Raw genomic sequence first — 120,790 nt, 5'->3', positions numbered from 1 at the left:
CACTCTCCCACGACCTGCACCCAGGCATTGCAACAGTAGACCATAAATTAGACTGATTGGAGAACGCAGTGCAAACAATAGGGGTGCTCATTAAATAAGCAATCTAAGCTTAATTAATTTACAGGACAGGAAGGTGCCATGTAAGGAAAAAAAAAAGACATACAATTTAGAGGGAGGCAAAAGGTATTCGGGAGGATTAATGCTTAGATGCTTAGTGGGATGGCTGTCAGGCACACCGGTACCTGGGCATCCTCTAAGCTCACATCTGACCCATCAGCTGTCAGAGGTGGAAGCAAGGCAAAGGCTCAGGCCACTTTTGCTCTCCCCAAAAACAGATGAAAACCACATATACATTAACATACATTGCTGCTTAGCTTTCATATGTATCACTTTTAAGGCTAGGTAATATACACATAAAGGACCATATGCAGCAGATCCAGATAATTTCACAATATTGCACTAATATTATACATGACCTCAGATTCTGACTCAGGTCTGCCGTACAGGTTTCACTTTGTCATGGATTTACATTTAGCAGTTTAACACTTCGGCCTTTTCTAAAAAAACTTTTCTATTCCTATGCAGCAAGCTTTGAACTCTTTGCTGTGTTCAGCAAAAACAGCTTTTATCTGTTGCCATCTTCAAGTATCTGATAATTTCAGCTTTAATGTGAGCTGAAATGTTTACAGTGCTCCAGAGTTAATAGGAGCCATGTCCAATCTGAACGATTTAAGCCCACATATGAGGGCAGCTGATGCCAAAAAATAATGGCTTGGAAGGTTTTTTTCCCTCCTTTAGATTAAAGCAAGGAGTAAATTCTGAACCTAATCACAATTCCTGAGTAACCTTATGTGTGTGCACTTACCCTGGTCAGATGGAGCCAACCTGACATAAAAGCTATTCTAGATTCACTTTATCTGCAGGAAGCTTGAAAGAGTGAAGCCCACAGGTAGCTACTTTCTTTCTTTCTCCCCAAAGTGCCCAGGTTGGCTTGCGCAGTGGCCATCAGCTGGCCAGTGCCCCCCTTTCCCCGTTTTCCCACGGGACTCTCTGCAGCTGCCCCCTTACCTCTCCCTGCTGTTTAATTGGGATAATGGTGAGGAAGATACGCAAAAGCAACCCCCTAGCATAGACATTTTTATTTATGGAAATACGGAAAAAATAACAAGAACGCAACCAACATCATCACCATCATCATCATCATCACCACCACCACCACCACCAGCAGCAGCAGCGGCGGCGCTGCGGCGGCACCTGCTGGTCGCGGCGGGCGCAGCAGCGCCGCTCGGGACTGCTCGGGGCCGCTCGGCGGGGCCGCGCCCAGCCGCCCCTGCAGCGCCTCCCGCTTTGGTCACGGCCAGGTATTTTCTCCCCTTTGTGAGTGCGACTGAGTCTTGAAAACAACACGAGTAACGAGAAGGGTTAAAAGGAGCATGATGGCCTTAAAGGCACCGTGCAAACCCTTCCTGTCAGACGGGAACACCTTGGCCGCGAAAGGATTGAGGTGACTAAAGCAAAACATCTGACATGCTGATATAAGCCCTTCCTGATGGGTACGCTGCAGATGGCCATCCTCGTCTAACAGCAAGAGAGAAAGCCCAGGCTCTCCTCAGCCCTTGGAGTGCAGCTACCCGGTGCTTTTGTTTGCTTGCTTGCTTGCTTTCTTAATCAAGGAAAAGCTGCCCTCTGTTGCAGTGACAGACGGTTAGTTAAACTATTTTGCTTTTAAAACCCCTAGTGGACAAGAAATAATCAAATTAATGTCAGCCCTTCTGTGCATGCAAAGTCTGTATAGTTTTATGGGAAGCGGAGTGTTCTCTATGAAGCACAGATATTACCTCAGTGATGCATTTAGAACTCCTTGTGCTGTAAGGTAACTAACACCACAAAATACTAAAAGCTTGGTGATATTTTTAAAGATCTGTCAAATCATTCTTTCCAGCAAGTCATATATTCATCCGAAGTCACAAGAAATACAGTGCTATAAACCTTGATATACATCGACCAGCTTTTAGCAGAAAATAACGCACCATTTTTAAGTTCGATGTGATTGAATTTTAGTTGATTTGGCTTAATTACAGAAATAGCATTGCGATAACAGTACATTTCCAAACAAGCTTGGAGGGACAATTTCTTGGCTTATGTTAATCTAAGACCATGCTGCTGCCAAAAGGGGTGCTCCTGTTGCCTCTCTTTTGCCTTGCGTCAGTAATCCTGCAGCTGCTGACCTGGCTGAGAGCTATTCGACAGGCTGGTCTGACCCAGTCCACAGCGTGGGCACTTGATCGTTAGTGCCAACACAGGGAAATACCAGGGCAGGGGTAAGACTGGACTGTCCCTTCTGCAGGCTTCAGCCGCCTGGGAAACTACCCCATGGGTCTTAGAGTATCTGAAGATAGTAAATGACAGAAGGTGATCAACCACAAGGGAGAATAAAAGAATTATACTTCTTTCTTCTTGCATACCATAAATAAAATATTCAGATAAACAGACCTGAGAGTGCTTACTGTTTCAAAAACACAGCACTTCTGAGAGGACTGGGCCTTTCCATCGGGTTCATTTTTCACTTGAGCCCTTAGGTCTGTATTCCACAAATGGCTTGTAAATGAGCCCCAAGTTTACTCTTTCTCGGGGCTTCACAAAAGGCAGCCAACTCTTCTTTGCAAACAATTGCAGCAGGCCTGCACAGCAGCCTTTTATCTTATCAGCTCCTGCCAGCGACTGTGCCGCATGGCAGATGCAGGCTATTGCCTTTCAGTGCAAGCTATTGATTTTTTTGGTTTCACACTGATAGAAAATTATGCACTGGGTCAGTTAGTCAATATTTTTGCAGTAAAAAAATACTAATTATAAGAACTGCTCATGTATGTATCAAAAAGCTTGTAATAAGCCAAGGACTTCTGCGTAATCATGGCTTCCATACGGCAGAGCTGTCATTTCTATACGCTCACTAAAACAAAAAGCTTCAACACTTCCTTTAGGCAGGTTTATGGAGTGATATGTTAATCTACTCCCATTAACAAGACAGCAAATTCCCAGTTGATCACCCAATTCAAATTAAGCACCTATAATCTCACTGTGACACTCACAATGGTGTTAATGCGTATATAGAGATAGATGGGATTAAGTAAGTGTGCTCAGGAGTGCTCCGCTTCCAACATTAATGTCATTTAGGCACTCTGAATTTTAATATGGGTCATTAACACCAAACTCCCATAATCACTGCTTTAAAGACAGAGCCTTTTAACTGTGTCAGTCGCCTTCTGTGCACTACACAGACAGTGTAGACAGTGTTACAGGCTTTCCAGTTCGTGGCACGATGGGGGAGTCCCATCAGACTCCACCATGGACGTGTACTTTATTGGCGGTGGAGGTGGCTTGAAAGATGGAGGTCTGTTCATACTGGAATAAAAGAGACAAAATATGGTATAACACACAAACCATATAAAACATTGATGTAAAAATGGAAGAGGTAGATGGACACAAAGTAAGAAGCATGGTATAGCAGAATCCTACATTTGTTCTTACATATTGCAGCTTTATTCATGCTTTTTGTTTATTCATTTCATTCATAAATTCACTCTATGCATGCTTTAAAAATGATTTTAGAATTGCTCATGCTGCTTTATGAAGCTATATTTAAAGACTCATAACTTTTTTTTGTCAATTTATAGGTCCCTGCCCTAAAAACTGTGAAAAAATCAAATGTAACTACAACTATTTTGCTTACCTTTGATGCATAGGATTTGCTGTTATGTTTCAAAAGGATTCTTTAGGACCACAAATGGTTCATGATCTCCATGAATTTTCAAACATTTTTAGCAATGTTAGTTTATTAATAGAAATTAAAAATAACTGACTCTTAGATACTGCTGTCATCAGCAGATCTCTGAGTGCTTTTCAAGGGAATTAAATGTTGATAATCATTACAAACTCAACACTTCTTTGACTGAGATTAAGTTTCAGGAAACCTACTTTCACATATATTATCTACCACTCAGATAGTCTGTATTACCCTGAAAGTACAATTTCATTAAAATGTGTCCTCAAGTAACCATGCAAAATGAGCGAGCAAAAGCAGTAGGCAGGGAGGCTATTAAAAATTGGGGATCTGGGGAAAAAATGTTACTTGTACTGTTCTCTTATGCTTGTATAACACATATTAGAGCAGCACTGCTGCTATTTTTTGGAGTTTATTTTATAGATATCCCACAGAATGGGTGAAAAGACTGAAAACACTCTACATTTCCTACCTCTGTATGAAACAATGGCACGAACTATCCATGTACTTAAAGGCCATGTGCACTACAGATAGCCTCAATCAAAAAGGCTTAAATCCAAACATCTGTAACAGCAGCTGTGCTGCCCTCTCTACCATGCCTCTCACCCCTTTTTCCAATACTTACATTTCTTTTTGATATTGACACCATTTCCTGATCCCTAAAACTATTAGGAAACTGCAGAACAGAAGCAGGACTGCTACCGCCGTCGGCCAGGGGAAGGGATGGGCTTTCACGTTCCTCCCAGAGCCTGGAAGGGACACACGAAACACAGCTCAGCTGAATGCTGCCAGCAAAGAGAGAAGTTCATGCTTGCTGTCGGAGGCACGCTGCTCCCCGCCCAGAGGCATTACTGCTCACAAAGCATCCCCAAATCAGTACGGAGTTGCCAGATTTGGAAGCGGAGGATCATGCACTTAAGCATTACTGTTCTAATTTATGGACTTAAACCACTTTTGTTCTAGTTCGGTTTGTGGGCTGGTTTCAACCCCCCATCAGTTCACGCAATGAGATTATTTAGGCACATCCTGACAAGCATTTCACCAGAAAACCACTGGTTTAGTCTATTCCCCAGCGGCTTTCACTGAGAAGAGGAAGCATGTGGCCCCGCGGCCAGCTGCCTGCTCTGGTGTTTGGGCATGGCTCTCTGTCTCACCAGGTTATCCATCGTACTGCTGACACCAGACCCTGTCCAAACTTCTGGCTGAGGGCAGAGCCACATTTGGGGAAGTGCTGCAAAGTCTGGGCAACCCTCTGAGGCTTGCCAAGCCCCCCCGAGCACTTATCCAGGGGCCGTCAGGGGTCCCGACTATGGGGAGGAAGGAGAGGAAGAGCGCACTCATCTTCCAGCTGGCAAAGAGCGGGGGACCGCAGTACTAAAAAGCACCTGGGACAACCTGCAGGGCAGGGATGCGAGCCACCATGATGCCAGCCCTTGTCCCCTTTTTGAATTACCCTGGCCAAATTGACACAACTCTCCCCATTTCATGCTTCTCTGCATTTCCTCTTTACTGAAATGATATATATGTAAAGGAGATTTTTCCTAGAATAACATCTCACCTGTACTATTGACCAGATTGTCGGTAGTATAGAACTCTTTCCATCTGGTAACTAAAATTGCATGGTCTGTAACGCTGAAGGACAGATTACCTAAAAAAATATGGGCACAGAATATTTTTAATAACTTGTTTGTCTTTGAAAGTGTTTAGCAGACACTGTTATTCACACAGCTGAGCGCTGAAAATCAAATTCCAGCATCAAGATGTCAAAATTAACTTAGCAGGTCACTTACCTATTTTTGTCCTACAACCTACTAGTAGACAAAAAATATACTTTTACCAAATTAAAGAATATTAGAAGGCATATTAAGATGTTCCAGCAAAACAGCATCAAGTTGCACAGCACTCTGGGAGAAAGACAAACTTTTTGCCTCTTTGGTAGGGTAATAAAAACACTAAATGTATCAAGTGGCTTAGCAGCATCACGAGTCTGCTCCCGATGTAACTGAGTGAAACCCTGGCCTACTATGTCAAGTACTGAAGTGTCTGGACCACAAAAATCATCTTTCATCTGTCTGTAGACAGCTATTTTCCCTCTTCGAATACAGCTAAGCTACCTATGTTTAAGATCAATATTGCCTAAGGATACACTCTTATTTTTTTTAAGCTGTCTCAATATTCATGTCTTCCAAAACAATAGCTAAAGTATGTGACTAGACAACGGCACAGCATTTTCCGAACTGCCACAACACTTACGGTGCGCTAGGCTTGTATTCTCCAAGGAGCGGGTTGCGTTCTCGAGGCTTTGCAGGGATACAGTGGTGGAATCGTTCCAATCTGTATAAAGAGAAATAATTTCCCTAACTGACTTTACAAGCCTGCACGTGGCTGCTTCATTAGGTTTAACTGTGGCTATTTTATATCCTTTACTTTTCTCTGTTGCAAACAACAAATGAAATAGCAACGATACTTGAAAGTCTCTAGTATAATGGCTGATTTATAAATCCAAGAAAAATTCTGCTTTTTAAATGGTATAAATGAGTAAACAGACAAAGCTAGGAAAATCTCTAGCTTTCTCATGAGATGCTGGTTCCAATAGAAATTGAACAGTCAAGCATATAAATATATGTGTGCGTGCGCGTGTGTGTGTTTATATATATACACACACAAAAATCAATCCAATTTTATGGCACTCTAAAAATTCACTGAGAATTTGGGATATTAATTCAATTTAGTTCTTCTTTTCTCCATGTTTATTAGGTATTTAATTCTATGGGGATAAGCATGGTGGATCTGGTATTTAGAAAAAAGAGAAAAGAACCCACATGCAGTTAGAAATCTTGTAACACTCTGCTGTGTACAGCATGTCAATGAATGCTACTTATTATTATTTATATAATGGCTCATGTTACAGCCTCAGAGGATTTAACTGATAACGGTAATCCCTGTGGCATTAGCCTCAGGCTTCTGGGAGGACACACTGAAATGCATCGGTATGCCTCGGCAGGCACGCCAATGCCTGTGTGCTCTGAAATCATACTTCAATTACAGCTGCCTCATGGAGGACCCTTCAAGGCCATGCCTCAGCTGGTTGTCAAGCAGACGCGGCTGCAGGGAAGGCGGCGAGCGGTGCAAGGCACAGCACCGCCTGCAAATAACGGCGTGATTCAGTGCGCTTCTAACAAAATAGCAACAAGGAAGCTATGCAAGAGCAGAATTGTAAAGTATTAGAAATTGTTTCAGCGGCTGTAGAAACGGCTGTAACATTTGCACTTCGGCCAGAAGATGCTGCCATACAAATGCACTAGCATACTGACTGGCCCTGCTGTTAAAAAAGAAAGTCATTTCTGGCATACTGCTAGTGAACAGAGATTTTAAAGGGGAAAAATTGTGGAACAATGACCCTCCCCTGCTTTTTTTTGCATTCATTGCTTTTTACTGTGTCCTGTTAGCCAGCCTTTATTGCCCCACATTATCTCACGATTTCATTGCTACTTTGTGATTTTAGTTAGCTTCTCCAGTAATTTAGTTCATCTACAAGCTACCCTCAATACCCGCTACATTTGCCTAGCAACTCTCTTAATTTTAACATTATTAAATTAAATATGTCTAATAAAAACATGATACTCAGATGGTTGCAGTTCCTCTTTTGCTGCTGCAAATCCTTGATGGCTTAGAAGACTCAAGTCTTTCACCTAACTCAGTGCAATCCCACAGGGGAGTTGCTTCTACAAAGTATTATAAAGCCAGTACAGATTACATAACCCAGTATCTGTCCTCTGCTTGGGCACAACTTTTTCATGTTTAGTAGTACCTTTTGCATGGCAATGTGATGACTGTCAAGCAGCAGCTGAAAATAAGCACCAGAGAGCTAATGTACCTGGCAAAGGCAACTTAGTGATAAGATTGTACTACACTTGCATTTTGCAGTGTCTTTAATTAGCTTCCTAACTCCCATGTTACACTCCTAGGAAGCAAAGGAGAAAGCATCATCTACTTACATGCTGTCGTCAAACTCCTATTGAAGGCTGTGGTGCTGGTATGGTTTTTTGTCTCTGGGGTAAAAATCATCTCTCCTATTGAAAAATACACAAGTTTGCAAAAGTTGCTTTAGAAGACACCATTGTTTGTTCTTCAGTTTTTCCTCTGTCTTCCCTGTTTCCGGACCAAAAATGTCAAATAGTTGTAACCTAGTACATGAAATTTTATTTTCCCTCAGACAAGCAGACAGAGCTCTGTATCAAGTTTTAAAAGTCTGTCACGAGCTAGAAACTCAAGATGAGTTTAGTGAAAGGACGGATAAACTTTGAGAAAACATATGGGGTATTTAAGCATGGATTTTGGAAGACGCCTAGGCAGATTGCTTTAGCTGAAATTCAGTAGTTCTGAGTTCTCTGGCCTGTTTTGGCATGAAACCAATAGAAAATGATGAATGAATGTATGTAAACCAGAATTTAGGCAGGATTTCACCAGTTCCAATGAGATGAATCTGTGTTCTGCTCTAGCAAAGAGAAGTTTTGAGAAAGTTAGTGTACAGGAGTCATGCCTGTGATGTTCAGTACCAATTACCAAGTCATTTAACATTTTCCCTTTGATCTTTTTTTGAAGTGCTAAGTATTCTATAGCTCAACTAGTTATTCAACTGATATTCAAACACAGACAGATGGTGGTTAGCAAATAGACTTCCATTTTCCCAAGAGGACTATTTCACATTTACTAAAAGGAGTCCATCTTTCCTAACACTTGTCTCATTTTTGGAAAAGTACCATTAAGTCACCCGAACGAACCTGAGAAGGTGAAATGCAGCTGTTACACAGCACGGAAAGGACTTGTGTGGAAGCTAGACATGGACCAGGCTGCATTTTTATGAGCCTGCGTTTAGTCTTCCCTCCTCGTCCCTTCAACTTCTGGGCGCTCTTCCCTTATACCAATTCCCAACTATCTCTTGGATTTTCATGAGAAACTTGCAAAATAACAGATGCTGAACCAAACCCTGTTCACACTGTGGCAGACTTAGGCTCGGCTTCCAGATGTGGCTGCTTCCCAAGGGCTCTGATCAAGAAGAATTTGGTATGGCAACTAGAAGCAAGGCAGAGGGATGAGTAACACCAACCCAGTGCACTTGGGCATTCCCCAGCTGCATAAGGGCCCTGCCCTACACCACGCGACTGCTGCACAGTTGAGGGAGTTAGTTACGGTGTGGTTGTTTCCCAAAGCCACCCACTGGAGGGAAAAATGGCTCATCTCTGGCAAATACCGTGACTTTGACCTCCTGTCTCCTCAGTCAGTGGTACTACATAATCCAGTCAGGAGAATCCTTGCTGTTGACAGGGTATATTTACAGCCTTAGTTGTAAAATTAGTTGTTTGCAACTAATGAAGTGAGACAGAAGGCTTTTCCTCCACTTAGACAGGCTCTTTGCTCGCCCCCACATGAGCCAGCTGGTAGAAGTATCTCTGCTTTGGGGTACGGGGAGGGCTGCATGAGAAGCAGCAAGCTGTAATTTCAGTGCCATTGTAACCCTCATTCATGCCCTAGCGTATCTTCCTCTAAACTCTTCCTTCCTCAGGACATTACGTTAAGCTGTCGAGTTCCCATACAGTGCTCTGCCGGGTCACAACGGAGCCTTTTGTTCATCTTCTTTCATTGTATTACTGCACACACTGACAATTGCCGTACTCTTTCATGTCTGCGTAGATATTGCTATAGTGCTTCTGTAGGTTACTGTAAGTGAAGTTTGCATGATTGAATTACATAGTTTAAGGAAGACACTCAACATCCTGCAGACTTAAAGTTTGTTGCAATCAATTTTATGTTTGGGAGAACAAGGCTGCCGCAGACACAAGGGTCAAATCCACCCTTGCCAGATGCAGCCTCAGCTGTGGATCATTTCCGAGCCATAGCTTTCATGCTGCTCTGAAGAGGAAGATGGCACTGAAGAATGACTTGCTCCATTGCCTCTTCTTTGTGCTGGCAGGGCTGCCTTTCTACACATGCCACTTTCTCGCCAAAACAGGAGCATTTGTCATGCCTGCTTGTACTGGGGCCACGTGACAGTGAGCACAGCCCTTGTTGCCGGTCAGGACAGCAGGAACGCTTGTCTAACTAATGCGCAAAAACACTCAGTCCTACAGGGATGAACAACTGGGCTTCAAAATGAACAGAGCCTTAAAATAAAAAATGTTTGCTGGCAGGCTTTGCTGCAGGAAAATCCTCTCCGCTGGGACAGTGGCTGGTACCAATCCTGTATCCTGAGAGTGGGACCCAACCACCAAAAGGTGATGGGTTCAGTGCTTCATCTGCCCCTGATTCACGTGTGCGCTGCTGCATTGTCAGGCGCACGAGAGCCTTTCAGTGCACATGCCTCTCCCCAGGGAAGGAAAACCAAAACACTTGCAAGTGAGTCACCCGGCGCTGTGCGGACTTCAGCGTGCCCAGGCCCCCGCTGGGCCTGCCAAGGCAGTGAAGAGGAGAAATCACTAAACTGAGTCATGCGCTGTATATATTTTGTTTTTCAGTGCTTTGTGTTTGTACTCACGTGTTCCGATATTTGTGTTGAGCCCTTTGGAGCTATAATCTCATCCTACTTTTATGTGGTAGTTAATTAGAGATACTAGAGAAAATAGCTATTTTAAAAATATATACTCCATGTCTATCCATTTGCTGAAATTAATGAAATTAATAGTGAATCGAGTTATTAAATCAATATAGCATTTTTTATATATATTTAAATAGTGGCCTTCCTGGTGTATAACACACTAGAAAAAGGGCTTCAGTGAGTATTAAAGTATGTGCTTAAAAAAAAGCAAGATGTTTATTGTGTTTATGTACCTTTCTTTTACGATCTTGAAACAATAGAGAAAAGATTTGAGGCTGAATTCATTACCTTCTGTTGTGGTAGCAGGAGCCAAGCTTGCTTGACTTGTGAAATCCAGTGAGGCCAAAGATACAGACTGATGCTCTAAAGAAAAACAGATTACATGGTGTTATAAGGTATCGCATTTAGTTGATAGGATGTTTTTAAAATGATATTAACAAATCATAAAACAACCCAAATGTCTGGAGATCAAAATTTTTGCACTAGGTGTTGGGCAAACACAAACTCTGCAGCAGAAATCCCACTACTGAAGTTTAAGGTTAAAGGTTCAAAACATATACCACAAATTCAACGATTATTCAGAGAGAGTTGTTAATGTAGACACTTTCACAAGGGTTAGCTGCGTGCTTTATTTATTTAGTTTTGTAATACATAGCGTTTAACTGCCATGGCATGCGTTATGCACTTAATAGTGGTGCTGCCCTATCAAACCAGGGCCTTTCCAGAAATGGTCCTGATGACACACGATAACTGCATAAGCCTGGGGAAACTCATACTCCTGTGGGTTTTCCCCACAGCCATTCCCAAAGCAGACATAAAGGACAGTAATTGATGAAGATATAGTTTTACACAGATATCTGTAAGCTGCTTGGGTAAAGCAGTGGCATTTATCTTATATTATTAATGAATGGGAATTATATGCTACTATCAGATTAAGGAAAAGTGGTGATTTCAACTTCTCTTCTATCACAAGCACCACTCTATCATTACAGAAGAAATTTATTTGTAGTTGTATAGAGTTTTTATTCCATTTTGTAAAAAGATATAGAATAATATTCAACATTCAGCACGCCGTATTACATGCTGTCCTCCTGTGACAGAATTTTATCAAGATTTGTGTTAAATCTCTTCCTGGGTAACTTCATAGCTCACAAATTCCCGTGAAATGACATTACAGGTACCATCAGTATCAGAGCACGCTGACCTTTCACTGGCAGTCCTCTGCCTCTGTGTATATGACATTTAAGCACAGATCAAAAAGAGATCATACATCTATTAACTGAGTAATAAAGAGGGACTTTTTTTCACCTGAGGTAGTCATGATGGTTGATGGAAGTGCTGAATTTCCAAGGTCTGTAACAAATCAAAGCAAACACCCTTACTCAGGATGGGAGAGTTACTTATTCTGGTTTAGAAAAGTGGGTCCTTGAAGGATCCAAGAATCAGAGAGAGCACATTGCACTTATTTTCTAAATAATGTTTCAGTGTGCAAAATAACCCAGTGATACAGCAAAGAAGAATGTGCGAAATGTGGCTCCAAAGAGCTTCAGCTGAGATGTGGAAGACCAGTTTGTCTATTTGCAATAAGCTAAAAAAAAGATAAGCTTGCAGGAACAGAGCAAGAATTTAGCAAATTTACACAAATTAAGAAACATTCCATCAGTCCTTTAATTAGGCAAGAGTTTTCGGGATTTTGACTGTGTACTAAAGCAGAATGTAGAACCACTAGTAGAGATGTTAGATGTTATTTTTAATTATCAGCTGAGTGTTGAAAGAGCTATATTCAAATGCCAGCTCAAGCATCAGAAATAACATTAAGTGCTCCTCAAAGCTGGAGTTTAATTATACTTGGACTTAACTATGATAGATTACCTTACAAATATATCTGTTCATTGTATTTTCCCTGAATTTGTAGCTGCAGAAAAGGATCCATAACCATCAGTCCAGAAACAAGTTTGCAAAATCTTTTCTCCAACAGCTTTAAGAGTATTTTAGGAATTTATAGATGCACTCCTAACATGACCCAAGTTATTTTGCTTTCTAATTTGTCCTACCTTGTGAAGCCATGGTGGAGAAAGCTTGGGTTGAGACTTCATTAGATTCATTGTCTGTGAAGAAAAAAAAAAAAGATGAAAGCAATTCTTATAAGTAGTTAGGCTTTTGTTATAAAGGCTGAAAATTTAGCTTGGGTTTTGTGTCACACTGCGCATTAGTGTGGCACCTTCACAGAACATAGCTGAGAAGTAATTTAGTTTTTTTTCCTTTCTCTCACCTCTAAATACATTAACATTTTTATACAGAGTGGATTTATCTTTGTGCTAGTAGCCTGCAGGCAAGAATGTAGACTTCTTTAATGGACAGCTCTCTGATTTGCATGCATTTCTGCAAAACTGCAAACTGGGTGAAATGAGTCATTTAGGAGAAAAATGATCATTCATCTCCCCACCCTCCAAAGCTACATTTCAAGGAGACAAAGCTTTGATTCCTGATGCAGTCTCTCTTTGTGGAAAAAACATATCCACCAAGTACATCCGCAGCCAAAAGAGAACACACCTGAGCTAAGTAGCTACTCAGGTGCATGATGTACCCATGGAGGCTGCAAAGGGGCCAGCACTTCAGGAACGGGTGTATTATCTGTGCGCCAAGGAGCACGCCTAGCAGAAAAAAATGCGTAAGTATGCGTTTGAGTCTGAAGCCCAGGTATGCACAAGACGTGCTAAGGGAAATCGGACCTCCCTTCTTGACAACCACCCTCCCACCCTCAAGCATGCCATTAACCACTGCGTCTCTAGCTTTCACCAGCTACCTGAGACAGTATTTCTCCACATTGCCCTAATCAAGCAGCTAACTCAGAGTACAGAGAATAGGGAAGGTTCTCCACTGCCGAAAGCATTTTTACGATCTTACAGACCTTTTGTGGCTCTCCTTGAGGATGTGCAACACAGCCCTAACTCCGCGAGTTTGAGTTTCCAGAGAGCTACATTGCACACATGCAGATTTTCTCCCAGGAGTGCTCAGTGAGAAATGCATGGTTATAATAGCTTACTGGTGCCTTGTATAAGCTAGTATATTTTTGGATACAGGAATTGTAGCAGGATATGGTTTAACGAACAGCAAGCATTTTCTTAAGTACGCGCAGGAACTTTCTTTGCTTTTCAACTGGTTAAGATTATTCAGGTTGTTATTCTTTTTTGACAGGTTTTTTTAGCTCATTTAGAGTCTTTATTCAAGCTGTGTGATGAATTTGTATAATAAAACTTCCACATGCTTGGCATTTCCTCAGTTTGAATAACATTTCTCATTTTGAATAACAGAACGCATGTGTTGAGTGTTCTTAATGTTTTACGTTTCAGATGCGACCTATCTACAAAAACCTACCAAAAGAAAAAAATATTTCTTCTGATGGAATATTCCACGTTTCATTCCTGAGGAAGGAAAACAGACATGCACACGAGAATATCTTATGTATCTGGGGTGTTCCATGTAACATCAGCGTTGACTGTAGCTGATAGAAACCTTCACTATCTTGTGAATCTTCTTGTTCAACAGACATTTCTGGAAATAAAAAAGAAAAGCTGTGAGGCCCTTTTGTTACACTCCAAACTATAAATCAGAGCTGTGCAAAATGCTGGCACTAAAAAGCAAGCTCATATGGCTGAAAGTTTCTTTGCTGAGACCCTATACAAAGATTTGGCAAGAGCAGCATGCTTATGCCAAGCTGTCGTTCCCACGAATGGCAACAGCAGGTGGTGATCCCAGCTGTTCGCCAGCTGTTCTCCCTTAGAATGCCTGATATTCACCTTCACCTGGGGGGTGGGGGGGGCACCTCTAGGCTCCCCTTAGCAGGAATGGTATAGCCACAATTGCCTTTCTTGTGAACCATTTCTACAGTTGCTTCATTAATGGGTTTTATTACCTTCAGACTGGTCCGTCAGGATCTGTCTGTCCACGTACCACACCAGGCTGGGCTTGGGAAACGCCTTCCTCACCACACAGCTAACGTTAGGCTATGGGGTAATAAAAGCCAGTCATTAGTATCTAATATTTCTGATCTGGTTGCAGTTACTGAGGTCCGAAATCTGTTATACGCATAGTTGCTCCTATGGGTTCAAACACTCACCACCCCACACAGCAAAGTGTTTGCTTCCTCTTCATTGTGTTTTTTCCCCCCATCGTTTTTATGGTTCAAAAGATTGTTGAAGGAGAATCAAGGGACGCCCTCGTGCCATGGGCCAGGCTGGGGGTGATGGGACTCAAAAACTACCCAGCGTTGTGCTGTGGTCAGAGACGCATGGGGTGACCCCCCTACCCCCAGCCCAGCGCCTCCGGGCAAACCCCCACGCAGAGAATCAGGGGCACTGGTGATGGGCAGCAGGGGAAAGAATAAGACACCTCCAGACTGTTTTGTAAATCCTTCCTTCATTAAGCAGATAAGGAGACAAATTCCCTGAAAAAGACTGCCTAGCACAATGATGTTTTGAATACACAAAATTAGATACCTTCACAGAGCGCATGATATGTCAGAGATTTCCAGAAGTCACAAGAAATTGTATGTGTTAGATGGAATAGCCCTGGTTATATGCCAGTTGCTCCAAAGAGCAATTTATGCTTATGTTTATGCTTAATTTACTTTCTTGTCATGCAAGAGGTGGAAGGACTGGAAGGACATCAAAAATCAAGGTTGGATTCAGGGATGGGCACTAGGAGGGTGGGAGGTCTTGTCCTGATGTTGCCTGGATGTTCCCAATTAGTATTTACTTAGCAGCTTTTATAGCACTGAAACGGCTGTGTCCATTTAATGTAGAGATTTGTATTACTGCACACTCAGCACAAAGCCCTCTTCCATCCACTTTTGAAGAAAGTGGTACACACATTCAGCTGAAAGTAAGCTTGATGTATTGCAGCCAGCAGAAGTCAATCATTCAGCGTGAAGACTGAAACTACCCAGCTGGAGCCCTTTTCTTGCCATGGTAAATAACCATCAAACTCATTATGTAATTGCTTTCTCCTCTTTTCCCTTCGTTATTCACTTATTTTTCAGCCATATTTTGTTCATAGTATTTTTACAAATGCTGCCTATAAAGAAATACAAATCTGATCTGCAGAGTAGATTTAAGCCCTACAAGAAAGGGTAGAAAAGAGAAGGAAAGGAGGCAGTGTTTGTTTGGAGGTGAAGAATGGGCAAAGGCTTGTGGAAAAGTTTCTATTGATCAGCCCCTCGGTAGCAGCACTGCTTGCTCTTGCTCAGCTGGACAAAAGCCTGCAACATCCAACACCAACTCTTTAAGTTTTGACATTACTAAGCAGATGGTACCAAAGAGGCCCCAAAACACATGCTTAAGTGCTCGGCTCCGAATATGGCCCTCTGACTTAGATCCGATCCCTCCATCAGCAGCTGACCACTCCAGCCGTGAGAGCTCTGCTCAGAGCATACGATAAGCATGGCAAGAGTATCACCTTTCCATAGATGCGCTAGGTAACTTGGGAGCAACCGGAAGCTGTTTTCCTTTCCAGCCCTGAGTCAAAGTAGCACCACATCAGCTTGAATTAGATGGCAACAACTCAGAGGGATTACTACGTAAGATGAATGTCCCAGAAGGATCTCTTGATCAACTCTCATTACAGTGATGCTGATCCTCTTCTCAGCCTTATGGAGGAAATGCTGTCTGTTGAATGTTATAATAGAAAATGCGGTTGGCAGTGATCCTCTAAGTGCAGCTCCCTGCCCAAAATCAGGGCCAGTGGTACTCCTGACATTCCTTGCCTCCCCCGGTGATGGTGGCACCGTGATCTGCTCGACCTACCCCAGCGTTTCCCAGGCCTTACCATGAGAAAGGCTTTCCCAGTGCCTAACCTAAATCTTCCTTGCACAGTCTAAGTCTGCCACTTCTTCTGGTGTCTGTACATGTGCATTAAACACATTATTCTCTTCCCTTGTGCTGCAGCCTTTCGTATATTTGAAGAACTATAGCCTAAAGATGAAAAGTCAGAGAGGCACACAGGAGCTTAGCCTGAAATTCTTTTCCCGGTGGATATCTACTAGACTCCCAGTCTTTCATAATCAGCAAGGAGGTTTATGTGGTCCAACAGGCTCTCCAAGAACCCCTCTAAACTTGCCTATTTATTTACACTGTCTGGACTCCAAAAGGAATGAAACCGGCATTTCCTTGGGAACTTTCTGTAATTGAAACATAACCGTTAAAATGCTGTAAGTAAGTTTTTTTTACTTAAAACTGAAAGGAAAACCTAGGTTTCATGAAAAGTTCAGAGTAGTTTCCATGTACTGGCATGGAGACAACTGTTGTTAAAGATGAATGGTAGCCTTTTTGATCAAACCAGTGGTGTCTTCTGACTGGCTGGCTATAAGACATCCATAATTGAAGCACAGGGAGAAGACGACTAGTAAATGGCTTGTATTTGCTTTCTTGCCTATTTCTCAGAAGCTGACTTGTTCCGGTGTCCCTGGGTATGTTCATTTCCTTCCCTATGCACTATTATTCCCTTGAGTAAATGCCGTGATTTCCATAGCTGCATTTTTATTTTAAAAAGTCACATTTACATTCTGTAAATAGCTGATCACTAACCTCAACATAAAAGAACTCAGATGCTCCAAAAGCTCCAAAATTTCTGATGCTTCCTTTGTGAGACCATCCCGCTGTTCTCTTAAGCTCCTCCCTGACATACTACTATATATCCCCAGTTTTCCTTTTCTTGGTCCGCTAACAACACCTCTCACTTGGCTACCTACCACTTCAGAGCACTCCTGACAGTTTCCTGCTCGAAACTTGGTGGAGGGGTCACATCTCTACCCTTACAGGAAAAGATGTGAGAAAGTCACATCAACCCCTGCTGCTTTCTTTGGAAAGGGAATTTATGCAGTGTGTAGATATCTATACTCAGTTAGTTGGTAGCTGGTACACAGGGAGCGAGACAGAGCATCGCAGAGCCCTGCAATCCACCCCAGCTCCTCCACCTCTCCACCCTACCCTGGAGCCTTGTCTAGTGCTGCTGCAAAATCAGATTTTTATCCACGCCACAGAGGAGCTCTCAGCTAGCCCTTGTCTTTGCTCACTGAAGCAGCTTCCTGCAGCAGGGTAGGACCAGCTCGGGATAAGGGGTATGAATCACTGACACCAAATCATTGACTCACTTCTTGCCATGTGAGCTTGGGCAGTGTGAAGGGCCCTCCTAGGTCTGGTTCACTTAGGCCATCTGCTTCAGTCAGGCTCAGAGCACCACTGAACAGCGTGGTTACAGTCATGGAAGTTGTTCTTTATTCTAACATTACTCACCTTTTGCAAGGTGCCAACTGAGCCCTCTTGTAGGGTGACAGAGATTTCAGGGTAGGCTGGAAAATAAACAAAAAATATGTTAATGAAATGGATACCAAAGGTCTTCTAATGAAAGTTAATAGCCTTATTTCATAAAACAAGTATAAATTGAATCCTACATCCGCCCAGCTACCCGGCAAGACAAAAGCTTGCAGAGCTCCAATTTGAGGTCAAGGAAGTGGTTTACAAGCATATATCAGCAGCTACTACCACAGCATCTGTGATGTACCTCATCATCTTTCTAAAAACTTCTTGGGCCACTTTGCTGGATATGCTAGCTAAAACCAGACTACAGTCACAGCCCTGGTAACAGAGCAACTCTTTCAGGGCCTACCGAAAAAAACTATTGTCCGGCTGTTTGCAGATCAAAGTCATCAGTGAAAACTTTAACCACTCCCTGCCCCTGCCATCCCCCAAAATATTCATTGACTTTGGGTACCAGCTTCCCACACACTGTCATCTGGGCAGATGTGGGACAACGTCATGCCACAAGCGGTTCCTGCCCTGCCAGGAAACCCAGAACTTACCTTTGCATCAAAGCAGCAGATTTCTGATGACCACATCCACAAGAAATGGAAAAAGTGTTTGTTTTCTTTCATTTTCACAGCATTACGGTTCTAGCCACAGCTGACTATATCAACAAAAGCTAGTAGGCACCATAAGCATTTCTAAATTATTAAACCATAACCATTGCAATCACTGGTTGTGCAGTAATATTAAGTGACTCATTACATAAGAACTGTTAAAACTGCGGTGACATATAGTGACTCTCAGAGTCCTCAGATAAATCATTCTTCTGGCCTGTTCTGAGCCTCAAAATTGGACTGGAAACAAGCACAGACCCTGGATCACTGAGGAGGTCTGTGAGTCTTTCTCTTCCCAACCCACACCTCACTCTACTTTCCACCATTGCATTCTTCTTCTTTTCTTTTTCTTCTTTTTTTTTTAAAGCCTGCTAACCAATATAGGGCCACCTCCATTCATTACTTCCCCACTGAGATAATCTCTTGATATTTCTCTGTCATTTTATACAGTGAATCCATCCAGGACTTTCTTTCCCTCTCTTTTTCATTTCCGCTTTTCTGCCTAGTTTTGCTGACTGGTTACACCTGGGCTGACCCATATTTAATTTTCAGGGCTTTGTGGTTTTCTGGAATTAGGGTACTTTTGTGGTGGAATTTCCATTTTTTTCCCACTTTTTGGTTGGCGTATCCTAACTATCAGGAAATGAATATTTTAAAATTTCATCCTTGTTTCTGCCTTGCCAAAACAGTACATGTGGTAACAGGGCTGGCAGAAGACAACCATACTTTTTTAAATGTAAAAAAAAAAAAAAAAAAAGTCAATTGGGGCTTCCAAAATAGCTGAAAGTTGGAATGGGTTTAAAATAACATCTAGTCTACTTCCTGTTCTTCCTTTCTTTTTTTTTTTTTTTAATTTGATCAGAACAGTGTATGTTTTTCCAGATATGCATTGGATGCTGTCCTCTGCTTTTTCAGAGGACACATTTTCTGGGTAACTATTCTAAACAGTAGCTCCCAAGCAAAGCTCTGAATCTTCTATTAGTTACTTTCCATTTAACATCTCAGCCCCTGTTAACGGTTTGACATTCATTTGTCTTACTAGGATATTTACCAACGTTTTGGGTCTAGCAGAAATTCAATATTTAGTTTGGTGGTTTCTGCTGCTGAGCTTTTATTCTTACAAAAAGGAGAAATCAATATTTGGCAAAGTTAGACAGGCAAAGGCCATGCATCTTCACAGAAACTTGCATCTATAAATACCGCGCTCAAGAAAGAGTTTTTTTTAAGCATTTCAGTCCAAAAGTGCCTTCTTAAAAAAAAGCTCTTTCAGCTGAATATCTGTATTTACTCAACCCGGTGAGTCTCACGCCGTTAGTGAGGCTCAGTCATGCACTCCCTGTCCCTCTCCTGCCCTCCTCCCCGTGGCCAGCTGGCCAGGTCCCTTGCACATCGTGCACCAGCAGGACACTGGCTTGCTGGGACCAGAAAACCTCACTAGGTTTTGGCTTGCCTTGGGTCTTTAGTCATGCCCTTTCGAATGACCAGATTGGCCAATATCAGGCACTGCTGATATCGCACTCGCTTACTTTAGCATTTTAGGTCCTGCTGTGGCCATCTGAGGCTGGGTCTACCCAGTAGGATGTAAATGTGCATTTCTTCATTCTCTGTTCAGCTTCGGCACAAGGAGCGAGAGAGCTGCTGCCAGCTGAAGTGGCTGTTTGTCTGTCACCAAAAGGCTGAGCCCCGAGGTCAGAAGCCAGCCAACGATGCCTGGGATGGTGGTGGGACTTTCAGAAGAGCTCACCACCAAAAGGCACGGTTCCTCTTGTTTGCACCTCTCTCCTGCTGTGCTGACATGCTGATGTGGGGGCACACTCAGACAGCCACGCATGACACAGTAATACAGAGAATAAGGCAAATAATAAATATAGCAACCTTTTAAATTAACAGATACATGGAACAAGGCAAGATCATCAGCAGAGGAGAGGGAGAGTTCAAGTATGTCAGTGTACTTGAACGATTACGCACGTAACACTGTACCTATTTGACAAACGCGACTAAATCATGCAAATGCAAGAGGAAATCTGTTTTTATTTCTCTTGCATCAGTGACCAAGAGCCTCTAACCAGAGATTTTACTTTTTCCAGTGCTCCCTGCTGAATCTCTCTTTGCACTCTGGGTGTCAGCCTTGCACGGCTGCCCCATCCCAGAGCCTCCCCCAGCAAGCACATGCAGTCAATACAGTGTTGGCAGACATGCTGCCCAGCGCCCATTCATTTCAGAAGTGTTGGAAATATATTTTCCAGACGCACTGCTCTGCAAGCAGAAAACGCAGCGCTATTTTCCACGGGCAGCTTTGTTCGTAGCTCAGCAGTTGTAGAGCCATTCCTAAGCTGCTAGAAAGGGAACAGAGCAAGTGACTATAGATGTGGAAGGCTCCTGCTATGAAATGCCAGCCCACTCACTTGCAGTACACTGTCCTGTCCCTCCTGACTGGTTTGAGACCCCTTAGAAGTACCTCATTTTCAGAAAGAGAGCTTTTGGCTGTAGTTAAGAATCACATGCCTTTGAAATACTTCCAAATGAAACTTCCACCTTTTTTTAGTTGCTTAATATATCTGGGCTATGATTTCCTAACCACAGGCAGCATGGCCATTTTGTAATGCTGGGGCACAGAGATCTTGATGGCCAAAGTGCCTACCTATAAGCCACAATGTGCCATTGTAAATTTATGCATATAGATGAGTTGGTGGTAATTTGCATGCCAACAGTGTTGATATATGCTCAGTGAAATATATCTATCATTTCTTATTCCAGAAACTGAAAGAACTGCCTCATATCCTTCCTGAGAACTATGGCATTATTTACAAACATATTAACTTATTGCAACTGAAAAAATAATGTAAATATTAAGAAAAAAATCCAGTATTTTTTCCAAAGCTACTGCCTTCAGAATGAAATAGGAGTGTTGTATTTGATCATGTAAAAGGACAGCTGGTGTAAGCCCCTTACCCAGGACTCTCACTGTGGTGCTGGTCTTGCGGGTTCGCTCTGGATGGTACACCACGTGGCATGAAAAAACCTTGCCATCATCGGAGAGCTTGGTGGCGAAAATCTTTAGAGCATTATTCAGACCCAGGTGGATCCTTTCTCTGTACAATGCACTGCCATTCCTGTATACTTCAGGAGAGGGGGGCTCCTTAGTTACAAGTTCTTCTTTGCTTCCATTTTCCCCCTGTGAAAAGAGCAACCCACGCAAGGTGTGAAGATGGGACACTCCATGTTCTTTCTGTAGACAAAACCTATTCCCAGCATGAAAATCCTCCCTCTCACCACTCACATCAAGAAGTAACTTCAGGAGTAGCTGGACATTTGCAACACTTGCTTTTCCACAAAACATTGTCTTTTTGTGAGTAGATCCTCCAGACCTTCAAAACCAATAGCAGTCATCATCTTACCAATGGACTGCGGAGTAAATAGTTGTGCCTTTTTAGGGATGGTCTCTACAGTCTGTGCAGAGGGCTATAGAGCTGCTTTCTCACTGTGTAAGTCATGCTGAACACCCCATACATATTAAACATGGGTGAAATTCCAAGACAATCCTTGCGTTTTTAAGCTTTAAATAGTGAAAACCTGGTAATAATAGCTGAAAGTCATCTTCTGTTAACACCTGTGTGCCAGTCACTCTTGGATGCAGGCATAATCAGGACATGCTGGACATTTGTGCCCCAACACATACTTACAAGCAGCACTCTGAGTGACTCATGGTGACCTACACATGCCATGATGCCAGCCTTTTGTTTTTCTCCCTTCCTCTGCTGCTTGACTTTGTAGTGTAAACTACCAACACTAAAAAGTGTAAATTACAAGCATGTTCCCTAGTTTTAAGTCTGGAAGGAGTGCGTGGCAAAGCGAAGATTTACACAGGTAATGAGTTGGGGTAGAAGAGTAAAAAATGAGAACATGTGAAAGTCACTTTTAAGAAATCCCCCAACAAAGATAGCTCCTCAGTTACAGGTGACAACGGATAGAAACTAATGGGCAAAGCTCAAGGACACTGAGGACTGATACTTGTCTCCAAATACTGAAGTTAACAGTAAAAGTGAGATGCAGTACAAAAATATAACTGGTTTAAAGTCTCCCGAAAAATCGTTTAAAAAATTGGTTTTAAGGGGTTAGTTAGATAACTGGCTTTGCATGACTTTTGCATGCATCTGTGACATGGAGGTTAACAGAAGACAAAAACAGTCTGGTCAGCCCCTTTTTTTTCCTGTTTCAAAGCAGCCTGGTATCTCACTACTCTATGCAGTAACTGTGTATGAGATAGTAATGCTTCACTACAACAAAAATCCCTCAGAATTCTAATGCAAAGAATATTTTAGCTCAGTTACATTTGCTGAGTTCTTTGCCACTTTCTGTAGAACTGCTCTACACGTATTCATAAAAAATTAAAAGCAATTAAGATGGAATTTTCCCTCTTTGTTTGTTTAACAGCTATTGTTTGCGGTGTTTATGTTGCGAAACTGCATTTGCATTTTTTCCCTTATTATCACAGTCCAACCTTACTGACATCTTTTGTTTAACCTACTCTGCAGGACACAGTCTAACATTTCTATTTCTATCTGCAAAAAATACCTTCTTTCTTCCTAAATTTGTACCTGAAATGAAAAACAATTATACTTACCACTAGCCATTTCAAAGGATAATTGGACAGATCTTCTGAGGTCACGTTCCCAAGGCATGGAATTTCTAAAGTCTGGTTTAACTGCACTTCCTTCACGTAGTGCTGCTCCTCTTTTATCATTGCAAAAACAACAACAACAAAAAAGCCCAAGAAGGAAAATCAGAAATGTGGCATTCACTGTGCTTTAAGAGCTAATGTAGACTACTCTTCTGTTCAAGGAATAGGTGCTTTGTTTTGTTTAGAAGGGAATTGTAACTTTCAACCATTTCCCACAGACACAGTGGTGAAGTGAAAGCCCTGCACCCAGCTCTAGATGCAGCTTCATGACTAATTCACGGCTTTACCAGAATTTTTGTGCAATTCATAAAAACCTTCACTTACCTGCTGGATCAAGATGTCTCCTTTTGGAACTGAGAATAATCTGAAGTTTCCATTTTTGTCATGTCAAGTTTACTCATCTGTACTTCCTGTCCTCCAAAGCTGTCTGTCTTTGCACTAAGAAAGATGCTTAGCATGCCAGATGGGTTAAGATAAACCCCATTTTTGGTCTAATTGATTCCTTTGTTATTATTGAAGCAGAGATCTTCTTGCCCTTGCAAAACCGGGGCCTGGGCAGGCTCTGCTGGAGCAAGAGCGTGACAAAGCCAGCGAGCAGGGAGCTGCGTCGTGCTGAGCTGAGCAGGTTGCCCCCGTCTAGCATGCAGGCAATGTAGGGACTGCTCAGCTCTGCCTCCACTTTCAGCTGCAGCCCTCGATTTCACAGTTGGGAAGGGAAGCATGCGTGCCGGGCATGAGGACGGAGACACCTGGCTATCTAGCTGTCAGGACTTGTGGTGTCAGCCCACATCACTGTCACCCATGGCTCGCTCCCACTCCACCACCATGCAGCTCTCAAGCCTTTACCACCACGACGTGAGTGACTGCATTGCCTGCCCTGGTTGGTGAGCCACCACCACCATGAGGTAAAAATGTGTTTTCCCTCTTTGCACACCAGTCTTGAACTTTGTACCTTTGGTCGATCTGGCTTACGTGCCGAGGTAGCAGAGGTTTTTTTCTCTTGGGGGGAAGGGAGGCTGCCTAGTAGTCCCAGATTGCTACATTATTTGGCAGTGGGGACTTTTCAGTGACGGTAACTTCCTTTTTCCCCAGGCAGCAAGCACAGGGTCATGGTGCCAGCATGCACAGGATGACAGTGCCAGCATGCAGCCTTTGCAGCTGAGGCCCCAAGAGGCAGAGGCAGTGTGCATCCCTGCTCAGCCCGGGAGCGAAGCAGCCGAGGAGCCAGCCATCACGGTGGGACAAAGAGCATGCCAGCCCTGACACCACATGGTAATGCAGAGGGAATAAAGAAAGGACTGAGGAAATGAATCTACAGCATATCAAGGAAGAAAGCAGCATAGGAGACATTGCTGGGACAAGTTCACGTGCAAAATGCCATGCAACATACCGGCCCGACTGTGAGAAGTACAAACAAAGATGAATATTAGCCCCGGAGCTCTGTCTGCAAACCACCTCTCACAGTCATGTGTCATGACTGCTTATTTTCCCCTCCATCTTTTATTCCCCCCTCTGTTAGTTGTGTTTGGCTAAGGTCCTCTGTGTTTGTCAGCCTTGTGTACGGCTGTTGCTCTGCAGGCTTTGTGCAGTGCCTACTAGCTGAATCCATCTGGGTTCACTTCGCTTTGATGCAGTTGAGAGCTGCACTTCATTAATGACTAGCACCCTTCTGCATCCCACTCCTAGGCTGGATTAAGGTCTTTTGCTGTCTTCTGAGTGGGAGTGGTTCATTCTGAAAGATCTGGTTACCTTAAAGTACAAATCTGCTAGAGATATGTTGCTAACTGAATATTTTAGTTCTCTCTAGCAGGCAGATCAGTAGCACAGCTTGCTACATCATGCAGTTGCTGAAGAAAACCACAAAGATGCTAATATGAACAACAGCTTCCTACATTTAACATATGTAGACAGCAGTAACTGGGTTGAACGCGCCAGCATCAACAAAAGGCATCAGCAAGGGAAAAAGAGCAATGCTTGATTATTGCTATTACTGTATTAAGCAACAGACAGACAAAAATTGCATGAAGAACAGAAGAACAGATTCTCAGTCTAGGTATTTCTTTTTTTTCCTCCCTTTCAGGGGCCCCAGGAGCACATAGCCACAGCCCAATAGAGTGTTGCACCACCAGGCTGCCAGGACAGCTTGTGTAGCCTCCCTCACAGTATCTGGCACATCTGCGCAGGTCCTCCTTAATGTGGGTCAATTTTAGCATGGAAGGGTTTCACCCAGTTAGCAGCACTATTAACAGAGATGCTGCTCCCACTGCTCATCGCTGCCCTCTGCTACTGCCCAGGTCACCTGTGCCTGCTGCTGGCCCTAACAACTGAAATCCCGCTCTGTCTGTAGTCCTGGGTGAAGGTGCTGGCCCTGCAGCTCATTGCTGAACCATTGCCAGGTTTGGTACATCTCTTTTAATCTTCCTTTCCTTCTCATGGACACCTGGGCCTGGAAAAGATTTCTGGGGTCATCAAATCCAGTCCCTTGCAGCCACAGCAACAAGCCTCTCTGAACTCTGCTCAGCTCCATCTTCAAGGCAATTTGGATTTTTTGCCCACACTACTCTCATTAAATGGCTGCTCCCCAACTTGCTGTGCCAATGGTTGCCAGCATTGTTTAAACTGTAGTCAGATCCATTCACATACTGTTTGAAACCATTTGTTCCTATGCCAGGATAATTTAAATATCTTCCCCAGAGTTCACGCTATCTCCTGAGGCTTACTTACCACGAGCAATCACACTGCTTTCCAGCTTCCATTTGGCTGACGAAACAAGCCAAGTCTCCGCTCCTCTGATCGTTCTAACCAATCCTCCTCTGCTTTGCTGCACTCTCTTTCTGCAGGTGGGGACATGACCTCCTGAAAGCTCATTCCTCTACCTGCGCTCATCTCCGTGATGCTCTGCAAGTCACACCCCTTGACCTCCACCAGCCAGGGGTGCTTTCCCTTTCTGGTGACCAGTCCTACACACACAAAGCTGCAGTGCAGCATGGTTTGGAGAGCTGGCACTCTTCATCCCACGACACTCTGAACTGCTTGCGCAGTCTTCTCTGCCTCGTGCTTCTCCCACATGGAAATGCCAAAAATGTCCATCTCTCCACCTTTTTTATTTTCCTATATAACTTCATCTTCCCTGCGACAAATAAAGTTTCCTAGTCATAAGCTGGGTAACAACAGCTAAAGAGTGCCTGGTAAATAAGAAACTATGCAGGCAATGGCATTCAGTGCACCATTGCAAACCCCAAACAAGTCACTGACCAGGAAACGTTTTTGCATCCTGCTATTCCCTCCCCTGCCCACCTGTTGTGAAAAATCAACATCTGATTGATAGTCACTTACCTTCTGCCTCCACAATAAGCTGAATTCTTCCAGCCTTTGTCCCAAAGGGGTAAGTAGCAAGACTGCATTCATATTGCCCACTCAGGGAGACACTAATGTTTTTCAGCTGCAGAGCGCACCGGCTGCACTCTGGAAAGGTATTTGAGCCAGGAGAACACAAAGCATCTTTAGCATCACTGTTGCAGCAGTTCCCGATGCTGAAGGATACTGAAAAGTTGTAAGAAGTCTCAGGAAATTTGAAGTACTGTACGCCATAAATGGGGTGATAAACAGCTATTGTGGTAAGCTGGTTGCCGTCAGCTTTGGACCATTGCATCTGTGTCACATAGATGTGATCTGATCTTGGGAAGCTGCACACGAGCGTCACATCGGTACCCGGCAAAGCATGGACCACTTCTGCCTGTGTAATGACATCTTCAAGTTGGCCTTAAAAACAAACAGGACAATTTTCGGTGCAAGTAGTACTTAAACAAAGCTCTCTTCCAACTTGTCTTTGACATGATTTGATGCATTAGCTAGAGATTAATTACCAAGATGGTACATTCAGGCCTAGAGATGTAACAGTATGCTTTCCAGTGAGATTTAGAGTGGAGAGGAGAAGCAGCAGGTCACCACTAATACAAACTGCAGGGAAAGAACTGGAAAAACAAACGAGCAATAGTTTGAAAGAGGATGGGGAGTTCCCATCACACTAGCTGAAGAGAAATGGGAGCTCCGAGGGGCTCTGTGAAAATGGAAATCTTTCAAGAGATATAAATAAAGCAGAAGCTGAGACCACTTATTCCCCAGCTCTTTTTGCAAGAACAAACGGATTATCCCTGCTGGCTAATTTTGCCTTGAACAATTCCATCTGCCTATTTCCATTACCTTTGCTGGTTTGACAGGGAAAGCGATTCTTTTATCTCTACATTATTAAACAGCTCCTGCATGGCCTAAATGAGTGTCCACTTCAGCATCAGAGTGAGCAGCTCCTGTATGTGTGCTTTCTTCTCAGTTAATTTCATACAGCATGTTGGCAGTCCTTGGTGTGCCATATAAAGAAGTAATGCATTGGAGAAATAAACGGGCTTCCAGCATGGGCCTGTGCTACCTGTTTTTTGCTGCTGCTGTGGTAAAATTGATTTTTCCCCCTCTCACCCTCCTGAGAACAAGAGTTTCGCAGTCCCCCACAGGGTTCCCCAAACCCCGGTGTGCAGGGTGCTAATGAACTTGGGGAGATCAAGAATTTATGAACAGAGGGGTCACACTGAACCAAATAATAAATCACACCCACAGAGCCATACACCAACAGGCCTTTCTTCAAAAGGGCCTGTGGGCCTCCAGAAAAAATGAGTTTATACGGATCTTCTCAGGTGCGGACTTGTTCCCACCCATCTCCACTGACTCTTTGTCCTCCCTGTGTTTCACAATATCACCATAAATTCTCTAGGAGAGCTTGCCCCACAGTCTCCGCTGCAGTTAGTACACACCATTCATGCTCTTTACTTTCGAAAAGCAGGTGTGGCCTTTTTGCTTTAAAGCACGTTCAGCCACATGCTACAGGGCTCTGGTTTGGGACCAGGGAGAAGCAGGGCAGATTCTCATGGCCCTGCAGAGCCGACTGGGATGTGGGGCCTAACCACTGAACTGTGACACAAGCATGCAGAAAACTGACGCACGGGAAACAAAACTACTGAATAGTCAGGGCAAACATTCATCTCAGGCTTTTACCTCTGTGAACGCTAAGCTAATCTTTCAATTAACTTCCAAAAGGTGGGAGGAGGTAGGAGGGTGAAGAAGAATACGCCTGGTTGGACAAGTGCTGTAAGGAAAATTACTGAAAACTATTTTCATTGGGTCAAGGAGTTTGTTAAGGCAAATGCTCACTAATTTCACTGGAAGTTTTGCATGAGTAAAAGTCAAGTAAAAACTAATTATTACTCTTGGGATCAGAATGGCAGGCAAAACAGGCAAGATCTAAGTCCCCTGCTTAGTAACACATCTGTAATATTCACACTGATGCTCTGATTAGGCCAAAGGACCACATAAAGAGTGCCTAGCAAGAATTACTTTAATATTTTATATTTAAGATGAAAAAGTCACACATCTAGAATCAACATTTTAATTTTTATTTTTTTATTAATAGCCTAGCACTGCAGGCTATTATAACAAAGTCCCTTTCATACAAGGGTGTTCTAATCTTTATGCCAGCATGTCAATACAAGAAATCTATTTTTAAGCCAACTTCATATTTCTTATGCAAGTCTGTGCGTTAGCTCACGTCTGGGCTCCATTTGCAATTCCATGGAGTACCTACCAGACATTTACATGCCTATGGATGTCACCTTTGAATAACTTCAGTGAAGATTTTATCCACAAAGGGGGGAAAAAAACAACTAATTTTTCCTGAAATAGTATTTCATTGAGCTTTTTCTCACATCTACATGTCCTGAGGCTTCCATTTGTTTCTTTGAATTTGGGAACTTATATTTTCTATGTATATACATATGAAATATTTTACTTTCTTTTACAAGCCAGTCTGGCTCAGTATTGTAGAAAATAGAAGTAGACCATGGCAGATATTGAGATGCATCTTACCATGCCAGTCAAATACATGAAACATCAGTTTTTCATTTGTTAGTTGGAAAAATACTCCTCCTACAAGATTTGACTTCCTATCTGGTAATAAATACTCCAGCATTCAGGATAGCCAGGCTAGGCTGGGAGGTGTGGAGGGGGTAAACACCAGGCTTTTTCTTGTTTTTCCCTGGATTGTTTTTGGTTTAAACTGTCCCTGACAGGGATACAGTTCTCATTACTCAAATATACTTAAAGTTTTAATCCCAATGGCAAGCTTTTAATATAGCACATAGGGCTGGGTGGGGAAGAGGAAGGAAAGGATTCACTTAAGAAGTAAGAACTGTACAATTTATCTTTGTCTTTAAATGTTTCAACTCTCTCTCTGGGTATGCAAGTGTATGTCTGAGGGAGAGAGAGAATATTTTGTTACTCTTTGAAAGCACAAGTTGTTTTTTTGCCCATTTGATACAAGCACACCTTGTCCTAAATATGAAAGAGATGATCCCAATGATTATTCTGGTGAAAACAGGTTATATATTTTGAATAAATTAATTTGCTAGTCAGCACAAACCATTTACTACTTATTAGGTGTACACTATAACTAGAGTTATTAGGAAATCGCCGTTAAACACAAAATCCTTGCTAGTACGTACAGTTCTGCTCTAGTGAGACACACGAGCAAGCTTTTCAACCTGAGTCTGCAAATGCCACCCTTCCCTCAGCACCCTCCTTAGAAAGCAGAGTAAAACCTTTCTGCTGGCACTCACCTGCGACACTGGGTACGACAACCAAATAAAACACGGAGAAGAGCCATCTTTTTTCCATCTTTGCTTTGCTGGTGAAGTTTTGTTAAATATTTTGTACTTCCTGGGCCTGCTCCCTGCACGTTTGCTGAAGAGGAAGTCAAAACTGTTCGCCCTGCTCAGACAGACAGATGCACAACACAGCCAAGCTCATCGTTTTAGCACGACTTCAAAGAAATGCTTCATTAAATGTGAAAGCCTCAGTTTCCTGCCAGAGTGATAAAATTAGTACATCTTGTGAAACTTTCGTGTTGTAAACACTATCTATACTCTAAGCCCATGTTTAATACCATTTTTTTTCCTTGCCTTTACGGATAAACTCAGAGTAATATAATAGGTTAGGGGGTTAAACTCTTTCTTGAAAGCCAGGTAGGTAGGTTTTTAAGGTTGAATACATGGCAAAAGCATACAAGAAGGGTGGCTTTTTTGCCCCCTGCTTCATTTTCTTCACATGTTGTTCCAAAATAGCTGAAAGATACAGTTTTCCAACTATATTCACTGGCTTTTAAAAGAAATAAAATATCAAAAATAATCTCCCTAAACTAAAGCAGAGTTCATTGAGAGTTTTCCAAATTCACATCTTTGTAGAGAAGGAGAACGTTAATTATTTTCTGCAGGTGGGGAATTATAGGATTGCACATGACAATGTCACTCCACGTGGTTCACCCGCTGCACCTCATCCCAATTCAGCTGGTGGTTTTGGTATTGTGGCACCCTCAAGCAAAAGCATCTGTCAGTCTCTGGACTTGCCTTATTGCAAGTCGGTTATAAATCCTTCCGGATTGTCCTGGAAGTATTTTTGATTTCCATAAACTAGGCATACACCTATCAGCAAAGCATCTCATTAGAGACAGAGTTTGGGCAGTATTTCAGGTTCCTGGAAGCATTTCCTACAGCCTGGCTTTGTTTACTGCTTTCTTCCCTGCTTCCGATTTCCACAGACTTTACCACTTGTTCAAATACAGGCACAAACTCATACTCATGCTTCAGTAACACTTGGGAACAGATCCCAGAAGCAAAAGCGAGAAGGAATATCCTAGTAAGAGCAACATATCCTCAGGTAACACTCATCTGATACCCTTTCTCATCATTAATACTGTTTAGTGAACACATCTGCATGTAAAAAAAAAAAAAGTGTTTATCACAGAAAAACAAACTCAGTGTTCTATGTCAGAAGGTCAGAGGTATGGTTTTGGTCTACACTGAAGTTTTAACCATAGTAGACTTAGAGCATGCAAAATGCAAAGCTTATCTTCTGGTGGAAAGAGGTCAGTCCTGTACTGAAACATTTGCCATTGCTACCCGGCAGCACACAGACGTGGCGATGCTTTGCTGTCAGTCTGTTGTGTGGAGGTGCTCTGTGCATGCTCTCCAAGACGGCCAGTGCCCTGGGCACGCGAGCACGAGTCCAGCATTCGCCATGGAAGATGCATGCTTCATCTGTGCAGCAGCAGTCTTCTAGTAGCAAACAGCGTATCCCTCTTTGTTTCTTGTGTGTAGTGCAGGGCCATCACAGAGCTAACTGGGCCAGCTATCAGAAGCTTCTGGGAAAGAAAATAGATTTGAGCTTTTGCCTATCACATTTCTTTATCCAAAATCATGACAAGAGAGTAGGGCAGGACACCTCACCTACACAGCTTGTAACTACATTATCTGATGGCTTTTTCGGATGCTAGGATCTGTCTTCAAAAACGCATCTGAGCAGGGATCTGGTTATTCCTGTTGCCACCCTTCCCTGGAGCCTGTGGACGAGGCACCCTTTGACTTTAAGAGAGCTGATTACAGCCCGTCTGTCAGGGCAGAATTTGTTCAAACAGAGAAAGTGAGCGATCTGGATGACCAAAATCACAGTCCCTTGAACGAATACCTCTCTCCATCAACGGTGCCATCACTCCGACAGCTGGTCCATCCGAGGGTGATCAAGGTCGTGAAGTTTCTTTTGGGAAAGCAGTTCAAGAGGCCTGACTGCTGTTGTCGACCCTGTCCTCTTACAGCACCCCTCTCCATTGCTCAGGCAAGGCATACAGAAACAGCTAGCCACCACCGGGAATTTTCTTCCCAGCAACTTTCCGTTTCCTCCCTGACTATCTGACTTTGACTGACCACGTGGCTCCCCACAGCTGTGGCATGCAAATCACAGAGCCTGAAGAAAGAAAAAAAAACACCCAAACTCACTGATTATTTCCCTATTTTACACACTACCACATGTAAGCAACATCTATACCATGTCCCTAATTTGTGCACGTGCAGTCTTTTGGTTGCCCTTTTAAGTGAGCTAATCTCATCCAGCCAAAACAGCTGTTTGTGCTGGCAAGGCTAAGGTCAGGCCTACAGATACACATCTTAGAGGCTAAATGTTAGCGCAGTTGCCCATATTACTTCCCTACCTGAGGAACCATACTAAAGGTGGTTGCGCTAAATGCACTGGATGCCCTGGTTACAGGTTAGGGAATATGAGCAAGGGATGAAATCTCAGCTTGTCACTCAGAAGCATGACATCTGTCTCTGAGGATCAGGAAGCCCCGAGGTACTGAACGGATAGAATATTCAAGTCATTGTATTTGCCAGACACAGAAAAGAGCAGAAGTGTTAAAGATACATGTTCTGGTTTCCAGTTCAGAGCAGTGACCACAAAGAAACTGGGGACTATTTGCAGGGACTAGAGCCCAAGAAAATTGGACTTAAATCTAAAATTAGGACTTCCAGTCATGACTGGAGTTATCTTTGCTTCTTTTGCTGATCAGTTCCTGTAAGATTTGTAGTTACTATGAGAAAATGTATTTTGTGCAACATGCAGGGAAAAAAAGATCTCAGGTGAGCCATTTTATTGATCTCAAACATACATCACAATTTGACAAGACAGCACAAGCACCATGTGGTATATTCAATAGCCACAGACAAATCCCTGAGCAGCTCCTCTGAGTTACTGGATCATTACGTCTTGCCCTTAGAATTTGTTTCCCTCCCTAAAATAGCATCCTGACAATATACTACTGCCATGCCACGTTTCCTTGGCTGAATGCAGCTGCTCAGCGTTGTTGCTGTGTCTGATGAACAAAGAAAGAAAAGAAAGAAAACTTCCATCTGGAGGGATTTTTGTTCATTTCAGGACTGTGCTTTGCCCCAATTCCTACTTTAAGCACAAATTCTGAAGTAGTTGTTCACTCTGCTATTGATTTGCACGGCACAGCAATATGCATAAGGCAGCAAAAATTACTTCTGAGACATACCACTTACCTCAGTCTACCAGCAGGGAGCTGTCACTTCTTGGAGTAGACATGAGTTCCCGCTCACAGCAATGCAAATTGTTTTGAGAGCGTTTTCCCCCCCGCCCCCTGAAAAGTGGTTTACAGACATTGTAGTGGGAGCCCTTGTGAGCTATTACACAGTGGATTGCAGGTTAGGGATGTCTGGGGTGAGAGGAGGCACTGACAACTCCCCGGGGGTGACGGACCTCATAGGTAACATGATGGAGGATGTACCTGTAATGAGCTTTTCCTTGGTGGGTCAGCTGCAGGGTTGTTTGTCTCGGAGTCATGGTGTGCAGCTTTTCCCATCGCACTACATGTGCCTTTCTACTGCAAGGCTGGGAGATTTTAAAGGAGTGGTCGCTCTGCCCAGATTGTTAGGGGATATGTGGGCAGGACAAACAGGCCTGGCTGGCTGGTGCTTGTGGGTCACAGCATCCCCGCAGAGGCAGCACCGCGGGAACTGCGCGTGGCTCTGAGCATCCCCGGGAACGGCCCCGACAGCACACACCAGCCACCTCCACTGCCTCATGACATTATATTTTTTCCTGTGGGTGGGGGGAGGGGAAGGTGGCAGTGGGGGTCCTTTAATTATTTTCTGCAGATCCGGTCACCACTGGAGGAGGCGTTTTGAACACTACAAATGACTCTTTCCATGGCAATCACCTCTATTATGCGTCATGTTCACAAAAACCTCAATTGCAGCACTATGCTTCCAGCTCAATTACAGTAAGCTGCATCTAAGGAGGAAGCTGAGCTGCAGTCAGTCCCACAGAAAAAGAAATTTTGAACTCCAGAGACAAATTCAATTATTCACAAAGAGAACCCTTTCAGAAACGCTGGTGCGCGAGCTATTCCTGCCAGAGGCGAGGATGATTACCCTTGCAGACTAGTGTCCTCTAAACATTGCTTAAAGAAAGCGCTACTCCCCAGTGGAGAAGAAGTGGAGACTTTGAAGCAGGAATTTAATTAAACAGGAGACTAACCTTTCAGGCTCACTTGATGCTTAGCACAAATATTCCAACTTTGTCATTGCGTTTTGTTTTCGAACTTCTTTGAAAACTGCACTAATAACTCTATTGCCACCAGGCAACTTTCGGCAAAACGCCTCCTGGAACCGCAGCTGCGCAAGCAGGGGAGGGAGCGTTATCTAGGGGACAGGCAGCGGGATCTGCTTTCCAGGTCCCCATCTGTTTTTTTCCAGTGACCTTCAGCTTCCTCACGCTCCTCTTCCACTCTGAACACTTGTTCTGCTTGCAGGACTGTTTCTCCTGGATGGGGAAGGAGAGGAAAGGGGATTTCTTGCTGTTTCCTTCTTCCATGCTTGCTTTCCCCTCTCTCTCCTCCTCCTCTCTCATGGCTCCACCTGTGCATACACACACTGGGTTTGACATAACACATCCCTGGCTTCAGCTGGGGCATTTAAGCAGCGTGGGGAGACATAAGCACTTCCTTTTCAGTAGCAGTTTTTCCAGCTGGAAGATGTTTAAAGATCTGAATGGACTCTTCATGCCTCCTCCCTCACTGACAGCTTGGAGCAGGGATGAAAATTAAGGGCAGTTCAGCTGCAGCCACCTCCCTCTCTTGGTGGATGGTCAGCGCTGGCTCCAGGCCTGCTCATCCTGCCTTTGTGAGCCCCTCAGCCTTTCCCAGTCCAGCAGAATTAAAGACAACCCCTTCCACAAACATCTCATTTGCCATGATGTCCTGCAGACATTTTTGGGCCAAAATTGCTTTCTTCACTTCAGAAATTGCCAACTCGCCTTTAAATTGCCTTGCCTAAGGCTATGAGTCAAACCGAATGGACGGACAGGCAAGGAGCACAGCCCTTCGGTCCTCACCTCCTGCTGTCTGTGGAAAAATCCCTTCAGGACCATTTGGCATTTACAGAGCCCTTCGGATAAGGCAAGGAGGTGCCTTTTGGGGAAGCACGATGACCCCCAGGGAAGTCTTTTCCAGTGCTGAGTTCTTCTGTGTGCACTTTTCTGGCTTTCTATTTCTGTGACAAATACCTGGATACAGGTATAGGGGGCTACAAAAATTAGCAGTGGTGTTTCTAGTTAGAAGGCCTAATTAACGGTTCATGTTTCAGAGAAAGACAGAGTAAGTTAGGGGATAAACTGAAGATAATTGGCTTCATCGTCTTCTCTGTCATTCTAACCACAGGTCCTGGTGAGCCACCTACTCCCAGTTAATGCCATTTCTGATCAGCGATGGCCACAGCCGGTGTAAACTGTTCAACAGTGCTTGGCAAAGCACAAGCTACTGGAAAAGCACAGAGATTAAAAAAAAAAAATCAACCAGCAAAACAAAGTGAAACCAATGCAAAGCAAAATAACCCAACAACTACACACCAAAGAAAAACCACTGTGTGAAAGCCAGCCAGACATTTCCAACAAATGAAAGACTGTACAGAGCTATTATTTTCAAAATGAAATGGAAGCTGTACAAGAGACCAGCCCTGCTTGCTGGTTGCTCTTCCACCAGCTTTGGCACAGCACCAGCTAAGTCCCATTGCTTGCACATCTCTTTCCCCTCATTTTGTAAGAAAATGCATCTAACTAGATGAGGAATTGAGTAACAAAATGTAATGGCATCTATAACTTTAAAGAGGCATTTGTTAGGAGACGGTTACCCACCGTCAGTGTTGTGAAGCATCTGCTTGTGTTAGACCACAAAATCCACAGGGGCCGTAGCTTGAGTTCCCACTGATGACTCCCAGAAGGGCAGTGACATACCCTGGTCACTTTGGCAGCAGCTGTGGGGGTGATGCTTGGAGCAGCTTCCATGAATGACGCCAGCAAGAGAGACCAGGACTCTGCTCGAGAACAGGCTTTTCTCAGCCATGGCCAGTGCAGCTTTACCTTGAACTCCACGTGAAAGAGGGAGTTATCAAAACAAGCAACAGGCTGCTCCATCAGAAATGAAAAGCTTGAGTTCAACTTCAAACTTAGGTGGGTGGTACAGCTCATTTTACTGTACAGACCATCTCTAATGTATTTTGTTCCTGGATTAATTTCAGTTCCTCCATAGTGTTGTATGTAAATGTCATCTCACAGACACACAGTCAGCTGGCCAAAACTAAACAAAGCAGAGTAGTTAGAATTCATCACTGAAGAAATACAACAAATAGAGAAGATTAAAGGTGTGAAACTTAATTTCAGATATAGTAAGAGTGACAATTTGAGGGCAGTAGCTGCCTTTTCATTATAAAGAATCAAATAATTTACAGCAATGAAAGGCCAAGTTAAAGTGACTTTGAGAACCATAACCTGGAAATTTTTTTTGACAAAATACATTAAAAGCATCGCCATTCACATGTTTGTTTACATGTATTATGTTTGTAGCCCTATAAATACCTCTTCTGCTATCAGCATGTCAGAAGTGATCACAGAGAAGTGAGGTATCTCTCCCATCACATCTATCATCAATTTAATTGTCCACTACATCCTAATGGATTTTTTTTAAGAAATGGCAGTGTAGTACAAAAGGAAAAAGGCAAAGCAGGGATTATTTTTCATGTCAAGCCTGACTCTGCAGAGAAGAAACTATACCTCAGTGGAGCCTGAGCGTGGAGTCCCAAGGGTGCCCTGGTTTGGAGCCTGACAGACTGGGCGCCTTCCCAGGCCCTGGAAAGAGGGAGTCATCTCCAGAAGGCACTTCCGACCTGAATGGGCCTTGTACAAAGGGAGCGTAAGACAAGTTCATCTCTGAATTGGTGTATCTCGGTGCAGTTAACAGCCTACAGTTAGATGGGAAAAATCCAGCATGAGAGTAGCAAGAAATTGAAAAAGAGAATAGGAAACTTCTCAGGTGTTTTTGCATTATGCTTTTTTTCAGCCAATAATCAGAGTAACATTTAAATACTTTAGATCTGGATCCTTATGGTTCCCTCCACTGTGCCATGATAGAAGGTATAGCATGAAGCTGCCCTAGGGAGCTGTGAGGATGTATTAGTGCAGCAACGTGCACTGAAAACATCTCCTTCAGGGGGCTCATTGGCCAAATAGCACAAGCAAAGGACTGGGAGTTAAAGGTAGCTTTCAACAGATAAAACTTCTCTCAGCATTCAGTAACAGCTCCTAAAACTTCAACTGCCACTAAAATTAACAAAGATTTCTAGCTTTGGGGTTTTTTGGGGGAGGGAGGGGTAAGAGTAACTACACATGCAAAATAAATGCTCAATTTCTAGCATTCGAGTCTGCTCCTGAAACAATACTAGAAGGGCCTGTACTGCTTCTCCTTGTCTCAGTAAACCACTGTACACTAACTAGTGACAATTTAACACACTAACATGATGACGCTAACTAGTTACTGGTCACGCATTTGTTGTTCGAAGCAAGAATCACATGGCGAAGATCGTTCCTGAGCACCATTCAAGCTGGAGTTTTTGCTGTGAACCAAGTGGACATTGCTACTCATCCCCCCCACTCCAGTTCGACCCTGTGTCCTAGATACTATTTCCGTCTCTGTCACTTATGTACAATTCACTTACGCCTGGGAGCATGTTGGTGACCTACTGACACACCTTCACCAGATAATTGAACACCACTCTTCCTCCCATCTAAAATGAGGTTATGCTTTACCTTCTGCACAACTGATTAAGCTTAACAATATTGCTAATGGCGGTGAAGTCATGTGAGACCTCTACCAGAGCAGTTAAATTCTATTTTGCATGATTGTCTCAATTTTAGAAATGAATATGTGGCGGCTCAGTGTATTTACAGGCCCTGTCAGAGGGCTGCCCATGTCGAGTGGTAGCACCTGGAGGTGTCCAGATTATGAGCCCTAGAAAGAGCATTGCCGTGCAGGCAAAAGAAGCTGCTCCTGTTCCCCAAGTCTTATTCCCAAAAGGCTGAAGCCACCTTCTGCCCCTTGGAAAAATCAATGATTTAGTAAATTAATTTCAGTCTGTTACTGTAATTGGATTATAAAAAGAAGGATCTTGCAAGAGCTTTCTTAAAATCAGTAAGCGGCAGAACTGCACTGTGACTTAGCACAAATCAAATACTTTTATCATTATCTGACATTTTAATTGCAAATGAGGAAAAATCTCTCATTACCAAACTGAACTGAGTTGGCTTGTTGTGCATCAGACTCTCTGGAGGACACTTCTCTGCCCTACCCCCTGCTCAGCCACACAGCAACTGAAGCAGCAAACATCACGCACGCTGTGGCAGCCGCAGCCATTACCAGCCACCCCTTCTCCCCTTAAAATTGGACCGACTCACATGGTGTATTTCTGTAACAGATGTTAAGGCACAGAGCTTGTCAAGAAGGAAAAAAAGCCCACCGCAGTGTTGCACGAAATAACAAGTTTGGAAGCCCCACAGCTTTGTGTGCAGGAGGACTGGATCAGAATCATTTTGGGTTCATTTCATTGATTTAAATGAAGGCACCAGAGATGCATTTGGCTTGCAGTGCTTTTGGACAGGCTTGGGTACGGTCATTCAGGATGCAAGGAAAAGTACCAGGGCTGGGAATCAGCACAGCTCACCAGCTGTTCCGAACACAGGTACAATTTTAGAAGTCTGATTTAATATCTTGTTCTACTGGCTGAGCTCATGGCTAAATGGGAAATAAAACTAATCTATCCTTATTAGATTTGGCCTGTAATCTCATATCACCCTCAGATATTGGACTTCCCTGGCAGGCTTCCTGCTTTGCACAGACTCTGATTCCCATGAAGCAAGCTGAAGAGGGGAAGGTGGATGGTGAAAGAACTGTAAGTTCAAAGAAAATTCATATATGGTTTAGTGCCTTGAACAATAGAAACACTTAGTAACCCATTCATGAAGCATAAAGGGAAAGAAACAGTTTATGGGTGTGGGCCATTCACCCAGAAGAAATGTTTCGTTATACGCATGTGAACAGTACCTTTGTTTTAAAACACTGGGTGCAATAAATGCATTTACTGAATCCAAGGGAGGATTGCCTGCTTTTCCTGAACAGAAGTAGTTCATGTCCAGCTTTATGGGACTGGCATCTACATCACACACCTGTTGCCCACGGGAAATAACGTATTTCTTTAGGGAAGCAATCTGTTATTTCAAAATAAACTGTGGGCGATTAGGAACGGAGCAAGTGCACTGATTATTTTCTACTTAGCACTACTATCTAAAAAATATTAACCAAAAATAACTTAGGTATAGTTAATCCTGCTCAGGTAAAAAGGGAGGAATCAGATGTCTTGACAAACTCTCCAGCATGTTTTTCTGCTGTTTTCCATTTTTCAGTTGCAGTAACATTTTCTAGGAGTCTTTTTCTGTGGGTGACTTTTCCTTCCTTCTGTCACTGGAATCACGTTTCACCATCACCTGACATGTTCCTCTTTTGTGTTATCTCAAGTAGCATTGCATTTCCTCTGGCGAGGAAGTCCCCAGACACAGAGGAGAATGACCTCCATAAGGTCCTATCTCCTGTCATTCCTCAAAAGACTGGCTGTTTTGTTTTGTTCTTTAACAATCCCCCAGAAATTCTCAGAAAATTCTTCCTCCTCCACCCTCTATGCAGAAAGACTCAGTTTCCTTGCTAACAGCAATGGTCTTTGTAGTTTTTTCGTAGGATGGGGAAAGTGCCTGAGAACTGGACATTAACTGATTGGCACTTTCTAGGAGGCAGGATTCAACAACTCACATTCAAGCACCAGGAAGGAGACGATATTTTTTTTCTCTCATTACCCATGCCACATATTTTGTCTTTGGGAAACTGCCAAAGTCTATCTCAGGAGGTTGTTATTTTGCTCCAAGAGACCAAAATCAATCAATCAATCCTTGGCTTGGCAGCGCTAGAACAGAAGATTAGGACTCTCAAGGCAGATTATAAACACAATCCCCTCAATTAACTTCTCCAGGATTGGCTAGAGGCAGTTAGATCCTCATTAAGTCAATTATTAACACAGTTGGTCAATGTGCATATTTTTTATGACAAATCTTATTAATGCCATGTGCAAAGCAGTAAACCAAGAGGCAGGTGAAAAACACAAGGCCTCGCTGGTGAGCAGAGGGCCCAAAGGTTGTCACAGCTTTCCCACGTGGCAAGGAGGCACCAGTGACCAGCTGCCATGGAGAAGCCTGCTTGGTGCAGGTCCGGCTGCCATGTGCGAACAGTCCCCTCCAGCCGGCTATGCCAGTGCTTCTCCCAGCCACTTTGGTTTTCCAGGAGATTGTCACCCAGGGCTTTCTGGCCTGGAAACCTCTGTATAAATACACCATCCGAGCACTTTAGGAGGTTCATGTGCACTTAGGAGGTACTCTGCTGAGGGTTAGCACTGCTACTACCCTTTGCAACTAAGAGGAATGGCACAGTGCCCAGCTATTGACCCAGCCAATGTTCTCTGGGTAGTAGCTTCTTTGGAAACCAAAGCTCACATGAACAGGGGTCTTTGAGCACTGCCGTTAGCAGGAATTTCTTGCCAGGTATCTCTTAAGGCAGCTCCACCGGGACAGGAAATTAATTTACTGAATGACAGTCAACAGGACCAGGCTGCACAACAACTCGATACTGAGAGCCCAATGGGACCAGCCACCTGCTTGCTCTGTGGGAAAGACACTTGCCTCCCAGGTAGGTAGGTCCAAAAAAAGGTTTCTGTTTCAAATTTTCCCTTCACCCAAGCTTTACCTACAAGGGGCTCATCAAGCCTGGTCCATCCTGTGATACATTTTGGAGATACTAGTAATGAAGAGGTCTCTGAGTTATGCAACTGTTCTTTTTTTTTCCTAGCTACTAGTTCGCATGTCAGCACAAAACCTCTCACTTTGGAAAAGAGAAAAACACTGGATATTGCATCTCTAGTGTCACCATTCACAGACAAATTGTCTCCTGTGGCTCTCAAGCCAAGAACCATAACAAGCATTTGCATTCCCTGTACTTTGTACACAGAACCAACTGAAGAAAACATTTTGTGGGTGCATACTTTAATCCACAATTATGTAACTATCAGTTAATTTTAAGTGCAAAGATAGCTTTCCAGACCTGAAAAAGCTTGCAAGTGTACATGCAAGTTTTGCAGCCAGAAAGCAGGCACTAAAAACCAATGCTGAAATTTCACTGACAACTTAGCCCTGATACAGTCTTTTGGCCAGTATGATTATTGTCTTAGGAAAGCCCTTCTGTAAAACCCCATTATATTTTTAACAACTGAGGTTCATCTGCTTTCTTCCAGACTTTTTCAGGATTCACCCTTCAAATAATAACGGCTATATTCAGGGAAATGTATTTTATCTTAGTACAGAAACACATTTCTTTGCTAAGAGGATGGAAACTAAGCATGCAAGTCACACTTTGGGGTCTCAGACCCCAGCATATAAAGGGCAGTTTCCCCTGCTGTTATGTGTCATGCCTGTAAGGCAGCCTCCTCATGTGAGTTGTGGGATCAGCCTATCTGTTTGAAAAATGAAGGCATTCAAGGCCCTGTCAAAGCGAAAACAAAACAACAAAACCCTAACACTGAGCATAGATTGAATTCGCCTACAGAAGTTCAAAGAAAAGAAGCTGAACTGTGACCCAGAAAGACTGGAATTAGTTTAAAAATGCCCTATTCTATGACACCATATTAAATCCACACTCCTTGCTCCGCGATAATTTATTAAAACTTCTTCCTGCCTGCACAACGTGCAGGTGTGGTTAAATGAGCAGTAGCATTGGCAGGCAGCACCTTGAACTGCCTCGCTGAGCAAATAAAATGGTGCCAGGTAAATGTTTGATTTAACCTTTTGTCAGGCTCCTGCACTGCCCATAGTCCATCGTGCCATAAAAAATATTGGCAGTATCACTGACCTCAAAAAAAACAGTCCTTGATTGCTCCCTTGACAAAGGATAATGGACGGACAAGCTCCCTCTCTCAGTTCCTGTGGCTGACAAATATGACGCAGCCTGATGAACGACTGGGAGAAACTCAGTGAACATAGGGAAGAGCAGACAGCCAGCTGGAGAAACTGTGATGATCTAGGCAAGGAAAATGGCACGTCGGCAAGACCGACCAATGAAATATGTGACTCAGTGTGGGTGATGACAGCTTAAGATTAAACCTGATCCTTGCATTCATCCATCTGGATAAATATTCGTTGCAGTTACGTGTGTTCATCAGTAAGAATACAAGATTAAAACATTTCTAACCTTCAGTGCCTTCAAATGCTTTGAAGTTAACCTACCTTCTCCAGGGGACAAATGGCATTTATAAATCCTGAATATCTTTCTACCCTCAGGTAATATTGCAGGTTAAAATCAGAATATTCGTATGTTAGTAGCCTGTTCTGCATATGCTGCCATATGATGAAGATTCAGATGTGCATCTGCAACCCCAAGTCAAGCTCATCTTCCCAGTGAAAAATTATTTGGTACAAGTTGCCAATGGAAAAAGCCAGTAAGTTGTTTTTGCAAAAAGGCAATCTATTTTCTCTTATTCATCCTTTCAGTCTTTCACTCTGAATTAGCAAAGATAATCATCTTCCAAATCAAATAGTCTCTGCTATAAACAGCAATTATAACTATTGTTCCAAGTTGTTTTCTCCAGACATGTTAGCATATTTTGTCTTTACCTCAGTTTCTGATAATTCTTTGTTTTGACTTACACATGAGAGCTGAAGGAACTTCTCTTGAAGCAATCCATCCCAACAGCAAACAGTCCTGAGTGGACTAAGTCAGCACTCTTTTGGTCTGCTCGGTACCCCAGCTTCATAGGACTCAGCATCCAACAGATACAACCGAAGCTCCAATCTTCATGCTGTTGACTGCTACCAGGGGTAACTTCTTCCCTACAGCTCCTTCTTCTGCTCTCTTTATGTGGGTCAAGGCAGCACTACTCAGCAAGCCTAATTATTGGAGCTGTGCAACTGAAATGATGGGGTTTCTTAAGCCTACAACCAAGATAAGAAGCTCTTTAAGGGGCTAACAAGCAGGATGCCTGCAGGCCATCAGAGGACTAACTGAAGACTGGTCAGACACTTGAGATACTTTTAAGACAGGGCAGTGGAGACTTGGAGAAGTCCAATTACAGCATCTCAATTTATACAGAATAAATTGAAGACATAGGACTGGTAGTGAACAGGAGAATGAAAGCTTAGCACTTGGCAAGAGGCAATGACTGACAAGGAAATGCATAGTTCCCTGTATAAGGAACTTACTTAACTTACATAAAAGGAGAGCCTGACTCCAGTCTTCAGACAGCTTCAGACAGGGATTTCTAGACAGCCGGACTCCACAACCTGCTGCTTGATTCCCAGCATGCAGTGCTCTATTTGCTACTACTCGGCAATCCTGCCTCAATAAAGAAAGTTAAGGGTGACAAATGCAATACTGAATCAGATCTGTGCTTAAAGACAGCTGGGTACATTAGGATTTCTGGCTGGGAAAATAGGAGGAGGGAGAAGGGGCAAGGACAGACTGCTGAGTACTCATTGTTACTTGCTGGTGAATAAAACCCGCCAGCCTTGGAAGAGCTCATCAAACTGCCACCCTGCTGGTGGTGACCAGTGGGAGAAGGAGCTCCTGGGAAGAAAGCAGCCACCATGCCTGCATATCAGTGTTTGGGAAGTCCAGCAGAGCTTTCTGACAGACAGTCAGGTTGAAGCATTCACAATTAGAGAGGCAATACAAACCTGAACATTTTATCCATTTATATTGTGGCTCTTTCTAAAAAAGATTAGTTGGGGCCACCCAGCTTTTCCTAATACAAAAAGTAATTTTGGAAAACGGAACACTTTTTATTCCTCCTGCTAAGTATACATTAGTCAAAGCTTTTATCGCAAGACCTCTTGTGATAAATAAGACCACAGAAAAACAGAATGCAGACCTTTTACTGCTCTGGCTAAAACCAAAATAATCCCCCCTATGCCCCATGAACTCTATTATACTTACAGGGCTGCTCTGAAGACACCAATACCACATGCATCAAACTCCTGGGTCACCAAAAGGAAGATGGGGAGAGAGCAGCATGACCACAGGGGGGAAGGTAGTTGGGTCTCCACCACCCTTGGCCAGTCAAGACATGTCCTCACAGAGACATCACCACCTCTGTCGGCTTCGCAATCAGCCTTCAACGCTGCAGCTCTCAGTGAAGATACAGATAGCTGCTGCCTATGTCTTCATGTTACACACGGTAGGCATTTAGTCAAAGAAATAAGCCATTCAGCACTCCCATAGGCCTCCTGAGGGCAGCCTCAACTGAGCCAGAAGGGCTCTGATGCCCACTTGGCCACAGCAATGACGCGCAGCACTACAATGAAACTTTAATGGGTAAGATGAGCATTTCTGAGGGTTAAACATTTCTGCAGTCGGCAGTGGCATTCCTCCACAATTAAAGGCAAACATCCCACAGGTACCCAAATCCTCACATGCTGCCAAGGTGGCTGTGCTGCTTGTAATGACCAGCTTCCCTCTGCCAGCAGCTTCCACCACTGCACCTCCTTCACTCGTGGGCTTTCTGCAGATTTAGGAATTGTTATGCTTAGGGTGAAACAGTATAAAACAAAAAATCCCATGGGAGCAAGGATATTTCACTTCAGCACAGGTAGAGCCATTAAAAACAGCAGCACAGGAATAGATGCCAATTAGATTTTAGCAAACATTTACATGGAAAGGGACACACGAGACTGTGCCACAGCCCAAGCCATTAACACTGAAGTCTTCATCACTAATGTAGAGGCCTGGCTTAGAGAGATTTTGCCCAGCAGAAACTTCTCCCACCACCTCAGCAGGGCCAGCAGCTGGCTGCTGTGACATTTTTGTTCATCACGGCAGTATTTGCCAAGCTCTGTTCTCCATGTGGCTGGGTGAGACAGCCTGCCTCAACTTACTTCCTTATCTCCAGTTAATTTCTTTGGCTTTCCTTGTCCCATATTGCTTTGAAAGCCGGTGAGTATATCACTGCTGGTTGCCTTGTAGCAACCTCCTAGCATTTTCAAAATATTCCACCTTAGGTGTTTCAAAACTCCCTTCCATCCTAGGTGTTTGCTATTGAGGCCTGAGGAATAGCTCATAGAAACTGGACTTTTTAATTATTACTATTTGTTCTTTACAAAGTTGCTTTTGTTCCTCCGTGCCTTCAAGCTAGGACCTTTCAGAGTGGGAAGCTTGTTTGCAGAGGATTTACAGAAAGAAATAATCTAGGACAGGTCAACTCTCTCTCTGCCCACCTGAGGGAGCGCAGATGTTCCGAACAACATCAACTGACCTGGGCCATTTGATTACAGTTTGTTCTATTTTCAGCCACTATTCTCAAAACAAAATTTATCTTCTACATAGGATGAATTTAACAAATCCAGCACTGCCCAGCTGTCAGGTCACTCGAGAAAGAGCATCTCCCTGAAAGCAAAAGTGGGTGCCGACACACCATGGGGTGCTGCAGATTGCAGGCACCCTTGTCCTGAGCCCTCCACCCAAAGGTGGTGGGGAAAACCCCCCGGAAAATAATCTCTTCAAAAACAGACAAGCAATTTCTTCGCACACACACTCAAAAAAATCAAGACATGTGAAAGTTGTCCAGACAAACCTTCCCTCCCTCAACATTGCCCTGCTTGCTGAGCACAGGCCATACTGAAGCTTACCATTTTCTGATGCTGTGGTTTTTCAACAACACTTTTTTTCTCTCTCTCTCTCTCTCTCTCTCTCTCTCTGTCTTTTTTTTTTTTAAATCACCCTCAACCTTTTTTGGCATCTTTTTCCAGATCTCTGTGACTCTCCTGTCATATTGGAGTTGTTTTTCCCCTTCCCGGTTTCCCTGGTTATTGGCAGGCTCCACCTCCGGGGTGTGAATTGGCATTCCTTTTCTGTAGCATCACTTCATTATTTCCCTCCAGCCAGTCATTTAGCAGTCACCTCTGCTAGAGTTTAACAGACTTAGTGACAATGTATTTCCAAGCAGGTTTAAAATACAAATTGACTCAAATTATCCCAAGTTAATTTATTTACCATAAAATGCGAAGGAAAGAGTGTCAGACTGTCCAAATATCACCAAAGCCAAGAAACAAAGCTATCTTGAGTACACAGGAGCAAACTCCTTGTTACTCATGTCTTGTATGACTTTTGGTCCACTCATTTACCTTAAAGCAGTCACGGAGAGGAGTATCATCCATATCACTCACCAACAATGCATTTTGCAAAGTATGTCATTTTAACATCAGAATATTAGTTTCCAGTAGTAGGAGATAATGTGTAAAAAGCAAAGATTTCCATAGGGCATTGGTGTATTTTGTCTTTTATATTTGCTCTTTGTGTTGCTTTGGTGGTGCAATATGCTTATATGTCATTACCATAAATTCAATTGTTTGCAAATTCTCTCTCAATTTTCCATCCTCTGGCAATAAAGATACACTTATAAAGGGCTGTCTTTAGCAATTGCTTGCCGTCCTTTTATTGATGGATTCTCTGAACATCTCACTGCACTTTTATTCTATTATCCTTTTAATGGTTTTTCATTTCCTGCAACATAGGCAGCCACAGTGTTATACAAGGAGTGTTTTACCACAAGTGCCACTTCCACTCTTCACCTTGAGAAGAAAATGGGTTTCTTTTTCATGAATTAATTTTTGAGCAGAACTCCACTTTTGTATGCTAAATCTTTGATGCCTTGAAGAGTCTTTTTCTTTATTTCCCTTGCCTAAAATATAGGGATTGTGGTTTGAAACTGACATTTAAAATTTTTCTAATGCTAGACCAAAATGTTGACTGTTTAAACATCTGATTTATATAACAAAAAACTGAAACTGAGTAATCTGTTTTGCCAATAATTTCAGCTAGATTTAGTTTACAAATTTAACCAAAGACATTGTTATTACTGGCCAAATCAGGTCATACTGGAGAATTATTAATATTTACTTTTTATCTCAACAGCTCTCATTTCATCTGATTGATTGCCCAAATATGATGTCCCTCAACTAAGAAGGTGCGATTGTTTCTTGGAAACATGGTGGGTTATAGCTATAAGAGAAATCTGCATGGAAAGGGAATGTCATTCACGAGACCAATTGATAGAATTAAGAAAAACAAAAGCCAGGCACATTGCCATGCACATGAGACTTTCAGGTCTAAAGCGTAAGAAGCTACAAACAGCTTTAACTGTGATACTCGAAGCTTCTCAAAGCAAAGTTACAGTGGACGCACCTCAATTTCATTGCTCTCAGTTTATATATTTTATCAAACAAAATTCTTCTATTTTTAATAAGCACAATCTTATAATTTCCAGAGAATTAGTATCAATTCCTTCTACAGTTTCAAGAAAAACCCCGCATTCTGAAGGGATAATTTTTATTTAAGCCATTTAACATGCATCTCCCTAAATAGTAACAAGGTCAGCTTCTTCACAACAGACAAGACATCTTAATACTGCTTGCATGGATCTTGCATGGAAATGGCATTGCAACATTTAGAGAAAATGCATCTACTTTCTGTTTATGCATATAGCACGGTGTGTATTTCTTCAACAGGCCTCATTCATCCACAATGCTCCATGAATTGCTATGCAATTGACAATAATATAGGAGTTATTCAAGGCCTTTTCAGTCTAAACCTGTCTTATTAAATGCGATTTAGGGAAGTTCATTTCCACCTTAATGAGGTACCATAAACTGAAATCAGATCCTAAACTCACCAAGCACGTGAGATTTCCAGTTAGGTCAGTGGAAGCCTCTGCACATGTGAACAGCACTGTCACTGCCGAGGGATCACCCGGCTCAGCCTCCGCCACGGGTTTCTACGACCCCCGGTCAGAGCAAGGCAAATCCTGCCCATTGGCCGAAATGTAGCACAAGAAAAGGTTGTCAAGTCTGAAATTTAAAGCTGAAGTAGAAATAGGTGTGAACTAAATCCAGTATATTGGTGAGGAACAGTGAAATGCCTGAAACCACAGTTAAGCAATTAAATCTCATCTTAACATTAAATGATCACCAGTTTGATCCTGTACTGCCTGAACTTTGGATTAATAAATATCCACACAACTGAAACTAGAAGTAAATGTCAAAATAAATCTTCTTTCACTGGGGATATTTGCCTGTCTTGTTTGAACTTTTTTTTGTCATTGAAAAATGCATTTAATGCACATAACAAATATCTTCTTCGAATGTTTTCATAAAAAACAGCTGAAGGCTGAAAGACTCTCCATGGTATTATGGTTAAAGAAAAAATGCAAAAAAACAGCCAAACCCCCAAACCCATTTAGACTGCAAGGAAAGATAAAACAACAGGATTAGGAAAAAAACTTCTCAGCAAGGCCCTGAAGAGCTTTGTCCCATCCGTCAGCAATAGACTTCTGGCCTTGAAATTCAGCTCCGCGTTTGCACTTCTTCACAAGGTGACTCACCCATGTTTCTAAGACACAGTAAAATGGGCTCCCGTTTGCAGAAGGTGAGACAGGCTACGCATGCAGGACCGTGCTGGTGGGCTGCACGAGCCTGGTGAGCCAGACACGCCAAAGCTACTGCCAAAAAAAAAAAAAAAAAGAAAAAGAAAAAGGCAAATATAATCCAAATATAATCTTGCCTGTAAATGGTAGGACAGCAATAAAACTGCACCTGGACAGTTTGAATTCAACTGGTTGCCCTCTGTGGACCAAGCTGGGTTCTAATGACAGCAATGGGCATTTTGGGGCCATTTAGAAGATGGGCTCATTTACAGGATGCTGCAGCCAGACACAGGCAGCCTCATCCCACCCGAGCCTTGAAGCACACACCAACACTCCGACTGAACCCCAAGAAAAATAATCTTTTGATTATTTGATTATTGATTGAACGGTGAGACTGGGCTCCGGCAGAACCAGGAGTCTCTGTTTGACCATAGAGAAAGCTGGTTTTTTTTTTTTTCAGTGTTCTGCAGCTGAGAAAAACCATCATCTTGTCATGAATTTACAGATCATTTCATTCATGCTGAACAGAAGGAAAAAACCAAGAGCATGATCTCTTTGTTTGAGCTCAATCATTTATTCTGCTCAATACCATTCCAGTCTGAAATTAAATATTTTCCTCTTCTCCACCTAAATAAAATGTGATCTAGCATATTATGCTATTCTAATCTATTTTGGCCAGCTACATTTTTATGTTGGTAAGGGAAAATTAATTTAACCATATATGCACATGAATATCATCGCATTGTGCACGGAAGATAAAATCTCACAAGGCATTTGGCTTGTGAATGTAGCTTCCAGGAGAACATGTATTGCCAATTGCATTTTCCCCCAAATAGATTCTTAATTTGCCTTGTTCTATATGGTTTCATGTTATCATTCAGTATGGCAATAAAAATCAGTGAAGCAGTTAAAGCTTACAGGCCTAGGCCTAACTTTGATTTATATAACGGATGGCACACTATTGTTCATCTGCATAATTGAAATTCATTCAGCTCCCACAGTTTATAATGCAATTTAGAGTTTATTATGTATTTATTGATAAACAATCATTTTATTTGCAGCAGTGCTGGAAAAAGAAAGGTGTTGCCTTCATTTCTTTATTCCATTTATGCTTTATGTGTACAAAACTTCAGTTGTAGAGCTATATAAAACCTGGTTATTACTATCAGCTTCTGCTTCAAAGCCTTACAGTGGACTCATGGCTCCATGTAAACTAGAACTGGTTAACAAAAATAGGCTGTGGCAAAAAGTTAGAAATTTTTTGAAACAGTGCTAATCTGTAAGTAAAAATCTGAGGTATGAGTAAATTCAGCAGTTCACCTGAATGTGTCCCAGATAGTCTGGGGTCTACTCCAAAAGAAAAAATGCAGATCCAATCACTTTCCTGAAGTTCAATTCTCTCCTAATCAGAGGAAAAAAAAATCAAAATGTCACTTTATGAGACATCTCCTGTAAGGGCTTTTTAATAACATTTATTTAAAGAAAACACCCAAGCCTCTCTCTAAAAATTTGTAACTGTCTCTAGCATTAATGTAATCAATTGTGTCTTAATCCTACTGTCAGGAGAAATGGCATGGGTTTTTTCCCCCTATTTCCCCTCCTCTGCAGAAAAGCTATGTGCTACATTTATATCTGTGAAGCCTCATTTAAAAATTGTATTTTCCCCTTTTCATTGTGGCACAATTTAAGAGCTTAATTTTCCATAAAACGCGTATTAATTCTGGTGAAGGTCATTAGATTGGCAGCCTTGAAGTAAAGATTTTTTCATTTACTACACAAGAAAGCACAGTATCAGCAGAAGAAAAGTAATAATATGCCTTTATCCTGGTCCTGAATGAACCACTTCTGAAGACTGGTCGGAGAGTAAAACACAGTCTCGAGGGCCTACTCACTACATGACATCTCTCTTGGAGTCCTCGCAAGAGCGTCTCCTGTACTAAGAGAATTCAACAATGTGTCCCTTTCTGTAAGGGATGCATCTGTATCCAAAAAACTTATTTCACAGCAGCAAATCTAGGTCACCAAAAGGTTATCACTTCAATTTACTTCTGAATTGGACCAAGTGTGTTTCAAACCGTGTTTTCAAAAATGTAACATTCTACTGCACCAAAACCCAGCTTTACCATGTCAAGATTTCAGGTTTTACTATATAGTGGAAAAGCCAACCATTTTATTTTATTTTACCCCCTTTCATTTTATTTTATTTCATTTTATTGTATGGCTTCACCCTGAGCTCTTCTGGAGATGTCTCAGTTCTGCAAACCCTTCAGTTAGACTCAGCAACCTCCTGACCAGTCCTGCACTGTGTCCTCGCCTCAGGATCTGTGACCACAGCTTCCAACATATTTTCCTTCTTCCTAAGAGATGACAAAAATGAATCACATAGGAATTACTTCCTTTGGTGCATAGAAACAGTATTGAAACATCCCGCCAAGGTAGTGTGAAGGAAGTCATGTAGTTCGCTGCTCGTTCACGTTTCTTGGCGGAGGTGAGGAGGTGGAGAGGGGAGAGGAGACTTCTCTCTCCATAGCAACTAATCTCACTTTTCAAAAGCATCGACTCCAGCATTAAAAACACAAGCACATATCTTTAAAGCAGATGGTTTGCCGTGCTAGATGCAGCATCTCTATCTCTCACTGTTTCTTGGGACCAAAAAAAAAAAAAAAATTGTGTTCTTTAAGATTCCCTCTTCATCAAGAAAACCTCAATAATGACTCCACTATCCTGAGATTTATCTCTGGAAAGGCTGCACCTGCGAGCATGAGGCAGGTGCCTGTGTGAATTACTGCAGCCTGGGCTCTCTTTATGTCTTTTAACCAAACCTCCTCTCCTTCCAGCAAGGCAGCCTGAATTGATTTATGATGTTCAGAAGTCATTCCTGACATATATAAAGTCATCGGTATCAGCACACAGTGCTCTTTCAAACAGACCTTACTATTTCTGCTCTTTTAAATATAGCTGGCTATCAGATTTATGGCCCCCTATGAGGCAGCCTCAGCTGCTATGCTTACAAGTATACAAGGACTATGTTACTTGCTTATTTACCTTTGATTTATTGCCTTTGAGCAAAAGATTTAGGAGGTACACGGGGGACTGATTTATGCAGCAGGGCACCACTCTGCTATTTGCAGGTACCAGGTCTATCTGCAGGCTTGTTTCTTCAGATGTGGGGCTTCCTGTTGATTTGTCCACTTAATTTTACTTGGGGAAGCCGGCCATGGGCTGCCCCAGCACGCAGAGGAGAGCAAGACCCCCAGGTGCCAGGAGTCAGATGCCGCAAGCAGAAATTCCTGAGAACGGAAAGCCGCAGGGATAGGGAAAGCCACCAGGGCAGCCAAAAAGCCCCCCAGGGCCATGCTCCTAGCCCGGGCCATGCTCCCCAGCACCAGCGAAGAGCTCCAGCTTCGCTCCACTGTGGCTGGAGCTACACCCCCATTGAACGCAGCCTCTGGAGGATCAGGGCTGAGGTTGGGCAAACCAGTTTTCTGCCTAGCTAGCGAAGTGCAGGAAACAAAACTTCCCATTCAGTAGCCCAGAAGTGCCCTTATTTACCCATCTCATCCACAAATGGGGGAGGAAAAAGAAAAAAAAGAAAGAAATGATTTTCCATCACATCAAAGAAAACTCTACATTTAAAGTAGAAAAAAATAGAAGAAGCCAGAGCTTCAAGGGATGTACAACAATTTCCTTTTTCACATTTTGAAACATAATATTTCAGTAGAACCAATATTTCCCCTTTTTCAGACTACACTAAAAGCTGAATTTCCTAGTTGCTTTGGCCATCTTTAAATTACTTGGACTATTCAAATATTCATTTGAAACTTTCTTACATATCTCTAGCTGACATTTAACAACATGGAGGAAAAAGAAATCTGTTTTTCCTCTTTTGCTTCCCAAGTCCTGAAATTTCTTTCCTCCTTTCTGTAACTTTTTTTTTCTTTTGAATCCTTACATCTTGTACCTGTCAGCTTCACTGATAGGTGTGTACACAAGCAGCTATCTAATATGTCCTGAGTTTTGACTCAAAAAAAATAACATGACACAACATACTTAGTGAACAGTGATACTGAGTATAGAAAACTATAGGGGAGTCAAGAATACACAGCCTGGAGGGAATACGTTTTAACATTTAGAGCTTAAGAACAGATACCTGAGCCTGGGAATTTTTTTCAAGCACATGTTCTTCTCCACCCCTAGAGAAAATAAATCATTTTCATGTTTGTAATTTGAATTTACTGCATGTAGATTTATTAGTGCTTACATTTCCCTCCCCTTCTCAACTACTGAATTCTGTGGCTTATGATACAAACAGTCCTTCAAAGGTGTGCTAATACTAGAAAAGTATTGGGAGAAATGGAGAACTCTCCCTCTCTATCCCCACATCGAATATTTTTTAAAAATCCATTCATTGACACTGTATGAGAAGAACATAAAAACTCTTCTAGGAATTCAAGTACATTGCAGATCAATGTAATTTAGCATGCAATTCTCAAAATACTTGAGCACTTGAGCACAAAATATCCTGCTTCCAGTAATATCCCAAAGTAAATAAACATTTTTCATTTGAAAGAAAATGCTATGGAGAGAGACCTGCATTGTTTAACAGTGGGAGTTTTCACACACTCATTTTTATGATTTTTATAATTTTTTAGGAAAAAAAAAGAATCATGCACAAGTATTATTAAAACCCAGTGGGTAGGCTCCTCTCTCTCAAGTCAGAACCAGTTCAGAAGGTTTGCTTATGATTTACAACACCTTAGCCAAACTAACAATCTGACCTTGTGTAGCTCACTTATTTACAAATTAAAATGTAAGAGCTAAATATATTCTAGCTCTCTACTGGAATCATGAGTATGGGACTTTTCTCTTTTTTACTTTTTTTTTTCTCAACAATGCTGACTCATTGAATATACTATCATACATAAAATGGTCAGAACCTAGTTTATGTCAAAGATGCTGACGATTATGAGAAATTAGGTTTATGGATGGTTTATCACTTTAGAGACAAACTGTGGTAGTTCACTGGGATAGCCATTAAACATGATTAACGCTCAGTAAAACACTGTCAGTGCTTTTACAGAAAGTTTCTACAATATCTTTTGCAGCTACCTTGCATTCCAAAACTAACAACTAGGTCAACATTGTTGCTTATTTAAGCAAAATTCCCATGACTGGATTGAATGGACACAGCAATGAATGGTCACTTGAAACCAAATTTCAAGTACACTTGCCAGAAATATTTATCTTCTTTTAGGTTATTAAAGAAAGCCTTCTATCAGTTAAAAGCAGAGCTGGGGAAAACACTATGACTGTGAACCCTCTCAGCTTGCATTCAGTACTTGTCACAGACTCACATCACTAAATGTGTGGGAAGATGCATGAACATCAAATTTAGCATAACATTGGAACTGTATTATTCTTATTAAGTATTCAGCAGTTCCTCTCCATTTAAATGCACCTGACATTTAGTCTTTTAGTGAGAGAGCAGAAGTCATGTGACTTGCATGTTCCACAATGCTGTGAGACTAGCGAGCAACAAGTTGACGTGGCAAGCTGTATTACCCATAGGATGGAGAAAAAAAAGAAAAAGATTTATGAAATCTACATGAGTGATAAACTACCGACTGAATATGATTGGGGGGAAAATATAATTTTTAACAACCTCTTTTGTGACTCTACAAAGGGGCATTCTGATTCCTTCATCTCACCTGCTACCTAGCTGGCCACTGAGGATGACCCAGTAAGTGTGATAGCACAGCCTCTTTAACTGGAACCACAGCATCCCTGGACTTCCTTATGCAAAAAGGAGACGCTTTCACAACGAGAACTGTTCACACTGAATAATTCAGCAAGCTCTAGTCAAGAAACCCACAACACGTGCTGCAAGGAAGATAAAGCATTTTCACTGCCCTTCATTACGTATGTTCATACCACAGGGCTTTTTCAATTATTGAACGGTATAGGGCTGCTTATGTTTGTAGAAAACGTCAATTTGAATTGGATAGCTTCTACACATTCATTTATGTTTTGCTAAAGGCTGCTTAACCTTAGTTTGGCTTTTCACTCCTCTGTTGCATAAAGTTGCAGATCAAAAATATTGAACAATCACTAATATTTTATGAGGCATCTTAAGTTTGGATGCTCTAACTGTAGAGTCCCAGCTTCCAATATTTTCTTATCGGAAAAAAGCTCTATTAATTTATTTTTATTGACCAACTTAATCATTGTAAACTACTGCTAGCTAAGTGTCACAAATAACAATAATGAAAGATGAAGTAGCTGGTGTCAAGTTTATTAAGTTAGTATTCTGGAAAATGCTGCTGATTTTATTTAATTCCAATTGAAATTCAACCCATATATTAAGAAGGAGCTGTCTTTTCAATTTACAGAGGGTATGGGAGCAGTGCTTTGAGGGCCAACAATATTCTGCATGTAGATATGCTGAGCTTCAGCTTGGTGGTGTGAACAGCTTATTTTAGCTAGTGATAACAGAAATGAAGGAGTTCCTGATGTGTGAGCTTGAAGGCATCTATCTACCATTTCCTGAGGCACCAGCAAGAATGGAAACGCACCTTGTAAATAACTGTTACACATATACTGTGTGGCAAGAGCTATGGAATTTAATTTTTAAGTGAGTTATGAGGAAAAAACTCAAGGCTGTCCTACGGTTATTGTGGTGTAGCTGGGCTTCAGGGCTGTGCCTGCATGCACATCCAAGGCACTTACATCACTAATTCCTTGGGTGGTCCAGGAGCTGCCCAGCTAGTCGCTGAACAGAGGAGACAACGGACTGATGAGACAACGGGCAGACTAGTGGCAAAGTGTTGACTGACTCCTAGCTCCCATCACACCCGACATGTGGCTAACGTTCGCAGGAGCTCTCTGGGGAGGACTTCAAACAGCTCTAGAGATTCCCTCAGGCAGATCCTACTGGGCATAGAGCAATTTATAGGCTTCGATGTCCCAACTAACAACCTGGGTGGGGAACCTGGTTGTCCCAGAGACTCCCCAGGTGGTTCCTACTGCATAACTGACCAAACTGTACGTAGATGAGATGGCTTGGAAATGGTAGAAACTTTTCCTGAAGATGCAGAAATGGTTGTGTAGGATCATCTCTTGAACATAGTTAGATGTTTTGTATGCAGTTAAAGATAATCAATAATAATGGGTCATGCATGTGCTGAAGGGGTCACGTAGCGAGAATTCAGCAGAACTGCAATCTGGGGAGTCTCACCTGATCCAGCTGAAGACGCTGACACAAAGACCCTTGCAACGGAGAGTCCCATTGCCATCCAGACAGAAACTGACCATCTTGTTCAAGACATTTGATTTCCCAAATGAGCATCACCCTTATGCAGAGATCCTAATAAATTAGGTGTGTGTGTGTGTTTTTTTTTTTTTTAAGCAAACACTCTGTTCATGTCTGTGCAACAAGTGAACATGATAGGACTGTCCATACTACAGTCATCTGGATGGATTCTCCACTGGCCCAAAAAATAAAGATTGTGCATATGCTACAGCTTCCATACTAAATAGAATATTTTATCAGTCAGACAAGTCTGACTATAGAGGAAGGATCACCATAGTTTTATAACAAAATAAAATTGAGAAATGCTAAGTGACAGGTTCACTGAACCAGAACTTCGCAGACGGATACTCTATTTCATATCATTCATATCATTGACATCTATGTATGATAAATTATGCTCAATAGCAAGCTACCATCAACCAGGTAATGATAAAATCACAAATAGAAACTTTTCTGAATGTTGCTTCATCATATTATTTTAAACTTATAAATACCATACACATAGCTTAAAATCCATTGCTCTAAAATGAAATCAGCTGCTGAATGTTAGGTGCCAGACCTTCATAATCAGCTTGTTGCCTACAAGCCCACAGAACAGTACCTCTCAAAGAGAGCCCACACTTTCCTAATCGTTTAATAACTGACACTGAACAAAATGACCATTGTATAGCTGAATACTGTTGCCTTTTTTGACCCTAAAATGAACTCCAAGATTCCTAAAAGGATTTTGCTTCCAGGGAGACAAAGTTAATTATTAGCAATGTTGTACCTCTCAGTAAGAACTGGTTAGTTCAATAATCTTTTTGTCTGAAAAATAATTCCTCAAATACAAAATTATTTGTAGGTGTGTTCTTCCACATCTGTGGCATAAACATTAGAAATACATCCTTATCCTAAGATTCTTGTCTCGTAACCCTACAGCACTGAATATCCGCGGTACTTTAGAGGCATCCGATGCTTAAATGTTGGATGCCTCCCAAGATGCTAATGTTGGTGCCTGACTCCCTTCTTCTGAACTGTAGCCAGAATCTCTGCCCTTTATCTCCCATCTGAACTATGCTTTCTTCCTTGCAGGGATGCCTTAAGAGACAGCAACTCCTTTTAAAAAAAAGCGCCCTTGCGGCCATCGGCTTTACCAATTTTATTAAAGCAGAGCAAAACACACAGCTCCTAAGTCGAGGAAACACAATTGTCATCACAGACAAATCATCAGCCCAGGAAAGCTAACTCAAAAATCAAGTAAAGAAAGCCACAGTACTAAGACAATTTGGAATTATTACTAGGCCCCCCAACCTCTCTTGCTAATCATTGGCTGTATTTATATTCTATTTTGGGATAATAGCTTAACTTTGCAGTGATGGTTTTTCTAGCGCACACACACTGATGCTCTCAGTGTGCTAGTGCCTCCTGGCAATTCTTGCCATCAATAGTAATCTACAGGAGACTGAAAAACAATTATTTGATTACATGACACGATGATCACTCATTGGCCTTATTTCTCCTCAGAGAAATACATCTGAGGATACATCATATCTGAAACCATAACACTAATGTGCAGGGAAGAATCACCACTGGAGTTATCCACCCTTTGTAGACTTAATTTAACTCACGGTATGATCCTCTCTAAACTCTTTTCCACCTGTCTGTTTAATCAATGTATTTTTCAAAGATACAAAAAGACCAACACAAAAGGATTAGAGAACAGACTCATCATGAATATGAGGTCACCAGTAATCACTGTATACCACTCCTGACCTTTCTGATAATGCACCACTTAAGGACTCAGAAATATTTATGACATCTCAGTTACCTCAGCCCATTTTTCCACTTCTAATTTGCATAAAGCAGATGATTGATTGTTACACATCCATCCTCTCTGCAGACATTATGGCAGTACAACTAAGAAATGTTAAATGAGGTGACTAACGAATAACAAGCTCAGTCATTAACAAGTTCAGCTGCAAACCACAAGCACATCTTCTGTGCTTCAGAAAACAGTTTGTTTTCTGCCTGCCACATACAAAACAGGGCAGCTTGTATTCTGAAAAATTTCTGATTTTTCTATACAGCTGAAAAGAAGCACAGAGATACACTTTAGATTTGTGAGAAAGAGTGTTTCTCATCACAGGCTTCTTTATTTTAATGTGCACATTTTAAAACTCACATCTGAAGGCACAGGGACTGCCTAGGAGGTCAACAAGGCAAAGCCTAAGAAGCACCAGTACCAAGCAAGCTCCATCCCCAAGAGCGCCTCCAGTGTCCAATGGTAAGGGGAGGCTTGACTATAGCTCCTAATACCCCATTTCTGTTTTCAGCTCCTGCCAGCTTAGTAAACTTGAAAAACCTCCTTCACGTCTCTGTGCTCCAGCTCCCCCTGCACAGATGTGGGTTCTTCCTTTCACATTACTTTTCTTCTATATACTAAGCCTAGCAGAGCTAGTTATTCCAACCGAACAGTGATATCCCAGAAAACCAGTGCGTTTTAGCTCTGCCAAGCACAAGTGCCATTTTCAAAGCTTCAAGGCTATATCCAGCCTGTGGGATCTGACACAGAGCTGCAAGAAAATTCAAGGTTGGAGGGGACGCCAGGGGGTGGCCGGGCCAATCTCTGTCCCAGAGCATGGCAAGCCATGAGGTTGGACATGGTGTCTCAGGGCTTGAACCAGAGTTTGGGAAGGGCTGCAGGGCTGCAGCCCCATGGCAGGAGACCGCGGTGCTCAGCCAGGTGAGGCAGAGGAGCTGGGACCTTGGGCTGTCCTGAAAACCACTGACGTGGCTTTAGCAGAATGTGGAATTAATAATAATGGCATCATCATCTTTGGGGTGGTACAAAAAGACCTGTGAGATTAACAGGTGAGGAAGAGAGAATACATGGACCTACTGCTCAGGCAATAAGAAGATTAAGCAAAAGAGGATGTTTTGGGCAGTCTCGCCATTCACCCCGGCCGCTTTTCAGCTTTAAAACAGGCATTCATTTGTAAGCAGGTGCAGATAGAAATGAAGAGGTATATCACTAACTGAAAGCACTGGAGGACTTGGCTGCTAACTTGCAGAGATCTTTAGGAAGTGGTCTGACATGATTTTGGCTAGTTTTTCACCACAGTTATTCTTTTGGGAATATATGCAACAGTATTAACACTGTGTTTCCATTTTTGGTCACCTTATGGTAGCTTCTTTTCCAAAAAATACTTGAAATACTTCATTTTCAATAAAAATCCTACCATACTGACCCTTCTCTGCCTGATACCTGAACCCTGGCTGGTGGAGAGCTTTATGGAAACTATAGCTCTCCTCAGACAGCGTCTTTCCTATATATGCATTAGAAAGCTCATCCATTTTACTGGGTGCTTCTCATGTCCTCATGATAACCTGAAATTTCGCTTCCATGCCAATGACTCTCAGATTTGTCTTAGTGATGGAAAACCCATGAGTTAGCATAAGTTCCCCAGTTGCCTGTAAGGCAAATAAAGGCTAAATCAGTCCAGGCTTTCATTATCAAATGTGTCCTGGAGAGCCTTAAAATGGGTGCTGTCTGCCATCAGCCTCAGTCCATGACCACTGTCTATTTATTTTGATGCTTCAAAAGCACCACCTCAGGCCTGAGCAGCAATTATGTCTGCAGGGGCGGGAGCTCATTCTGAGTTAGCTTTTTAATTAAGCAGACCATAGGAAAGATGAAGTTACCTTTCAGAATACTCTATATTTTTCTCCAGGTCTGTTAGTAGCTTCCAAGAAATGAAGCCAGGCTCATTTCCTTTAGATGTGACTGCAGCAGCACTCCTCTGGCCCACCAGCTCCATATAAACTGATTTTTTTTCTTTTGTCAGCATCTTCACAATATGGCTGCCAAAGAGCACTGGCATGAAAGATATTTCAACCTGTATCACAGCAACTTTCCTTGCTATTGATACAAGAATGCTAAAAGAAGAAAGTTGACTATAAAGGTTATGGTGCTGATGTACAAAACCTTTTTAAGGGCAGTGCTCTGATTCTATTTGCAGTTTTATACCTGGGTATAATCGGCCCATGTTATTGATGGTCTAGCAGGTCGCTCCTCCTGAGCCTTAACATCTATGTGTCTTAGGGACTGCAACTCACTGGATTTATGTTCCACATGTCAAAAGCTCCCTTGGGGCTTTGTGCCTCTGTGAGTAAGCTCTGTTTAATTTTTGATTCCTGAATTTTCTCCAACTTTCCATTTATCATGCTTTTCCCTTTTGGAAAGGTTGTGCTTAAAATGACCCATTAGGGTATGCAGGGACAACCTGTGCTCATAGCAAGCCAGTTTCATGCATGGAGACAAGCAGTCAGATTGGCAAGACCGTATGATGAGATACCTCAAAAATTAAATAGCATTGAAGGGTGAGAAAAGATTAAAAGAGCACGGAGCAATTAAGTAGATGTCTTAGATTTTGAACTTATTTTTACTTTTGCATTGATTCAGACAAGTGCAAAGGCAGATGTCCACACCTTGATCAGATACGGCTGTGGAGACACAGGGACTTTAAGTTAGGCAGTTTGCATCACAAGAGCAATAAGGACAGGCTAGCACTGTCTTCTCAATAGGACAGAAGACATGCTGAATTGCCACTTACCGCTGCCAAGTTTAGGTCCAGCACTGATATGGCTGCACACAGTGTAATGAACCTGCTGGAAAAATAGATTTAGCCCTAAAAAAGTAAGGAACAAGATGAAATATTGTTGTGGTAAGCTCTCCACTTACTTCTAAGGCCAGAACTCAAGTGGTGTAATATGGGATTTCCATCACAGAGAACTCAAACAGTGCCAGTGCTGAACACTACGACCAATAAAGTTTGGAGCCACAGGAAAAGAAAATTTTGAGTTTTTAAGCCTCTATTTTAACTAAACTTATTGAGTATTATAATGGTGAGGTTCTCCTTCTTCACTAAGCACATAAAATGAGAAAGGAAGAGTACTTCCCTTTGTGCTTGATTTGCATTATACATCCATTTTAAGTCAAAGGTCAGCAGTACAAAAGCAGATTGCTTCTGATGATACCACAAGCATTTTACAATGAGGCAGAAGAAATCCTGATTAGCAGAAATTCCATTTTAATCTATGGAGTATAAAATAGAATAACATGTTTTACAAAGATAAGGATAATTACAGCAGAAAAATAAGCAAGCAGACAAGAAGCTTTTCATTTATACATGCAAAAGCTACTGACTATCTCAGGCCTACCTGGGTTAGATTTCAGAGTTCATTTCATTCTAGTATTGTTTTAAGAACAGATATTTGTTTCATCCGTGTCAACAAGCCTTGCTGCCTTCCCTTGAAGGGCAGGGTTCACTGGGAAGGCTTCATTCTTTCAAGCTGAGAAATGACAATGCGCAGAGAGGATTTCTCCTTCATGAGAGGTTGATTCCAAAAATGTCTGTCTTTGCTTTCCCTACCATCAAAATTCATCACACACCTCTGAGCTGATATCCTATTTAAAATCCTGAAATTATAAATAGCCAATAGACCTCAACAAGTTTATCCTGTTTTCCAACATTATTACTTTTTAGCAAGTTACTATGCTTAAGCAAGTTGTTTTGACATGCTTTTAGAAGAGTTTGCATCAGCCATAAGGACAGGTTTATAAGAAGTGTGATATTAATTTTCCTCAGTCTCAGCATGTTTGAAGAAAAAAAAAACCCACAGAAAGTAGCTATGTGAATTATTAGCCTCACCGCTCTTCATAGAGGTTCCTGTAAAAAGAAGGGACAGAAAACAGTTTTAGATTCTCACTACCCATATAATTCACCTCGACCTTGGGGAGGAGAGGGAAAAGGAGAGCAGCCTGATACAAAGAGACAGAGGTCCTCAGCTGTTTTTGAAAGTAGGATGTAAGCCTGAGTTTTCAAAAAAAAAAAAAAAAAAAAAAAAAAAAAAAAATTAGTACATTCAAATCTAGTTACTAGACCTTTGGTGGCAGCTCAGGGACCTGTGGCACCACCAATAAAAGTACTGAACAAATGCACACAGTGTCTAGAAAATAACCATTAGTTATTCTTAATTAGTACATTTTGGGCAAGGCTGGCCTTTATACCTCTCTCTCAAACTGTGCTGGTGACTTTATGCCCTGGCCCCTGCAGAGAAGCTATATAAAGCTCATTATACCTGTAATGTCATGCCTCTTCCAGGACCAGGCAGAATCATCAGGCCCTGAACAGATCTTAACAGACCAATTCATAACTAAGTTTTTTTTCTACTCAGCACAGGAACTGAGGGAAGCAACACAACAAGAGAGGGGGGAAAAAAAAACAAAAAAGAAAGAAATTCAAAAATTATCAAGACCTAGTAATAGGTTTGTGAGGTCAAGCCAGAATTCATAACTTGTGTGTAGGTTTCCCAGATACATACAATGTCATTAACCTACTAGCGTCGTTTTATCACCCTGGCTTTCTGGCTAAGATGACTCAGCTACACCACCTACTATCATTCATAACTGTCATACATCCTTAGAACACTCTTGTCATTTTGTCTTTACATGCACATCCCTGTGATACCACTTACAAAATACTTTTAAGGAAAAATTTATATTTTCCTATTCATCACATACAGTTATTTAGGTCACCAGGCAGTAGCCACTGCAGGTAGGCAAAAAAAGTAGTGTTTAGGCTTAAGTGTCACATATCTGAGCTAAATTATTGCACCGCTATGATCCTCAGAGGGCAAAGAGGATTCCATAGGAGAGAGAGACAGTTGTCTGTGGGACTCTAGTAGTGACTAGCTCAAGCTAAGTCAAAAGCCAGAACTTGTGCTATATTGATGATACTTTGACACCATCTCTAAAGCAGCTTGCTAGCTTTAACAGACATTAGCTATGTATGCACTTCAGTTAACAAAAAAGAAACTGAAAGCCATACATCTTTCTGCACAAGAGTTAAGCAATACTAGAAGTGAGGGTTTTGTTTGTTTCCTGAAAGAAGGTTATTATATCCCATCTTCAATTAAATTTTTTTCTCTGTGGAGCCATTTGCCATTGAAGCTTACATACGCCACAAACTCTTACAACTTAACCCACATCCCAGCTGCTGAACTAGAATTTAAAAAGAAAGCACTACCTGATACATCCGGAAGCCTTTTCCACAGCATCTGTTGTGAGTCAAGGTCAATTTGAGGGTAGCCAGAAAGAGACAGACAGACAGAGGGCCCCAGTGAGAATGCACTTGACCCACACTAATCCTCCACCTCTCTGGAGGGTTCAGATCCATCAGGGAGCACCAGTCCCCGGCACCACCAAACACCCAAGGCTCTGCTGAAACCCAGCAACTTCTGGAGGAGCCAGCCTTCCTGCCACCATCCTTGAAGCAGAGTAATGGTGTGGAAAAGGCGGTTACCAGAGATACTGGGACACGGGCAACATCTATTTCAAACAACCATGTTATGCCCAATGGGCTACAGTGGCGTCAAAGGGTATTTGTAGTGTTCAAAGCCAGGAAAACTCTGCTTGCTCCTTCTCCACCATGAGAATAAAAAGCTTCCCCTCCCCATCCCAAGATGTCAAAACATCTTAGACATGAAAAAGATTAAGAGAGATTATTTAAGACTGTCCAAGGTGGCTGTGGGACCATGCACTTAATGAGAAGAAAAAACTACAGCATTATAACCAAGTTTATTGCCAGCAACAGCTGCATAACATGAAATGAAGATGATACTTTAAGCCCACAAACTAATTGGTAGGCTGTCAATATACAACTTTAGCTCATCAGTAGTGCACTACCAGCAGTCGGTGAGCAGGACTACTTGTGGTGAGGCTGAGAGACAGAAGGTTGTAACAATAGCGTGTCTACTATTACTTCTGTCTAAGGAGAAAGTTACTGTCAAAACCTGTTTCTGACAAAAGATACTATTTCTGTCAAAACAGACATCATATAGTTACATAGGCATTTGGAAAAGGTTTTATTTTGTTTCATGAAGATTCACTTTAGTGTTCTTGGACTTGAAATCTTTCTACTTTTCTTTGAAAAATGAAATTAATTGTACAGAAATAAATTAAAGCTTTGCATTTGAAAGAATAAGCTGTAGTCTTGAGAAGTCTCTGATGGGCTCCCTCAGCTTCTGATTTTCTGAAGCTCACAGTACCCTGCTGGATATTTGGCATGAATACACAAAGTGGATCTTATCCACTACACACAACGAACAACACTGTGCAGAGTCAGCACAGCATGGTGTGCTGTGCTGCTCTGTTGTTGGGTATTCGTAGAATGAAGAGGGAAAAGCGAGACACTGCATAAAGGTATCAGCTGTGCTATTTCCACAGTATGGCCCTAAGTGAAGCAATAGACCTCCCGGGATGTCACCATTTCTAGCTCTAGAATAGAAACAAGATCCGACTGCAAAAACAAGAAGTTCAATCCATTCATATTCCTGAAGCTTTTGGCAGTTTTCAGATGAAAGGTCCTATATGAAATCAAGTTTCTCTTTAATTAGATGCATTGCTAGCAAGAAGAGAGATTCTCCTGAGCCACAGACTTCCACGGCCTTCAGCCCATCCCTACCTAGCAGCACCCTCCTGGCCGCTCACTCCTCAGGGCCCCTTTGGGAAAGGCAAGGCCTGCATCCCAAATCCCATCATCGCCTCCTCTCCATCATGCCACATAACATGTTCAGGTCCACTGTTTGCCACCTGGTTGTGTTTGAATGTCAGAGCAAGCATCACGGCAGGGACTACCTGTGTGAAGGAGACACTGCTGATACAGAAATCAAAGCACAGAACAGACACAAAGAAATAGCCCTGGAAGGTCAGGGGGACTTCACTGCTCAACAGAAAAGCTGCTCACGTGGCAAGACCACAACCGTTAGAGAAAGTCACTCCTGCCTCCATGCTGCCATCTAATCAATGACTACAAATACTTGTCACTAGACAGGACTAGGAATCTCCCCTCGCACCAAGACATCTCCATTCACACAAAGGCAACATGGGTTGCAGGGACCCACAAGAAAGGGCAAGACAATCTAAGAACAAAGTAACTCCTTTCACATGCCTTTTTTTTTCTTTTTTTGGTTCACTTCTTGCATGTTTAACCCAAGATGCGAGTCAGCCCCTGCAGAATACAGGCTGGTGGCTTAGTAGGGTACAAATGCTTCAGGTGAAGCAAATGAAGATGATAACTGGTCAAGAATCACCATAGATACAGAGGTGGGATGTCTATGTGAAACATGATGTATGAATTTGGTTTATTTCCTAATCACAGATCAGTGTTTCTTATCCTTGGGCTATCAATCTGCTAGGACATAGTAGACTGCGTATACCTTGCTCTGCATATGATATTTTAGGTTCCACTCTTCCACTGTATGAAAGCATATCTGTCTTTCTGATTCTAGTGCCATGTCCCCCCCCCCCCCAACTCCAAAAGCTTTCCTAGTTACACAGTGCATAATTCAGAGTTTGTTCACCGCTTTGTGTCATGGATGGTATTTAAAAGAGCAAGCCATGCTCTTCTTTTGTCAGCTTACGGTGTATTTCATCTCCCACTATCTCACAAAGTGACAGCTTGATTATAATGTAATTACTTTTTTTAGTGAATCTAGTGCATAGTTTTATTTCCAGATGGGTTTATGTTCCTTATATTTAAGCTCATTATGAACAAGAAGACTGCGCTGGGAAAATACAAAGCAAGCCTTTTCTTCTCACTCGCGCTCGCTCTCTCTCTCTTTTTTTTTTTTTTTTTAAATCAAGGTGATCATTATGAAGGGCCTATATAGTGAGGGAAGAAGTACCAATATCAAAGATGAATCTCAAACATGAGAGCATAAATGAGCTTGAGAGCCCTTTAAGACATTTATATGGAAATTGAGAAAATAAATGTTTAATTTTCATTGCTTGAAATTTAGTAAACATAAACATAACATGCTGAATAGCTTCAGTATCCAAAAATCAAGTATCTGAGCAGCAAGGGCTGGAGTGTGGCTGCAGACAACTACAGCAGGGACAGTGCCAATTCACAAATTGGTGAAATGAAAGCCTTCTTTATTCAGTCAAACCCAAAGCCTCCTGTGGCTGGGTACTTGCCAAAAAGCTCATTTGCAAGTCAAGTATTATTTGTTGATGCTAAGAAGCACAAGCTGATACATTGTGCCAAAATGCGTGACAAGAAAATCCATTCAAATCAACAGTGCTTTGCAGCAGAAACTGTGGTTCTTCTCTGAAAACTGTCTTAGTAAAATGGCACCCTGTGGTTTCCTGTTTATTGCATCCCAGTGACTTCCAAATCAAATACGATCAGCTCAGACGCAAGTGATAATGATTTTTTAAATGGCTACTTGTATAAAAATAAAACCAGATTCATACAGCGGAGATGTGCTCTCCAAGGCATGCGTCACAGCATAGATTCTACAACTGGTCTTTAGTCAATAATCCTATTAATGACTCAGAATCCAGTTTCTTTTCTATCATCCAGCTTGCCACCTCCCAGTGTTAAAGGGAAGAAAAAAATCCAGAAGCAAATACTAAAATAAAGATGCTAAATTACCCCAAGAGTGAAACAAGATCCACTTCGAGGTCCATTTCTTTAGTAGTGCTTTTACTACAGCAGCCAGCCTGTGCCCTGTATCCAAGCTTCCTGCTGCTGAAAATGCTCACACTTCATTCCTTACAACATGTCAAGACTGTTCCGCTTTGACCAGAGTTTGCTACAAAATATATATCCTGAAAGTAAAGGGAATTTTCTTTTACAAAATATGCATGCTTTCAACCAGTTCTGGGCTTATTTTCCCCACATTTCCAAGTTTTAAGTCACTGATGGCTGATCTAATCTGCTGTAATGAGAATACTGCTCACTTTCCACACAGTATCTGTCCAGCAGCTCTCCTGGGACACTTTAGACTAGCATTTAGAATTCTGATATTCCAGACACGTATTCTACCTTATTCTATTGCCTTGCCACAGACCTCAGTACACCAACTTCATTGTTCATTTGTCTGGGCCTGTCAGGTTTTCTATTTCCACACTCCCACCTCAGTACAAGTATTCTGTTATGTGGTGGGAAAATGCAAAGATTATCACATACCACAACATCATTTACTCACTCTATCAAACAGGAACTATTGATTGATTAAGCTTGCTCAGTAACAAACCTGTAACATAATTTTATCACAAAATTGCTTAGTTCTCTGTAAGAATTGCACCATAGAAATTCAGATAAAATAGCTGAAACACTGTTGCTTTGCTGCTACCTTTTCAAGTGAAAAAATCAACACTATAGAAACAAAAACTAGATATCTAGAGCAAAGAGAAGGGGAAATAATGTGAGAGAAAAATCAGATATGAAAGAGAAAAACAGCTTATATTACAAGCTTAGCAGGCCCTGGGGTACTGTGAAGGTTTCTGAATGGATAAAGCATTTCCAGTAATTATGATGAATCAAATACTGTCAACCTCAGGTTTACCACAAAAATGTCCTGAGAACAGGACAACTGATTTTTTTTTTTTTTTTTTAACTGAAATCAAGTTACTGACACACTTAAATGGCTAGGACCTGGCTACCAAAAAAGCTTTTTTATGGGATTTTTCAAGACTTTTAAAAGTAATCCCAAACTACTACTATTTTTTCTATTTTTTTGAACACAGTGCAACCTATTCCCTTCCCCCTCAGTCAACTCAGATGAGCATTTTTGTAGATGAGCCACGGATCATCGGAAAACCAATACCACTATTGAAACTACCTTTTTCAAAGCAAATCAACAAGAGGAGGTCAGATGGAGTTCAAACACTTGCCATTCTTCAGCAGTTTCAAATTTCCCTTTAAGCTCCACAATAAGGCTTAAAACTGTCCCTGCTGAGGCCTCAGGAGTCTACTTCCCCTTCAATTCTCTTTTCACGCATGTTTTGGCAATTAATCGATGCCGAGGCAGCAGGTTTCTTCCTGATACTTCCAGCAGAGACCACGACACCATCCAGGGAGGCAAAGACCTAAGGAGGGGCTGTGACTGTAGACATCCCAAACCCGCAAAACAAAAAGGGGTTGCAGAATAAAGTTGTCGGTGGGAGCAGAGAAGGCAGGGGTAGGACTGGGACTCTCCTCAGCCAGCACCAGGGCCTGGGAGCAGTCCTCCTCTTCAGCTTACCTGACTCCTTGTCCACCTTCTGGAGAAACTGGGGCATGGCTGAAGGTGATTCCCTAATGTCCAGGGCTGCACCTTTGTTTAGCTTTGTTCCTCTCTAAAAGAGAGCCAAACTAAGAATTAAAGATCATGGCAAAAAGGAAATTTGAAAGCAGCACTTGCCAAATTCCCTTTTTTCAACATGCAAAGGATGTAACTTAAAATTAAGACCACAGCACCAGTCTTTTGAGATACAATCTAAAGGAGCCTTCAGCTTCTTCATATGGATGTAACAGAGCAAACTTATTTCTAAATGGCATGTGACAGGTTAATTTTGCAGGGTTTTTTTCATCAAACGAGGAAGTGGCCCAGAGGTCAAAGTTTTATATGAATGAGAAGCATCAAGCTGGTGACTGTATTACAAAACGAAATGCTGAAGTATCTGTTAAAAACTGAGTCCATCAAAAAAGGGTAAAAGAGTCATTTCAAGAGTCTGATTATATGACTTCATTAAGAAGATTTTTTTAATCAATACATGGTATACAGTCTACATAATTCAATTTGAGAACATTTTTACTAGATTATATCTTGACAAGACTGCCTTATAGGTCACTTTAAACTCAATTTTTATCTGTCTAAATAATGAACTCTAGAAGGTTAAGAGATTAGCACTTCAGAGTATTTTTAGTACAATCAAAGCTTTTCCGAGAGGAGGCTATCGTAGTGCCATTGTCAAAATCTTGCCTGGAATATCACACGGACAAGACAAAAAAACCCACAAGAATTAATATATTTGAGTCTCCTCTGGCAAGACAAAATAAAGCACAGGCGAGGTGCTAGAAGAAATCCAGATAGTTGCTGCCATTAATGAAAAAGCTTGCCCCAAAATAGCTGAAGGAACACTAAAACACTAAAAAACTAACAACCACTTCCCCAACATAAAACTATAAAGTATGAATGGTATAAATCTGTAAAATTTTATTTAAAATACAGTTAAATACCTTATTTTCCACATGCAATTCTTGACTCTTCCTTCTTTTCAGTCATAAATTATTGCTACCTTCATTCCCCAGAAGAATTTCATTCTTTTTTATGTATGTGGAAACCACGACCCCGCTTCTACTCTGCATTTTTGTTTTCAGCTTCCAGGGAGACTAGTATGTGCAAATCATAGCATTTTTGTTCTCTCTGACTTGCACTTCCATGTACAGAAAACAAGACAGGAAAGAAAATTAAGAGGTAGTCTGACCTGTTTTTCTTGCCAGAAGGGAGGATCCAATTATATCTATGTCACTTTCGACAGACTTCTGTCTCACTTACTCTTCGACAACTGCCAGCAGCAGAAATGCCACCATTTCCCCAGGCAATCTAGTCCAAGGCCTCCCAGTCTTTTAGCATGAGGAAGTTTCTTATTCCTTCTAAGCCACAGAAACCCATTACATGCTGTCTTCTCTTGCACGGACAGAGAGAGTTGATCACCCTTTCACTGCAGCAACACTTTACTTACTGACAGGCCACTGTGTCCCTCAGTTTCAGTAATCTGTACTCAACTATTCACTTCCTTCAATCCCCCCTAATGTTTTCCAGAGTCCAGTCATCTCCCAGACGTAAGAAAATCCAACCCCAAATGCCTACAGGAGCTCAGGGAGAAGGATGGCTGTACATCTACAGGCACACTGAATGGAGAATCTCAAAAAGGGTGCATTCATGCTTGCACTGGAAAAAAAAGAAATAGGGGTATACTCCCCCCATTCAGCAGAAACTACTAGAGCCTGCGCTTACTATGAAATACCAGGCCAAGCTGTAACTAGGCTCTTTGCTCGTGCCAACTGACAAAGGCTTGCTTTTTGTGTCGTGTTTTGCCATTAGGCTCATTACTGTGTCCAGAGCGTCTATTTTCTTACTGACTGAAACAATTACATGTGACCTGCTTACATTTTCTATATGATGAATGGGTAACTGTGATTATCCAGAAGGAGGGTAATTAAAAGTAATATAAAGCCAACTAGACAGAGATAAGTGAATATTAAAGCATCTGACCTGGCCAGGTGCTTGAAGATACTACTGAAAAGGTCTTCACGTAAAAACCAAATTATCACTTTGACAGATTATTAGATGTTTAAACCTTCTGGCAGTAAGAGCTGCTAATAATGAAACAGTGTAAACCAGAAGACAACAGCAGCAGCAATTATGCAGCAGAATGATTAAACAGCCTGCAGCCATAATGCTTCTTCTAAGCTATTTTATGAGAGGAAGTCAAAACTTCAGCATTCCAAAAAAATCAATTAGGGAGCAACGGAGATGGGGGGAAAAAAATCTGTTTAAACTGAATTCTTACAATCAAGTGATAAATCAGTCATGAGTAATTGCAGAAATCATTTCAGCTCACCATGTTTTATTAACACTGACTACTCCACCATAGATAAAAGAAAAACTGTTCCGTTTCTCAGTATATGAAAAGACTCCACAAAGCAACCTTAGAGAAAGTGTTGCTGCCTGATGAATTGTTACTGCCCGACTGGAAAAATATCCAGCACCACCAAAATTAAGAAACTTACTTTGAAGCCTTTTCTGATTTTCATAGCAACAGAGATGATTTCAATTCAGAAATACCCAACAATCTTGTTAACTTTTAACCACTTATGGGCATTTTGTTTCCTCTTCCCGCTCTTTTATGTTTTTTTTCTCTCTCACTTCAAATAAAAGAATTGTAGATATCAGTTTCCCACAGTGACACTAGCCAAAAAAAAGGTCATTTTTGGACTTCTGCCACTTTCTCCCCTTGGCCGTAGAAGCCAGAAACTTCAAGGGAAAAACATTAGAAAGCTGCGTGGGAAGGTTTGAGGTGATTCCAAGACCGTTCTTTCACAAAGCCTCATTCATTACAATACGATTTACGCACTTGAATACAGTGTTTCACGCACCTAGTCATGTTCGTTGGCGGGAAGGATCGTGTCCTCTCTCACTCCACCTCATGACCTCCTTTCTCCCTTGCTGCTGGACTCAGACAACTTCTTCTGCCTGACGTGGGTCCTCCAGAGAAGCCCCAGAGATGAAAAGCCAGCTCTTCCCCAGCAACTTGGTCCCACTCTAGAAAAGGATATCCACTCTTTCACGAGGGAGCAGGTGCAGCCCACGCACACTCCAGTCCTCCTCTGGGCTGTCACTAGGTGGTTACAGTCCGGGCTCTCCCCACTGTTGGCTTTGCAGCAGGTTCCTGTCCAGCTTTGCTGCAGCCTGCCAACCACACACCTGGGTAAATGCACAAACGCTCACGGCCATCTGCACGCTGAAGACCAACCCTGAAAAAGCAGTCGGTTTTCACTATACTCTCACTCAGTTGTAGATCTACTAGACCAAAGCAAGGGGAAAGAGAGGCCAGGACTGGCTCCAGCAACAACTTGGATTCAGATCAGATTAAGCATACGATGGAAAGAAAAGGGGAAAAAAAAATGCTAACAGAAACTTTCTACCTCAGATTGAACAGCCCTATGGTATTCAAGGTAAGGATACTTTCACCAGCTCCCCTTTCTGTCCCCTTCTTGACCATTCTAGTGATATTATTTTAGGTCTCAAAACAAAGGTCTTCCTAAAGCCTCCCAAAACGCTTTTGCATTTTTTTCTGATAGCTCTTTTCTCCACCCTCCTGTTCACAACAACTCTTCTGAAATGCAGAAGACAAAATCTGACACTATCAGGTGTCTACCTTACATATGTCAGAGAGAGAGCGAGAGAGAGAGAGAAAAGGGGAAAACTCCATCCCACAGATTGCAATGTCTTGATGTGAAGGGTCACATGTGCTCTCTTTTTGAACATATGGTGTTGGAAACTTCATCTGATGTGCTTCATTCCCTGTAACTCCTTTCCAAGCGTGTGTGCCAGGATGCAGTGCCTTCCCTTCCTCCTTATTCAGAAACGCTTCTGACTGTGGAAGATTGGACTGGACTAAGCACATCACATGCAAGGACTGGTATGAAAGATAAATAGTTAGCAAGCATTTGAATCAGGTTGCAGGAAGAACCTACCTATATGTTGAAACAAAATACATCTTCTCATTCTCTGCTTTTCAATGTAGTTACTGATTTCATAATTAAAAATAGATATTTTAAAAGAATTTTTTTATTATGTGATTTTGCATCTCTACCTTCTGTAGAGTAAGTTTTATACCCTTAACTATTAAAAAAAAAATCTATTTTCAGAATAAGGTGGGAGATAAAGAAATTCCAGTAAGGACTTCGCTGTGCCAAAGTTGCTGTGCTTCTCAGTGTTTCCCTGCAAAAAATAAGCACTGATCATTATCACAGTGCCATCCCTTCTAATTTCCTTGTTGTTCAGATTTCCAAGTGGGATGTAATTAATTAATATGGGCTTATACTCATTATGTTTTTAGACTTAGAAGTTATTGACAGCCACTTCACACTAATTATTTGTGCTATTGACATCTTTGCACTGTTGAAAGCTCTCTGGAGAGGAGAGCTTTCGGGAATATGCCAAAGGTGTATGAGTGGAAGAGTTGCGATGGCAGGAGGGAGGTGTGGTTGTTGCACATGTGTAGACTGGGAAAGCAGGTACTGCAAGACTCTGAGCTCAGGGTGTTTTCGTTATTGCTACTGTTTTCATCAGTAAGGCTCCAAATGGAACAAAGAGAGCTCAAGTTGTTTTAAATCCCTGCCCCAAAATATTTAGGCATAGTTTAGGCACCCCATCTCACTTCAGGGTGGGACTGTGGCAGTCAAACAGTGCACATACATATATGTGAAAGAGCAGTTTGACCCACCTAAGCTGGATGTGTATGAGTAGATAGGCTGAAAATTGAGCAAGTCTTAAGGTTTCCAGTAATAGGAGAAGCATATACCCCAAATCAGTTAATAAGCCAGTCAAGTAATAAATAGAACATTAAACTTCAGGAACAGCATCAGATAGATGAAGTGTGTGACAGAAAGACCCAAAGCTCTCTGAGGGGATAATGCTAGGAGGAAATTAGCAGTGACAACGTTTGCTTAAAATGACCATCAGCACAATTAAACATTAACCAGGGGACTGGCAAGAGACTTTTGAGAGAAATGCGTTACCTTGAAAATAAAAATTAAAAACTAGGGTGAAAATTTGTGACTGTGGGGAGAGACTTTGGAGTGGGAGAACTGTAACAGAGCAGTAGTCAAAACCTGGTTAGAAATTTAGAAATTCATAGGTGCTTATTAGCATTTTTTTAGTGTCTGGTATTGTGGTTTATCTGCTGTATTGACGATACTGATCCTGAACACGTATTTCAGTGATTGCTCGTTAATTAATTTTCATTAATAAATCAACAAGTGACTTTGATGCTGATTCAATTTAACTATGTGAATTGACCAGCTTTTTCACTGCAACACTAGACAAAACAGGTGACATACTATGCAGTGAAGAATGAAGTTAGCAGGAAAACAAATTGACAAGAGGAAAAGATTTCCTGCTCACCTGAACATGTTAAAGTACCCACCATATGCTCATATGTTGCTGAGAGCTAGTAAGCTGAAGGGAGGTAGGATGACCGCACTTTTTTTCTTTTGCCTAGCCCAGACAATATGCCAAAGAGAGGATTCAAATGAGTGAGGATTAAAGCATTTCCACTCAGAGAAAAGTGCTCCTCTTAGTTACACGAGCAATAACACACTCTCCCAGAATTTAGCTTCTTCCTCTCCATCCATGGTATTCTGTGCAGTAATTTTTAGGGAGGTGCAAACAGAGGAAAAATAATGCAATTATGGGATGCTCCTGCTTCACAGCCACCAGTGCATCCCCAGAAGTCACAAGTCATCATTGCAGGTACTACTGTTAAAGTTCAGAGGAAGACACCTGTATTTTGGGTATTGTCAATTTTTGAGAGTCTACGACAAAAAACAGCAAGCAAATGCAGCGCAAAGAGATATTTAATGCTAAATCAGGCTACTAATGATTACCAGAACAGATTTAAGAGCTTCAAATTTTAACAACTGCCCCATATCACTTATCATGTACACCCTGGGAAACATAGCAAGCACACTTTGTCTCCTTCCCACCAAACAGCTCTTAATGTGTTGGGTTCCCCCCACTCCCCCATCATAGTTAGTTCCTTCTGATTTTTTTCCCTCTGAAAATGCCACAGTCTTGTTTTAAACACATGACAGTGTTCCCAAAGATCCTGTATACCCCAAATCTGACCTCAATAGCTCCCTCCAAGATTGAAAGCCAAGTTCATCTTTAGTAGTCTTGCTCTATTTTGCAATGTGTTTCACTTGCCAAAGCAGCCAATTAGGGCAGTAAGTTATAGAAAGATGTTGTTCCCATAGTAACTCATTTCCCCTACCCACTTATTAGATCAACACATTTCAGATCAAAGGTAGACATGAAAATATCTAAGAACTGATATTCCAAGACATTACTTAAATATAAACTAAATCCACCACACTGTCTCAAAAGGCATTACTTAATATCAGAACTCACACATCTATAGCTGCAATGCTCATTACACTGTCCTGGCTGAAAATTATCAAAAACAACATCTTAGATAGTTTGTTTTGTTGCTAGCTCACAGACAATTGCTTAAGTACTGAACCAAATGGAAACTCCCCAATATCAGATTAGAGCTGCAATAAAGTAGAGAAGTTCGATATCTCTGTGATCAATGTTTTCAGTATACTTAACGCTGGGATAACATTTGCAACTTTGCTGCAAAGGTCTTAATCTCACTCCCAGTAGAGGCAAATCTCTTATCAGCTTTGTCTTCCTCAAATTCAATTTTGTTACATTTTTAGTACTTCAGCGTGCGTTGACTTAATGGAAGTTCAAGCCCAGGGAATGAATCCATGCACTGACTCGTTGTGCCCAGACAACATGAAAACCCTCCACGCTGTGTGTGTGCCATTATCGTACTGAACTTTTGGTATGCACGGGTAAGTGTGAAAGATACCACGCAAAACAGCATGAACCCTTGGCCACTAAATGTTTCCAATAACATTTTCTGGTAAAACACACAGGACAAGGAAGCAAGAAACAAGATACTTCTGATTTTCCTCACATTTTCTCTGGGGCCTCAGATAAGTTGTGCTTCATTTTTCTCAACCTCAAGTCCCCAGATAAAAATGAGCCATTTCTTCTGATTTCCTTTCTCTTCATTCATCTCTCTAGGTTGATTTTAAGGTTCTCACAGAGGGTCTTACCAATTACATAAATATAATAGCATACTATAATTATAGTGCGCATGTATGTGCATGTGTGCCTTCAATATGTATGGTTTGTGAAACCTGCAGTTGGTCCTGAACAGGCCTCTAAACGCTACTGTAATGCAAGTGGTAGCAGCAAGCTTGCTAAAGATCTTATTCCCAATAGTTTGCCAAGACATGAGTAAAGCCTATTTACACTTAACAACATAATTCTGAGACTGACTCTTGCATGTCAGCGTGCTCTGCTCCCTGCACATTTGTATCTGAGAAATAGGATTTTCCTGATGACAGGCTGCAATTTTACTAGTCTGTTACAATTACCGGGAATCGAACTATGTTCTTTGTATTCTCACTCTACACCTCCTTGTCAAAATTCTCATTTATCAGTCATGCAGCCTTAGTATGCCAGCTCATTCCACTAAGACCTGGCCCATCTTCTCCTCAGTACACTTCCTCACAAGGTACAACTTACTCTTGGGGAAAATTAATTCTCAGCTCAGAGAGCTACCCTAAAGTTCTGCCAGAAAGTCATGCAAAAGGTGTGGTGTTTGTTCAGGACTTAGGAGAACTGATGTTGTTCATAGTTTCCAGTTGTGAAGTCAGTGCAACCATTTGTCAATTGAAGTGGGGGAAAATATCCTGATTAGGTTCCCTCATATCAGATATTGTATCACCTTCTCCCAACAGCTTAGCAGTACTGGCTCATTTCAATCTGTTTCTTCATTTTCTTTTGTCTCATATATATATTTTATCTCTCTCTTCTGTCCCTATTTGTTTTACTCCTACAAAGATCTGTGAAAGGTATCACTGGATTATTGGAAAGCAGCTCACATCATTGTCTCTACTGTGCAGGATGGTGCATGGTTGGTCTTTGCTTTTGTACTGAAGATTGTCAGCTGTTCTCTGTCACCTGGGGGGAGAAGAGGTAACTTAGTCCTAGCTTCCAAGTAAACTGCAGATGAAAGAGACTTTGCCTGGTTTGTTGTGCTATAACCTTAGGCTAGAGCTTTAAAATATATATGATTTTGGTCATTTAAAAATGTAACCTTTTCCTGCCACTTACGTTCTCTACACTTTATGCCTCTTTAGAAACATCAGAGGAATACAAACACTCCAACACACTGGAAATGCCAGCCAGCCAGCAGTACATTTTGAGTGTTAAAATAAAAACAATGAAATGGTAAATGAACCTAAAAAACTAATAGTTTTTCTCTTAGTTTCTATTACTTTCTGCACTTAAAGTATAGCAGTCAGAACAAAATTACTACTTTTTAGTAGTCCTTTGTTGTAGTCTGACTTTTAAACCAGGGAAAGAAACTGAATGGTAAAGCTGGCCATGAGTTTCAAAAATTACTGCTACTTAGTGTCTGTAACGCCCTGTGTTTTTTTCACAAGAAAATACATTCCAGTCACAGCACTACACAATGGATCATCATTCTCAGGGACTCATCTTCTTGCTTCTTTTTATTGGCAGAGGTGAACTTTTAAAGCTGCCTTGTTTCTCCTGGGAAAAGCTAAATAGCCTGAGCTCCACAGGCGGGAATTCCTTAGTCTACATTGCAGCACAGGGAGCAAAGGGGCATTTACAGCTCCAACCTAAGTGCTGATTCACTTAGGAAATTCTTCATCTCCTTCTCAGAAAAACTGTAGGAAGGAAGGGGGGAGTGCACCTGTGATTATCAGGTACCATGGTAACACTGAACAGAATGGCTTTATTTTCCCTCTCTCAACTCTGGTACGTTGCTTCTCTCACTTTAAGTATCTGAAAGTAAGAGATGCAAGATCACTTTCCCCAGAAGAGAAATGTGCAAGCACAACTGGTTCTCTTACCTCTTTTCACAAAAAGAGTCAGACAGCAATTAGAAAGTAGTCGAATCTTCGAGAATAATTTTGTAATTCTCTCTGGTTTAGCACTTTCAAAGCTACTGCCCAGTTCACCTCCCACAAATAGTAGATGAATGTCCTTTCATGTCTGCCTCTTGACCAGCATAGGCATCATTCACACCTGCGAATGCATGGTGGTAGGTAACCTTGCAGATAGAAAGTAACCCAAGACACTGACTTTCAAGTTTAACAAAATATTCTGGGATACCGTGATTCACCATGGGCAGGCAAATTCCCCCCCTCCCCCTTTTTTTCTTAAAAAAAAAAAAAAAAGCAGACTGAGGAGAGCCTTCCCCTGTTTCTAGGGTACCAGTTTTTCAACCCTCACTCTTCCTCTGCCCTGTCTTCCCCATGGCTCTGTGTCACTGCAAACGCAGAGGAAACTCCAGCCACGTTCTCCTTCTAAATCCCTCTTGCTCTTTGCCAGCCCCATCACCTACAGCACAAGCACTTTTCAATCCTGTGAGTCAAGTGAATTTTACATCTGGCAGGAGCGATGCTCCAGGTGGGAACTGTGCTGTACCGACTGGATTCCACTGCTCAGCAATGGCATGGGCAAAAGATTTACATCGCGTCTAACTTTTATCAGTGGTTCACGCTTATTACAGCTTTACTTCAAAGTGCTCTCAGTCCTGTCTCAGGCTCCTCATTTTTATCCTACATATAATTACATATAGTTCCTAAGCAATAATCAGCATATGGGTTTTCTTTTTTTTGATTTTTCGCCTGTGTAATTTTTTTTCTTTTTTTAGTAGACATTACCCCAGCTGCTCCCAGTAGTTAAACCTGTCACTGATTAAAATGTCATGCTCAGGTACGTGATGTTCAAGCTCACCTCCTGGGATCCATCTACAAAGCCAATCAATAAATCGTGCAGAGCACAGATTACCAGAGTTGCTACCCAGCCACCTTTGTCCAAGCATTTGCTCTCTCTCTCTCTCTTGCTGGCAACCTTCCCAGCAGCACTGCAGATGACAGACCCAGCACAACCCAGCGCAGAAGTAGTTTATTGGCAAAGATGTGCAGTGTCACACACGTAGCAGACAGCTGCCCTAACACATCCTGACAAGGAAGCTCTGATTGGGCTTGACATCTACACGATATACAACCCTCCAACTTGCATACAAGTCCTTGGGGAATCCATCAGAGACCTGTTCCCCACTAGAGATGCAGGTTAACATGCCAAGAGTTCAAGCGTCTGCCAGCACTGCTGCTCCCTTAATATAAACAGCAGCAACTTGCTTTAAAGAGGAAGGCACAAAGTGACCTTCGCTGTCTGGCAGTTAGTGGTCTTAAATCCAGCGACAAGCACAACACAATAGCTTACAAGTCACAGGCTGGCTTTTAAAAAGAACTGGAACATAATAGTTACCTCCCCCACAATATCTCAATTCAGCCTGCCACTTCGGCTATTACGTGTTTCCTCCCTAGACCTTCTGCGGCAATTGCTCCGACTGCTTAATGCCTGAGGGCTGTGTCAACTGCACAGTAAGGGCCCTGGAGGCACACGCAAGGTCTGAAACAACGCTGCACAATAGGGCACTCAGCAGTGCTACTCGAACATACGTGTGTCCGCTACCCAGCTGAATGCATTAGCTTCACTAATGCTGCCAAGCCCTACTTAGCCAAATGGCTCAGCAAACTGTTATTCTTCTAAGGGAATAGCCAGCCTTAATGCAAGAGAGCTATCCTGCAGATTGAGCAGAAAGATGCTGGGGATTTCAGCAAGGCAAAGATGGTAACAGAGCAGGTGGCGCTTCTAGGAGTTCACTCCTGATTTATCCTGCCTACCCACATATAGGACTGGTCCCTGAGCATCTTTGCAAAGGGATGAAGCAACCCTGGGAGAACATACTCCCAATAAACTTTCAGACAATGATTCACTTCAAAGAAATCAACAGGGTTTTATAAAGAAAGTGCCAGAATTGTAGTTAACTGCTTATTAAAAGGAGCTTGAGCTGGGGCAAGTCATTTCAGGCAAAATAGGGCTTAAGGCCCAAAGATGTCCTGGACCTTTTGTCCTTGCTTCCCATTCTTCTTCTGACAACCAGCTCTGTAAAGCTTGCCTCTGTCTTATCAGCTGGTTTTCATCTTTTTCTCCTAGCACTCTTGATGTAAGAGAACATATCCTCAGGTTTTGACATTATTTTGTTATATTATTTATGATATTATAATCATTGATTATTTCTTCTCAAAACATCCCTGGTCCTCAACAACCTTTTCAGATGGAACTGTTCTTCTCAGAATAGCACAGATCAGCTCTGTCAGCTGATATCAGCCTTCTCATCAAGCAACAGATTAATATCTTTAACCTGTAAGTCAACAGTACCTCTATACCTAATATAGTATATTGTAATACTTCTCCCCATGTGTTTCCCCAAACTGCTCTCTCACTTTAGAAACTATTTATGAGTTGGCTCATAACACATCTTGTGTTAGGGACTCCGTTCTGGCTACATCACTGCGGAGGGGTTTGGCCTCAGCCTACCATAGAAAAATGCAGCGTTCTTCTCCTGTGACTCACCTGACAGAGTAGCTACCTACCGTGAGCTGCCTTAGTCACACTTCTCAAGTTCAGCTTTACAGGTGGTAACACATGCTAGCATTCATTCCTTTTCCATTTAGCACCACAAAAAACTAAGTTTGATACAGGCTACAGCTCCTGCCAACACGAAGACTCATCTAGAGAGCACTTTTATTTGAAGTTACCTGAGTCAATTCCAACACACAGCACCCTATAAAAAGTCTCTGATTTATTTCTAAATACCTATACAGGAACTAATTTTGGTCAAGTGCTTGACTGCACTTCTTGTTTAATTTAGCTTGGATTTTGGATGAAGGAGGAGAAGTGGGGAGGCAGATAGGCACATGTAACAAGCACTAGGAAAACCACGAACTCCAGAAAAATAGCTATCAACTTCCTTTCATTACCATTCATATGGTTTTGAGACACAAGGTAAAATCGTATGCTGAAGAGTAATATAGCAAGCTGAGATCTGCTGTACAAAGTCATCTATTTTTACTCTTCTGCTGCTTCTCAAGTGACAGTCACTTAATAAAGAAAATCTCTGGGAGCGCTGTGAACAAGTGCACTAAATATACAATTATGCATCATTTCATTTCCAGTCCCATCACACCCATGCCATTGTTCTCAGGGTTTCTTATCATAATGAGACCAAGCATTTTCAGGTATGCTCTAATATGCTGTCTTTGGCTCCTGGCTAAATAAATCATAAATGAGAAGGCAGCCTTTGAGTCATATTCCACGTTAACAGAAATTCAGCTGCAGAACAAGAAATTCCATTATCTAAAACATATTTCAAGGTAAAGCTCAGATTGAAAAAACAAATTATTTAGATGGTTGCTTGGCCAGAACTGAAGTATACTTTAAAATAAAAGGCAGGGAATGTTTAATTCTTCACAATCTTGGTTTTATCCATCACCAGAAAGACTAAATCAGTGATCCCAAAAGCACTTATTCACCTTAACCTGTAGTTTGCCATAATTGGGCTTTTGCAAAGCATCCTTGAAAAATCCACCCAGGGAATCAGGGATACATACTTTGAAATAAGAAAGTCTTTAGCCTATGAAGTTCTTAAAAACTTTGCTTCCTGTTGAGCGAATTTGAATGTGTTTAAACTGGTTACTGGAGACTTATTTCCTTAAGACTAGTTTCATGACTTCTCTATGCCAGGTATAGCATACACTTGTGAACTGTGGCAGTGGAGGTTCCAGAAGCACCTCCACAGTGCTACACATCAGATTCAATTTGGTGCCAGGCAGACTAGAGTTCATGAGTCCTCTACTATACTATGAACCATCCAGATTAACATCTGCAGGGAGCCAGATCATTACTCTTTTTGTCCCACTAGCTCCCCACCAAACATCCAACAACAAAAAAGAAAAAGCAACAAAACCCTCTACTCTTTTGGCACCTTTGGAAATTGAGGAGAGCCATAGTAAGCTCCACACTGGGAGCTGCCCCTTCACTGTGTGACCGGGAGGACAAACCTCTCCATTTCACTGCTGGCTCTGCCACCAGCCTTCTGGATGACCTGGGACACGTCTCTCTCATTCAGGTTGTCAAAACAACGTAGAAGCTAACGTCCCTTTCTAGAGAACTGAGTTTTGTTCAGTTCTCAAAAGAATCCCTGTTTCAGCATGTGTAAAAAAGAGTTCATATCACTTCCCTGGCTGAAAAGCACTGCCAGGCTAAACTCAAAGGAACATGAGGTACTCGTTATAATAATGGCTGCTGTATAACTTGACAGAAGAAGCCCACTCTCTCACAAACTGTCTTTCTAGGGCAGATATACTACACTTGAGAAGCCCAGCTGCCAGCTACCATTGCTCAAACACAGTATTTAAGCCTGTATTTCTGTGTGTGCCTGGACTTGCCTTCTGCTAAGGAATACTCAGGAAAGTTGCTATCTGAGGCTCGGGCAGAAAGGTTATGGAGTTGTCATTGCTCCAACTCAACTCTTGCCCCATCTGCTTCCCTAGCATCTGCTCGCCTAGCATTTCCTGACTCCCCCCGCCCAGTGAAGGAAATTGATCTGCTGCACACTTCTGTTGTTGACGGGATAGGGAAAGAGGAAGCAGAACTGGAGCTATTCCAAGCCCGTAAGTACTGCACAGGCCCTCTTGAACAAATCTGTTTTGCACAGGGCACAGGTCACTGGCAATGATGATATTTTTGCATGCCTCTGAGGTCCCTGTGGAAGTGGCAAGCGTGATTCTAACTTCTCTGGATCCTGGACAGGGTAGCACTGGAATGTGATTAAGCTGAAAGGAATAGTCATTTACTGTCATTTGAGAATAGAGTTATATGTGACTTACAAAAGAGCTTGAGACATTTTGATAAGGTCTCATACCCTAACTACCTTAACAGATGCCATAAATGTGCCTGTAGAGAAAAAGAGTGGAAATTCAGAGATACACATGATCAGTGGTAAAGAAAGGAAATGTAGGTAGAAGCAACTAATTTATTAGAAAAGGAAATGAAGAAAATAGAGAAGAATTTGAATAATGAAATTAAACAATTTGACTGTAGTCAGAAGCTAGAACATGCTTTTCCAATATAGGTGAACTTCTGCATGCAGAAATGGTTTAATAGTGATGAGAACAAAAAGAAAGCTCAGAATAGAACCAAGGTCCTGGACTTCACCCTCTGCTCCACAGCTCAGATAAAGTCCCAACACTCACTGAAAAACTCTGGTGAACTCTAGGATCCTAATGATGGCCTGGTAAAGCCAGCAGATTAACTGGGATATCAGACAAGTAGGCGGCAGCAGCAGCAGAAAGAGTCTGAACATGTGAACCAAACTTCTTTCTTACAAGTCTGCTGAAGATCTGGACCTGTAATTCCCCAAACTGTCATTAAATAACGTAGTCCTCCCTTGCAATCCTGAACCAGGAGTTCAGGCACAGCATTTAATTAGTATCTCAATTATCATTTAAATGTTTGCTCATCAAATTCAATAAAGATCAAGCAGCTGAATTTTGAGACAAGTGGTTGTGTCATCAGTGATTTCCCAAGGGATGGTTTATTTGAAGGTTAGCAATTCAAGCAGAGGGCTCTAAAAAAGCAATTAATCAGTATAAATACTTTTGGCCACAGACATTATCCCTGCAAGCAAGTGCCCAATTCATTTGATCTTAATGAACAAAGATGTATTTCATGCATCGCAGCAACAGACTGGTCCTAAGCTGCAGTTACCAAGTTCAGAGAGGTCATATCCCTCTAAACAATATTTTCTATCAACCAAATCATAATTGCACTGTAGAAAATTAGTAAGTGATTCACTAAAACCATTTAACTACACCAGAAGGTGAAGGAAAGAAAGAGAAGGAGCAAGGCATGGAGTTCCATCTTAAAAGAAGTGTTCTTCTGGATAAAAATCTGCTTTTTGAATGAAAGCCTTAGATTTGCCTGATCTCTTTTCAACCATCAGTTGTCAGCCTGTCTTGTGAATGAAACCTCTCTGCCTCTGGTCACTGGAAGGGCAAAGGTAGACAAAAGCAATGAAAAATCTCAAAACTTATCACAACTTTTTATACAAAGTTTTAATTCTAGCCAACTCCAGAATACCTACAAAGTCTGTTACTTATAGAAAGTGTAAGAATTTTCCTTCAGCATAGGCATTTGCAAGGATTTGGAAGATGAAAAGATGCAAGTTCTGATCCTGAGTGTCAGAAGCAAGATGCATAAGAAATTTCACCCACTAAAGCAGACACATTAATTGCAAACAAAGTAAGTGCTGAAAGAGCAATGCCATTAGTAAAATTGCCTAGAATTTAAATCCATAATCTCTAACCCCTGCCCCTCATCACACACAGAAAAGAGTAATACTTTGATGAGCAGATATGGGTAAACATTCCAGGACATTTTTTCTATGCAAAAGGCAAAAAGAGAGAACTGAAATCTATAGTCTATCCTAAGATTGGGTTGTTGCTGGTTAGAGGCAAAGGCAAGACTCAGCAAGGTGCCAGGAATGGCAGAAAACTGAGTAGATCAGATAATGCCCAGCTGATCCCAACAGAGGATCCTCACCATGCTGCAGAAGAAACCAATAACCCTAAAGCTTGCTGTCAGGGCATCCTAGCAGCAAATTCCTGTGCATGTGCAGCCCCTGGTCTCTCAGCCTGTTGCAGAGGCACTAAGCAGATGTAGCAGCACAGGGCTGAAGGAGAGGGGAGCTCTGCCATTTTAGGCCACTGTTTCTCTCTACAGCATCCCATCTGCAGCCACTGCCAATGCCTAATGTTTCAGAAGATCTGAAAAGCCTGGACTACCATCGGCTGTGGGGAAATAGCTCCTGAAGGTGAGCATTTGAAGCCCTGAGGCCGTGCACCTGGCCATTGCCTTAATGAAATAATTCAATAGGTAAAAGCATGTCAAGGGCAATACATGCAGGCCTACTTCTCCTGGATCTGGAAGGGAGTGATAAATTCTCGAGGCAGACCAGGCCACCAGGGTAGTCTATAGCCAACCTGAGTGAAGCACAACATAGGGATACGTTGATAAGAGTACATACTCTTGTTTCAAAGTCTCTGTCAAATAGCAGGGATGCAACCTCCTGTAAGCTCTTCCCACGTTTATCTAATAGTTAATTTTGCATGACTAAGTAGGTCTCACAGGACCTTCAGCCATTGGGTTTTGCTTCACTCTGATGCCAGATCTCTCACCTTCTTCAAAGAGCTGCACTCGATGACTTGTCAAGTCTCATTGGAAAGCTTGCCAGCCAGCCCTAAATTATCCAGAGCACTGCTGGGTTGTCCAACAAGACTGAGATACTGAACTGCAGACTGGATAGCCTGCATGCTTTTTGGAAGATGCAGTCATCTGCCTTTGTATTTTTCCCTCTCCCCCTCTCTCTCTCTTTTTTTTTTTTTTTTTTTTTTTTTTAAATCCTGTAGCCTCTAGCAGTTACAGGTTTGCCCTAAGAGTTCCAGTTCAGATGAGACTCCCTAGGATTTCCCTCTCTTCTGTTTTCTTCTAGGCTGTTGCTCTTCAAGGCAGGCTATCAGCTGTTAAGCAGATCCTTGTTCTTAGTTCCCACATGCACGTTTCACCTTGGTTTTGGTGAAATCAGAAGACATCACCAGAACCTAGCTGTACAAGTAGACAATCCTGACTGGTGCTTCAGTAACCTCTTCTCTTTCATGCTTGCTACCCAGTCTGCCATTTACAAGTTGTATGCAGCCTCAGATTTCAAATCGCTGGGAATCTGTCAAAAACATTCAGCAACACTGAATCAAGAAACTCTATTGCTATGAATGCACAAACAGCCTCCCATTAACAAGGACTTTGATGTCTGCCAGTAAGCAGACAAGTTCTGAGTTTATCTGTTTATCTGGTAACTCCCTATATGATCTAGGTAGGTTATTTTTGAAGTTTGATGCAAAAGAAAATCAGACATTATAGCGTGTTTGTTGTCAAATGCCTTGGAGAAAACCCAAGCAAAGTGTACCAGTTCAGCTTCTTCCATTCATCAAACACATAATCCTATAAAGAGACAAAGTTAATTTCACCAACCCCACCAACGCATGCTGATTTGCAGTGATAGTTTTAATCCACATATTGTGGACAGTTCTAAATTAACTATTTCATTAAATTACTCAGCTGCCAATCTAGCCAATCTATAGTTTCCACTTGCCATTTTAAGTTCATTTACTGTCACAAGATTTACCTGTTACAGGCAGACATTAGTTTAGCTAACTGCAACTGGATAATAAAATTATTGCAAACTTCTTTCATAGTCTTTTTACTTAGACTTTTACCATTTACACAAGAGGCTTAAAAATCAGCAATCAAATTCAAAACTAACATGGCTAAGGATTACACTCTGAACTAATGAAATTGAACTAAAACAGCTTGGCATCAACTGTAAGGATGATGTGAAATAGGGCAACACAAATAATTGATTTCTCAGCTTGGTTGCAAACTTAAGAAAAAAAGATTTTTGCCCTAATTAGAATGGTTATTGTTTTGTCTTTTTTTTTCTTTCTTAAGGAAGACAAAAAGTTAGTTTTATTTGCTTTGAAATAAAACACTCAGCTTCCACATAGATTTTAACCTGAAACAACACAATGAGAATGATATGAGCATCATTCACAGAAGAAAGGAAGAGGTTGCTGCATGGTGCCCCAGGGTTTGGAGCTGGCTGGGGTTTGGAGCACTCACTCAAAACTCAGGAGCCTTTTTGCCACGTGCTGCACTCAGGAGGATGCTGACTGGCAAGGGCATAGCGGTTACAGCCATTGCTCCATCCTGACTGGGGATGAGAGGACCCAGCTTCACCAGCACAGCCTCCTCCTCCCCCAGGGAAGGTGTTGCTTTGTTACCTAGTGTTTCACTGCAATGCACTGGCTCGCTTCTAGACTGATGGTTGGGAACCACTAACACCTGAACCGGGTAGCGTGCAAATGGGGCAGCAGTCTGTGGCACCTCTCCATCTCAGACAACTATTACCAGCTGCCATTGGCATGTACTGGAGGCGGGGGAGGGGAGCTTTTCCAAATTGAAAACCAGCACACCAAGGCTTTCAACGGCTTCATACAGCATGGCCCAGATCTCCAAATCTTTTTTCATTGGTCCGGTGATTTAAGAGTCATATGTCAATCAATTCCCAAAATACCCAGACAGTTCAAGGTTACCAATGAATCGTAACCATTGTGAAATGCCTTGTTTTACTTTTCATGCAGCATCTTTCTCTCCTACTGCTCTTTGTATTGTTGCCTAAAGGTTGCAAGCAGGCCTCACAATACAGGAACAGTTTAACTTTCCCACCTGTCAGTGCATAGAAATCATTATCCCTCTCTCACCCCCATGTTTAGTGCACTAACGTACAGCTCTTTCAAAATTGAGTTTCCTATTTTTAGGCAGGGAGAGCTGCAGAGGTAGCAGAAACATACAGTGCCGTAGGAGGAAGGGAAAACAGGCAGCACAAGCTAACCACTGAAGGACGAACATTCAGGCATCATGATCCATGATCCAGCTGTCTCAGGTGGAGCTAGAAGACAAAACAGCTGGGGGAAGAAAACAGGTTGATGCATTCTTCCCACCATCCCCACGCTCCTTTTTTCCCCTCAGCTTATTTCCCTGAAAAGCGCTCTTACCTAAAAGGAGATGTCACAAAGAAACTTCAAGAAGCCAAAACAAATCTGCAGCCTGTGGCGGGGTAGAAATTAGGCACCCTGACAGGGTGCAGCCTGGCTTCTGTGTCTCATCCAACGTGCTATACGCAGAGTCACCACTTCAGTTCACATCTGGGTAATTAAGCCTGTTACCCCCCTGGATAATATTGCAAGATTAGCTATGAAAGCTGTCCAATGCCTCTTTAGCAAAAGAGTAGGTTGATCTCTGCTGCATTTCCTCTGAGGGCTGGCAACAGAGCTTCAGCGGTAGCCGTGAGCTATCACCATCTCATCCAGGCATCAACAGCGAGGCACTTTTCTCATCACAATTCTGTGTTCAAGTCTTTGAAGTATTTCAGTAAGGAAGATGAGAGACAGCGCAGCATCCACAGCTGTGACCTTTTACACCTCACTTGCTGTGTAACTACATCTTGTGCTTAGGAGCTGAATCCAGCTCCAAGAGGATTTAGTTCCTGCTAAGAACCTTAGCACTGGCTACCAAAATTTTGCGATACCAGATACCTAGATCCCAAAGGAGAAGGCAAAGCATAGGCATGTCAACTTACCTGTTCATTCAAAACTGGTTTTGAACAGAAAACTCATTGCCACACAATCTCACCCTAAAGCAAGAAGAAAATAGTTTTTGTCTATTATTAAACACTTACATTAAACCAGAGGATAATATTTACCCTTAATAAATGATTCCCCCCCCCCCCCAGTGTCATTCTGTACTACTGAAGTTACTTGGGTCTGCCTATCTTTTATGTAGATATATATTACCAAAGAGTATCTCTTCCATCAGTACCTTTCCATCAGTAGAGCTCAGAATTTTTGATGAAAATAAATCAGTTTCTTTATTCCCATTTAATAAGCAAAAAACAAAGAGACAGACGGACAGAAGGGATTATCTCAAGGTCTCTCAGCAAGTCAGCAGCACACATGAAAGGGGACCTGGGTGACCCGGATCCTGACCCAGCACTAACTGCTTGGGCACCCTGCCTCAACCTCAGGGCTGCACGGAGACAGCTGTCTGCAGGGGGGCAGCCACCCCCCCAGGCTACGTATCGCCTTGTACTGGGGAGTCCTCACCAGCCACTCACCCATCTCATCCAACAGCAACAGCCTGCAACTGAAAAAGCTGAATATTAGTCTTTGGAAGCAGCATCTTTTAAAGGGTACAGAGAACAGATGTCCATGTGTTACAATTCTAATATAAATATCAAGCCCATTACTTCTGCTGCCAGGCATTTGGATTGCGACTTCAGTTTTCCCACAAAGGGAATGCATAAGCAAAGCACAGATGGGGAAATGTTAGTTAAGCCACCAACAAAAGTTATTGCTTTTTTTCCTGCAAAAAGAAACAGTATTTCTGAAACACACAAACATAATTACAAGCAAACTGAGTAGAATTTTTTCCTAATTCAAATGGAGCTGTGGATAAAATTTGTAATTAACAGATTTTTAAAGAACACAAAGTCAGAAAGGCAATCCTTCCCGTTTCTGCAAGGCTAATTATTTTTTTCAAAAATCGATATACAACTCCATACACAGGAAATGCGAGGCAGTCCCTAGAACAGGTGCTGAACTTATCTCCAGTTTTCTAGAAGTATTTAGAACTTTGAAGAATCACTCCGATGCAATCTAAATGGGACAAAATTTTTTTACCACAAACCAAGAGAGGACAACTGATTTCTGAAAGCTCTCAAGAGCAAGAGTAGGATCTTTAAGGTACTTTTTAAAAAACTGAAAAACTCTTACATCAGAGAATAAGCTCCCTGGAATGAATACCTTTCAAAGTCATATAAACATTGTTAAAAATCTTCCCAAAAATCTGTATGATCATACAGAAAGTATAAAGGCATGCCCCACAGTGTCAATGAGAATAAAAATCTCATCTACTGTAGTCTATAGGAAAAAAATTGGATTGGCATACACAGAGATCAAACCCCACACAGGGGCACAGAGGGATAAATATAAAGAGCAGGAGGAGGGGAGAGTGAATATATGAAGCAAGCTCCAAGACATTGACAAAGAAGCAGTTTTGGGGAGTTTAACCAAGATGGCTGTTTCCTATATGCTACCAGTTCAATTGCAATTTCCAGTTCTTTGAGTTCTGCTGTTCCTAGATGAGAAAAAGTATATTTTACAGATTCAGTTACCCTAATGGCATTCGTCCCCCAGGGCAAGACATTCCCAGCAAAACAAGGGAAATTTATAGTTGCAGGACTGCAATCTCCAAGAACAAGTGGCACCAGTAATTAAGGAAAACGGCAGGCATGTAAGGAGCAGGGAACAATTTTTCTTTTTTCAAAAATTGTGAACCTTCAAGCTACTCTGAGCAGAGGTGTCAGAACACATAAGAAATTTGTCAAGATTTGTCAACAAGAGGCAAAGGGAACAAATTGAAATACAGGGAATTACACTTCCACATAAGAAAAAACTTTTTTGACTTTAAGAGTGGTTGAGCACTGGAACAGGTTGCCCACAGAGACTGAGGGGTTTTCACCTTTGGAGATACTCAAAAGCCATCTGGACAGGGTCCTGGGCAACCTGCTCTAACTGACCTTGCTGGCTGCAGGGAGTGTTGGACCAGATGATCTCCAGAGGTCCCTTCCTACCCCAACTATTCTGAGTAATAGGAAAAGTCATCTGAACAGGAGAAAAAGCTTCCTTGTGACTCTGACTGCTATATTTACCTCCAACAGGAAATGAAATAGTGTGAATCCTGATAAATACACTCTTTTCCTCTTTTCACTCCCTTGAGAAAAATCTTTTTTTTTTTTTTTTTTTTTTTTTTTAAGAGCTTTTGAGTTCAGATTTCATTTCTGGCTTTATCACACAAGGTCTGGAAATAGAGATACTAAAGTACTGAAGCAACTCTTCCTGCTGTACTTGTGGTCCACGTAGGAAAAAGAGAGTGTTGCCTTCCTCTGGTGAGGATCCTGTGGCAGGATACACACCTGCAGTTAGAGACTCTCACAGGCTGCCTGGCTCAAATTAGTCCAGTGACTCTGGTCCAAATGGTGAAAATCTACAACCTCCAAAGCTCATTTGAACCACAGTGACTGCCTCCTCGCTCTTATGGACCATTTGTAATGGTCTTAAAAGCAGCAAAAGAAAGTAACCTTTTTCTGTCAAATGGTTTAGTAAGTCCTAGACTGATAACCAGAAAACTTAATTTCTTCTCAGAGTGAATCAAATAGATCTCTAACACTACCCCTTCCCAAGTGTGGGAAAATAAGCTGTCAAGGTGTCAGTTTACTTCACCAGCCACCAAGAAGTCTTTAACTACTCTGTGAGACTGCTCACAAACAGGTTTACTACCACAAAATACGAACATAAAGACTTTTCCCATCACCTTTAAAAACTTAGCTGGGAGGAATACACCTTACAGACATGAAACAGGAATTACCATCTTTTTCTGCTGACTTGAGCCAGTTTTGGATCACTGACCAACTTCTCATGTTTTCTTTTCACAAGGATTAAAAAAATGGAGTAAAAGAAACCATTCTAAAGGTTAAAATAGATCTTGTAATCCATATTCATCTGAATGACAATTATCAGCCACTGGTAGCACATTTTATATGTAGATTTCCTTTAAAAACTGCCTTCTATTTAAATGTTTCTCCAATAACCTACATTAATCAACTGTTAAGCTGGGCTGTCTCAATGGCTAAAAATTAATGCAAAGAAAACAAAGTGCACTTGTTCTAAAGATTAATTTACTAAATTTCCAAAGCCCGCAAAGATACACAAGGTGTTTCTTGTCAGACATTCAGAACAAAATTTTGTTCCTTTAAGAGGAATAAAATTCTGTATCTAGATATAGGAGGGTGTACAGAAGGGACCCTTCTTAGAAAGGTGTGACTTCAAAATATATTTTAATGCTCTTATTACAGGTTTATTTCATAGGCTGTGAATCACTAACAGAAAGGCAACTCAAGAGTTTTTGAGGATAAGAGCTGAAGCAATGCCAGCATGTTTCCCATTGTGAATGGAAGCAGCAGAAACCAACGCCTTTGCTTTCTGCTTCCTGGCTTGATTGACTTCGTAACAGATCAAAGCAATGGCATGTGTAATCACCAGCTTTCTCTCATAGTATAAAGGCTTATTCTATGAGGAGTTATGGTCCTGACCAGATTTGTTTCAGTAAGTACTTCTGTTCATCAAGGGATGCTTGACATGTAGTAGAGTGGGGGAGAAGGGAAGAGGGAAAAATTATGTAGAAACAAATTACACATGTCCAGGAGCAAATTGTCAGTATTTGTTCAGGTGGAAGAAAATCACACTAAACACAGAAAGTGTTTAGTGCCTTGTATGCGTGTTCCTGAACACGAAAGAGCCATGCACTACAATGTTTTGTCAATGCATTGCATTTCTTTCAAAGCAAAGCCAATGACTTTCCATTCTTCACATACTCAACAGCCAAAGGAAGGCATTACCAGCCATCAGTTTGGACTTAAAAGCCAGCAAATTGTTGTCACTAACTTGTTCTGTCCACATTCCAGTAAACTTACTATTCAATCATTATGGTTACTTGTGAGCTACAACAACTTCCGTAAAAATACTGCAGGTCACAGATCCAAAGGACTGTGCTACAAATGAAAGGAGATATACAGAGGCTTTAGCAGCCCCCATATTGAGAATGGGGGTAGAAATGCCACGTTTGTTTTCCACTCTTATCAGTAAGAAACAAAGATTCTCAAGATTCTCCACAAGGAAGTTCCTACAAAACTATTCCAACATTCTGGAGGTTTCTGCAAAGCAACACGCATTTATCAGTCCCAATCCTGCACAGCTAAAATGAGTGCCAAAGACTGATTTCTTATGGACAAATTAAATGATTCCAGCACAAGAAAGAGATCATTTAAGTCTTCCCTTGCAGTCCATGTTGAAGCAATTAGACAGCAGTGCTTTCTAATGGTACCTACAATCGCTGTATACTGCTCTTGGACCCTTTGACAGCTTGAGACATGGATTTGATTTTTTTTCCTTATCATTGAGTGAATAAGGAAGGGTTTTATTGCTGTGACTGAGATGCAAGCACTCATTTGAAAGAATGGAACTAAATTCTAGCATCAGGAAGAAAAAAAAATAGATGACTCCCGACAGCACCTTTCTGATACAACAGAAGGGCAGGAAAAAACGCTTCCTAATCCCATTTAAAAGATAAAAATTACTTTGAGCAGTTTGCCGACTAGAACAGGGATTTCAGTGTCCAAATCAGTCCCTGGCTTTATGAGTTCAGAAGTAAGTATTAGCCAAAGATGGGATGACAGCAGCTGCTGCGAGTGCGGCAAAGGCACCTCGTTGGTGGTCGACAGCCCATGCAGACGTGGCGCTGTCCGAGGTGCTGCCAGACCTCCCTCGCTCTCGTGCGCCGGAAAATCGATACGGTGCTGAGGTGGGCAGTGCTGCTGCGTACAGACAAGGAAAGGCTTAATTGCAGATATAGAAGGAAGCTTTAATGGCTTGCAGACAGTCCTAAAATTAAGGAAGTAGTTCCCTGCCTCCCATCTCCGCCCCAGGATAGCAGCCTACAAGAGTAAGGGCATTCCTCCGCATTGCAGTGCTGGCCTCCACAAGACTGTCCTCTATTTGTTGTTTCTCCCCTCCCTCCCCTCCCCCCCACTTATTTTACTGGTTCTTACAGAAAATAAGCCATTTAATGGACTCTTAGCCACCCTCCTTACTGTTAATCTCCTTGCTCAATCTACTTTGCTAACCACCACACAGGAGAAGAATGAAGGGCAGGTGGGGAAAACAATCTTGATTCTTGTAAAAAATACAATACTCATCCATACCAGGGAAGGTTGAAGATCAGTTGAGAAACAAGTATGAGTAAGGAATTACAGACAGCTCCACAACTGAGTGACTCCCTGACCTACTACACCATCCTTTGTTGCTCAATTAAAGTCATTCACAGTTGCAATTACAGGCCGCTGTGCTGCAGCAGTTGTTTGGCACAGCTGTAGCTGTCTTTGGCACATGCTCTCCCATACCTTGCCATTCATAGCCACATCCTGGAGCTGACTTCTTGCATGCATTTTCAGTTAAGGCAGCATCAGCAGAAAGCAGAGGAAGGGATATCCTCAAAAGAAAAGACAATGACATCTCAGGCAGCTATGGATCACATTTTCCCCTAAAGTCACATCTCCTTTTACTCTTCCTAACATAAGGTAGGGCCAGTCTTATCAGGGCCCCAGGGGCACTGTCAGGCCTTAATTTCTCCAACCAGACCCTCAAAGACCTGCCCTGAGTAGTACTGTGGAGATGCCCATGCCCAGCCCTGGATCCTGCTGCCCTAGTGGGGCTTCATGGGCATCTATTCATCGTTTTGGGGGCCACTGAGAGATGTCGCTGTCCCCAGCCTAGCTCAGAAGGCCCTGCCCCATGCTGGAGTCATCCCTGGCTCCCGGCTTAGCCCCCCCTCAGTGGAGTGGCCCTGCTCCTCCTGCCCCCTCACAGGTCCTTTCTGCTGCTCTCTGTACCTTCTACCAGCTCATTGTATCAGGTGCATATGATCACTGCAGAGAGAGACAGCTACAGTTAGACTCATCACTTCAAGAAACCCATGTCATTGTCTGGAACATCACACCTTAATAAATACAACTTATTCACCTACTAGTGGAAATGAACAGCCAATGGAAAAACATTTTTTCTTCCACTATCACATCAGCCACCATCAATAGTGGGTCTCAACAAATGGCTTTGTTCTGCTTCCAAAATATTCCCAACCCCTCTGTCATTTCATACTCATTTGCCTTCATCTTCCTCATCAGCCCTATTATTTTTCTTGCATCTTGATACTTTATCTCCTTCCTTTCCTTCTATAAAGGAGTATGGCTAAATTTCATAAGCCAGTTGCATAAACCTCAACTGCAAACCCCAAAGTGTCTCTGTCATGACTGACCTCTTCTTTCTGTTATTGCCTCCTTCACCACCACCACCCTATGATATTCTCTAAATTGCTGCTGTCTGCAGACAAGAGCTTATTATCATTTTTTCCCCAGATGTGATAGAGTAGGACTGCTACCTCGCCAGGTTATTGATGGCAACTATTACAATAACAGAAAATCATGAATAATTTTTTTGCTACTAAATTAAACATCTAAAGTGAGGGCAAGTGCAAGTGATGACTACCTAAGAGCTGTCAAAGCCCTGTAATTAGTACCCTATTCAGAGCTAAAGGAAAGGCCTCCAAAGCAGCAGAGTTCTAGAAAAGTTATGGTTTTTTTGTTTTTGTTTTTTTTAAATGGAGAATTGGAGAGAGAAAACCTCACACAAGAATGAGTGGCTCCAAGGCTTCTGTGTACATTCATTACTTGGAATCTGAAACTTCGGAAAACTTTCTGCAGGTTTACTGACCACACTAAAAAAAAAAAAACAGTCAGATTTTATTTCCATTTTGGTCAATTTGTGGAAAACCCCCAAACAATCAAAACATGCAGCTCTTCTGCAATCAAATTTACTTTATTTTTCCCATCATCCTGCTCCTTTCCCCATGTTTAAAGCAGCAACAAAATGCTTTCAGCCAAGACTTCACAGCATGTGTGCCCATCCATGAGTGGCAAATATTTCTTTCTTCAGCCACATACTGATGAGTAGACAAAACTACTACTAAAATTTTATGGCTAAGATGGACTTAAAGCAACACTTTCATCACAGCTATATAAAAGCTCTAAACTGGCTGGGAATGGGAGCCAAACAAGTAGCAGATAGGACTCACCATCTTACAACAAGTAGTTGATTGCCTGTGACAAGCAAGACCTTGACTCAAAGATGTCATCCCTATTGGGCAGAGATGTTTCCTTCCCTCTTTCTCAGGTGGAGAAAGTGTCAGAGCTGCACACCTAGAGGAGATGGGAACTTCCCCCTCCCCAGGGATTAGAGACATTTATTCATCAGATGTTTGTGCCAGTGCACAGGAAGCTCTGTCAAAGGAAGATACCATGAGCACGTGACTTTAGTTGCAGTGTTTGTCTCAAGTACAGGCTGTTTTTCTTTACCCTATAGTAAGTGCTGTTTCAGTGGCACCCTAAGGGCTTGCGTATTAGGCAGATACTCTCTATTCAAGGTTGTCTTAATTTTAATCACCAGCTTTGAGCTGGCAGCTCAAGCAGTGAAGCTCATTTCAAAGTGGGCTGGGCTCCTAACTTTTGAGTGTCACCCTTGTTACTGACCTTTCTATATAGAATATAGTTTTTTTTACTAGGTGCTTAACTCTTTCTATACATGTATCAGCTGCTAAGTTTGAAGCTAAATATTTTTCAGGAGCATCTTCTGTCTACAAGGAATTTTTCTGGATAACTAGTCATGGCTGGAGTTGGGAAATCCTGATGTCAGGGAGTAACTAAACAAGTGTGTTTCATTAAGAGCAATCCTCAAAGCATAGCTTCTGTAGTTAAGGTATTATCAAGGAATTCCAAACCCTTCAGAGTTATCAAAAATACTTAAAAATACAGTGCTGTTTGTCAGCCACTCAGTTCTTCTTAGAGAGTTTTCCTATCAGCCAGGCTTAAAAGGATCAGGCTCCAGTCAAATTGACTGTTCATAATGACAGTATCAGCATTTATTGCTGTATCCTGAGCTTGGACAGGTTGGAGAGTGATGTCCCCCACAGAGTCAAATGACCACTAAGTGCAGAGCCCTATACAGTTGATTTGCATGGCTCCCTTTTTCACTCAGTACAAGGAAAGCCTCCTTTCTCCCATCTCCCTTGACAGATAATTTCTCTGAGATCAAGTTTGCTAAGCTTTTCAGTTACAATCCATCACTAAGGAGATAGAAACCTTGTAAAAACCTGTCATCTCCAGCCTTACTGGAAGTTTTTTCCACTCATAAACAGTAAATTGATACCTGGACTCAAAAAACACTTTTTCAGGTCACATCTTTTTAACAAAAATGCCACCGTCTGCAAAAATGATGGTTATACGTTGTCTTGTGCTTTTCATCTGTAGGCTTGGTAGCACGAGGACTTCCGCCAGCCTTTTCCAACCAGCTAAGCTCCTGGTATTCATTATGACTTTCACATACTACAGCTACATAATACTGTTACTAACAGAACAAGAAAAGGTAATTTACTGACAAATGACTTCAGTTGTACGCACAGTCTACCAATCATGTTCTAACAGGAAAATCCATTATATAACACACATGAACAAAAATATCATATCAAATTTTAAGAAGGGGCTGGAGGCAGCAGAGCAGAGTTAACAATACCTATTAAATATAGATAGCCCAGACAGATTCTTGCCTAGCCTGTTTTTAGCTTTCGTTAGTGTAGACTCCACAGCCTCGCATGCCATTTTCTCTAAAGCTTTGCTATACAGATCATTAGCAAGCTTTACTCAAGATCATTTTGATTCTTCTGTGTTGCAACAGATGCTCCCATTCTATCCACTACCGACATGGAGGGGGAAAAAATATCCTTTATGTAGCAATATCCTTTTGCTTATTTGAACACTATTACTACATTTTCTCTCAGTCTATTCTTCTCTGAGGTGCTCATGGATGAAATTTTCCAGACCTTGTCATCTCATTTTCCTCCTCAAGTCTGCCTCCCATTGGTTCTTCTCTTTCTGAAAGAGCTGGTGTAGCACTCACCTTTGTTCCAATTAGTGGAAGTGTAAATAACACATCTGTCTAACCTGAAATAGGAACTCATGCTATAAAGAGATAAAAAAGCTCTTATCCTCACACTTCAAAAGGAAACTCAGTCTTTCAGCACACTGATTCATTAGTGCTGCTTGAATATTTCTTTCTGTTGGAGAGAGTTGACTTCCAACAGTGAAGACTTCCTGAATTTTGTTCGCATTTGGTGGCTGCACTATTTGGATAGAGTTATAAGATATATATTCAATTTTTGAATGTCCCGTACAGCATCAATTTTGAAAGGAAGTCCATGCCATCAAGGACTTCTCTGATTTAACACATTCCCACAGGCCTCCAAGAATCACGACTGTTGCCTATTTGGCATTTTATCTTCAGAAGATGAGGTGGGGAAGAGGAGTAGCCACACAGCCTCTAAGCAAAGTGGATTATATTATAAAAGCATAAAGGAAACAGCAGGAGAAGCAGCAATTGAACTGTGGATCACTGAAGTGCTCATGAGTCAAAGAACAGAAGGGATGACTCAAAGATCAGACAAAGAGAACAGGTACCTGTCATAATCCAGCTCTCAGCAGAAGACTAGATTTAAAAATATTAAAGCTATTACTTTAATGAGTGTTAAAGGCATTTCTGTTAATCTATCCCCATTTCTTGGTCGCAACTTCCTCTGGCTTCCTGCGGGATTTGTTACTGAACTCAAACAAACGATGCTGTTTCACCAGTGATTATACAATGTGCCAGTTTTCCTCGGTCCCCTCACTGATATGCCCAATAATTGTCACGTACTGGCATTTGAAGGCAAGGGTCATCCATGTAGTGGGATGCACTACTGTTACTGAGACAGACTCACCTTCTCCAGGAAACTATCCATAGGGGAAAAATACATCTATATCACATCAGCTTCCAGGGAGTACTGAGTTCTTTTATTCCTGTTAAATTTTCCTATTTTTCGTGTTTCTTCATCATGTTAAACACATTCTTCTTGCTAAAAATCACTAGATTAATTATCAAGGGCCAGTGCTTTAAGGTTTAAACCATTAAATCATTACAAGAATTATTATGAAAATTCTGTCCTGACATTTCACTTGCGCTTTGAGTAGAGGTAGGTTTTTTTTTTTTTTTTTTTAATATTTTCTGTTTCAGTGGTTCTCCTCATCTCAATACAGAGAAGTCATTCAAATGTCAACCTATAAATTCTTACAAAACCATAAATAATTCATGCAATTCAAGAGACCAAATTTCCTCCTCCCTGCATGTGTGGATTCCAAAAGATTAATAATCATTTGTGAGCTCCATTTTCTCCTAAACTGCGCTCTTGCAGCACCAAAAACATGCATTCAATCAGTGTGGCTGTCAACTTCAAGAAGTGAAGCAGATGCATTACCAGGAGGTAGGAGTTCCTTTCTAGATTAAAAATGGTCTCCAGTGGGTTTTTGCCACGAGCACCACCGTCTACCACCTTTGCCTGAGCGACACATACATCGTGTTTAACCTGGAGTCGCTCCCACTGTGAGCTCAGCATTCAGGAACATGGGCCTTCCCTCCTGTTTCCCGCGGTGGGGCATCCCCTCACCCCATGAGCCACAATGTTCCCAGGATCTGGGAGGTACCAGGTGGCCAGGAGGGCTCCAGCCCTTGCTGCCACCATCCCACCACTTCCCTGGAGGGAGGCCCACACTCAGCTCTGCTACGCTGGCCCCTCTTCCCACACTTGCCATCCCCCAGAGTGACTCACGCATGCACCAGCCTTGTGGGCCCAGACAGCAGCACGAGGGTCTTACGCACAGGCCTTGCTGGCTGGCACAGAGCCAGGGCTGGAACGATGCTCACAGCGAATGTGATTTAAACTTGCTACCACCGTGCTGGCATGCCATGAAAGAGCCACAGGAGCTTTCCACCTCACCTCTGACCTCATTTCTCTTCTTTTATTCCAGATAGATCACAGCTTGCTGCTGCACCTCTAGCATTGCTAACCTTCACTGAAACTTGAAGCTGTAGACACTACCGTGCTACTGATGGGTTCCTACCGCTGTTAACATTGACAATATTTTCCTGGAGAGAGGAGAAAGATAGAAAACACAGATTTGAGCAAACTGAATCTTTTCATAAATATTTTCCCCCAAAATTTGCTTTGAAATAAACTCAGACAATTTTAAAACATCATAATTTTCTGTGATGAAAAATCTTATTTTAGTCTAACATTTAAAATACTAAAATTTTCAGCAAGCCAAAATTAAATAACATTTAACTGCAACCAGCAAGAGACTGTCCAGGTATTTTTACAAGTTATACTCCCACATTAACCTTGTCACTTATATAAACAACCTGAAGACTAATGAGAATGCACTTACTGGTAAGTTGTTCATTTTTTATTTTGAGGTTTTTATTCATGACCTATGGATAAAACACTCCCCAAATTCAAGCTCAAATATTATGGATATAAGCAGTAATTGTTTTCCAATACTTGCAAGGTAAATGAACAACCTTTCATCCCTACAGCCTTAGGAACAATCATCATTAGTTTCAGTTAAGTGACTCGGTGAAAACCAGTACAAAGCATAAAACTATTTCCTCCAAAAAGCTTAAGCCATTATGTAACATCCAAGCAAAATAACACAATAGGCTTTGACTATTGCGTAGAAATCATCACAATATGCAGCTAAAAATTGTTTCATGCAAACCCTCAGTAATTTCAGCTGCCAACACCAGGTAAAGATGTATGTGTATGATTTAAATTGTCCTAAAATATTGCTGCCACTGGAAGTTATTTACAACAGTACTTTCAAGAGAGCACTGCATGGTCTGGAGCACTTCTCAAAGAGATCAGCAACAACATGGACTATGCTGGACTGAGTCTCCTTCAGAGCTCCTCACTGTATTATTACCAGGTTGTACCTGATCAGTCAGCTGGCTTTGATTACAATAATAGCTGGCATCAGTTGACACCAGCTTTGTGGTGACTTCCCAATTCCATCACATCACTCAAATTACCCAGCTGGAAAAACTTACCAAAAATATACTGGGAACATTAAACAATCAGACCTTTAGTGCTTCTCCTCCCTGGAAATGGTATGAAGCAAATCAGCTGTGAACTAAACTAAGAACAGAAACTGGCATGCAAGCCAATGCAAACTATCTCAGCTGAACATTTTTCCCCCCTCTTTATAATCCCTGCTTTACCTAATGCAGGAAAAATCTTTCAGGCAGCTGTTATTTCTTTTGGCTTCTTTCTTACATCGTCAGGAACACTTCCCATCGGGTTTCTCAGGAGATTACTAAAATAACATAAGTAATATAGTGCAAGTACTCTATCATTAGTCATTGGGATGAAGATTACTCTGGCTTTGTCTATTCCCCTCCGCAATTTCTTTCGGCGCGTCGGTATAGCCCTTTGTTTGTTCTCTATGAACACACTCATCATTCTTCAATCTTTCTAGTACCTACACAACACATTATTACACTCAAAATCTTATCATAGGCCGAAAGGGAAACATCTCATTTGGGAAGCCAAGAATTTGAGTCTAGTTAAAGTCTTAGCAGCCTAACGAAAGCACAATAAGCAGTTATTACAGTTCAGTTACGGTGATACTAACATTCAGAGTCCAAACTGCCTAATTAATATAATAATATTAATAGTACTACAGTTAAGGATTGTTATCCAGCAACTGCCTCAGCTGTCTCGCTCGCCCTTCCCTGCTGGCTCTCGCATCAACAGCGGCAGGAGCACATAGGTGGGGATGAAGTTGCAGCATGGATGGGATTGCAGCAAGCCCTTAGTGTCCCAAAGTCCTTTGCTGCGAGGAGTATGATGTTGACAGTTACTTCCTCCTCTCTCTAGGGTCCACATTTGACTATTTTGTATATTTTCTGACACACTTTTATACCTTATTCTTTCTTCACTGATCTGCAGCTCCATATTACATCTGAATTTGCTATATATGGAGTTTCTTATATATGCTGGATACTTGTTCTTCTCTTTGTTACCTATAAAACTATTTTTGTCCATCTCCGTAGTTCTTTAGCTGTCCATGGCTGTGTTGCCGATAGCTCTGGGGCCTCCAGTATTACCCTCTGCCCCTCCTGCTACCACCCCACGCCTCTTCTCCCTACACCATATACTGTCTCTCCACTCTGGAGGTCTCTGCTATCATATCATGCCTATATTCCTCAACACTATGACATTATGCTATGGCCATAAATACTTCATTCTAATATCTACTTGTTACAACTATATATATAAAAAATTATCGTAATTCCAAATGATGAAACAAAGCTAAGCAAAAGTAAAATAAATTAGGCAGCAGCTACCTTGTCATTAGAAAAATTACTGTTGCAGCTAAACAAACTGAAGCAAAGCTCCAGGATGCCCCAGACAAGTTCAGACAAAGCCTGACAGGCCTCAGCTCCGAGGTCTTGCAAAGTTGGTACAAAGTGAATAGCCTCTAACAATGGCAATAGTGTACTTTACTGGGCTACAGGGCTATAATGACGAACAGACCCCACTCTTCTTTACAAAGCATCAAGTTTCAGTGTCTTCAACTATTGTGCACAGTTGCAGCCATCCAAAAGTAGTGTGCAATTCTTAGTATTGCTTCAATCCCATAAGGCCAATTACATCCCTTCATAGGCAAAGCAAATGTTTGAGAGCTAATTAAAAGACCATTAAGAAAAAAAATACAGATCTAGCATGGAAGTGAATGTACCAGGTTCTTTAATTAGCATCATTTTCTTCAGAGAATCATTGGTTTGTTTTCGTTTCTACAAATGCAGATCAGATTGAAAGTGCTGGGGCTCAGGAGTTTAGCAGCTGTGACTGTGGAAACTGTGCAGCTCCTTTGAAGTGGGTGCTCTAGAAACACCAAGTACAAGTCAGTCAGATACATGATATTCCTGGATGCACACCTACTGCAATTGTTAGTCAGACCATTAGCATATATTCTGTGGATGGCTGGGTTCAAGATGTTGGAAATTCATCGATGTATTTATCATTTGTACTCCTCAGTATGACAAGGTTTCATCCACAAAAGTTTTACAGCTGCCATAGTTTAGGAACAGAACTAGGATCACCTTGTTGAGGCCTCATTTTACACAATCCTACAGACAAATTCTAATCAAAATTATCATTGCTTCTGTTGAAATGTGCCATGAAAAGCTGAACTGCAGTTTTAGCGGAGGACAAAATAAACCTGTTTCCTGAGCCTGTCTTTGAGCCTCCCCTCAGTGCCCATTTCCAAGTAGGGGATAGAAGAGAAGCTGCTGGTCCGCCTTCCTCTCCTGACTGCCATGGTGCTTCTTGGACAATTTCTGAAGTCTGGAAAGTACTTACAGCTTTTTCTCTTCTTTGTCTAGAATAACTGGCTTTCACAGGATCTAAATATAGTGGATGTAAGTCAATCAGGCTGTGAAAAACTCAGTCAAGTCCCAACCAAATGCAGTAAGTTTCTTCCAAGTATAGTATAGTTTAGCAAAGCAAATGTTGCTACCTTCTGTCAGAGAAAACTGCATGTTCAGGCAAAACAGCCACTTTGTACATGCTGAAGAGGCCACACAGTAGAATACTGAAGGCAATCCACAAATAGCATAAAACAAATAATTGCCCTATAATTATCTGTTTAGATCCCCAAAGAAGAAAGACACTGAAAAACCTGCCTTTCCATCCCCAACAGGGTCTACAGTGCTACATGCTCACCATGTCAAGCACCACAGAGCATAGCTTGTAGAAGACTGAGGATCATAAAGAGACCCCATACTCTTGCAGAAGTGGCTAATGATGGGCATATATTCACATAACCAAAACAGGTGCTCTGTTTTGATCTGAGCATCCACACAGAAATAAGCCTCAATACAAGTTCTGTTTAAATGGGTAGTCTTCATTCAAGTGTCTGTGTCAGAAACAACCTAACTCTGTATTTTCATGGTCTGCGATTTTTGACTATACATGCATATTAGCACTGGAAAGTGATTCTCCATTTCTGTAAGCACTTTCAGTGATCATGGTTGTCTAGAAGATGTGTAGTTGCTGTGTCTAGCCAATAGCATCAGGAGTAGATAAGCAAGTTTGCTGTGCTATAACTGATACTTGTTGGTGGTCCCTGAGACATTCTGCATAATTTACTTTCCTCAAAAGAAAGTTAGTGAGTAGTTAGAAAACTCTCCAATGCAACTGAATAACTGCCTGAGGCTCCCTTACACTTGATGCGCTATTTCTATAGCCTTCTGTTTAAATTCTTCAGTATTTTTGGTGAGTCTGAGAATACTTGACTGTCTGCATGCCTAGTTTGCATACAATAACGTAACCTCTTGATCCAGAAGCTGTGAGCCGTCCTGAGATTTTTAGCTACACTGCCTTGAGTCTGCATGTGGGAACCCCTGAGGGCCCACATTTCAGCCAATAAGTTGCCTGGCTGGTATGGCCTTATGCTTATACTATGCTTAGTTCCTGTGCTTCAGCCTCAAACAGCACCAGATTGACAGCATCCATTGCTGTCAAGGGACAAAAAGCAGAATTATTCATTTGAACGTATACTTCCACGCTTTTTCAACTGCGAGTGACTCTGAAGGCTTGCCAAGTTAAAAATTCACTTTTCATTTTTATACATGTCTTTGCTGATTCACAGGGTGGAAGAGGGGAGAAATTAATGGGGGAAATGCATATGTTGTAGTACTAAAGAAAGAAGAGGTCTCAGTGTAAATAGCCCACCTGGAAAAAGCAAACAACAGAAACCTTATGAGACAGTTTGATCTTAGAAATTTCCAGTCAGGCTGCGTGGACCCTCCCACACAGAGATAATACTCACCCCTGCAGGATGGGTCCTAGCCAAGCTGCAACCCACCACATGCTGTGTAGTCCAAATTCCTCACATGACCCAGCCACACACAGCTCAGCCATTCCTACTTACACTGTTTATTAGAGAGGAAAATCCGGGCTGGCTTTGCATACTGGTTGCGCTGAGCCAAAGATAAGCAAGGTGGAACATTTTAGAGTGGCTTCCTGCTAATGAGCTAACATTTCCAAAGTGAGCTAAGGCAGATGCAGCTATAAAAGCAATGTAATTCCAATTCATTGGCCCCTAGTGGAAATGAAGCAATGAATAAGACAGCTGCTTAATAGCGATCCAAGAAAGAAAATGATGATTAACATTTGTCTTATTGTCTTAGCATCTTTCTTTTCTTTACACAAGGAGATGTGTGCTTTAAGTAATCTTCAAAGAAAATGCTTTGTTACTAATTTTCTTTCCCTATATCTACAAAACCAAACATCATCAGAAATGTTTCTGACCTACTGAGGCACGTGGCTATCCAATAAGCACATTCTCTCTCCATTCAGTGGAGCTCCAGTGTGGAAATAATGACACTTTTCACCTAGAAGTCCTTTGAAACTTTTAGCTTCACATGACACCCAAAGTAACTTCTCCATGGTCTAAAACTATTTGCTGAAGATTAACACCATTCTTCCTCCTCCCTCTCCCAGTGGTTTGAATGACATGCCATGAAATAACTACAATAAGTCTTCACCCACTTGATATGTGACCAGTGGGCTGAGCAAGGAAGCCTCCCATTGCTCAGCCTCTAGGACATTGCTGAATCTGCTACTTACAGTCACACAGAGCATTTTTCAATACAGCCATATCTATATTGAGACCACAAGTTCCTCAGAGAATATTCTCTGCCTTTCAGGAGTGGCAGCCTCTGAGCACCAGCCAGCTAATCGTACCCCATTACGTCCTCCAGGGCATCCATGTTCCCTTGATCACACCATGCTCCCATTTAGCAGTCAATGCATAGGGACAAACACTTCTGGGAGACAGGCTCACTTCAGTCTTCTGATTCATCTGGGATCTTGCCCAAATTCTTCAGATGCTACAGGGGAAGGAAGAAAGGCTTGGAAATACCACACTCAAGCAGTAGAAATGGAGGCACAGATTCAGGCAGGTCCCATCCTCTAAAGTGAGCTTAGAGTGATGCATCTCTTTCTTCCAGTGCTGGAAGAATCATCATCCTATCAAATACTTACCTGGGAATATTTTCTCAAAACTGAGCATGGCTGCTTTGAGCCCTCATTGAGCCAGGCTGCACAAACCTTGGGCCCATGATAGATAACCTGAGCTAACACACACTCACAACTAGGTTCTTCCACAGCCACGTGATTCTCCTGCAGCTATGTAAGGGTTTGAAGCTATGGCTGCAACAATACTTGTGTATGACAAGACAATTTTAGCTGTAGACTTTTAATTAGGAACCTTGTCATATTTTGCATCTTTTTTTTTTTTTTTTTTTTTTTTAATATTTTCTCTCCTTCTCTTCACATGCACTTTTTAAAGTCCTGAAATTATGTGGAAGCTTACCTCTGGATTACTTCGCTGTCCTTTATAAAGCTGTTGGAGATAGATAGGCACTCCCTTCAAGAACTTAAAACAGATGCATTTACATGGCTGCACACTAAGGTGTAATTCACTACAGCAGTGACCCACACAAGGTATATCTGCTTCATTTTTTCCCTCATATTACAGCACTCACATAACTATCAGCAGAGTGGCTCACACAAAGAATGAAGGAGGGAACTTGAGAGCTGAGGGCATGACCCCAGAAGGGAGCTGTAAACCACCTTACATCTTTTGTAGATGAAGATCTAAAGGAGACTCCTAAAGCACCAAGCCAACGAGATACGAAATCAGGTGAATGCAATAATGAATACTTCACCATTTGAGGAGTAGTTTTGTTTTTAATACATATAAAAGAAACATACAGTAAAATCTGAAACACATACTCACACACTGAGTGCTGCTAAATAAACCTGCAGTTCAAGAGCAGATGTTCTCTCAGAAAGAAATAGGAATCCCTGAAAATGAGGTTTCTCTTTTCTGCTTATACAGCATCTAGCACATTGTCTCTATTGCAATGATGCCAAGCATTGACAGACAGTCACAACAGCTAAAGAAACCATGCAATTAACTTCAAGAACTAGTTAGTCATTCTCTGTGATTTTCAAGAAAAAGTTTCCATATAAGGTCTTTGGCCTTTCTGTAAGACACATTAGTTAAAGAATTGGCACCAAAGGCATCACTGGGATCCACACAACCCCTCTCACTTAAGACATCAGTAGATAAAGCCAAGTGAATAGATTCAGCGTTTTTTACGTGTATTCATTCACCTAATGTTTGGTCAGGTTGGCAAATACTGGTTCTGATAAAGCTGTGCTGTACTGTTCTGCATTTTCTGCATGTTCTGCATGTTTCTGCATGTTACATGCATGTTCTGCATGCACGTTCTAGCCTTTTTCCTCATTGTTTGTGCAGGGACACTTTCACCCACAAGTACCCTGCTAACACCAGTCACAGCCCTTCCCACCCCCACCACTGTACTTATCAGCTGGCCCAGCAGCACTTTCTCTCTTTACCGGCTTACATTTGGATTTCATTTCTTCCAGGCTTCTTGCTTTGATTTTTGCATCCAGCACTTCATTTTCCACTTTAACTAGAGGCTATCAGGCGTTGTAGGACAGGTCCATCAGCAGCCTCTGTCCTTTGACTTGGACCTACAACAGCCAGCTGGGACATCTCTTTGTACCTCGTCACTTGGCCGCTCTTGAGCTGCTGCCTAGATGCAGCACTCCTTTTCAGCGCCTACACCACACCAAAGCCAACGATTTCTGATAAACACTCCCTTTCCCTAAATGTTCACCAGATACCTTGAGCCATGCTCTGAGGTTGAAAAGTCTCAGGAAGGGGCTTTTGTGCCCTCTTCTACCATCAAGGGAAGGGGGAAAGGAGAAGGGGAAGGGGAAGAAAACAACAAAGCTTTTTTAAAAAAAATCAAACTTCGAACCTGAACCCAATCTGACTTTTTGCAGCAAAAATAAAACTTCTTATTCAATAAGCAGAGAAGCCCTGGCACTAGCATGCATTACACAGATAAACACATGCTGGAATAAGAAGTTTACTGAATTATTTGCCAGATCAATCATTTTAAGGGCCAAAAACAGGGTTTTACTGACATAACATTTTCAAACGATTTTTTGTTATACTCCCCCTTATATTCACCAGCTGTGCTACCAATCCCTTGGTAGTAGACTTCAGTTTCTCCAGTTTCTTCTATGTGCTATATCAGGATCTGTTCAGACCTCCTAATCTGGTTATTGACATGACTCATCAACTGTCATCAGCATAATATTATAACTAATCAGCATCTCACATTTGTGGACAACAGCTTTGGCATAAAATTAGTTCACTAGCATCCTTTTTGAGTCAGTCAGCAATAGCCATTAGAAACAAGCTTTAGAATTTCTAATTTTGTGTTATTGATCTGAAAATATGACAGATTAAATACTGTTGCAAAACTTCCTGGAGATTATGTCAAGATGCACTGGGATATTAATAAAATCATTTTTAAAAAGCCAGACACAATGATTCATCCCTTTTAACACACGCCTGGACTTTCCCATTACTTGCTACATTTTTCTTATTATTTACACTAAATGAAAAAATCTTCCTTTCTCCCCAAAAACGAATTCTAAGGTTAAGTCAGAAAAATTCATCCTGGTCTGAGCAACAGTTCTCCAACTAGTTTCTTCGGGTGCCCACATCTGACTTCACAACCACACAGGCAGCCGTGCAAATGAGCTCCAAAAATCTGCATTTTTGGCAAGATCCCCTGTGCTCCAGTTTGCCCTTGATATAACCCAGGAACCAAGATCAGCCGGAGTAGGCTCTGGACTTTGCTGCCACCGGCATGCATGCCCAGCACAGCCTGCGAGGAGTGCAGCGCACCATGCAATGCCATCAGAAGCAGTGGCGTTTTGGGAGAGGCAGCCGCCTCTGGTTTTGGGCTTGTCCCGAGCTCGCGCTGGCCGGGAGCCCTGCGGCACCACTGACCCGCTGTCGAGTGCCACCTTCCCTCTGCGAAGGGGCAATCTGCCAGCCTGCCGTGCTGTTTACTGGCATGCTTCAGCTATAATTTGGGAAGGCAACACATTATCTGGCTCACCAGAAAGGTTGCTAACTCCAGGTAGAAGTTATTTTAAGACACTTCCATGCCAGTATAATTTTCCCCAATTTCCAGTTGTACTAGGAAATTGTTCTTAGCTCAAATGAAAAGAAAAAACCATCGTCCAACTGTCTTCCTAGAATAAGAGTATTCAGAAGGAAGTTAAACTAATATCTGTACAGAAATGACTTTATTTGCAATGCCAACACAGGAACAGTACCTTCAGCATGCCAGTGAGGTTTAATTGATGGTATCACCTTTCCCAAACAAGCAGGAAACCTTAAAAAACAAGCAAGATCCCAAATGCCAAGAAACTGTTGGAAGTCTGAAATATCTCGACAGTGCACATTCAGTGTTGATTATCAACTCCCTCATTTTAGCTACTCGCCATGTAACACAGTTTGCAGGTAGCCAGCCTACACAACGTTAGCTTCGTCTACAAAACAGCCCAAGCGCTCCAGGTGCTCTCCAGCTTAACGACACCCCATGCCATCTACAGCCTCTGCACTGACACAGGTTGTTGGTTTGCCTCAGACTGGTGTCGAGACCACCCGAGCTCTGAATGCCTGCAAACATGGTCACGCTCAAGTGATAGCACGTGAGCAACACAAGTATGGAGTCTGTTGCTTGCTTGCTTGTTTGTTTTCTCCCCATCCTCCCTCCAACCTATATCATTTAAGCTCTTGTTTTAATCACGTTTTCAACGGTACTACAGAACTCAGCAGCAGTACGATGAAAAACGGGTACAATTCACACTTGAACCTACCCTGCCGCAAAACCCAGGGTTCTGAAGTATCCCATGCTGCTCACTGTGTTATCCATGAGGGAGTCTTCCTGCTGGCTTCACACTGCAACAGCACTCCTGTGAGAGGCTGAGCACCTCTCTGCTTTGAGGGCATCGCTGTCCTTGGAGACTCACCTATACAGTATGGAAATTGGTCCTTTCCACATGCTGATGTAGGAAATGGAACGGACATGGTTGACTTCTGGGGACAATGCATCACATGAGCATTAACAAATGCCAGAGTCTGCTACAGCCACTTGGGCTATTAAAATATTGTTTAAGTGAACATAGAAAAATAAAGCCAAAAAGGCAGTAGGAAAGTGGACCTGCATCAAGTCATAAATCAGCATAAAACTAGAACACAAGCTTAGAAGTTAGACCAAAAATCTTTGGGACAGCCTCATAGCAATAAAGGACCCGATAGATGAATTCACAATGACAGCATCAATTTTATCCTGAAGGGCTTTCCTGTTACTTGATTATGATCAATATCAGCCAAACGCCAGGCTTTCACTGCAAGTATGAGACCAGGGTGAGTTTTCACATGTCAGGCTCAATTTTTCATGGTTATTTCTTTCCTGGCATTTCTATGTAACCATCATAATTAATTTATAAGAACATTGATGCACGTAAATCTACTAGTACTGCAGCCTTTTGTAGAATTCAATGATTATTTATCAGAAAACCCAACTGCTCTTTGCAGTCTGGATCCAGCTCCATCACTTCTCTGTGCCATATTTTCTGCTTGCTTTGCTCTTAATTTCCGAACCTAATGAAGAGGCCAGTGGGGGGGCGGGGGGGGCATGGACACAAACATGACACAATCCTGTCCAAAACATGCTCTTCCTAAGGAAAGAACATACTGCCTGGACATGGACAGCAGGGCAATAGTTCCTCAGACTAAACAAAGGCAGTTCCCTTGATGAATACATGCTAACACAGGATTTCAGATGGACAAATAGATGCAAGAGGTGAATAAATTCCGCAGCAGAGATGGCAAGTGAACCATTCAGTTACGATTTATTCCATTGCCAAGGAAAAGCCTCACTAGAGATTACAGGAAAACTTTCTGGAGGACAGCTATGCTACCAGCCAATGGTTTGTGCTGCAAGGGCCAAGCTGGTTAACTTGTATTTCAGGGCTGTTGACAAAAAGCAGCTGTTTATGTGCACAGCTGCTTGTTTGCATTCCTGAAGTGTTGCCACAAGCACCACCCATGGGGTCCACCACATCTGGCATGACAGCAGTCACCTAGAGTGCTCCCTCGAGTGCATCAGGGATCATTCTGGTACGCTTTGGGGAGAGAGAGCAATTGTTAAATTCAAGTCCCAACACAAAGTTAATACATTTATTTCTTTGGGAGGGGAGGAAATTTTAAAATCAAACCCACACAGGTAGCAGGCTCATGCTCAGACCCAATGCAGGGAGTGCAATACGTCTCTCTAAAGAGCTTTTCTGTAATTTCCAATGAGCTTCAAACAGCTTCTTCATGAGAAAATAAAGCTCGGCCATTGAGGTACTCTTAGCTTTTCTGTTGTTGAACTTCCATGAGGAAAGGAGTCAGGACTGCTTATGCAAACATTTCTTTTTCCCATTGCATTGCCTTATCTTCACGTGCCTGTGCATAGTACAACTTGCTCTCCTCACGGTACTTAGCCCAGTGCCAACCCTAACATTTCCTCGACAGATTCTCCTCTCAGGGACAGCAGCATAAATCTGTGCAAACCATTGATATCAAAGGAGTTTGTTTACTCTGAAAGCCTGGCCCACTGTTAGCCCTCTTACTATTTAAAGAACTACCAAAGTAATCAGTGTTTTCAAGTTCAAGCAGAGCTAGAGTTTACACAAGTTATCAGAACTGACTGGACATCTAGTTTTTAAGCAAAATGTCTTTATTATGAGATGGATGTTGACTTCATTCCTGCTAGCCTAACTAGATGGACTTAACTCTGTAGACATTTATTGCTCAAATCCATGCACTATTTGTTTCAATAGTTACTGGTCTCCTGGAAGACAGACTGAGAGCCAGTCATTCCAACAAGGGTTAGTTAATTTGTGGCTGGTCTTTGCCAAGAACAACTCTGTGCATTTACCTTATTGAGATAGAATTAGCAGATACACTTAGTAAAACTAAGGCATAAGTTTCAATGTTGGAGATTTCAGGCTGAACATGCCTAATCCAGGCAAGCAGGAGGCTGCTGCCAAAGGGTTGGTCTGTCTCCCTCACTATTTCCATTTCTACCTTGATGTTCCTGGTGTTTCCCATTGACCAGATCGAGCAGCCAGGTAGCTGCAGTGCAAATCAGTTCAGCTCTTCGATTCAACCAAAAAATAATCCCCTCACAAATGATCAGATTGGATGTGACTCTTGTCAGTTGTGACAGCAAGATAAGATGAACAGCTGGATTTTGGTGCACGGTGGACACAAGCAGCAGGGCAAGGAGGCAACTCATACAACCCCCTTCAAAAGCAACCTTTAGGGCAGTGGGGTTAAAGTTACTGTTTCATATTGTATGAAGTCACCAAATCACAAGGACGTGGATGAGGTTTATCGTGGGTATATTTGTTGTGGGAAGAGATTAAGGCTTGACCAGTGAAGCACAATCAATGACACCTTGCCTGGAAAAGCAACAAAAAGTGATGGTGATAAATGAAGCAGTAGGAGTAGTAAGACTATAACTCGATAAAGTAGTTTGCTTGATTTTTGCTGGGACAGGGAAAGGGGTGGAGGACAAGGTAGAGTAGGAGGGTGGAAAAATCTATAAAAAGCTGGTTAGCTACAGGGAAAGATAAATCTGTTAGTATTTTTGCCTTATGCAAACTGCTTAGATCAAAATTAAAACTGCAGAATATACTTAAGCACTGAGTATTCCCAGGCAGCTGATCACAATTGCACTTCAAAGACACATAACGAATTCTGTATTAGAAAAAACACAATCTTTAAAAGAAGGGAAAAAAGAATAACTTCCTTTTCTATTCCACAGTAAACTGAGACTAGACTACCTTGTCATAATCTACCCTGTGTCCAAATTCCATATATTTATTAATGTGTGACCCTCAGAACTCAGAAGCCCCTGCTTCATTGCAGAAGGAAAGATCTCAGTGCTTTAGATTCAAGCCTATTCACCACCTAAGTAGCTTTCTTCTCTATTGAATAAGGCTTCTTTGCTTTTCAGGAAGAAGCAGTTAGGAAAAGTTGACCATACTCCAAGTAAGATGCTACTTAAGGTGTTATCAAAAATATGCCAAAATCAAAAATAAAGCATCTAATACTAAAAAACAAAAAAACAAAACTGAACATCTTCACCTTAACATCTTAATGAATCCACCTAGTTCTGTGAGGACTCTCTGCTAATACAAAGTGTCCCAGGACCCTGATCAGGTTTTCTTGCCTATTGGTACAAATCTAGTTCTTGCAGAGAGCCACCTTTGAAGAGCATATACGTACGATGTAAGGCCAGACTTTAAGCATCCTTGAGCACTTTCAGTTCGTATGGTTGATGGTTGTCAGCCTTCAAGCCACCTGAATTGCTTTGAGAGCTGGTGTGACATGGGAGCAGGGGAGAGGGTGCTTAGTGACCTCCAGGCTTCTCTGGCACATAGTGAGATGGCAACAAACATGTTTTGACCCGGGAAGTCACAGTTGTACAAAGCTCTCTCAGCACCTTGTCTGAGAAGACAACAGCAGTGACTGTGACCTCCCCTTGTTACAGCATTATCGTGACTTTTGGGGTGCAAAGCTGTGTTTTGCATTTCATTGCTATTCTCCGTAAGGAGCTCTCCTAGGGCAGCTGACTCCTAGCTTTGAATTAAGCAGAGCTCTTCTGGCAGCAGAGAGGCTACATCAGCCTCTGGGCACATATTTCCCAACACTTCCGCCTTAGCTGGAATCCTCCAATTTTAATTTATTTGAAGGTCATTAGAACCACTCTACCCCACCAATCCACTGTTTAGCACAGCTGTAACTCTAGTGTCCTTTTCCTGGTTTCCTTATAGCTGCTTATTTTCATTTCCATGCTGATTTGATTTCTGTCTCTGTTCTTTTAGTAGAAGTGGCAGTCTCATTCTGCATTCCTCTTGCAGGCTTTTCATTCTGTTCACGCACTCACCTGCAGTCAAGTATTGTGCCTGTGAGTGAAATACCCTCAAAGTGTTTCAATGACCAGATGTGGGGTTTTTTTCCCACTCATTCCTGAGCATCATCCTTCTCAGTGTTGTACCAGCAATGGGCCACTCCTAATACCAGAGCTCATTGCTGCACAAAATAAGGAACAGCAGTCCCGTGTAAATGAAATCCCCTTGGCAGGTTCCCCTAGGCACTACTGCAACAACTGGGCAAGAAAACAGACACCTACTAGAAAGAGGCATCTGCTATTCCTTTTTTCACAGTCAAAGCAAGTTATTAGAGTTCAGATGACCTACAAATAGGAAGGTCTGCTGCTCTGCAAATGCCAGCCCTCCTTACATGTCCCCTTAAGCCTTTGCTACAATCCACTAGTTTTTCCAAGGACTGGTATGATCAGCAGTCTTGAGAGCACAGCATTTGCCTTATCAGCTCAAACCGCTGGTTAATCCAGCCTGGTAGCTTGACTGCAAGAGTAGCCAGGTCTTCCTGCTGCAGAGAAGGGCAGAGCACAACAGCTTTGCTACCTGTAGTAAATCACAATCCGCATGCACTCCACCTGGGGCTCACCCTACCAACTTAACAATGTCATACATAGCAGACTTGCCCTCCCTGTTGAGCATACTTCCCCAAAATCAATAGTATCTAATCAAAGCACCTGCTACAGATGTAATCACAAAGATATCTGCTGCCCTGAAGTTCAAGTCCTGCTGACAACAGCCATCTCTGCATGCTCACTGCAAAGACTGCCCCACCGCGTGCAGTGTCCCTTCCCACCCTCCCCACTGCACACCCCATTGCCTGGCCTGGCAGCCCTCCACTTCCCAGCAGAAGGCAGGAAAGACAGCCAAGCCCCTCATTAGCACCCTGTTTCCCTCTCTGGAGGGAGAAGGCTGAGACAGGTTGACTGTGTTTGTAGCAGCACCTGCAGCTGGAGACCAGACAGATCTCATTAGGCATTTACAAATCCGCCTTTAGAATTGAAAATGAAGTTCAAACATTACAGCAGCTGCAGAGAAGTACCTTTGCTGAGTCTGGGTAAACTGTTTACCCAGTGCCTGGAAGAGCCATGTGAGTGTCCTGCTCAACATGCCGGGCAACTCTGAGGGATTTTTTTGCAGAACTTGGGATTAGTTGGATTTGCTTCTCACTCACTGATAGGTCTGGATGCTTGTTTTCCTGCCTCTCCCCTGCTCCCAATCCAGGCTGCACTGAAACCAGACTACATTTCCTACTGAGGTGCAGGAGTTTAGACGCAGGGGATTTAAGCCAGGCCTGAACAAGCAAGACATGCACCGCTTTAGATTTATATCCTGGAAGAACACATCCCTGCACCCTTTTAAAAAGGCCCAGGTCTTAGTTTCAAAGGCACTCCCAAACATGAGGGAGTACACCGACCGATGAGCTTACATGCTCTGAATGTCAAAGGACACCCAAAGGCACCCCAGTTTCCTTCCCACCCACTCGCCACATGCCCTACGCAGCATCTCCTGCCTGCCTCCTTCTTCAGCCATCACAGAGCAAGGCAGGCCAACTCCCCTGCCTAATTGCTTTCCACTAACTACAAGTTGCTTTTCAAAATGAATTTTGATCTTTTATCTCCAGCCTTTTGAGATTTCTGCCATGCCCTTGATATGAGATCGATCACAATGCCTTCGTGCTGGCAGAATTTTAAATCCTTAGATATCACACTTCAGATTAGTTTGGGGAACTATATATGACTTTAGGTATTTTGTGAACTACATATTTTACATCACTTCTGGTAAGGTATTAACTAAACATGTTATATGCTGCTCTTCACTGAAGAGATTAGGACAGGAAAAGAGGAATAAGGCTTTTCCTAGCCAAAAATGAATGCTGTATATTCACAAGGAAAAAAAAGGGGGGGAGAACAACCAGGTAGAAATCACATAGCAATCAACAAGTTCCTTTAAGACATCATGTTTAGATTAACATTGTAACAGTAAACATAAATGAAAAAAAGTTTTTTCCCCCAATATCTTCAGGACCGGACTGTGACCCAAGAATGTTTCTGAGCCTAACAATAGTACTTTCTCCCCAATTCCTTATCCCTATATTTATACAAGAAAGCGGAAGAAATCAGATTTGTCTGTTCACTGATGACTAGCTGAGCATCCACACCCTCTGCTACACATCCATCTCTACCTAAACATCCATTTGTTATAGTCAATCAGCCAGCACTACATTATATTCAGGGAAATATTGGTTCCCTGAAACTAGATATTTGATTTTAACGGCAATTGTTGTATATCCTGGGGGTCTCATCACTGTTACAATGAGATTTCTACACTTAATCAGCTCATTGTCTGCCCTTGATGGTTACATACTGCTTCTCCATGGCAACATTGATTTGCGGAGTTCAGTTTCATAAAGAGAAAGAAAACACAAACCCTAAGATTTCAAAATATCTGGCAATGCTAGCTGAGAGCTCAGGCTGAAAATTCTAAGAGAAAGTAGTTTTTGCCTAACTTTTGTGGTGATTCACCTATCAGCAGATTTAGCATTGACCAGTGATTAGCTGGCCCTCTGCTGTGTGACTTGTCACTGCTTAGTCATGTGTTGACTCATTTTCCTAGCATGCCTGAAATAACAGACAAAAATGAATGACAGAGGCTTTATAAGAATTCAGGGTCCATCCTCATCTAAACAGATCTGGACTACTGCAGAGGTGCCATTTCTTTTTCATCACATTGCAGCAGGATTTCCTTGTTTTTAATTTTTCCCCAGTACCTGGCGCAGTCATGCCTCTGACACCTACTGTTCTGTAGTAATAAGAAATAGCACCTAACCTTTAGAAACTTTTCCATCTTGGAGGATCCCAAGGCATTCTGTATATTTTGTGAAGTGCACTCAGGACATCTAATAACTCACTCAGCAGTGAAATGCTGACATCTCTGAGCTGGAGTGATGCGTGCTTAGCAGCAGACAGCAGAGCAGTCACAAAGCCCTAGAGAAAACTGACATGGCAAAACCAGACAAAACTACCATGGTTATACCTAGGCTGGAAAGGGTTTTCCATGTTAGAAGAGTTTTAAGTTGCAATGCATCATGGACTTATTTCTGTTTTGTAAGGAGACAAGCCCCCAAATCAGCTAATAGATAAAATAATACCACCTGCTGGGGAAGCAGAGGAACACCCTAAATTCTCATCTTCAAAAACCCATTTTGCCTCTATTATAGCAGGGATATTTCAACACAGGGATCAGACATGCTATACAAATGTTTTGACTATCCAGTTTGTTCTAGCCTGGCTATCAGCTTCTCCTAGTGGAGCTTTTCCATTCCGAGAAATTCACTGGAGCAGTGACAGAAACCTTGCTTTCTCCCTACCAGATAGCCTAACAAGAGTCTCTTGTCCGGCAAACGTCTCTATTTGTAAAAAGCAAAACGTCTCCACCAGGAGAAACCCTCTCATTTCAGTGTAGTCCTTGGTCTTGTGGCTCCTCTCTGATCCTGAAAGTTCCAGCTCAGATCCTGCAAGTCTTTCACAGTAGATAGTGCAGGTGTCCATTTAGCAGACAAGAGGAGGATGTGGTGGCCTCTGACTCTTGCGCTATCACATCAGTGTGAACTCTAAACACAGCTGTGTGCCGACAGTACCAATCTCCAGCTCTCCTGTCCCAAATACGGTGAGACACAGAAAACCTACAGATCTGTGTGGTGCAGGATAACCTTCACTCTTCATCGTCTACCTTTACCATGTAATGCTAGTGGTGGTGGTAGAGAGCCCATTTGTTTCCCCTGCACACCATTAATAGTGGAATTGTCTAAATGAGAGTAAAAAAAAAAAAGGGTTTCAGTTTCTGCTGTTTCCTGTTAAAAAAAAAGAAAGAAAGAAAGAAAAATCTTGTGCAAGAACCCCATCCCTCTTAAAACTACCAACTTCAGGCTCCTGTTGTTGGCAAACACAGAAAGAATCTATTTCAGATGCAAAAATCTTCAGGCTTTAAGCCTGCACAAATCATTATCTACTCGCCAGACAGCAGGTCCCTCGTGCAGACCTCAAAGGAACATCAAGGGGCAGCAAACAGGCAATTACATTCCAGCAATGCCCGATTTATATTAGGTGCTCTGTTCAACCAGCAACTTACCCAACCAGCAACACTTGTACTGCCCAAAGAGTTCACAGTACTAATTGGTAGGATTTTGAGCGCAATAGAAGTCTTCTCTGCAAGACTTCCTGACCACTCTGATGGAATTAATTTCACTCGAATGCTTCAGTGTTCATATTATGTATCCTCTTTCTACAAAAATAGCATTTCAAATAATTAAAGTCAGGTTAATTACTGTGCCAGCCACTGGGAACATGTACAATACCACCACATGTGGCAAAAGAGCCACACACTGTTTCCCATGGGCCTGAAAGGAAAACTTTTCTACATTTTAGTAAAAAGCACTGCTAGCTGAAATACAGATGGTGGGTGAGAGATTTGACAGGATATTTCATATGAGATTTGAAAGCGTAAGTAACAGGTATTCAGGATAAACTGTGACAGGAAGGCTCAGAAACTATTTCTTTTAGGTCATTATTTTCAATAGTTAGGCATTACTGGCAGCAGAGAGCTCAACTTGTTCAATCCAACACAGGGAAGAGCAAGAGGGAATACAGCTGCTCTCTACAGATGCGCTGACAGAAGACAGCAGTGATGCCAGAAAGGAGAACTTCTCAAGCTGAGGACAAATTTATCATAGGAGCAAATGTCATAGACTTGCAACAAATGCCTGTAAACTGGAAATTGGGAAGTCTAGCCAGCAGAGCTATCAGGTGTTTGAACAGTCTTTCAGTTGAAGCAATGGACACAAAATGGCAGCTCTGCAGATGAAGCTCAGTCAGTCTGTGAACAGGAATCAAAGATCAACGAGATGCGACAGCAGTGATATGTACTTTGAAAGCTGGGGTGATCTTTCTAGTCTTACATTTACAGCTCTTTAGTCTGTATGTCCCAGCAGATTTCACTGGAACAGTTTTCACATATCCACATCGCCCAGTCACAAACATTTTGGAGTTCAGGTATTTGATAAAACAAGGAAATGTTTTGCCTTATAGGCTTTTGATCTACCCATTGTCTAAAAAGGGAAGACAAAAGTACTTGTACTCTCTGGGAAGTGTGGCCACTGTTTACTTACATAGTTGTTTTTACCTAGGAGTACACAAAAAATTCAAAGTTGCAATAAGCACTTAGTAGGCCTTGTGAGAAGTACCTAGTGTAACATCTATTAAAGCAGCCTAAAGCAAAGAGGAGGCCACGTTCTCTCTGCTTTCACTTACAGCATGGGTAATTCAGCAGACATGCTTTAATTTGCTGCAGCCAATTCAGACAGCGATTTTCTCTGGGTTCATACATAATACGCAAGTTTTTTCTGGCAGAAGTCTGTTTGAACATTAGGATGTTTAACTAGCAATATAAAATGAATCCTTCTCCCTCTTTCAGGAATGAAGATCCAACCACATCATTTACAAGCCTGTTTGCACTGCCAGTTTTAGGTAGCCTTAGTAGAGTCTGGGAAAAGTCATCTTTCTCTGCTAACATTACAAAGCTGATGATAGCATCTACCTCAGATCGTACCAAGCTGCGAACCGTAAGTAGCACTTAGGTTTTTCTTTCCTTGCAGGTCAAGACAGCAGAACACTTTTCAAACCAAAATCTTGTGTTTTCAGAAACTGCAGACTAGATCAACAGCTAAGGAAAAATGAAAAGCAGAGTTTAAAACTGCAGTTTAACTGAAGCAGACAATAACTCCCCTTTCAGTCAATTCTTTCTAGAGCCGTATCAGTCACTATTTTTGACCAAACCCCACCATGTTGATTGCTGGTGTTCTCTGGTGTTTCGTTGGAGGGAGTGGCAGCCGTTTCTCTAACTAGACTTGGCATACAGGAAGAGTTAGAGCAGTCATTATCCTGACAAATAGCAGTCACGTCCTCTTTTCAGCCATAACCGCTGGCCCTCAAGATGGCTATTTTTTCCCCATGAACTCTGAATCCAAGTGCTCCATTTTCTCACACTCCGTAGGAAAGCAGAGAGAACTTATTTTATCAGGCTGCGCTGCCTTGCAAGTCCCCCCCACACCCTAATCTGAACATATTAAATCAAGCAGGTTCAGGATAACAGGCTGAAAGATGATCCATTGTACAAGGAGTTTTATATACCAGCTGGGTTAGGGACAGCTTCCTGGAAACTTGAGGCACCAGTTCCATAAGAAGTCTCAGTTACAAATCAATTATCCAACAAAAAGGTCTGACAGAGGCAGATGACTAGTTAGATTCATAAATCAATGTCATTACTAGAAGTTATCCTGTTGAGAAACTGCATGTTAAAGAGCCACACTATGCGATGACTCACTGAAGTGATCCTGTCCTTATACAGAATTTATGAAGAAACAGGAGCAAAGTGTGACTGCATCATTTCTCCTTTTCCTACCTACGAATATATATCTTTCCAAAATAAAGTGTTTTAGCTAGAGCAGGTCTCTGGAGATGATTAAATAGTATTAAAGACACTACTAAATGACTGAGCTCATCTCAAAGTGCACCTACAATAATTGTTTGTTTTGCAGACCACCTTTGAGTCATTGCCATGGCAGCAAAGTGTGAAGAGTACACCTGCAGCGTGACAAGAAAACCACAAGTTTTGGCCGAGAAAACCATGGTGTGGCCAAAACACAAAACAAACTTTCACCTTGTGAGAGAATCAACATTTTTATGAAGGTCGAAGTCTAGTTACCACTACCTAGCAAAGCTATGCGCACAGTACACATGTCAAAGTATATAGGAGGATTTGTTTCCCTCAGCTACAGAAACTTAATTGATCCTGGAGTGATTCCAGGGAAGGGCCACTAAGATGGTCAGGGCTGGAGCACGTGGTGTATGGAGAAAGTCTGAGGAAGCTGGGGTCATTCAAATGGAGAGGTCTAAGGGGTGTGAAGAGATACCCGCCAACTTCAGCTACCTAATGGGAGGGTAGGGAGAGCGCCAAACTCTTCTCATCTTTTCACCGTACAAAAGGCAACATTGGTAAGTTACAGCAAGTAAAATTCTGATTAGAGTTAAGAAGAAATTCTTTCACTATGATGGTAGGCAAACATTGTAACAGGTTGCACAAAAAGACTGTGAAAACTCCATCCTTGAAGATAATCAAAATTCCACTGGACGAGACTCTGAACAACCTGATCCAACTTTGATCCTAGCCTTGCTTTGAGTGGGGAGTTGGACCAGTTCATCCCCAGACATCCCTCCCAATCTAAATTATTTTATGATTCTAAAAAAAATGTGAACCAGCTGGTCAGAAAAAATGTTTATCTGCCTTAGAAATATTTCAGATTCTACAAACACCTTTACGATAAGCGACAACTACAATAAAAGGAAAACTTACAACCTTGATAAAGAATTTCCTCATCTGCTCATGTACTTCTAAGCTAGAAGACTGGTTTTAAGATTAGTTTTTGTAGCAATATTTTATAGTTACAAAAGAATATTTCATGTTTCCATTGCACCTAGATAAGGCAATGCTAAAGACTAAATCTACAGACTTAGTCACTTCTCTCTTTTCTCATGCTTGGAAAATATGGACAGAAATTAGTTTTTTGACACAGAGAAGAAAAGAGGGTCATGAAATCTAATCAGCAGCTGCAGAGCAGTGATCATCTGAAGAAAGTGGTACTAGTATCTTTTCTCTCTTTTCTGAAGGATCGTATTTCTCTACTTAGCAAGAACATATGTCTGTCTGAGCTTTAAACAATTTCTACAAGTAGCGATTTGGTTGTCTCCAGCAAGCCCACTATGAGATCTTAGTGTAAATTCAAATACAGAAAGACTGTGAGGGGAAGGCCTCCCTGCAGTAGTAGGTGTGAGATCCTGCTCTGCTATTCCTACAGCAGGAGCCTGAATGAAGCAAATAAGCTGACCCATACACCTAACATGTCCAGAACTGCCATGTAGGCCCAGTGGAGGATGAAGCACCTAGACTAAGTACCATGGGTCATCAGGAATGAACACCATCATTAATAGATCTCATGACTGGATCCACTTCTTGCAGCAATTAAGGATGACAAGCTTAAAAAAAAAAAAAAAGCTTTCAAATTGAAGCAAGTAAAAAAGACTTTCAAATTGAAGCAAGTACACACATGCAGCTAGAGCAGTAGAGCAGAGGTAGCATGCATCTCTTTCAGAAAACCTTCTCCCTAGTTCTCCCCTCTGCTAGTGCAGTTTGGGCTCCAGAGGCTTATTCCCACATCATATGCGCCTCCATCAGAGCAGAGTGTCCTGTCAGTTTATGCTGTGCTCACCAAGATCATCTTCACTCTTTTGCACTTTTGCAAGCCAGTCCATAAGCATTCAGGATATTTTTAGTCACTTGTGAAGGTAATTAAAGGACTATTTCCTTTGCAGTTGCTTGCAGTCACATCCCATATGGTAAGCTTCAAAAGCATACACTGTTAACATACTAACAAAAAAAAGCTGGGATCCTATCAACTTCACACAGACACATTTACTGGGAGACTCATGGCCACTCTACTGTGACAGACTACAGCATGCAGCTGAACATATTTCAATGTGCAAAGAGTCAGTCACAATACTGTTTTCAGCTACTGAAAGTGCCACATTCAGATGCAACAGATTCATTTTGTTTCCTTACTTCTTCCTTGCATCCCAAGGTGTACTTTACACAAAAGCACATGAACAGGGAAAAACAGCATTATCAATAGATGTACAATTAAACAGCAAATCTATTCTCCGGCTAGACCATTACTTCTATTTACCACCAAGACACACTAGAAAAAATGTCTAACTTTTTAGGAAACGTCACAGCAGAACACATTTTTGAGACACAGCTGTTAAAGACAAAAATATAAGTGAGGGAGGATACTGACAAAAAATGCCAACTTGAAACAGTATACAACTAAACTGAAGCTTATTTCACTTCCAAGACAATTAAACTTTCTTTTCCTTG

The 120,790-nt window shown here is 41.9% G+C and overlaps 1 protein-coding gene across 3 annotated transcripts; it reads right to left on the bottom strand.

Annotated features, from left to right (window-relative positions):
- Positions 1–1,124: 1,124 nt before the first annotated feature.
- Positions 1,125–68,799, bottom strand: CD96 (CD96 molecule). 3 transcript variants are annotated; one of them, XM_064522015.1, is made up of 19 exons: positions 68,617–68,799; positions 67,640–67,733; positions 36,473–36,660; positions 35,558–35,999; positions 29,635–29,785; positions 26,309–26,734; positions 22,916–23,025; positions 21,244–21,466; positions 17,669–17,724; positions 14,293–14,383; positions 13,755–13,931; positions 12,431–12,484; positions 11,685–11,729; positions 10,665–10,739; positions 7,780–7,854; positions 6,035–6,115; positions 5,340–5,429; positions 4,407–4,530; positions 1,125–3,402 (listed from the first exon to the last, which is right to left on the bottom strand). In XM_064522015.1, the coding sequence occupies exons 5-19, from the start codon at positions 29,690–29,692 to the stop codon at positions 3,294–3,296; spliced, it is 1,794 nt and encodes a 597-aa protein (XP_064378085.1). In that variant the 5' UTR covers positions 29,693–29,785; positions 35,558–35,999; positions 36,473–36,660; positions 67,640–67,733; positions 68,617–68,799; the 3' UTR covers positions 1,125–3,293. The 3 variants fall into 3 exon arrangements, with proteins under 3 accessions (XP_064378085.1, XP_064378088.1, XP_064378090.1); XM_064522018.1 differs by lacking the exons at positions 35,558–35,999; positions 36,473–36,660; XM_064522020.1 differs by lacking the exons at positions 67,640–67,733; positions 68,617–68,799 and adding an exon at positions 42,491–42,781 and having other exon boundaries at positions 29,635–35,999.
- Between the last annotated feature and the right edge of the window lie 51,991 nt (positions 68,800–120,790).

Source organism: Dromaius novaehollandiae, chromosome 1, assembly GCF_036370855.1.
Source record: "Dromaius novaehollandiae isolate bDroNov1 chromosome 1, bDroNov1.hap1, whole genome shotgun sequence".
NCBI classification, from domain to species: domain Eukaryota; kingdom Metazoa; phylum Chordata; class Aves; order Casuariiformes; family Dromaiidae; genus Dromaius; species Dromaius novaehollandiae.
Note: the sequence above shows the minus strand (reverse complement) of the source record. Positions and strands in the feature narration are given on the sequence as shown.

Excerpts from the sequence above, each read along its gene's own strand:
- CD96 (XM_064522015.1), bottom strand. The coding sequence starts at position 29,692 with ATGGAAAAAAGATGGCTCTTCTCCGTGTTTTATTTGGTTGTCGTACCC. Across the intron at positions 14,384-17,668 it reads CAGTTGGCACCTTGCAAAAG|CCTAACGTTAGCTGTGTGGT; the intron begins GTGAGTAATGTT and ends ATTACCCCATAG. Across the intron at positions 6,116-7,779 it reads TAGGAGTTTGACGACAGCAT|ATTGGAACGATTCCACCACT; the intron begins GTAAGTAGATGA and ends CTCTTTATACAG.